This window comes from Crotalus tigris, unplaced genomic scaffold, assembly GCF_016545835.1.
Source record: "Crotalus tigris isolate CLP2741 ecotype Arizona unplaced genomic scaffold, ASM1654583v1 scf7180000017571.3126492, whole genome shotgun sequence".
Lineage (NCBI taxonomy): Eukaryota > Metazoa > Chordata > Lepidosauria > Squamata > Viperidae > Crotalus > Crotalus tigris.
The window spans coordinates 719,835-864,013 of NW_024096482.1; positions in this window are offsets into that span (position 1 = coordinate 719,835).

Genomic DNA, 144,179 nt, shown 5'->3' on the forward strand with positions numbered 1-144,179 from the left:
GTAATATCGGAGCCACTGAACTATATTTTTCAAAGATCCTGGAACACAGGGGAACTACCAGAGGACTGGAAAAGAGCTGATGTAGTTCCCATCCTCAAAAAAGGAAAAAAAATGGATCCAGGAAATTACAGACCTATCAGCCTGACTCAATACCTGGGAAGATCCTGGAAAAGATAATCAAACAACGAATCAACGAACACCTAGAGGCAAACAAAGTCATTACTAAAAGCCAACATGGGTTTGTCAAAAATAGATCATGCCAGACAAATCTTATTGCATTCTTTGACCAAGTGACAAAATTAGTGGATCAGAGGAATGCTGTGGACATAATTTACTTGGACTTCAGTAAGGCATTTGATAAAGTAGATCACAACCTACTACTTGACAAGATAGAAAAATGTGGGGTAGACAGAACCACCACCAGATGGATCCGTAGCTGGCTGACCGGCCGTACTCAGCGAGTGGTCCTCAATGGAACTGCATCTATATGGAGGGAAGTGTGTAGTGGGGTGCCCCAGGGCTCTGTTCTGGGCCCAGTACTCTTCAACATCTTCATCAACGATTTGGATGAAGGGATAGATGGGGAACTCATCAAATTTGCAGACGACACCAAGCTGGCAGGAATAGCCAACACTCCAGAAGACAGGCTTCAGATACAGAAGGATCTGGACAGACTTGAACACAAAATGAAATTCAATGGTGAAAAAAGCAAGGTTCTACATTTAGGCAAGAAAAACCAAATGCACAAGTACAGCATAGGTGGCATCATGCTCAATAGTAGTAACTGTGAGAGGGACCTCGGAGTCCTAGTACACAATCACTTAAATATGAGCCAGCAGTGTGCTGCAGCTGCCAAAAAGGCCAACACAGTGCTAGGCTGCATTAACAGAGGGATAGAATCAAGATCACGTGAAGTATTAATACCACTCTTTAATGCCTTGGTAAGGCCACACTTGGAATACTGCATCCAGTTGTGGTCACCACGATGTAAAAAAGATGTTGAGACTCTAGAAAGAGTACAGAGAAGAGCAACAAAGATGATTAGGGGACTGGAGGCTAAAACATATAAGGAACGGTTGCTAGAATTGGGTATGTCTAGTTTAACGAAGAGAAGGACAAGGGGGGACATGATAGCAGTATTCCAATATCTCAGGGGCTGCCATAAAGAAGAGGGAATCAAGCTATTTTCCAAAGCACCTGAAGCAGGACAAGAAGCAACGGGTGGAAACTAATCAAGGAGAGAAGCAATCTAGAACTAAGGAGAAACTTCCTGACAGTGAGAACAATTAATCAGTGGAACAGCCTGCCTCCAGAAGCAGTAAATGCTCCAACACTGGAAGTTTTTAAGAAGAGACTGGACAGCCATTTGTCCGAAATGGTGTAGGGTTTCCTGCCTGAGCAGGGGGTTGGAATAGATGACCTCCAAGGTCCCTTCCAACTTTACTATTATTATTATTATTATTATTATTATTATTATTATTATTATTATTATTATTATTATTATTATTATTATATGTATGGCTTTGTCCAGCCAAGCTTGACCTCGGCTGACTACATGGACATGGATATGTTACTTTCTTGACAACAGTATGAAAATAGTTTTCCCTTATCTTTTTCCAGGATTTTTAAAAGTATTTTGTTGAACTTACACTCTCAGATTTCCTATCCACGCAACCTCTGAGATCCATTAGAATCAGTGCTAAGAGTGGCCACTTGCTAAGGACTAAGTATATGCTCTCCTATTAAACTCTGTGTCTTCTTTCCTGCAGATTTCACTTGTCACTTAGTATTTTAAAAAAATCTTGTGTTTATGTATACTCCGTTAGAAAATCTTGATGGTTGAATAATATGTGATAGATTGCAATTAACCACTGGTGGCACAGTGGTTAGAATGCAGTATTGCAGGCTAACTGTCTACTGGCAGGAGTTCAATCCTGACTGTCTCAAGGTTGACTCAGCCTTCCAACTTTGGTAAAATGAGGACCCAGGTTGTTGGGGGCAATATGCCGACTCCTAAATCACTCAGAGAGTGCTGTAAAAGCACTGTGGAGCAGTATAAAAGTGTAAGTGCTGTTACTATTGCTATTACTATAAAGAACAAAGGGGAAAAGGCAGTGAAACAGGAGAAAAGGGGGAAGGGAAGGGAAGGGAAGGGAAGGGAGGGAAGAGGAGAGGAAGCTTTATGTCAGTAAAGGTAAATGTTCTTCCATTGAAAAGAAAAAAACAGAAGATGCTCATTTGGTAATGGAAATACATTTCTTAGTTTTCAAAACTGCATTAGAATCCTTTGTATCTAGAATCCTTTGTATCTAGGATAACACGCTTTTAAAAAATTTCTCTTATTACTATGTGATCTTATGTTAGGAGTTCATTCTCGTATAAACTGAACTTTGAATGAAAAAAAGTAATTCTCATCCACATTTATTGGCATTTCATTTACACTTCAAAAGACTAATGTACTCCCATTAACTTGCAAATACCTTTTAAAAATCTCACGGGAATATAAATGATGTACAGGAGCACCAAATTAATCCTGCTTGTGTGATCGTTATATATCTGGTTCTCTTGCTAAAAACAGCACAGGAGGAAGGCAACTTGTTTCTGAACTTTACTCTGTATGACTACAGGCCTCATGAAAATGAAAATATTGTGCTGTGTACATCTACTCCATATGTATAGAAAATGGGCCTTTCCAAAGACTAGATCAGACACATCAAACACAAGGCCTGGGGGCCAGATGCGGCCCACGAAGTGGTTTCATGTGGCCCGTGAAGCCATTCTGGAAACAGTGAGGGAATGCCCCCCACTGCCTTGGCCCTGGCCCAGGCTGGCTGGGAGCCAATGTACAATTTTGTGGTGGCCATCTATGCTGAAATACATTCAGTCTTAGCTCCACAAGGCTGTCTGGAAACAGCGAGGAACCAGCCCCTGCTGTATCACCCCCACCCCCTGAGTGCATGCTGGGGAGGTGTCACCCTTTGTGAGGAATGAAGAAATGCACCATCGCCTGGAAGTGGCCAGCAAATGGCCCTTGCCTACTTCACATATCCAGCTTGATGGGCTCTGGCAGAGGGGTTTCAGCAGGCAGTGAGGCTCCTCCAGTGGACCATGCCTTGCCACTTGCCCTGGTCTCACCCCCTTCTGCTAGAGACTCTCAAATCTGTCCCACTCCTGCACAGGCCCCCACAGGTACCCTTGATGTAAACGATGTAGAGCTGGCCATGCCCACCCAATAGGCCACACCCACTCTGCCCATGCCCACCCAGTAGGCCGCACCCAGCTGGCCACACCCATCCGCCCCCCCAAGGGCAACCGCAATGCTGATGCGGCCCTCAATGAAATTGAGTTTGACACCCCTGGACTAGATGAATTCTACCACTTCAATACAACTTTTGTTTTGATCCAGTAGAGCCATGATTGCCTCAAACTTACCTTCAGAATCCTCCTGAAATAGTCATCAATGGAATTAAATCTTCTTCTATAAAGCTTTGTTGTGAGCAATTGCTGGATGTGCTGACTCTCCACCACCAAAAAAGTACTTTTCCCATAACAATTTCTCTCTAACCACTAACATTAAACTCACTGAAATTAAACAAACCATTTTAGAACTAAAAAGCAGTTTATTGGGGTTTTAAGAAACAATTCCAATATATGAAATCAGTAAAACACACACATAATTTTGTCATTATCCTATTTTTAGGAATATTTCACTGGAGATAAAATTAGGTGTAACATGACTACTAGCACTGATGATGTTACCTAGTTTGGGTATTGAAATGTCTGCAAGAAAACAAGCTCAGAGAGCACCAAGGACTCCTCATCTGGTGTAACATGTAAGTTTATCAGATCAATTGATTAAAAAAAAGAAAAGAAGGGACCAATGTTTTAGAAATAAAGAGGTACATGGTTACTAGGCAAAGTAGAATGTTATATTCTCCAGGGCTCAATCTGTCAGGAGCTGAATAAGCAATGCTTTCACTTGCTGCTCTCCTGACCATCTCCAGAGGAAACTGCTTATGACCAGAGGTTGCCCCTCTCTAGGGCAGGTGTTCTGTAAGCATCTGAGAATCTCCTTAAAGATGTCTTACATTTTGGTGAGCCAGCTAGACAGAAAAAATTGCTCCAACTAAAAAGGAACAATGGGCTTTCTTGGACTGCTTCTGCTTTTTCCATTTGTTGAATTGTTCTTACTTGAATAAAAGCAGTTGCCATGTACAGATTATAACTTCCCACATCATTATGACAAATAAGATTTTAAATGCAGGTATCTTGGTGGTTGTTCCTTTTTCTCCCACCAAAAAGTTTTTGCTTGCTAGTGAGTCTCATGCACTGATAAATTATATCCACTTATTTCTACTGGCTGACACTTCCACCTAACAAATTGGTTAGGGTTAGGGATATCAATCAATAGTTGACAAATTCCTCTGTGAATTGATGTACACATGCTATAATTACAACAAGGATATTACAGCAATCAATTATGTCCAGGGTGGGCAAAAACTTTTCAGACATGAGATTTTAATACTGGTGGTGGACAAAAAAAGGAACAAGAGACTCCCTTTTTGCCATCTTGCCTAGTTTGGTTTTGGGATCAAGGGTGATTATTTGACTGGGGTCAGAGATTATACTCGTCTAGCCCTAACCCTCTAATATTGCACTGGACAGAGACCTCTGATGTCGTTCCTGGGATCTGTTAGAGACACACTCCCAGCTTAGGAGTCACAGCCCTGAGTTCCCCTACCACCACTTTGGTACCACTTTGGCCTTTACTTCCCACCTCCTCTCTAATTCATCTTTCAAGTTATGGTACTTCTCCAGCTTCTCAGCCTTCTTCTTCCTGATGTTGCTATCACCTGGCATCACTACATCTATCACCACTGCTATCTTTTGGTCCTTATCTCAGCACTATCCTCCTTGTGGGACGTTGCTACTAGCAACTGGTTCATTTGTGCTGCTAGACATTCGTGCACTGCACTGCTGTTAGTTTTTTTTTTTTTTAGCCAGTAAGTGTGGTTCCTATCTGGGCTGTCCAGCTTTTTATGTTTTTGACCTGTTGCTGGATGTCAGCTACTGTGATTGTGACTGGTTCTTGTTCTGGGAGATGGCTGTGATCTGCTCTCAATCACTTTGCACCTGATGTTATGTGTTTTGTCTTTCTCCTATATGTTCTTCCAGTACTGTTCAGTTTCTGCAGTTGGTGATTCTGCTGTATTATTGCCCTGCAGTTAAAAGAACACCTTGGATGGTTGTCTGAAGAACATGGCATTTATCTTTTTGGCCTCTACTTCTCTAGTGCAGTGGTCCCCAACCTTCTAGGAAACTGGCACCAGGGACCAGTTTCATGGAAGACAATTTTTCCATGGATTTGGGACAAATGGTTTCAATTTCACTGTGGGGGTCGATTCCTAACAGGCCACAGTACTGGTTGTGGCCCAGGGGTTGGGGACCCCTGCTCTAGTGGATCTCCTTAATCTGGTAGCCAGTGCTGTGAGCCTTTATGTAGTGATCTTGAAGATTTAATTGACTGGGAAATTCTGTGAGTTGAAGTCCACACATTTTAAAGTTGCCAAAGTTGAGAAATACAGTCTTATCCTTTCTGTGGTGCACATGGTTAACAGAAAAAGACAGCTACATACAGAGAACTATTTTAATCTATAAAGGACTGCCTTTATCATCCAGAATCAATTCACCCATGCCTTCATTCCAAAGGAATGTCTTACTTATACCCCAATTCACCAGCCTTGTGGAATTGTTTCCATTTCACACAGTGTTCTGGAGTTCTTTAAGAAAGAATTCTTCCAGAGGGCATCTAATTGTTAACATTTTGTTGCCATGTATCTAACATTTGTTATTTTGGTTACCATTTATTCCATTACTATTATTTTTACTGCGTAGATTGCTTTACAATACTACCTTTATACTAATTATTATGATATTGCCATGAATGTTTTAATTGTTGGTTTAAGATTCAAGACTCGTATCTGAAGCAAGCAGGTAGGGAAGTCTTATTGCTCTTGGAAACCTATTGGTCACCAGTGCATGACCCATAATTTAAGTCCTGGTGGGTAATGCCAAATGGGAATTATCTTTTTAACTCAATTAGTAGAGGAGACACAAGATATAAATACACTTATTGTTGCTACAGACATCTCAAGCTTTAAGCTTGATTGCTCCTTTAGGACAGCATAGGCATGTTGACCTTAACAATCTGGGTAATGTTACCAGAAAATACACATCACACATTGACAGAGGAGCCGGCATGTCGGATGTTCTGTAAAATAAATATTCCCTAGAGTGATAAAAGTCTGATGCCAATTTATCCTTTTCCATTGTGAAATTTTCACAGGTCCCTGCTAGCTGTCTATATCTGCTCTTCTAAACTAAATTAGTCACTTCTATATGTTATATTAACTTAAGCATGCACAAAGATTATGTTGGCTGATACATCCTGTTTCATAGCACAATAGATGTCTAGGCATGCCCTGCATGAGTTGTTGCAAAACTACAGTCCAAGGTAAAGTTTCCGAACAGGAAATTTAAGCTTCTAATCAGAAGTTAGTGACATCAGCCAAATCCTTGCCTAGCAAGAGAAGTGTGGCCTTATGCCACTTTCATATGCAAATAGTTCTCACTTAATGATTGCCCTACCTAATGATCATTCAAACTTATGACAGCACTGAAAAAGTAGTTTTATGAATGAGCTTAGAACTTATGATAGTCCCAGCATGCTCAGCATAGCACAGCACAGCACAGCACGCACATGCACATGATTGTCATTTGCATACTTCACAACTGAGTTCCAACAAGCAAAGTCTATGGAGAAGCTGGCAGTAAGTCACAAGGGATGTTGTGCTTAACAACCATGGTGGATTTGATTAATGACTGCAGCAAAACTGATGTAAGTCCAGCATGGTCAGATGTTTCATTTTATGACTGCATCACTTAATAACAGAGTTGCTAGTCCCATTGATAATCATTAAGTGAGGATTACCAATACCACTGCTACATCACTGACCTTTAATCATTTTTTTTTCTTTTTTAGCCATTTGGAACTTTTACAAATGAGAGAGCTTCTTTTCCATCATTTATATTGCAGTGTATATGATCAGGAACTTGTTTTTCACAGGCAGTCTACAAATCCAATCTAATGATACTGGGGGGGGATAACACCCCAAATGCTCTGCTTTGATGAAACACCTGCACTCATTATGGCTAGGCATCTATGTTACGTATGAGACCCACTAAATTATCACAGCTGTGATTCTGGTGGTTTCCTTTCCACATGGAGATGATAACTTAGGAATTTCTCTGATGAAAATCAACAAAACAGAAGCATAACGAAACTACAGGGAGGTAGATTCAGGTTAGATTAGGGGGAATTTCCTGATGGTTGAGAACTGTCAACCAGTGGAACAGGCTGCTTTATGTTCCTCTTCACTGGAAGTCTTCAAAGACAAGTTGGACAACCATCAGTCATAAATGCTTTAGCAAATCCTGCCCCAAGCAGGGAGTTGGAGCAGATGACCTCTGTGTACACTTCCAAATCTATGGTTCTGTGAAACTCAAAATAAGATCACAGAAATCATTATAATCCAGACTACAGGTAGTCCTCAAGTTACGAATGCAATGGAGCCTGCCCATTCCATTCATAACTCTAGGATTCATAGGAGTGAATCTCGTACCTTGAACATGATTCATTCCCAGCTTTCGCCCATGCATTCACTCATTTAATGTGTGGGCGAATGCACAGTTCATTAAATGAACATGAGGTATCTCAGGGTGGAGAAGGCCATAGGGAGGCCTAGTGATGGAACAGGCCATCTGCTTCACACCACCCAAGCCTCCCCCACTGAGATACCTCATGCTCCCTCCCATGGGGTACCCACAATTGTTCCCATGCCCAATCCTGTCACTCTGCGTCTTTTACCTTGTGAAGATCTGTCTCCTCTCCAGCTTCTCTGTTTCTTTCTCTGCTCCTGGCAAGAGCAGAGGGAGGCCTCTGAGGCCCAAAACAGACCTCCAGAATCATGTGGGCACAACCCACAGCCTCCATTCTGAGCCTCAGAGGCCTGGAGGAGGTCTCCGAGGCACAGAATGGACCTCCAGAGGCCCACGGAAGCATCCCCTGGCTTCCTTTCCTGGTGGCAGCAGCCTGAAAAAGGCTTCCGATGCCCAAATCAGGCCTCTGGAGGCATGCGGAAGCCTCCCCCAGCTTCGGTTCCATTCTCTGTGGCAGAGAACAGAGGCCTAAAGTACTGTGAGATCCTGCAAGATCAGTAGGTTTTTAAATTTTAATTTTAATCCCAACTGCTCCCAAATCTGAATCATTTAGTTCCTCTGTAATCTGTTCTTCCTGATCATGATACACATCCTTCATAGGCAAATGATATAACCCAGTATTCCCCAATTTTTCAGGACTATCCACAATTTGTTGTGATATGCACCGTCAAAAGCTTTAGCTAATCAATAAAACTATAATAGATGTTTTTTAAAAAACAAAATAAATCACCTTGCTTTTTCCGTTATCTATCTATCAATAGGCTTTTTTGTTCTCTACATTGCTGGATTCAGGAGCACAGTTATTTGATCATTTGAGCATTCTTTTTTGGCATTCGGCATACATTGATCTTTCCCAGGTCCTGGCCACTGCTGTGTTTTTCATACCAGCTTCCAAGTATAGTACTTGAACTGCATCATCTTGTAAGATTTTAAACAGCAGTCCTGGTAATTTATCAACTCCTAAAGCTTTGTTAGCAATTTTTTCTGCAGCCTGTTTAACTTCAGTTTCTAGATGATGATCACATTTTTGGTATATGTCAGGGAAGGTTGGTATATTCTTTTGTATATACATTCCACCTTTTCTTTATGTCATATCTTTTGCTTTCTATTTTTCATCATTTTTTTCAATGTATCAAGTGGCAAGAGTCACTTTGAAATGAGATGGGTGGCAAATAAATGTAATTATTATTATTACAATAATGATTACCACAATAATAATAATAATAATAACAACAACCTTGCAGACTAATTTCATGAAAGCAAAAATCCAACATGTCAGTAACAACAGCAAATGTCACATATGCAATGAGCAAGATGTAACAGTAGATCATCTTATCAGTGGCTACAGCAAAATTTCACAGATTGATTATCTACAACATCATGATTGAGTTGCCAAAATTACACATTGGAACTTTGCCAGAAGTTTAGGTTGAATACAGAAAAAATTACAGGAAACACGAAGTTGAGAAAGTTCTTGATAATGAACAGGTCAAGATTTTGTGGAACTTTCAAATCCAAACAGATAGACATCTGACCCACAACACACCTGACATCACTATTGTAGAAAAGAAAAAAATCTGGTTCATTGATATTGCAATACCAAGTGATGCAGGAATTGAAGAGAAACAGCTAGAAAAAATAATGAAATATTGTAATCTGCAAATTGAAATTGAGCAATTGTGGAGAAGAAATCAATGGTTGTACCAATAATAATAGGAGCTCTTGGAGCATTTGAGTATTTGAAGACTCCCATGCCAATTATTGGAGATTAGAATGCTAAAAGTTGGAATTCCAGAATAATGGGAAAATATGGCCTAAGTGTACAAAATAAAGCAGGAAAGAAGCCAATATAAAATATCTTTTCCAGCTTAAAAGATAGCATGTGGACATCACTGGATGGATAAAATCAATGTCACTATACAATATGTAAGCAAAGATGTATTTATTTATTTATTCAAATTTATTAACTGGGTTTTTTTTTTTTTCTTGAAGATAGGAACCACACTAGCCCTTATCCTCAGGTATTTTCCTAGTGCTCCAGGATTTTTGAAAGATGTGGTGCAATGGTTCTGAAATAACATCTGCCAGTTCCTTCAGAACTCTGGGATGTAATCTGTTGGGCCCTGGTGATTTATATTCGTCAAGGTCGGAGAGGGGTTCTCTTACCATTTTCTTGCTTATTTTAATTTTTGTTTCTAGTTTGTCTTTTGCAGTAGTTTTTTTTTTTTTTTGGTATGTTGGGCTACAGTTTCTTTTTGTGTGAAGACTGATGCAAAACATGAGTTAAGCAGTTCTGCTTTGTCTTTGTTGCCTATTATTTCCTTGCCATCTTCTCTTTTGAGCGGACCTACAATTTCCTTGACTTTTTTCTTGTTGTTAGTGTGTTGGAAGAAACTTTTTTTTTTTATCATCCTTGATTTCTGTTGCAAGTCTTTGTTTGTTCTGAGCCTTTGCTTTCCTGACTTCATCTTTGCATCTGCTGATAATTGGCCTAATGTTGACATTAGGCAGAAGATTTTGATAGATGACAACTACGTATTCTCTAGTCTAGTGTTAGAACACTGTCTCTTTACTTCAGCGGAAATCAAATTTATTCATGAAATTGGATGGGAAGATGCCATCTTATTCTGTATTTTGGGCTTCCAGAAGCAGCTGTGACTGGAACACCTAGAGGATACAGTACAGTATGTGATCCATGGGTTTCTCCCATTTAGGCAGTTTACAAAATCATAAGCATTAGCTTTTGACCTTCTATCATATGCTTTCAGAAAACATAATATCTGTGCCCCTTATTCACACTGTATCTTCCTTAATTCAATTGTTTCAGCTTGAGTATATAGTTTCTATGTCCTGCAAAAGCTACAAAGTAGTTGATCAGATGATGAGTAATTAGAGGAAGGGAGGCTAATCTTACACTAGAATTTATGTCTCTTAGACTCCATGGGATCTTTCTGATCTTTCTGATGGCAGAGAAAAAGCTTTTGTATTGCATAAATTTCATATTCAGAGACAAGCACCAATGGGGTGTGCTCCGTCCTACATATCTTAGCTTTGAACTGAGAGCTTTGAAGTTCAATAATGCAATTCAGCAAGTTCAGTTTCTCATCAGAGCTCAACTACATTCCAAATGGTATTAATAGTCTTCCATTATGCCACTGTTATTTCCCAAGTGAAAAGAGTCAGCCACACCCTTCTTGATGACAAAGGCCCAGCTTGGGCTTGGGCTTTATTGAGTTTCAGCACTTTTACTTTCTTCCCACAGTATGTATATGTATATGTATATGTGTGTGTATCTTTGGGTGTCATTCACTTAATGCAAATGAGCCTAATGTCCAGTACCTACAGATTTACAACCCTGCAAGAATATGCAGCTGAAGGCTGAGGAAAAAAAACCCTACCCTGAAGTTAGGTATAGAGAGTTCTTTTCTTCTAAATCATTTATTAAGGACCTTCCTCCTATGCTGAGTTAAAGGACTATCCATCCTTTCTGAAGCTGCAGAAAACCATATTGACTTAAAATATGTTGTCCCACCATCAATTTCAGTCTTATCTTTGTTGCACATATTTAGCTTCAGTACTGTTTATTGCTCTTCTGATTTTACAAATGCAACATGTGATAAACAAAGTGACTAGCTAACTCTTGTAGTTTTGGAGTCCTCTTTCTTTTGCACATTGCCCACTAATTGGGAAAAATATCTTTTAATCATTGACCACAGCAGAAATGAGGCAGATTTGCAGGAGTCTGGATTTTTAGACTTCTTCTTTTAATTCATTTTCCAGATGAATACATTAAAATACAAAGAGAAGAGTCACAGATAGTGCTAAGTCACTAGTAACATCTTTATATAGGCAATACACAAGCTTCTTCCATATTCTCTCTGGAAAATAAAGGTGTGTGTTTTGGGAATGTCATTCCACTGTTTCACTATTTCAGATTGGACTGAACTGGTACAGGCCACAAGGTTTAAGGGCAGCTGAATAGTCTAGCAGAGTTGTGCAGTTCTGATAAAGCTAGTGGTAGGATTCAGCCGGTTCGCACCACTTCGGCAGAACCGGTAGCTAATTTTTTGTTGCCCAGGCCCAGAATGGACTTCTGGAAATGACATCCACACAGAGAACCGGTTGTTCACATATTTGAATCCTAACATAAAGCACTGCTATAGTCAGTTCTTTAGGAAGACAACAGCAGAATTATGGCAGATGAGGCTGGCCAAGGACCAAGGGGAAGGTGGCCTGCCAACATCAGCCTGAAACTGCCAAGAAGCACCACTTGATCCCACCCACAACTGACTCCTACTGTTGCCAACATAATCAGTTATGAAGCACATGAGATTTAACATGCCTGGCAGTTATCTTTGATGAGTGTCAGAATAACAGGGAATACAATATTCTAATACTGGCATAGCTGAGGATGACTTATATATATCTCACTCATGGAGTCAAATCAAAAGCGTGGATAAACATCAGGGTGTAACGGCAAGTATTTATAAAATTGAATAAATTTGCTATTTCTGTCCTGTGCTCAGGGAAGTTTACATCTAACACTATCTTCCCATTGGACAATTTGCCATACTTTCTCTTCCAGGAGGGCAGTGGCCAATCACTTTCCTTTTTATGGAAAAGTATTACTGCACATACTGTGCATATGGTATGCAGGCAAAATAGTAAGTTTTAAAATTCCTTTCTTGTATTTGCAAAGCATTTCTTCAAGAAGGCTTTTTGTTCAATGTATTATAATACCAATCTGAGCAGTATAATGGCTAGAACACTTGTTTCCCATGTAGAACATCTTCAGTTCAAAACACAAGAAGTATGTCTGCCTCTGGGTGTTTGTGTGTGTGTTGTTTCTAATTATTTAATTTAAAATATTTTTGTTTCCCCAGTTGCAATGTGGCAACCAGGCAGCGTGGACAAGCCCACAGTTAACTGCAGCTGGAAAAGGACCTTCATGCAGTTATCACATAAAACTGAGAGAGAACACTCAAATTGAACAAATCATAATGTATGCAAAACCAGGCTCCTTAAATGATGAAGGGCTCTAAAAGCAAATCCTTTAAGAAGAATGATAGCAATATGAATTGTGTGGAGAACAAAATACAGAAAGTAAAGATGGGTGAAAAGCTGTGAGAGATGTGGCTCAAGTGAACATAGTGAAAGTTTGTGTCCTTCTTTTGGATTATTAGATCTTCATTTAAGCCAGTACTTCTCAATTATTTTCTGTCATGCCCCCCTAGGAAGAAGAAAACATTTCGCGCCCCCCGCGCGACTGTAAATAGTATCATTTGTCTATAAAATTGTTATAAATACACCTCTGCATAACACTGTATCCTTATTAACGTATATGAGAATAAAAAAAGAAAGAAATGTGGATCAATTTACAACAAAGAATAGCTTTATTAACTGTAGCAGAAAAGATTTAAAGGAGCACAATATTAAAAAAAACTTTAACCTGCAAAACAAAAATATATAAAATAATTTGAGCTGATTTTTTAATCAGAGGTGATGTCTGGATTAATGGCTACAATGAGCACGTTTTTCAATGCATAGCTTTTCGAAGCGGGGTTTGAAGCAGGACACAGCAACTCTCAGCTCCTTCTCAATGTGTAGCCGAGACCTGTATTTTTTTTCTGTACAGAGGACCGATTTCCGGGTCTAAAAGTCACACGGGCGGGTTTGGCCAATCAGGATAGAGCATCATGTCTATCCAATCGGGTCCTTTGCATGTGTCACGTGCGTTGGTGGTCATGTTGTCCTCCGCGTTGGGCTGCTACTGGGGCTGCGCTAGGACAATCTTCAGTGTTCGCGCCGCGCTGCTCCCTCTCTTCAGCTCTAGAGTTGCTAGGCAACCAATGCCGTGTGGGACGCCGCTTGCGAATGAGTCGGATGATCCGATCTAGAAATCCAATATGACAGTATTTGCCGAGGTCAAACGAGCCCCCCTTTACGGAGCCTCACGCCCCCCCTGAGGGGCGTGCCCCACTATTTGAGAAGCACTGATTTAAGCCAAAGAGAAGATCCAGATAAACAAAGGAAATATTGTTTCACAGATGTTGCAAATAATGTTGTGTCTATTTCAGTTTCTTTCTTGAGGGCAAAGGGCAAAAATAAAGGGGTTGGAGGACAGTTTTAAAAAGCTAGGAAATAGGGAGGGAGGCCAGAGCCTTCCAGGCCAGGAGGACTAACTATCTGAACACATGATTGCTCATTGCTGGCCCATGAGGATGACTGACTTAGCCAGGAAAAAAGATGTCTTAAACATATGTGGACTTCAATTCCCAGAATTCCTCACCCAGCATTAGAACAATGGTTTTACTCTTTACAATTTTATATATCCATATTCAATCTGACTGTAGTAATATAAGCTGTATGTATTTAAGATTAAGGCAAGAAAAAACAAATGCCCAGGTATAGTACAGGTGGTACCTTGCTCAATAGTAGTAACTGTGAGAGTCCACTGTAATTAGCCCCATTAAACGTATCATATCATCTCCTGAAAATGGTTTGACAGAACAAACAAACAAAAAAATCATGTAGAACTGAGTACTGAGGCAAAATGAGATAGAGGAAGAATGGTCCAACTCTGCCATGATATCTACAGCAATTGAGGGGGGGGGGAATTCCCTTTGCAGGATCAATATCTGACTAAGCAACTGAATATTGATGAATCTAAAAGCCTTATTCCATATGGGCTGTATGTTTGGCAGAAAAGTGAAGTGGTTCTGTCTGGTGTTCATAGTGTATGAGAGTCCCATCACACAGGAAGGAAAAATGTAGAACCCTACTGATATTTGCTACATAAGAATTAAGATTTAATTAACAGGGAGAAAAAAGGAGGAAAGAATCAGAAGCATTCAGATGACTAACCAAAATTAAGCAAGGATTTAAATTACCTAATGGGGGAGAAGAATTCAATAATTAGTCCAGAATGGTGGTGGACAAAATGCATAAGAATTACAGGTGCATATCTTTGCTAAGGCCTTGGCCTGTATATGATCTTTCACTGGGACTTTGGGTGCTACATTCCAAAAAGTAACCTAGGTCAGGAGAACAAAGTGAGCAGGCCCAGCACAAAACCTAAATTTCTGTACCTTTTAGTTTGAAAATATCATTACTTTTAAAATGCTTTTTACTTTTCAATCTATTTTGGATGTGGCTCTGGGAATCACAGTCATGGATTTTTGTGGGCCTCAGGCAGCTTCAGGATTTACATACTTGCATTTGATGAATCACAATGTTATTAGTCTGTGCATTTGTTTTGGCTGCCCGAAACACTCCAGCTGCTGCTCTTGCTATCCTATTTTAACCTTGTCAGAATCCATAGAATTAACCTGATCTCTTTCCCACTATGTTCTGTAGGCCCAGGATCTACACTGCCATGGTTCAGATAAAATAAACCTTTACATTTATATTTGTATATACTTAAGGCTCTTTGTACAGACCCACTTGGGTGTACAGTTAGCAGCAGTCTAAAAACTGGGAGACTGTGGGTTCTAGTCTGACTCAAAGACACAGATACAAGGTTCTGTATCTGTTTGTGAAATGCACAACCAGTGAAAGGGTGCTTTTGGCTAATAGGTACATTCCCCCCTCTTTCCTCTGCGCCCCCTAAACCTGCAATAGTATGTAGTCATCAAGGAATTGTGGTGGAAGGGAAGAGCACAAACAAAAGGAAAAGACAAATGGGAGAGGTTGTGAACAAATGAGTGCAAATGTCTGATAAATTATTTTTAAGTACTTTACTTAGATGCCTGGGAATGCCTAAAATATATAATATAAAAATTATCAGTTAAAACTTATAAAATCAAGCAATACAGGAAAAAAGAACTTCCATGTTTGACACACACACACACACACACACACACACACACACACACACACACTAACTTGCATTTGACTACCAAGCAATGCACATTTTATGGATCATTGAGCATAATGTTATTTTGATAAGGTGGGTCTTACTGTAATTTCTACTTTCGGTTGATATTATTTGTATAGAACTGGTTTCATATATTATGTGTCATTAGTTTCCTAATCAAATAGGAAAGTAGTATATATACATGTTAAGTAACTGTCTTAAGAAGCCACAAAAAACAATAGCAAAAGTTTGCCAACTTGAAAATGCCAACAAGCAAAAGTCATTAAAGAGTGATGTCCTTTTCCTACAGCATAACTGTTTGAGAAAAACAATTTAACCAAATAATTTTAGATTCCATTGTTCTTGCTTCCTTTAAATAGCTAGTTGCTAGAAATATAAAAAATGAATTTTCTGTTTTATTTCCTGATACTCTGCTTCATCATCGATCATATCAAATGCTGCAAAACTGCAAAGTAATTTCAATAGCCTCCCCAATCAATGCCTCCCTCCCAGCCATTCGTAGTCAATCCTTTCATTGACTGTAAGCATTAGTGACCACCCAGTACTTGGCTATAAAAAGAATACCAAGACAAAGAGCAAAAGACTCTGCATATTGTCAATTTATAGATATAGATGCAAGATTAGAAATAATTCTTATCCTGTAAATAGAAAAAAACAATGTATGTGTTTTACCAAGATGGGGGAGGCTATGGCAAGGTAATCTATATATCTATATGTCTATATATATCTATCCCCAGGGCTTTTTTTATCATAGAATGCCCAGAACAGAGTACCGGCACCTTTTTTGGATGGAACCTTGTAGGGTAGGCAAGGCAGGTTGTATGACATGTGTGAGTTCCGGCACCTTTTGTTTTTACAAAAAAGCACTCACTATCTCACTATCTATCTATCTATCTATCTATCTATCTATCTATCTATCTATCTATCTATCTATCTAAATCAAAAGCCAAAACTGAGAAAGCTGGCTGTTCCATATGATTCAAAGGCCAATGCAAGTTTTGGGCCCAGGAATACATGCAGTCTCAAAACTTTCTGACAAATAATTGCTAATTAATTTTTATGTGTGGATAAATGAACCAGGACTATTCATACCAACTATACTTGATTATGTATGTTAAGATAAAATTAAACCCAATCAGTTTGTGACTGGCCCCACCTTTTTTTGGTTTGGCTCAATTCACTACCCGTTGCTTCTACCACCCAAATTGTACATCCATGATATAAATTGAACTGTCCTGAACTGTGAAGGTTGTAAATTCTTGGAGAATTTTAAGAAGTGGCTGAATAACCATGTCTCAAGAGTAGTTTACAAGAAATAAACAAAGAGCAAAAGTGAAATCAAACCATTTGTTTCCTTCTGCAATATGTGATGAAGTATAAGAGGGGAGACTGTATTATGAACAATATATACTGCACACTTTTTGTTGGCAATATTGGTCTCACAATCAGAGACATTCTTCCATGTAACATCAGCTAGGGCAGGAATGATCAGCTAACAATGCAGTCCTGCCTTCTTACTGATATTTCTAAATAGTGACTCTCTTTTATAGGGAAATTCTCTTGGTGTGAATGCTTTAATAATGTGCTCTATTATATCAAAGTTCTAATTATCTCAAATATTTTTGAGGGTGGGGGTGGCAACAGCATTAATCCCCAAATCTCACAAGGTAAATCAAAAGCATAACATTACTGGAATGGGATTAAAATGATCCAGATTGTACTTGATGACATTTTTTGGACCAAGCTTAACTACTTAAAAGCTTCAAGTACAAAGATATTTGCTAGAGCCAGGTTACAGCAACTTGTCTTTTCAATGACTTCTAATGATAATGCACATAATCTCCATTCTCTTTAAATCTGCTAAAAATAAAGTGGAGTTAACCTTTTTGAGTAAACTTGTTCCACAGGTTCATGCAACATTACCTAGATTAGATAAACTCTCAGATGCTACGTAGTCTGCTAATGTTATAAGCAGTAGAAAAAGCATAAAAGCATCTATAAAACAGGATGCTGTACTGCTGAATCCAATGTCAAGCAGAAGCAATTTTGCTTGACTCGGCCAGAATAAAAGTACAGTTTTTTCCAACCCTGTTGTGTTCCAAAAATCTTGGGCTGCAGTTCCCATCTTCTTAACCAGATAACCTTAGATATAGCTTCTGCTGTTTCTTGTCCTCAGTTCCAAAGAAAGTGAGCTGTATATAAAGGTGATAATTATAGTTGAATTGAATGTGCAAATATACAGTCATACAGTCATTCCTGAATTATGACTGTACTTTAAACTGCAGGTGAGAGATTGTGTATTCTCTTCCATATGCATGTGCCTTTTAATATGTCACTGGGAATGAACTAGGCTAGCCTTCATTTCTAAACCTTTATTAAGATTTATTAAACTCCTGCAGATATTCTTTGTAGATGCCATGTTTTGAAATTTCAAAAGAGAAACATGCTGTTTATCAGTATTAATAAGAGAAGAAAGACAGCAATCTGTTTTAGCATTTAAAACAACCAAAACATAAGTTACCGAATATTGGCCATTAGTATTCTTATAGCTTTTCCCTTTAAAAGTCTTTTTTAAAAATTGTTTGAAAGAGTCCAAGACCAGCTCAGCCTTTTTGTATATATTTTATCTACATTTCTATTTCTTAACTGATATGCAAAATTAAATCCCAACTGTGAGATTAAATTGGTTCAAGAAGAGGGAGGATAAGATAAGGAAGTTAGTCTGGATTTTGAAAAGAGTCACTAGAACATTTAAAATCAACTCCCTTGGATATTCTGGCTTCTCCTATCTTATCAAACTGTCAGCCTGCACAATTTAATTTCATGAGTTATCCCTAAACCTTGTGCTCCAGGAATGCACTATTTGATATTGGATCCTGAGACACCAACCAGTCCCAAATCAATCCCTGATACTTCTTAACAACTGACACCAAATTCTATATTAGCATTCTCTCTTGCCAGTTTGATGATTTATGCAAAAAGCTCTTACAATCCTCCTCTAATGAATTGAATAGGAGGCAATCTAAAAACAAAGGAAACTGCTATGACTGCCTCATTACTTAGAACATGTAAGAGTAAATGCAATACAGTGCTGCTGTATGTCTTTGGGGTGGGGTGCTCTAAAATAGCTTTTGGAAATAGTTATTTGTGAGCAGAGAAAGACAGTGTCTGGGAAGTGGTGCTCAACTCAATGTTCCTCAATGTTTTCATAAATCTGCAGACAATACAAAGCTGAAAGGGATTCCTAACATCTCAGAAAATAGAGTCAACGTTCAAATGGTTCTTGATAGTCTTGGACACTGATCTCTAGCCAATAAAATGCAAGTCAGTGGCAAGAATTGTAGGGAACTGCATTTAGGTGGGAAAAACCAAGTGCACAGGCATAAGATAACTGGTATCAGGCTTAGTGCTAATATTTGTGAGAAGGTTTTGTGTATTGTTGTAGGCCACATGTTAAGCATGAACTGTAGTGTGCTGCAGCACCAAAAGACTGAATGTGGTCTTGGGCTGCATTTTGACAGGTATAGTGGCAAAATTACAGAAGATGATAGTACAGGTTGTTCTTGACTTACAACAGTTCATTTAGTGACTGTTCAAAGTTACAAAGGCACTGAAAAAGTGACTTACGATCATTTTTCATGCTTATCATTGCAGCATCCCTAAGCAACATTTGGATGCTTGGCAACTGGTTCATTTTTATGACATTGGGCAGTGTCCTAAGATCATGTGATTATCTTTTGCAACCTTTTGACAAGCCAAGTCAATGGGGAAACCAGATTCACTTAACAACTGTGTTACTAACTTAATAACTACAGTGATTCACTTAACAAATATGGCAAGTAATGTCATAAAATGGGGCAAAGCTCATTTAACAAATTTCTCACAGTAACAGTAACATAAATTCTGGACTCAGCTGCAATTATATAAGTTAAGGACTCCCTGTACTAGACTGTGTTGTACTAGTCAGACTTTGAATGCAGTGTCCATTTTCTGATTACCCTAACACAGAAGGAAGCTGAGAAATGGGAAACAGCACAGAAAACACTGACAAAGATGGTGAAGAGCTTGAAGAGCTTGGAGGCTAAATCTAATGAAGAACGTTTAAAGAAGCTCGGTGTTTTTAGCCTAGAACAGAGAAAGCTAAGGGAAGAATCTAAGTTTTTAAATACTGGAAAGGCTACAAGAACCAACAGGTAAAAGTTTTACAGAGGAAGATTCAAACTCAAAATGGAAATTATCAGACTGCAGACAATTTAGCACTTCCTCTTTAGATAATCAATTTCACTGCAGAACTATTTTTATTGTTAATTTTTCTTTCATTAATTTAATATATAATCAGCTGTTTTATAATTTATAACCATTATTCCAATTTTTGTACATGAGAAAACAGTGCTGACATTCTTCTAATGCTGGCCTCTTTTAACGCTCTAGGCTAGAAAGCAAGAGATGGTGAGTTCTAGTTCCACTTTGGCCATGAAAATCAGATGGGTGACCTTGGGCCAGTCACTCTCTCTCAGCTCCACTCACCTCAGAGGGTTATTGTTGAGGAAAATAGGAGGAGGAAGGTGTGTTGCATAAGTTGTCATCCTGGAATTATTTGTAAAAAAATAAAGGTGGAATATAAATGAATAAATGAATGAATAAATAAATAGTAAGTAAGTAAATATTCTATCCTAAGTTATCTGTTATCAAGGCTAAACAATCTAATTAACTTTTTCTTTTAAGTCTTTATTTCCAGCTCAAAGTCCTTCCTTGCACCTATTTCAACTTGTGTGACTCTCTGAAAGTGACAAGACAGAATATGACATAGAGTTTAGGTGTGGTTTGACCTGTGCAAATATAGTTGACCAAGTATGCCTGGTGATATGGAAACAGTTTCTATTTGCTGATTTAGGAGCCATGACACACTGCTGAGTCATGCTGAGATTGATCCAGTTCAACACCAAAATCCTTTTCACATACAAGAGCATCCAACTAGCTAGCACCAACTTATACAGTAGTTAGGCATGTGATTTCTTTTGCTCCCTGGAGAAATTTGCATCTGCTTCTATCAAGTTTCATTTTATTATTTTCTGTTTCTCAAACCTACCAATGCTGGTTTGAATTTTGTTTCTGTTGCTTGCACAAATGTCTCTATATTCCTTCATGTTACCTTTTTGAAGTGATTCCTGCTAGGAATCATGGGGACCAGAGAGAGTTGTGGAAACTCTGATAAAATGGGGGGATTGTGTTGTCTGAAGTGTTCTATCCAAAAAAAAAAAAAAAATCCTTAAAGAAACATGACTTTTGTTAACAATGGAGGGCTTTCGGGATAACTTAGTCAAGAGTTTATCATAGAAAGCTTGGTATATACCCCAGATGTAGACACTAGTTTTCCATATTGAGTCCTTTTCTTCTCAATTTTCACTTGCTTGATAGCATGTTGTGCCCATGTGCACCCATTATCTGGCCATTATGAATAACTTTTCATTCAGGACACAAGAGTCAGACCAACTGAAATGTATACAGTAGCTATAGATTACCCCATCAATGAAATTATTTTTCAAAGGCCAAGTGACATGTGTGTTGCCACTTTTGTTCTGCAGAATTTATTTTAAATGTAACGTTTGGTGATTCTTTTATACTGATTCCAACCCTTTTTTTCTGGACTGCATTTAAAAGTTCAGGTCAGGGCAAGAGCCATGTGAAATATGCAGTGCACAACATGGAGCATTCATTGATATTGATAAAAATCTGCACTCACATGCCTCAATTAAGGGCAACACTGCTGAAGCATTATTCTCTCTCCATCTGAGGCAAGTCTAGACACAAATTGAAATATCTGAACTATGCCAGCTTTTATTAAGCATTTTAGCCAAGGGAGACCTTTTCATATCTTTCAGTGCTCTCCAAATCCCAAGTATGGAAGGCTTTTTTCTATTGTGTGGAAAGAATGCAGCCAAGTTTCCATGCAGACTGTAACTGCAGGCACAGTTTATTGACTCTAGCTGCTGAATCCTCTGTGCTTAGTGTAGTTTAACTCCAAAATCTGAGGGTTCATAGCAAAACCTTCTAAAGGAAAGAGTATAGATTAGTGGTTAAATCAGAGTATAGAACTTTGATATGGAAAGTTGCAACTTCAAAAACTACCTGCTAAGCATTAGGTCAAACTATAAACAGGGATGCCCTCAAACATCAAGGTAGGCGGAGGATCTGCACTTCCCCTGCCTATGCTGCCTCCTGTGAACTCTTCCCTTCACAGCAGTGTATCTCCTCGTATTAGTTTTGCAAGTGGCTGCTCATCTACACCACTATTTTGCCCTGGCTCTGTGCACCTCATTTAACTTGGTCAATGCAGGTTAAGTGAATATCATATAACTCAAGTAGCAGTAGAGCACAAGTATAATTTCAACTCTGATTTATTTTGGGTTAAACTACCTTCATCTGATCAGCAAGGTTTATGAATACCATGACCCAGACAACATTCAGGCAGTTTGCTCACTCAGACTCATTCAGTTCTTTGTGAAAAAGAGTTTGTGATATGGAATGTCTGATAAAAGAAACCTTTGCACTAATGAGGCCTGGCAGCCTAGACACTACCTCTCAAATGGTAATTGCCTACAACAATTGTTATGCTTATTAATAGCTGCTTGGCCAATTGGATATATATATATAAGGGAACCTTAGCAGTGGTCTCCTGGTGGAAGAGCTCATGGGATACCACCAGGAATTTTTCTGGAAAAGCGTGTTATAATTTTATATTTCCAGATAATGACTTTTGACACAGGTAGTATGAATGTGTGCTATCAGATCCACTGGTGAGCAGATTGTTTTGGCTTAGTGCTCCTGGATGACTCAGTCATATAAAATAAGTCTGTGCACCATTCAGAAAAATCTCTTAAAGTATTGATCCAGAAGACAGTGGAGAATATGAACCACTGGGTTGTAAAGAATCAGACATAACTTAGCGATTGAACAACAAGTACTTCTATTGTGGTTATAGTCAATCTCAGAGAGCTGTGTCCCATAATTTATTTATTTATTTATTTATTTATGAGACTTATATACCGCTTGAAGTGCAAGCACTCTCTAAGCGGTGTACACCAGTAAGCAATGTATATATATATATATATATTTACATTGCCCCCAACAATCTGGGTCCTCATTTTACCTACCCGGAAGGATGGAAGGCTGAGTCAACTTTGAGCCGGTGAGATTTGAACCTCTGACCTGCTGAACACAGCCAGCTAAAGTGGCCTGCAGTACTGCACTCTAACTGCTGCACCACCTCGGCTCAGTTATGTGAGGTGTGAAAGATCAAGTCCACATGTGAAGGCCCAATTAAACTGATTTATTGCTTATCATAGGCACAGCCAAGTGTCTTGCAGGCAGGGGAGGCTTGCACTGCCCTGTCCTTCAGCTGCCCCCGCCTACCTGTACCACTCTCCTCCTTGCCTGAATGCACGTTCCACCAGCACTGCCCTCACCTCTTGAGTATCTGCCCTGGGAAGCTCTGTAAGACGTTGTGGCTGTGGGTAAGCAGACAGTGGGAAGAAGAGGGCGGTGGCTTGGGCAGATGTCTGGCAGGTGGAGGGAGGAGGCAGGGGAGGCTTGCACCACCCAGTCATGGCACAAGCCATGGGAGAGTTGGTGGAGGAGAAGGAGGTGGTGGCTGCCGCCAGGCAGGTGATCTGTGGGATGAAGCAGGGGTGGCTGGGACCAAAGAAACCTCTTCAGTGATGGATGTGACTGTTGCGCAGTGGCCATCGCTCCCCCCTGGCTCCAAAACAGTGGAGGGGGACTAGGTAAGGCGACCGAGCCTTCCCACTCATCCTCCATAAAATAGCAGTCCAGCACTGGAGGACAGTGAAAGGGAAGAGGTGGGTGAGCAACCAGATCATTGAACCTGGGGGAGGTCACAAAGTGGGGAGTGGCCTGGCTGTGGCAGCTCTGAGGTAAGCAGGTGCAGGGTGCATGGGGCAACTCTGCCCCCCACCTGCCTGGCCTCAACTTGTGGCAGTGGCACCAGTGCAATGTGCACTCTCCTGCCCTTTTGCAGTAGCAAGCAATCAGACACTGCGATGGAGTAGGCGGGCTCTTAACCAGGGCTTATTTTGTGGGTAGGGTTTATATTAGGAGCATGCCAAAAACTCAGGCTAGGGCTATTTTCTGGGTGGGTCTTATTTGGGGGGAAATCCAGTATGTAGGGGTTCTAAACTGATCCCCCTTTTAACTCTGCCCCCAGGTTCTGCCACTCCTTCTACACATAAGCAGTAGGAGGGAGGCTTGACCTCAGTTTATTGTTGAGTTCACTTTGCCAATTGAAGCAGCTGTCTTACTTTGTCTGATACTTCCAGATTCCACTTTGGGGCATAATTACCTATTAGAAAGTAGAAAAATAACTATGGAAAAGCTGTTCCAGGAAAAGAAAACATAGATTTGATTATCTCATTTATGGGGTGACTTTGAGCCAATGACATTGATTGGAATCATTTAAAAAGCAGTTCTGGCTGTATTAAAACAACAAAATAAAACAAGGCTATTTTATTTCTTTGAAAAATTGGACTTGATAAAAAATAGCAGTGGAAAGACTTTGTGAGGGAATGTTTAGCGGTACCACATAATTTCTGTTGTTAGTGCAAGTTCCTTCTATTCTGAAGCAGGAATGGCAGCCATACTGGCCAAAAATGAAAATCCAAAAATCAGTATTAGGGAATACTTTTATGAAGTCTACTCAGTGGTGGAATTTAAATATGTGAACAACTGGTTTTCTGTGTGCATGCTGCTTCCGGAAGTCCATTCTGGGCTTGGGCAACAAAAAATTAGATACTGGTTCTGCCCAAGTGGTACGAACTGGCTGAATCTCACCACTGGGTCCACTCATAATCACAAAGCTGCATGTAAACATTATCTTTTGCAGAATTCTTCAACAGGCAAGACAGCCAGCAGTAGGAAAAAAAAAAAATCTGTGCTTGCCTTTGTCTTATGCTAAGTGTGAGAGAAGAGTAACAATATCGTACATACTTTTCCAAGTAGCCCTTGAGATTTTCAGGATAGCTGATGGATTGAATAATAGTCTGTTGATTTTGCAAAATACAAAATCCAGCTGTTTCACAAACTTGTTTCCAACCTTACATGAAACATACAAATGACTTGATAGATGGAAAACAGATGTAAAGAGAGGAATTCTACAATTTTTAAAATTGAAAGCAATGTTGTACAATGCATTTTCTCTAAGCAGAATTACCCTTGGTGTTTGATTGGAGACCTCTTGGGGATTCCAGAACTGTTGGCTAATTTGGGAATTTTTAAAAAAAAAATTCAGGAAGCAGCAATTCCTAACTGTTTCTATACTACTGCCAGTAAAAGGAAAATGAAGCCATCATCAAGAAAGAATCTCAGCTTGAAATCACCTTAATTTTTCTTTAATTGTGCACTAGTGTTATCTACCTATGGAGCTCCAAGAATATACATACTCTCTAATTCATTCTACATAGGAAGATTTCCAGCTTTATGAGGACCTTCACATATATTAGCCTTTTTCATCTCTCTATTGTTCTCAACATGAGATGAGTGTTGTCATGGTGAACCCGGACTACTACTTCTGGGCTGCATGGAGCACCACTTGGTTTCATGAGTAATTGCTTCTAATCTACCCTGATATCAGTGAAATGCAATAGATCATGCAGGTGTAAATCTCAGCAAACGTATGTAGATATAATATAAATATAACTTTGACACTCTGTAATTTCTTGATTCGACTGAATAGTATCTTTTGTATCAGGGTTTTAGAACAAAAAAAGTTTCTTCTAAATGTCTGTGGAGAAGTTAGCTGATTGAGGCAGAAGAAGAAGAAGAAGAAGAAGGAGGAGGAGGAGGAGGAGGAGGAGGAGGAGGAGGAGAAGGAGAAGGAGAAGGAGAAGAGGAAGAAGAGGAAGAGGAAGAAGAAGAAGAAGAAGAAGAAGAAGAAGAAGAAGAAGAAGAAGAAGAAGAAGAAGAAGAAGAAGAAGAAGAAGAAGAAGAAGAAGAAGAATAAGAAGAAGAAGAAGAAGAAGAAGAAGAAGAAGAAGAAGAATAAGAAGAAGAAGAAGAAGAAGAAGAAGAAGAAGAAGAAGAAGAAGAAGAAGAAGAAGAAGAAGAAGAAGAAGAAGAAGAAGAAGAAGAAGAAGAAGAAGAAGAATCTGGCTAGTTCCACACCTCCTTTCTTCCCCTATTAATGGGAGAGGATGCTGCAGAGAATTGAATAGCTAAATTCATGAAATGACTTCCAAATTGTCCACCTTTGAACTAGAGATAAAACAAAGGGCACATTTATTGCACAGAAGCACTTAAAATATAGGAATAAATATGCTAAGAAATGGTACATTCTTTACACAGAAGCTTTATTTTTTTTTAAAAAAAATGTGTCTTGGAAAGCTAGGGCTTTGGGGATATATACTAGCTTTGCTACAGACCTCAGTGCATTGTATGATAAATAAAAACAGACTCTATGTTATGTCATTCAAATTCCCCCATAATTGGGATCAAGCTATTTGAAAGATTCCATTCTCTCATATTGCCTGTGTCCTTGTTTGTATATTGTAGGAGAGAACCCCTAGTTGTGCCATTAAGCAGCATGAGAAACAGCCTCCAGCAGTTCCTTGTGCCAGGAATAAGAAGTAAATTGTTCATTATGGATTTGTGACAAGGATCAGGAGATCCATTTTTATGGGTTCCTCTTTCAGGAGTCAATGTACCATGCATGATCTTGGGAATTACACAGTTTGACTGGGGGTTTACAGTAGTTCCAGAAAGTACCACTTGCTACAGGTCCAACTGGGCAGCAAGATATCAGAAATTTCTGCCATAAAAAAGCCAGATTGAATCCTTATTTTTCTGCCTTTCTGCTATCAAAAAATGAGGATTTGTAAACTGCTTAGAGAATGCTGTAAATCACTATGGAGTGGTATATAAGTCTGCTATTACTATTTATGCATTAAAACTGATTTATTTGCTGAAATCAATTTAGCTAGTTAAGGTGTTTAGCTTTTTAGTTTAGTTTTTCCCTGAGGTTTAGTTTTTCCTCTAGTTTATGTTTTTCCTGAGGTGTTTGAATGGATTTGTTCCTATAGTTTAATTATAATTCTACTTTACATTTTATTATTATTAGCTGCTATGAAAACTATTAAAAGCCTTGGAATTAAAAGGAAAAAGCTAGTATCTAGATAGGCATTCATGTGTACTCACCTTTATGTGGCATGCTTCTATTTATCCTTTGCGTATGTAGCAAAATATTGTGGGCCATTCCCAAATAAATCATACCTACTCCCTTCTCTTAATATTTAGAATCTGGATAAGCCATTTCAGTTTAATTGCTACATCCATATCAACTTGAAGGCCACTCTCTTCCGAGCAATAAACCAAAAACCATCTGATTGAATTTTCATTTGGGAGCATTGAGACTAGGAACGTTATACAGATTCTAATGGAACCAGATTTCAGACTTCTGTAAGATGTTTCAGTTAAGCAAAAATCTATATCCTAGGTCAAGGGCTTCAGGAAAAAATTCTTTACTTCCTTGAGCTGGGTTTTCAGTTCCCTTCATACTGATAATATATAACAATGATTTTGAATGGCATGTTCCCCTTTCTTATTAACAGGAGTCCTAAAGTGAGAAGGAATTATGGTGTACTAAAATTAAAAAGCATTGGGGAACTCGGTCATAAAACACTGGTTTTGAGCACAAGCAATGCTTTGTCTTCCTATGAAAATAGATAGCTAAGAAAAAAGGGCAAAAATCTGCATCTTTCCTGCTGATGACTCTCAATTTCACACAGAGACACATAACTGGTCACTTAGTGACAGTTCAAAGTTATGACAGACCTCTCTGGGGGTACCTAGGACCTGGATTTGAAATTCCAGTGACACCCCTGTGGTCACATGATCACAGTTTGAGCGCTTAGGAACTGGTCTGCATTTATAGCTGTTTAGTAGTCCCAGGGTGACAAGACCATATTTTATGACAATTTTGCCAAAGATTGACATTTATTTCTGGTTTTCTGCAAAACTGCCCCACAGCAAACTTTTGGTTTACTTAATGACCACAGCATTTGCTTAATGACTATGGTGATTGCTTTACGTCATTTGCTTAACAACTGCTGCAAAAAAAGTTGTAAAAACAGATCCAATTATGTGATGACCCATTTTATAACTATCACAATTTAGGACTTTAATGGTCATAAATCCATTCTAGTTATAACTTAAGGATTACGTGTATACCACACATAGCAGCTGCTTCTGTCTCGCTTTTCTTTGCATTAAAACAATAACAAGGTGAATTAAGTGCAATTGTTTGGGTATAACAGTTTGTTTTCATCTGCTGAATTATTATTAAATGAAAAGTAAACTGGAGGTTCAGGATTTTTTCTTGTTTTGTCAATATATTTGAGGAATTAAAAACACAGAATTGTTTGAAAGCAGACTGGTGTGCAAATTCCATAAGGTAGCCTATATTGCCAAAATTTTGGTATTGTTTATGTATTCATTTTACAAATGAAAATGTTAATCATTCCCAAATGATTCTGGTTGGCTTATACTAGAACTATATAAACATTAAACATATGAGTAAACATTTAACACCGCCCAATAGCTCTGAAACCTGGGTAAAATCTGCAATAAGGAGAAGATTGTCTCAACTGAGACATTTTTATATGACTCTTTCTGAGACTCTCTTTATTCTTCTGCAGAGGTTGAAAAATGTAGAAAAAAATACCCCTCCCACATTTGTAAGGGAGTACAATGGTATAAACTCCATCACTGCATCAGTAGGGGTCAGCTGTACATGGGGCTATGTTTGAAGAGTGTTCCAAAGCTATAGCTGGCACAGATTGTGGTGGCGTGGGCAGTTCTTAGGGTCCCTAGAGTGACCATATTACACCATGCTCCATGAGCGGCACTGGTTGCCAGTGTGCTTCCAGATGTAATTGAATGTGTTGGTTATTACCTTTAAAGCCTTGAAAGGCACAGATCCAGGTTACTTGAGGAACCATCTGTCCAATGGGACTGCTCCCCAAACTGTGCCGGCAGAGGGGGCATAGTGCAGATCCAGTCAAGGAGTTTTGGCTGGCAGGGTCCAGGAGAAGAACCTTCTCTGCCATTGCTCCTGCCCTTTGGAATATCTTACCCCTGAGGTAAGATTGGCATCCAACCACCTGAGTTTCCGTAAGAGTCTTATGATCTGGTTCAGAGGCTTGGGCCTCAATAGGGGAGCTTCACAATGGAGGTGATTGATTAATTAAGAGCTAATCTCACCTCCTTCCCCTCCCCCATGCATCTGACTCCCTTCTCCTCCATCTTGTGTCAATGGTTTTATTGTGTAAGTATTGCCATTTTATAGTTGATGATTTTAATGTTTTTTATGCTATAAGCTGCCCAGAGTCACTTTGAAATGAGATGGATGGCAAATAAATTTAATAAATTTAATTTAATAAATTTAATAAATTAAATTTAAATTTAAATCGATTTAATTTAAATAAAATAAAATAAATTTAATAAATTAAATTAATTAAATTAACCAGTCAAGTGAAGCCATCCTTTCTCACTATTTCTGATTCCAAATATCTACAAGTTATGATTAGACCCAGTTACAACTGGGGAAGTGGCATAAAAAACAATTACAGGCATCAAAAATATTGATGTGATTACACATGAAACTGCAAAATTGACATCGACTAGAATTATAATGTCCACATATTGATAATGTACAGCAGTTATTCCCAAGAAAACGCCTGAAATGTTTTTTTTCATCTACACAGCATTTTCATTAAATGGCAGGACACAAAATTTTTATGGCAAGTGTGAAAATTGATCTTTTAGGTCTGTTTCCATTCTGCCTACAGGCTTCTGCTGAGTTAGCAAAAAAGAAACCTAAAAATGCAAAGAATGTCTTATTTGGGTTCCTCTTAGAGATATAACATATTTTCGATCATGACTATACCACTGAGAAAGGCTTCAGCATGTAGAAATTTCGTTATCACTCAAAACTAAAAAGAAACTAAGAATTAGTGAAGTATTTGATTAAAAAATGGAATACTTATTCAACTGAGGACAGAATCATATAAGAAATGAAATGGCCACTTTTTGCAGAATGTTCTGATCAGCAGTATCCATATGGAGAGATTAAAAAAAGTCAAGATGGTGGTCATGGCAGGGCAATGAAGATTACCACATTAAATACCACATTAATTAATAATGAATAATTGCCATATTACAGAGCCAGTTTGGTCTAGTAATTAAAGTACTGGCCTAGAAACCAGGAGACCATGAGTTCTGATCCTGCTTTAGCCATGAAAGTGGACTGGGTGACTTTGAGCCAGTCACTCTCTCTCAGACCAACTCATCTCACAAAGCTTTTGTGTGAAAAACAGGAGGAAGAAGGAGTGTTCTGTGTGTTCGCCACCTTGAATTATTTACAAAAATAATATAATATAACAATCTTGCCCCTTTTGAATGTAACAATATCACACAGATGGGCAAATGGGCATGGCTTCAATCACTCTGCCATGACCTCTATCTTCAAACCACCCACCACCACCCAAGGTACTGTTGATGTCAACTTATTTTGTGAATTTCAAGTCAATAATCAAAGGGTAAGGCTATCAAAACAGTATATATTTGTTCAGAACATTTTGTAGTGCTGATTTACAACTAGGAATATATGATGCCAAAAGCCCCTCTTTGCTCTGACATAGATGCCATATAGTCATATTACAGCTATGACTGATTATGACTGGATATGATTCTTATTAAAATGTTTTATAGTATTATACTTGTATAGGCTTCCACAGCTAGTATCCGTTGGGCTTCAGAGTTTAGTAACCATGATCTAGACAACAGATTTTCTGATGTTTCAGCCACAACTGTAATTGGCATCTTTAGAGGCAAGCTGGTCTGAAACATGAAACATTAGAAAATCTGTTATCTGGACCAGGGGTCCTCAACCTCCGGACTGTGGACAAGCTCCACCCCGCGGCCCACCAGGAACCAGGCCAGACAAGTGAAGCCGCACTCATGCATGTGCAAGATCCAGGCAGCACCCAAAATCAATGTCCTCCCCCAGTTCTTTGGAAAACTGTCCTCCACAGAAGGTTGGGGGACACTGATCTAGACCATGGTCACTAAACCCTGAAGCCCAACACTGTCCTATAGAAATGTTGCCTCATGAGTTCTTCTCTTGAGTTTCAGGTGTGGAAAACCAGGGAAGGGGCAGAATGCTGGGGAGGAAATTCATAGAACTTTCACACACATGCATACATATACACAAGTCACATCACAAACTAATGCTAAAATAGCCCATTCCATTCCTCCCATGAACTTATTTCCAAAATTCACCTTTTCTTTGCAAGAAATGTTGAAAGAAATTATTTTTCCTCAAATAAATGAGTACTGCGATGAAAAAATGAAGAACTTTTCAGTACAACACTAATTCAAAACATATTTCTGAACTCAAAGTTTATTAATTCTTAGTGTACAACTTTATGTCTCTTGTGATTGCTGAATCCCATTGTTTTGATGAAGGAAAAGAAGAAATTCTTGCTGAAGTTCATGCAAGGTTGAATCCCTCTGTAATTTGCAGTAGAACAAAAGGATGAGAGTAGTTTCAAAAGTTTGTGGAAAAAATGAATTCAGTAGATGTGTCTCTTCAGAAGGGCCTGACCTAAGCATGTAGCAGCACCAGCCAACCATATGAGGAAAGGATGAAAGAATTTGTAAGCAGATTATTTCCTTGTAAAAAGCAGAATCCTTGTTGTTTCTTTTCTGGACTACCTGAATGAGTGTGAAGCTCAGAAAAACAGCAGACAATGGGTAAGGAACTTCCAGAGCATTAAAATCCCAGTTGGACACATAGCATGAGAAGATATTAATGCATGTCATACATGGACAATGACCTCCTCCACCATGCTACCACTACCACCCAATATAGCTCCTGGGAATCTGCTCAGGGCAGTGACTGAAATTCGTTTGAAAAATAATTTGGGGTTTTCATAAGCTGGGGTGATACAAGAACAAATCAAAAATGAAATCCAGAGTACTGTGCAAAGGAGATTTTATTCTCAAGAACAAAGGGTTCTATTCTTGAGGGTAGATTACAGAGAAAATGGGGTGCAAACTTGGTTTTATACTGTTTTGTGTGTGTGTGTGTGTGTGTGTGTGTGTGTGTGAGAGAGAGAGAGAGAGAGAGAGAGAGAGAGAGAGAGAGAGAGAGAGAGAGAGCAGGGGTGTGTGGTTTGTATACTGGTTTCATCATATCCTTCCTGTGCAGTTTGAGATGCTCCTGCTCTGGGTTTTGTGAGATCCAGAAATGATAGATTGCCTTTGCCCTCAGATATGTAGATTCCACCTCTGGCATCTCCCTTTATCTTGAGGGAATTCCTGTCTCCCCCTGGAGCCAGTGATGTGCCAAAATGGGGTGGTGGGGGGCAGATCAGAGGCCTTTTAACTTCTAATACTTTCAGTCTTCATAAGAACGTCTGCCTTTCAGCAACATAAAATCTCATTTTTGGTCTTTGGCTTTTAGCCTGAAGGATTTTAATTATATATGCTGTTTTATTGACCAAATTTTGTACTTGGTTCATTTTAACTGCTTCTTTTAAAGTTTGCTTGAATAAATAATGAGAAATAAACAGGACATAATTCTAAAGCTATTTTCATATTTTCTTCCCATGTGGGGTTCTGGATTAACTCAATAAAGAGAAATGTATTTGGAGACAAATTGGGAGATCAGAAAAGAGCCAGTGGAGAAAAGGTTGTGAATTCCCTTCCTGGCTGTTTTCTCTCTGTAGCTTCCCAACTCTGCTTTTTAAAGTAATTTAGATGAATTAAGGCTTCTTTGTACCTTTTGAATCCTCTACAGTAAGAGGGGCTTCTTAGGAAGATGCAGCCATGTGGAATGTGTTCCCTAAAGGCAAAATATCTAAAGACCACTCTTAATGTGGCTTATTGAAAAGAACAAAGGTAATATAATGCAACCACATTAAAAAAAAAAAACCTGAGAAGGGCTTAAAAATGTTTCAGAGGGGATGCGATGCATTGTTCTGTCTACTCTGGTATTTTATCTGGACCATCTGAACTGGCACAGGCAGGTACAAGAAGTAGCTACAGAAGAGCAAACAGCAGGAATGTTGAAAAGCCAATGGCTAAGGAGAAAGATCAACAGTAATGGCAAGTAAAGAATGATCCACATGTGGAAAAAATCTGTGGGTTTTTTTTCCCCTTTGAAAGTCATTCTGAAATAACAGTAACTGTGATATAATAAAGAGTAGAGCAGCTGACAAAAATCAGGCAAAGAGATATCTGAAAAAGAAGGGGAATCAATTCAGTGTCACATTATATCTTATATTGATCTAGTTGGTCTCTTGCAATTTATTCAAAGGGGGACATCAAAATGAATATAAAGATCAAAAATTTCAAAGAAATATCTATGCTTAATTTTCATTATCAAATCATGCAGGACTGTTGGAAAAACACAAAGACCAAATTAGGAATAGGTCATCATGGAGAAAATCTATGTAGTCACTAGGAGCTGATACTAACTTGATGGCACATAATCAATCAACCATGTAGGAGAAAATAATTACAAGATCATGTGAAGTATTAATACCACTTTACAATGCCTTGGTAAGGCCACACTTGGAATACTGCATCCAGTTTTGGTCACCACAATGTAAAAAAAATGTTGAGACTCTAGAAAGAGTACAGAGAAGAGCAACAAAGATGATTAGGGGACTGGAGGCTAAAGCATATAAGGAACGGTTGCTGGAATTGGGTATGTCTGGTTTAATGAAGAGAAGGATGAGGGGGGACATGATAGCAGTGTTCCAATATCTCAGGGGCTGCCATAAAGAAGAGAGAGTGAAGCTATTTTCCAAAGCGCCTGAAGGCAGGACAAAAAGCAATAGATGGAAACTAATCAAGGAGAGAAGCAACCTAGACCTAAGGAGAAACTTCCTGACAGTTAGCACAATTAACCAGTGGAACAACCTGCCTCCAGAAGTGGTGAATGCTCCAACACTGGAAGTTTTTAAGAAGAGGCTGGACGGCCATTTGTCCTGAAATTGTATAGGGTTTCCTGCCTGACCAGGGGGTTGGACTAGATGACCTCCAAGGTCCCTTCCAACATTATTATTATTATTATTATTATTATTATTATTATTATTATTATTATTATTATTATTATTATTATTATTATTATTATTATTATATTAATAAGATTCAACCTGAGATTTCCAAACTGATAAGAACAATTACTTACCTAAGTTCACATTTTGTGCCAGAAGTAAAGAGATTCATTTGATTTGGGCTTGGTATGTTGCATATACTTTATCACTGTAAACCATGATTTACTGGGGAACCCAGTCAGTTGTGGCTTATTCAGCATGTTTAAGCAAACCTCAGCTTAAATGAAGAAGCATTCATGAAAAAATTAAAAACAAAAAGTCAGCTTGGCAGCATTGACCATGCAGCTGAACCACTGTCCTGTCATTCTGAGATCTGCTATGGAGTGATTTGAGAGGTTGAAATTCTCTAGTTTTAGAGACCTGATGTTAAACTTGTGCCAGTAATTACTTTGCATAAAGTTTGTTCTGCATGTCCTGTGTAGAATCCAGAGGGGCATTGTTAAAGATATTGGCACATATCACACTGGAGAAAGAGCATGTGGGGATGCCTCTAATCTTCTATGTGTACCTGTTGGGGCCTGTGATGGCATAGATATGGGAGGAAAGGTGACCTCTGGGTTTGGTGCAGGATCTGTTTCCCCTGCTAGTATCACTGTCCTTGTGTGAATTTGCTTCAGAGCAGGCAGGTGGCTGTCTGTATGCAAGTATGGGCCTAACACTCGGTGCCTGAAAAAATGAACAATGCAGAAGACTTTTTTTGCAAAGGGGTCTGATTGGAATAGAATTGCAATCTTGGACAAGGAAGAAACACTATGGTTACTCTCTACAATGATCTCATCCAGTGTAATTTAAAAAATAATTTTTGACTCTCCTTGAGTGATGTGAAAGATGAGATATAGTAAACTGCTGACAGATAACTCCAATAGGTGGGCAGGGGTCAAAAGCAATATCCAAGCATATGAATTGTTGCTAACTATGATGTGGAAACATTTGGGGGGGGGGGAAATACCACTTGTTTCTCTGGGAGAGATGTTATAACCATTCCCGATATATTGTTGTTGTTTCCCTGCAACTCTTAATAGAGCACTGGGAGAGCAACAAAGGTTAAACCTACTTTTGCCATTGATTTTCTTGATAGAACTATGCTTCCAAAATTCTGGCATTACTGAATTGGGAAGATTGATTAAATTTTTGTCCTACTTGAACTGGCAACCAATAACTTATTGTCCTTCCTTCTCTTTCTTTTCTTGTTTCCATCTGGCAACCTATCCAAGAGGTCAATATGAATTTGGAAAGTGATCTGAGAACTGCCAGCCAATTACTGAAACTACTAGCTTGCTGATGATGATTTCACTGACTACTGAAGGAGGGACCTGCTCAGCCAGAAGGAGACAAATGTTAATGATTTGGAGGAGAAACCAACTAAAATCAAATCCCTGATTATAATTGCTTTCTTCAATGAGATTTGATTTTTAAATTTTGAGGTGTTTGGCCCATCTTGAGAAAGGATTCTTATTAATAAGCAGCAGATAGATTCTGGTTTCAAAATGTAAAGTCTATCTTGCTACAAGGCTACATTAAAATATTATCTAAATATAATTTAAAAATCTCAAGGAGCTAACGAGGCACAAATGATCAAGCTCAAATCATCCCACTTTGGGCACATTACGCAAAGAACTTGCTCACTAGAGAAGGTTTTGATGCTAGAAAAGGTGGAAAGAAAGAGAAGAGGATGACCAGTAGAAGGTGGATTAATTCAGTTACAGCAGGAGTTCATTCAAAGCAGAAGAGTTTGGATTAGCTTTTAATCTTATTTAATTTGGCCTTTGAGTGAGATTTTTATAAATATTCTTAAACATACTAATTTTGTTCTCATCTTACCAACGCCCCTGCTACAATTTAAAGGGACTATTGTGAAAGTTATTTTTCCAGTAATAGGAAAAGACATTCAAAACATTAAAAAAAATAATTGAAATGTGCTTTCTACAGAAGGAGAAAACCTTCAGTTTTAGAAAAATTCAAAGCAGGTTTGTCATATAAATCTTGGAAAGGATCTTTAAGTACTAACAAACTGCAGTCATTTCTTTCCTCTTTCTAGGAGAATCATGGTCATGTTTATTAATATTAAAGGGAAAATTAATAAAACACTAGTTTACCAAATCTCTAATATTATTAAATTTTGAACTAATATCTTCCTTCAGTACAGTTGGAACTCTAAAAAGCTGCCCAAAAACCTGAGCTGCAGTTCATTAATTGACTGAGTAGCATTTGTAGATATTTTAAAATGTAAAGTATCAACTGAAATGGCTCTTGGTAGCATGAAGAACTACTTTCCACAGCTGATTTCATATGCCATAAAAGGTTAGCAAATTGATCATTATAGATTTGTTTACTGTAGTTTTTCCAAAAGCTAGAAAAGCTTTTTGTGTGAGTTCCTTCTCCATCATGTGCCACAATACCATGGCTGTTCTTCAATGGCTACATCCTGTCCCTGCTACTAGTTAAATTAACAGGACCAGAAACTTGAAAATTGCTCTCTGGTCCTCAGATGTGATGGTACAACTCTCATTAAAAATTCTGGGGAAGGCTTCTTAGGAGCCACATCCTATCATTTCCTGTACTGGCTACCTCATGGGTAGAACATGAATTTCATTCGTCTGCCTTCAGTACTTTTCCTCCAAAATATCAGTATCATTGTTGCAGTGGTCTCATCTGTCACATGACGTCGTGCAACGTATCAGGACGGTTTTGCCATTGCCGGCAATGGGGTGGGCACAGCTTCTGGATGACGTGTCCAGCCCACGGGCCGGCAGTTTGACACCCCTGATATAGAATAAGAGAGAGGGAGGGAGGGAGTTGTATTGGCTAAGGTGATAGGGTCGAAGAGAGCCAGGTTCAACCCAGCCTCAGCTACAGAAATTTTCTGGGCAACCTGATCCAGTCAACTCTCTCAGTCAAATCTGAATCAGAATCAGAATCAGAACAGAACTGGAAGAGGCCTTGGAGGTCTTCTAGTTCAGTCCCCTGCTCAAGCAGGAGACCCTATATCATTTCAGACAAGTGATGAAGCACCACAATGTCTGAAGGCAAGTTGTTCCACTGGCTGATTGTCCTCGCTGTTAGGAAGTTTCTCCTTAATTCCAGGTTGCTTCTCTCCTTGATTAGTTTCCATCAAAACTAAATGTTATGTGGATAGAACGAACGGAGAACCCCAACATAAGCTGCCTGGAAAAAAATCTGGATCACTACCTGAAAAGTATAAGTAATGGTAACAGCAATGACATGAAACTGGCTTCTTAATTTAATTTTCTTCTGGAATTTTTCTTCCTTGTTCTCTGATTGCTTTAGAATGTCTTTAGAATCCCTGTTGATTATGTTTTTCTGTTGACTTTATTTTTGAACCAACCTCATCATTGCAGATTGTTGAATTCTGCTTTATTATTATGCATTTGCTGCATTCTTAGAATTTCTCAAGTTGCAATCCTTAGCTTCAGTCATTGAAACCAGAAAGGATACTGACCACTGAAGATCTAATAAATATAATGAAAAACATGACATGACATAATGTAACAATATAGTAATGTAATGAAAAATATATTACTTATTGATCATCTTTACAGGGGTGTCAAACTGCTGGCCCGCGTGCCAGTTTCATCATACTGGAGCCGCACCCACCCCACTGCCGGCAATGGCAAAAAAGCTCTGATACATCGCACGACGTCACATGATGTCACAAATTTGGCATGTCTGATCTTGTATACAAGATACGTTCACAAGGCTCAAATTTGCGGAGCAAATTTCCATTTGTTACCAGACCGTTATATTCTACATTATTTCTGGAAATAGCTAAAGAGTTTATTCCTCTATGACATAGGTGTCAAACTCAACACATCATGTGACGTGTCGCGATACATCACAACTTTTTTTTTGCATTGCTGGAGCTGGGGTGGGCGCAGCCTCCGTATGATGCAGCCAGCCTGAAGGCCAGCAGTTTGATAGCCCTGCTCTATGATCAAGGGAGAAGGGAGCTGTTCTATATTAAAAAGTAAATTTTAGACTTCATGTTTGTTCTTTGTACTTCTCTAAAGAATTAAATCTAAAAACCAAAGCATTATGGGTAATACCAACAGATATACTTAGCTTTCTTTGGACTCGGAATTATGATAGGTTTCATCAAATTGATTTTTAGTGTTTTTTCCCCCAGAAGTAGTTTTTCTTTTATCAAAGCTCTGTGTCTATGGAATATTCACACACACCCTCAACACATACAGACACATCAAATATTCAACAGCTCTTTTGGAGCTAAATTAGATTCATCAAAAAATATAGACCATTAATCATATTCTATGGCCCTTTGGGTCTCCCTATCAGGTGAACATCAAAGCATCTCTTTAATGTCTTTTGCAACATTATATTTATTTGCTGACTTTTGTGTATCTTGGTGATTCACAAATTGAGCAAATATGATCTAAGCTTTCTTCTAAAGTGTGTCTCTGAAATGGAGTTATTTTTTAAAATCACATAAAACAAAATTTCTGTTAGGTAATAGAAAAGCCCATAAGCATAATGTACTTTCAGTTAGGTGTCTTTTTTTAAAGTTCTAAAAAAATCATGATCTTTGATCATTCTCTGAAAAGTAACTCAGCAATTCTTAACATGCTTTCATCTAGATCAGCTCATTCAATTACAGAGCAAAAAAAATGTTTATTATTAGCAGAATAAATTGGTTGATTTGAACCAATTGGTCCAAAAATGTGTACTTTCTCAGGGAAAATAAGGGCCAAAAATTAGAAAGAATTCAATTTAAATTTGTGTCTAATCTCTATATAGCAATCCATCTCTGAAAAAGACCCTTCCCCAAGTTTCAGAATCACCACACTGGAGAAATCCATTTAGGACTGAATTCAACCACTTTTGAATGCATAGTTCTCAATAACAGATTCTGTTTTCTCAGAGACATTATTCAAATAAATCAACATACAACCCAAAGGAAGCTGAAGCCTTCCATTTGCGGATTTCAAAATTATGATAACTCTTCCAGTTATTACCTGTGATTCAAGGACTCTAGCACAAGACTTCAGCACATGTTTCACATGCATGAGACCCAATTCTTATCTTCTTCAGAGAGCCCTGGGAAAGACTGCAGCCTAAACCTTGGAGAACTCAATATAAACAATACTGGGCTATATCCACCAGCGGATATACGGTAAGAGTGATTCCTAAGCTTCTAAACAGGTAGGAGGTATAAAAGCTAATAGAACTCAAAAAGCCCTGAACAAACTTGTCTTTCAGTTTTGAATGACCCCTCTGATGTGCTTGGGAGAAAGATGTGTGCATATGTTGAGAGACAGACAAAGAAACCTTTTATTAAAATTCTTCCAGAGAGGATATGGGGATTTCCCCACATTTAGTGGCATCTCTTTATCCCTGGAAATAGTTCAGTCATGCCTGTTAGTGTAACAACTTATCCTAAAGGCATTAAAAGCACATCTTTTTTCTATTCTTTCAAGATAATTTTTTTTCTCCTGGACTCTATTATGACAGAGGATTCTGTTGTTGGTATAATATTCATACAGAAGAAGAATTACCACCCAATTTTTCAGTCTATTATGGAAGGAGACGTGAAGGCATCAGAGGCTTGCATATAAATTCTTGCCTAAGAATTTTCCTTCTGGTTTTCGCGGGTATTTGTATGTAGGTCTTTGGTTGTTCGGGTTTTCTCCCACATAAAATTGGAAGTGTCTTGGCGACGTTTCGACGAAGTCCCATTCGTCATCTTCAGGCTGGTGTTTTCAGCTTCGTGCTTCGAACACCAGCCTGAAGATGACGAATGGGACTTCATCGATGTCTTTGGGTGTACAAATTTGAGCTAGCAAAATGAATAGCTATTGATGGACTTACTATAGCTATAGCTATTGATGAACTTACCTTCCTTTAGGTAGAGGCTAAAATAATTGGAAACAATACATTTGTATATAAAGTTTAGATGTAAGTTGTGATGCATACACTTATTGAAGCTCGCACACACATTATTAATCTTATTGTTAAATCAGCACATATCTCAATGCCTATAAATGGGGAAAATATCTCTCTTGATCAAACAAGGATTAAAGACTTGCTGCTTCCCTGCTGCTTTCTTACTTTGGGATTTTGTTTTGTTAATTTATAAACTGGACTTGAAGTACAGCAGCTGTTCAGATTGCTTTTCCATAGACAATAACCCTGTTCTAGAGAATGGTTTGTGCCAGTTTCCCTTGAAAATATTAGCAACATGTTCCTGCAACAATGTGCTCCTATTGACATTAAAATGTGGGATGAGGAATTCCCATTACCTGATGCAGATTTCCTTCCTCCTGTTGCTTTCAGCTGAAAAAAAACCAGATGACTAATGGAAAACACCTTCTCCATAAAATATTATAATACAATGAATGTACTCCATATGATCCGTAGACATATAAGTGTCATACAAGTAATCCTTGACTTACAACTATAACTGGAACCAGAATTTATGTTGCTAAGCAAGGAAGTTGTTAAGTGAATTGCATCCAATTTTATGACTGCTTTTGCCTTGGTTGTTAAGCAAATCACAGCAGTTGTTAAATAAATCATGTGGTCATTGAGTGGATCTGGCTTGCCTCCATTGACTTTGCTTGTTGGAAGCCAGCTGGGAAGGTCACAAATTGTCATTATATAACCTTGGAATGTTGTAACCATCCTAAAAACATGCCAGCACCCAAATTTTGATCATGTGACCATGAGGATATTGTGACAACGGTAAATGCGAGGGCCAGTCATAAGTCACATTTTTCAGTGCTATTGTAACTTTGAAGGCTTGCTAAACAAATGACTGTAAATCAAGGGCTACATAGCTATATATATTTGGAAGACCTCCAGTCTTGCTCATATGTTATTCCTATGTATGCAGTTTGATTATCTATTCAGCAGTCTGTGGATACATGTTTCATTTCTCACTTATACCTGAGATTATCTGAATCACTGACTACATCCCATCCCCTGCATGAATATTTTGCTTATCATTGGAACCCCCTGAATTTGAGCTGGACTGTCAACCTTTAATTCAAATTAAATACTGAGTAAGGAGTTTACATGATAGCTTTAGTGTAGAAGTTTTCTTTCTTTTTTATCAGAAAAAAAAACAGCATGGGAAAAAATAATAAAGACATTTTTAAAAGATTAGAAACCTTATATGGACTTTTTCTCGAAGGATAAAAGACTTAAGGATTTGGGGGTTAAAAAGGAATAAAAAGGGAAAGGAAAGAGTAAGATGGCAAATACATGAGAGAAAGAAGGGTGGAAGTCATAATGCTCTATCTTCATTTTCATTTAATTTTTATACTTTTATCGTATTCAAAAATTATAATAAAAATAAAGAAAAGAAGAAGAAGAAACCAGCATGCCTTGCTTCACTACAAGCGTGAAGAGGATTTCACTTTTTCCCTGTGTATGGCTGTGGGTGTGTATGCATGTTACCTTTTTCCTTGTTTAGGAAAAATGGCAGAAAAGCAAGGGAGTTGTTATACATAGCTGGGAGTTGGATCCCATTCAACTACTTTTAAACTATTAGACCATTAAACTATGTATGTTTAACATGACAAGTAGTTGAAGCTCAAGCAACCCTCGGCATTAAAACCATCTTCCTAAATCTGGTGCCTTGGAAATATCTTGGAGCTACAGTTTCCAGAATTCTTAACCACATGCAATTCCAGCATTCCAAAAAATGGCTCACGGAGTTTTTCTGAAATGTCATCAAAAGAGAACCCAACTGACCATGATGACAGAAGAGCTTGTTTTGACTCACTTTATTATCAGTAGCACCAAGAAATATATTGATAATTTAATGAGGTTTCTAAGAAAGCCATGAAGCAGACTCCAGATGGCATTGGCCTCTTAAACATGCAAACTTTATTAATAGAATGCAAACTGTTGACCCTGCATTATTATTATTACAAGGAGAGAAAATACCTTCGATATATTCTCTCCTTCCAAGATTTTTCAGATGAATTGCAAAAAATGGATGATCTTTGGAAATGGTAAAACTTCGTTACCTTTACAATAATACTGTTTCCTTGTTCAACATTTTCTGTAACTAGAAGCATGCCAGTATTTGAGTTTTTATTTTAAATTCTTATTTTTAACATGTTATTAATAATCATAATTAATCATAAAAAGCACTTAATCTTTTATGGCAATCTCCACAACATAGTCTCCTTGCAGGCACAGGTGACTGGTTTCCTTACAATTAGCCTAATCTTTATCAGTCGACTTCAGCCTTTCCTCGTGAATTTAAAAACCTTGTCCAAACAGAATAACTAAACTGATGATGAAAGTAAGGGCATGCCCAGCTTTTCTAAACACAGTCATGATGGAAAGATATAAAGGAGAAAAATTTTAACACCAACGTGTATAACATGTATATATATATATAAGATATGTGAACTGGATGGGGAGAGGGAGACCAAGATTGATGAAAGTAGTATTGCAGTGTTGTAATGCAAGTTCTCTTTTGCATGCCCCCAAATGATGGAGTATTCGGTGGATGCACAATGCTGCTTTCCTCATTTGGATAAAAATAGTGTGTGGAACTAGTAGAGCTTCTCTTGTTTGATGCTAGAGATACATTCTGCAAAAACTTTATATAAAATAAATTGACATAAAGTGAGACTCTGAAACAATGGGAAAAGGGGGTTGCAGTAAATGGTGTCCGATTTTGTCACTCAAATACTTTGACAAGTGTGCTCCTAAATGTTTGGAGAATTATTCTTAAACATCTTTGGAAATGTATTGTTTCTCTTTTGTGTGTGGGGGGGGGGAGAGAGGGAAAGAGAGAGAGATGACAGTAGAATCTATGGCTTTGGTCATATGCAATATTTGAAGTGGATCTCACAAAAAAATCCGGCAACATAAAGAGATTCCAAATATGAGGTGAAAAATACACATGAAGATTAGATGACAATTAAGGTTTTCTGTTTGTCTTTGCTGCTATCTATTAGTGATTGGAATTTTTGCAGCCTATGACTGATAGTCCTAATATTATATGTTCAAATTGGATGAATCACATTTGGATTATGGAGATGGAAGAGGTCTGAAACAGAAGACAATGTTTTGGGGACATTTGGAAAACAGTCTAGCTTAAAAAAATTAAACATCAAAGCAAATGTTGAGTTTTATCATGGATAATATAGACTAGTGAAGAGGAGAGTTTATTTTTAGTAGCAAAGCTCTCATTTATTTCATCTAACAACACGAGCCCTTCTAAATATGATGTCTTTAATCTTACAATAGCTCTATTGTAAGCGTGTCAAGATCTAGCCCTTTCATTCTTCTTTTAAAAGAGATATAATTATCAGCAACAACAACAACAACAAAAAGATATTCAAAGCAACTAAAATACTAAATGACATTTAACTACAAGATTTCGGAGGTTCACCTAATAGATATACTTGAAACCGTGATCAAAGCAGTAGTGATTTCAGACTAATTTATTGAAGGCAAAAACAATCTGAAAGTCAGTCTGATTAGGCAGCTGTGTAATAATTAGGGATAGTAATTTATTTATTTTTTTGAATTACAAGGAAAAAATATCCTGCGTATATGGTATAAAGAGTTCTTAATTTAAAATATTTTATCTATTGTTTAGATAAAAGGGTCACAACATTTTATCTCAAATTTGTGCACTAAACTATTATTACACATGAAGAAGGAATGAGGGTGCTGGGAAGAAAAAAATTAAGCATTGATTTTGCAAAGTTCTTACAATGTTCAGCTGAAAATGGTTAAGAGAAAATAGAAAACTCTTAAGAATTATAGGTTTTAGTGTGTGTGTGTGTGTGTGTGTGTGTGTGTGTGTGTGTTATAAGAACTCATAGAATGACCTTGCCTCTTATCAGCTTGCTCCAGCCTGATGGAATAGCTACTGCTTAGTGACAGCTGGAGATGGAAACTCAGGAATTGAATTTTCAGAAGAGATGGTAGTACAAGATTAAATCAATGATTTTTGTGACCTGGTTCTGATACTAAAATAAAGCTCCAAGCTTTTCACAATGAGAGGAGGACATGTAGGATAGTCAAAACAATTTGTAATGTTTTGGCTAGCAATGAAATTATTCCTTACAGTAACCTAGACAGCAATATGATCCTACCTGGGCTGGATAGCAAATATTTGTATGCGTCACTGTTTCTGCACAGAATTTCTAAATATGATAGCCGTCGTACTATTGCTTTTATTGCAAACATTATTGATAGTCCAGTTTTAAGGGAGTTTATATGCAAGTTTAAGAATGATGTGATATTTCTTTCTGATCTATTTCCTATGCTTAGGTTGCTTATAGTTAAAGATCATCCTCTCTCCATCCACACCATACCTTTGTTAGCTTCCTTCTTTTTATTTGGGGATAGATTAATATTCTTTGCTCTCTCACAAATTGACTCTGAATACTAAAACCAGTTTTTCAAATATAAATGAAATGCATGAACTGCCTGACTTTTATAAACTAAGTTACCCAGCCATGTCAACAAAGACTCTAACTATGGTTTTCTTTTTCAAAATGTTGAATATCTGGGCTTATTTATATCTACAAAGAAAAAGAGGACATTTGGAATTTAATCCTCTGTGACAAAGCTACTGATATTATGCCTAAAATGCATATGAAAATGTGTATCATGGATATCTCTATATCAAAACGTGCATGTTTGAAGAGACATAGATTTAGCAAATGAGTTGTTCATAGTTCATGTACTTTCCTGGTTTTTAATCTTTCTAATGTCTCAAACTCCTTTTCAAAATTCCTTCCCATGCCATTACAATAAATTCAATTATATACTGGTCTAAATGCCAAATTTCCTTTGGGGGAGGGTTCTACAGTATAACAAGGAGCAAAGAAAAGTGTTTGTTTAACTCATTGTTACAGCTTTTTTCCATGGGCTTTTTTATATTACCTGATTGTCCCATCAATAGAATAGACAGGCATCTCATTATTGGAATGCAGAAATGGATAATATTTGTCATGGGGTTAGATAAATCAATCTATCTATCTATCTATCTATCTATCTATCTATCTATCTATCTATCTATCTATCTATCATTTCTCCAGGAAGTCCTTCTACTGGCAAAGAAAGGTGGGAGAGCACAGGCAGCAGAAGAATTATCCAATTCTATTTGCAACATACTCAGGACTGCAGCCTGCTGCATCTTACAGTTCTATAAAACATGGAGCCTCTGTTCCAAAGCTCTGTTATTAGAAAACAGAATGTGTTTGAGTGAACTTTTTTTCTCTTTTGGTCTCTCTTAGAACCCCATCAAATTCTTACAGAATGCAAGTGTTCCATAGAACATACTTTTGAAAATTTTTGCCATAAAGCAATGATGATCAAGAAGATCTTCATACTGCCATGAGGTCGCCTCTAGATGAGAGGGCCAGCATACAAATTTAATAAACATAATAAATAAGATCTGTATGTCAGTCCAGTAACTTGAATTGTCCTAGAATCTAAAAACCAGGTAATGACATTTTCCTAATGCAGTTTCTAATGCTTGTCAATTTTGGACAATAAATGGCTCCTGCATTCTGCATAACAATACAAATTTTAGAATAATTTTTAGAGATAGCCTCCCCGCAGAGTTGGTCATTATGGACTGATGTAGTTTAACTTCATCACACTTTTATCCTCATCACTGGACCTAGTGGGTAGCACATATAGGAGGTGGAGCAGATTGCTCAGCTCTATATTATAGTCCTATGGAATTAGAAAAAAGAGGAGGATGTTAATTGCTAGTATTAAGTCTCTATATTTACTGAAGACAGATTATCAAATGTATTATTGAGTTTAACTGGCCCTTTGATTTTACAGTTCAAAACAAAATTCTCTCTTTCTGATCCTGTGCCTCTTGCTGAACCAAAAATACCCCCCCCACACACACACCACTTTGTTTGTTAAGAACTAAAAGCTATGCCAAAATGACACATCTTGAATGCACTTGTAAATGCAGCAAGTTAATGTCTTCATATTTTTGGAAATTCACAGGAATGTGGTTAGCAATTATATGGTGAGTACTTTACTAATAATAACTCTGCATCCTTGGTGCTTATCCATCTGTTATATTGCAAGAGCTTTTCATGTAAAAAAGGCTCAAAGGAGACATCACAGAAGATAAAATCAGAGTGTTGTGTTGTTCTGAAAGATCTTCCAGACTAACATCATAGAGTTTAACTGTTCAGGCGCATGTCATTGGCAGCTTGTGTCCTGGGTTATATTTTGCTAAAAGGTTAAAGCTTTTCCTGATATGTCAAGCTGTAAAAATCTTCTCCTTTCTAAATTACTCTGTGTAAATGCTGTATGTCTTACATCTGGCTTTTTGCAGACTATGAAGATGAAGCTAAATGTCCATCCAGATGGTTCTTACAGAAGTAGTTTACCTTTTTCTAGTAAGAATGGCACATTATAAGAATGTGCACTTCAAGAGACCTTTTGGCTTTGTGCCTATATGGCTGGTCTGAAAGCCATCAAATGGATCCAATGTTAAGATAAAAACTGTTAGAGATTGGAGCCTTGGTACATCTCTCATCTGGGTCAGATTTACATGCCTTGAGGACCATCTGCATTTTTTAAAACAAAAATCTATTAGAAAACTTGCATTTTAATATATATTGAAATATACAAAGTCAAATGTATTTTTTCATTAAACGTTTCTATCTAAATACATTTTCTTTCCAAGTACACATTTCTAAATATACGGGTGCATTTCAAAGTGAACATATTCTTAGTTGAACTGAAAACTGCTTCACATCACTTGGAGAAGGATAAATGTTCAGTCTTAACATTTTCTTAGAATAGCTTCCATATATCCACATCTAGATCAGCCGTACAGTTAGGACCTATGTAGAAGGAGAATTGAAGATGAATATCAAAATTCAGTGGATGATCTAGAAGTGGTACTGCAATTTTTGGTGCCAAGGCAGGACCATTCAATGACAAGCTTGCTCATTCTATTCTTTGTATTATTAGGGCAGTAATCTGGTTCACTTGAGTTTTGAAACAGATTATTTAAAGTTCTACCTAAAATATGTATCTTACTTTTATTAGCAATTTTGCTAAGTTGCTAGCTTTTCAGAAAATGCAGGATAGGGAGCAGAAACAAGTGAACACAAGTGTGTTATCAGAGAGTGAGTGAACATGGTGGATAGGTGCATTTGGTACTGGATGGTGGAGCAAATAAGCTAATGTGAGGGTAATGAAGGGGAACAAGCATGTATGGTAGCTAGATGGGCAAAGAGAATAAGCATAATGAATGACTGAGTAAATGAAAAGCATGCATAGTGAGAGGACCAAAGGCATCAGAAAGCCAGGAATAGGTCAGTGAGAGGACTAAAATTTGGAGGAAGCAATAGAGTATCCAGAAATGTACTTTTTCCCCCAGAAAGGCTCCCCTTTGCTTCGGTGTCCTGTCATAAAATGATGATGATGATGATGATCTGTCAAGTTGATGTTTAGAGACCTCATACAGTAGATTGAATAAAAGTATGCCTTTTTTAAAAAAAGGTTGCTGTCTTTGTGTGTATATTTATGACAAACAAAAGGAAGCTGGTGCAGATATTAGTGGACTGTTTATGCTATGAGTGAAGTCTGTTTTTATGAATCCAGTCCTGCCTCTACATAGATTGGGGCAGATAGCAGTGTGCAGGAGAGAAGACTTTGGAAATGAAGCCAGAACAGTTCCATAGCCACCAATATATTGCCAAGAGTTGAGCAATGAACAGATTGAGCATCAGAACTGGTGCTTAAATGTAGAGTAACAGCAAAATCCATAATCATCTAATATGAGCATCATTATGAAGCACAGTCAGGAGAAGAAAGCTTGAAGGGTTAATAGCTAATTAGAAATAAATATCATGCAAGGACAACCCTTTATAGGGTCAAATTAGCCCTCCCTCCCCTGTCCAGCCATGACAAAGAGACTATGACAATTTCAATATGAATTTCATTGGAATTATGAAATCAAATCATGTTTCCTTCCTTCCTTCCTTCCTTCCTTCCTTCCTTCCTTCCTTCCTTCCTTCCTTCCGACAAAATTATTATTATGCCATTCTTTTCCCAAACCATAAAAATCTAGAAATGAAAGTGCCAATTTATCTTTATTACTAGATATTAAGCACAATTAAAGGCAAGAAATGTGCTTGCTTTAATATCAGGACTATCGTGCAACTTCTTTTAAATGGCTGTACCCTCAATATAACTATCAGATATCTAGCCAGCCATCAGATGCTTCAGCAAGTCATTCTGCTCTATTTAACCCTATAAGTCAAGAGCAAAGCAAAATAAATGGTAATTGCATTTAAACTCCCTGCATCCTGTTTCCATAGCAGTAATTGATCTTGAATGCAAGTACAGTATACACTTTACTGTCTGGCATATTATCTGCAGTAAACAAAAAAGGACAGTTCAATATTGTCATATTGTATAAATCTAAAAATATTGATTGGAGGATATTTTAAGTATAGGTTGTTGCAATGCTGCTTTGGTGACAGAAGTGATTGCATCTGAGTTCTTTGGCAGATAATTCAAGATTATTCAGCTAATGCAATCAACTTTGGGATAGAGATAACCTATTGGGATAGGCCAAGATGATACAGTTAATTTGAAACTGCTTTTAATATGTGGTTTAGAAGTAGCCTGAAAGATACAGAAAACAGTTCCATGTCATCTTGATATCTGTATAACTTTGGTATAAAAAATCAATCATATATATCTCTCAGAGGGAATACAATATATTTCTCTTTTTGAAGATTGCCTCGTTCATGCTCAGTTTCATATACCAACATTTGCAGATTTCTCCAGAATGTATAATAGTTTGGAATGGCATTCATACATAGCATTTGTGGCCAAGCTGTAGTTTTATATGAACAGGTCCTGTCTCTTGGTGTTTCTGTTGGCTGCACTTTATAATCCCCATTTTTCTATAAATTCTTCAGAGAACTAGAAGGGAGAATCAAGAATTTCTCCTCAAAGAAATTCTTGCATGCTGTGGCTGTACTTGCAGATGGACAAAAGCAGATTAGATATCTAGTCTCCTGCATCTTTGTGTCTAGCTATCAGCCTCATGCCTACACAGAAAAATGATCCTGTTTCCTTGACTGTTTCTTTTTTTTCCATATGTCTCTCGGATGCATTTGTTCTTAATTTTTCCAAGAATTGGAAAAAGATGAGAAGTAACACTTTAAAATTTATCGTGATTATGATTTAGTCAAGGTATTCATACCATGAAATATATCAGGAAGACTGGTACAATTGTATTAGTCTTGACTATTTTAAATCCTATACTGATTTAATTCCTTTGTTTGTTTTGTTTTGCATTTTTGCTTCCAGGTACATTTTGCAAGAGGGAGAAGGAAAAACTGAGTGCTTTCTTTGTTTGAAGGCTCTTGATAAAAGTTGATAGATCTGTTCCTATTCCAATTGATCTTCAAAACACTGGAAGTAATGTGGACAGCAGTGAGTTAAAGGTAGTCCTTGATTTATGACTGTAATTGAGCATGAAACTAGGGTTCGTGCTGATGGTTAAGCTGGTCACTATGTGATAGTGCCTTATTTTGAGACTAGTGTTGCAGTGGTCATTAAGTGAACAACTGTTCTCATTTAGTGAATACTAACAATCTATTGTTTGCATGGGCAATTGGAAGTAAATGCTATTTTCCAACAAAAATTATAATAAATCGTGATCGTATAACTGCAAACAGCTGTAAATGTGAGCCAGTTGCCAAGCACACAAAATGTGATTACGTGATCGCAGAGTGTGCGTGTAACTGTGAGAATTTCAAATAAGAGTTGTAAGTAATCTTGGGGTGGTCTGCCAAAGTGCCTTCAACACCCTTCACACACATACACGCACATATCCCCTGGCACCAACACATGTCCACCATTCCTCACCTGGGATTCCCGCTTCTTCCTGCTTAACGATCTGCTTGGTCCTGGGGTGGCAACAGTAACTGGGACTGCCATTGCTAAGCAGTCACATGACATCCTGCTTTATGTCCTCATCACTTAGCAATGGAAATTCCAGCCCCTAATTCCACTGTATTTGGCTATAACTGCCTACAAACAGAAAAGCCACTGTATTTGGCTATAACTGCCTACAAACAGAAAAGGGAGAATTATATTTTTTCAAAAATGCAAAGATTTGTAAAATAAAGTGTTTTTTTTTCAATAATAAGCCTATTATAGTCATAATGGCTATGCTTTACAACCCTCCTCATAAAGCAAGAAACGTTGAAGTCAAAGGGTTGGATCAATATGAAACTAAATCAATAAGAATAAAAGGATGGCAAGGGGAGGGGAAAGAGATGGTAAAAAAAAAATCAAGGCCCTGAATTTCTTTTTTCTTTTCTATAGATGATATAGATAATATAGACATATTTACAAAATAAAGTGGTTACCTTACTCCAAAACAAAACAAAATAATTTATTCCAGCTGCATGAGTCTTTCTCATTTTCTTCTGATCTCATGGGTTCTGGCTAGGTCTTCTTAACCTGGAATGAATGGACCCCTTGAAGGTCTGTGCATAGATTTCAGAGAAATCATGAACTTGAATAGGAAAATATTACAATTTATTTTCACTAATCCCTTCCAACTCTATTGTTGTTATTGTTATTTAAATATATTTATATGGCTAACCAACTCATCCACAGTGACTCCATGCAGCTGACAAAATTAAAAATGTACAATACAGAAATCCATAACCCCCCTCCCCATTCATCCCACAATTAAACTAATCATTTGTTTGGTTCCATGTCTTCTTGGGATCCCCAGGCCCACTGACACAGTGTTCCAGAAAAGTATCAAAGTGGAGGCTAATCTTATCTCTGTTTGAATAATATTCCATAGGGAGGGAGCCACCATCACAGAGAAGGCCTTTTTTCTTGATCCCACTAGATGTACTTCTCTGATAAATGGATTCACAACATACCCTGCCTTCCCACTCTGACGGGCTGGATGGATGAAAGCAGTTCTTCAGATAACCTGGTCCCACTAACTTATAAGGGTCGATATACAGTACTTTGCATTTCAGAGGTTGTTTTGTTCTTTAATATCTATATAAACCATTAATTCTTGATTGCAGATTTGAGATAAGATATGCCCATTCCTAAATCTTATATACTGTATTTATAGCCTAAGAAGGAAGGTTTTGTGACAATTTGATTCCAATATTCAGTTAAAAACCATTCTGTCAAACTGTCCTTTAGGTTGCCATATCAGTCCATACTTCAAGTCAAGTACTTTCAATTCAATTGGAAAATTCTATGGATTTTTTTGTGTGTGCACAGCTTTATATTATATCAGATCAAATCTATTATTTCATTGAAATAAATGCTTAACTTGAAGTGAACTGCAAATTTGAACCAGAGATTTAGTATACAGAAGCAGGAATAGCCAAAATAGTAAATAATTTGCTAAGAGGCTGGCCAGGCAACATACTTCATTTGACTTCTTAAAGTTTCTTTTAATCAAAATAATAATAATGAAAAGTGCAAACAAAGTGCTGGCCTTTGAGTATCTCTGACTCTGCAAAGACATCACAGGCTCTTTTAGTAAATAAAATTATCAACCAGCTGCAGTTGAGTGCTTTAATCTGAAATGTGCTTACATGACCTGAAAAAGTTCAAAAGATGGGAGTCATGTGGAAGCTTTTGGACTAGAAGATATAGAGGATATAATATTTATCTTCAAGTAAAGGGGTGATTTGGGGCTGGCTATGCCTACATCTGCACCCAGAGATCACCATGGAGGGGCGCAAATGACACAAACAGCTTTGGATTGTCATGATGCAAGCTTTGCCCTTTTTGTACATGCATTATAATATACCAAAATAAGAAATGGATGACACTTGCATCATATGGGCACAATGCTTAGTTTGTCATTTTGATCTAAATTGTTAAACTTTGTCAAAACCTTTGAAGGCCTTTGTTTTATGAATGAAAAAGCCTTTCAGCTGACCAACTCCCAATATTCAAGATGTGCCTATTGCAGTAGACCAGTGTTTCTCAACCTTGGCAAGTTTAAGATGTGGAGGATGGGAAATGCAGGCTGACTGGGGAATTTTGGGAGTTGAAGCTCTTCTATCTTATACTTGCTGAGTTTGAGAAACGCTATAGCAGACTCATAGTAAGGCATAAATAACTGCAGGCTGCAAAAGCATTAGACTGTAAATTGAATGATATTACATATTTTCAGCCCTGAGGGCCATGTTAATCACCCACTGGTAGACCTTCTATGTCACCAAAGAAAATGCAAGAAAAAAAACCCTAATCGACATGTCCCTCAATGCAGAACATTTATTTAGCATGAATGATCCAACTATGGGAACACAATAAAATTGTTACAGTACTTTAGATCAGCCCCTCTTAATTTTTTTACCCTGGAGAAACCTTTAAAATGACTTTCAGGTCTCAGGGTACTGCTAACACATACATCAGTGTGTGTGTGTGTGTGTGTGTGTGTGTGTGTGTGTGTGTGTATACAGACACACATTCAAAAATGTTGCTAATAATTTCATTTTAGTATAAAACTCATCAGGTCTGCTCTGAGGGAGAAAATAAAGGCCATTTTACTACAAAGCCACTTATACAGATGAATCTGAACTTCTTTCATCTGGAAACCAGTTTCTTTGGAAAAAATGGCACAATGTGCTTTGCTTCCGCATGGCGCCTTTTCTCCTGTGTTGATGATGGGAGTGTTTGTTAGTACATGTTGAAATAAGATATGCTATCTCAAAGAATCAATAAACAGACAGCCCTGAGATTCCATTACTTGCTTTTGCTGCAGGTGGGGAAATCCCACTTGGGTAATAAAGAACAAACAATACATGTTGTGGATGTGAGACTTGTTATAGGAAATGATACAATCAGGGGAAATATGGCTTTGGGATATCTGTTGTAGAATATTTTTTTCTCCATTTTTGCTAAGATGGGGAAGAAGTGTCTCTTGTTTCAATTCCATATGTCTAGTTTCAAGAGTTGTGAAATGTCATAACCCAACAAAATCGATTAGATGTTAACTTCCTGCTGTTTGAGTTTCTTTTGCAAATAACAGTTCCTGTCAGGTTTTCTTTACAACTCATCATTGCATGAGAGACCCAAGGACTAAATTAGATCTATGTTTGCAGTATCCCAACATGACACTAAAAATAGATAAATATTGTAGCAGGATTCATTTTTTACCAAAATTAAATACATAATTTTAATTCATATTCATTTGGGCCTCCTGTGAGATAAGAAATTTGACATTTCAACCCATTTGGGTTTAACCCTCAGGGTCTCTAATAATAACAGCCCATGTGCTAGGAAATAAAATGTGCATTGTCATGATGAGGAATGTTTAAACCCTACCACAGTCTCCTAAAAATGCAATGGATCCTCGTGAGTTCTCTGTTGAATAAATATAGTTTGTTGCTGTTTCAAAGGACAATAAGCTATCTGGATGTATTCCATTTATAAAGTCAATCCCATTTTATCTTTCAAGTGCTTTTTGAGTTACTGATTAACATTGAAGGGCATTGTAGTTCATTCAGCCATTGGTTTGAAAATAATTGACCAACTGTGTAAAGGTCTCATCCACATTATCTTTCTCTTTGCGTGTATGTGAATAGTTATGAAATGAGGTATCTAACATTCACAAATGGGCAAACAGATCCAGAAATCAAAAGAATGTTGCTATTAAAAGAGTGTTGCAAAACCAAATTAAAAGGTTTCCGGCTAAAAACAGGTCCTGCCAAGTAAAAACATTATGGACATCTTTATAAACATGTGGCGACTTGTTTGGAAACTCTTTGTCTCGAGAGAAAATGAAATGTTCTGTGCTGCTGAACAAAGGAAAATATATCACTAAAGAATAGGATTTAAACAATATTCCAGTAGAGGGACATTTTTAATTTCCCAGAGGGAAGTTGATAATCTGAAACCTAATTGCTGCTAATTTTCTCTTACTTTCTCTTTATCCTTAGAACAAAATCCTGATACTTCCTCTTTAGTTTCAGGTTTTTGGAACAGTGCACAGGAAAATTAATGGATTGCAGTCTTTTGTTTGTGTTGAGTGAAAGTACCATTTACCAATGTATCTCCTCCACATGTTTGAGACTACAGTTTATATCATTCTCAACTAACATAGATATGATTTGTCATCCAAAGCATCCAAGAAAGACCCTATAGCATGGAGAACCTCTGACCCAGAGATCTGATTTAGAATAGAATAGAGCTGGAAGGGACCTTGGAGGTCTTCTAATCCAGCCCCTGCTCAAGCAGGAGAACCTATACCATTTCAGACAAGTGACTGTCTAGTCTCTTCTTAGAAACCTCCAGTGATGGAGCACCCATTCAGCACCCATCTAATTCAGTTCTTGGAGAATGCACATTCAATCTAAAAAATTACTGCTCTTTTACCATCCCCTAACCCTCTCTTCCCATCTCAGTTTTTTCTATTTAATCAGTACCCAACCACAAAACTTAGGAATGTTGTCTTGTGGGAATCTAAAGCTTTTCTTGTGTCTATATTTTCTAAATAACTGAGTCCTTTCTAGTTTGTTCCCTCCCAATATCATACTTGTTGACAATTTGAGGTAATTTTTAAATATAACCTTGCATAAATATCTAATCTATGAAGATTCTCAATCATCCAGGTTATGGTTGTCCCAATGGTCCTTTTTTGAAGAGGCAATTGGACTTTCTTTAGCTTTTTATTTGAAAACATTTCACTTCTCATCCAATAAGCTTCATCACTTCTGAAGAAGTGAACTGGAAGTAAACAGAACTGAAGACGTTTCTTAGATGAGAAGCAAAATGTTTTCAAAGAAAAATCCAAGAAAGTCCAGCTGCCTTTTAGAAAAAAAGCATCTTTCAGAAAACCTTGCATACTAGGACCAACAGTAATAACAAACTCATTGACAAAGCAATAAGGATCTGAGAGATAGTCTGATGTACCTTTAAGTATGATCTTTGGTTGGTAGTAAACTACTATTTAAAAAAAATGTCTGAGAATGTAAGTCAGTTTATTTGTTTCTTTTTTAGATTTTTATCCCACCTTTCTCCAGCTAAAGGAATCATTTGTTCACATTATTCTGGAAAACTAAAATAGTGGCCATCTATTAGTGATCCCTGAAATGACCTTCTGTAGGAGTGCAATTGCTTCTGCCAAATCAAGAAGACCCTGATTGCCTGTTAATTCATTTTTTCTCCTCCAGGAATCTGGAATTCCAATTTTAGAACATTAGTAACATAAGTGACTGTTGCGGTCAACCATCTGTATATTTTTCATATGCTGAAGAAACACAACATAGAAGCTAAAGGAAACAGAAAAGGCCCATCTCAATGGGATGAAAATTGCTTTGGATCATAATAAGGACTGGTTTCCTCTCTCTGCTCCTTCAACCCCAATTCGCACTGCATGAACAACAAGAGACATATGAACAATTAAAGCATTTAAAAAGCAACAGATTTCTTGTGAGAGCAAGCCATGTGGATTGTGTTAGGCTGGGGCGGGGGGAATCAACATTTGTTTATATTGTTAAAGGAAGTGGAGTCTTGAGATAGTTAAGCTATAAATGGAAATGCATATTGTAAGAGTGGAATTAAAGAGGAATCCATTCTACTCATAATTCTAGTTGAAAGGGGACAAAACAAGCACCATTAGCAATACACTTAAGGTCTAATCTTTATTTTATTTATGTCTTTATTTTTTCAGTAAGAAAATATGTTATTGGTTAATACATGTGCACAAGGACTAGAGGGGAAAAGCTAGACCAGCCTTCAGTGTTTTACTGCTATAGGCACATCAAATTCTGCACTGCATCCCATTCAAAATTATTCTGAGTTCCATGAGATGGAACTTTCTTTCCCTAAAGATTTTCCAGCTTCTGCATGGAACCTACCCAAGTGCTTCAGTGATCTCTAAATGGCTCTCCCCAAACATAGGATCAAACTCTCTTGTTCTAAAATATTTATAGAGCTGAAGCATTCTTTCCTAGAATTTTGGCAGCCTTAAATGGTTGATTTGCTGCATCTCAAAGAAGTGCTAAATGCTGTATTTGTTTCTCACCTTTTTCCTTCTGAGAGTTTCTCTTCTTTGCCAGAATTCTTTTATCTGGCCATGCTCTGTTTGGTTAAATCGTGCTCAAAATAAAATATACACTCTCAAATCTTGTTGACATCTGAGCTCTAAAAAGGCCAGCTGTGTGGGACTGTCATTGTTTAGTTTCAATGCTTGTTCAAAGTGCATAGAAATGGATTTCCTCTTGGCTCAGGTTGAAGGATATGCCAGATGACAAGGCTTCCCTGCTCCCCCTCCCCATCCTGCCCCATCAGCTGCACTGATTTCTTGTGTTCTTCCAGATAAGTAGCTCTGCATTTGTACGTGAAAGGAAAGGAAGCAGGAATTCCATTAGAAAGAGTGACGATAATTGTAGTCATCCCAATACTGGTACAAACTGCTCTAGTGCCACTTTAATTTCAAAGCTTCCAGAAATCAAGTTTACTTTTGTTTTGACTCTTCCAGCATTGATTTCACTTGAGAAAAGAAAAGATCCTTGTACACAAAGACCATACGAGAAGCACTATATGTGCCAAGAATGAATCAAATGGTCATGCTTAGCCTTGAAAAGCAGGGTCTTGCAACAGCAGAACAACATGACAAGCTGAACAGTCATTCTGATACAGGCTTCATGGAATAAGCAGGAGAAATCCTTATGGTGTGGACACTGGGCATTTGGTTTGCCTATAGGACAAACAAAAACCTTGGCTGGAGAAGATTTGGGATAGGATTCTGCAATCTCAAAAATGAGGAGCAGAGTCTGACTGATTTAATTATATATTTAATTAATTCAAAGCATTCTTCCAGAGGAAAAAGTTGCTTTTGAAATCTTGCCAGGAAAACTGCATAGACGTGCCCAGGCAGTTAACCAGGTGTCAAAAACTGAGTCAAAGGTACCCCTCCCCCCAAAAAAAATGCTACTGAAAATTATCAAGAGATCCAGCAATGCTAATAGAGGAACATCCCCCCCAAAAAAAACTTCTGGCATAGATCAGCTCTCAGTCTTGCCTTGGTGAAACAAGAGGGATTCCCAGTCAGTTTAAAATCCATGACTTAAGGATGTAGAGGAAGGAACTTGCCTAGACTTGTCCAATGAGTTCTTTACAGGGGAAAAAAATTGCCTTGGGAGAAAGAGAAAGGAAAATGCTGGACAATATAAATATTCTAAGAAGAAAGAACTTTGGAAAAAGAGGGGGGGAATGGGCTTACACCAGTGGTTCTCAACCTTTCTAATGCCGCGACCCCATAATACAGTTCCCCATGTTGTGGTGACCCCCAACCACTTATACATCACCGGGTGCCAGGGGCGTGGCCAAAGAAAAGGGGAAAAAAATGGCGGACAGCCTTGTCTGGCAACCCCCGTGAAATGGTCGTTCGACCCCAAATTGGGTCCTGACCCACAGGTTGAGAACCACTGGTTTACACTATGTATTGTTCTTAATTAGCCAAATTCAATGGTTAACTAGCTCACTGAATTGGTTTTTTCACCCAGAGAGGCCTGCAGAACTCAGAGCAAGAAAGCTGGACACATCTCATAACATGATAGCCAGTAGATAGCAATATGCTTTCTATGCAGCTTGCTTTAAAAAAGAAAAGAAAAAAAGCTTTTGCTGAGAAGCTTTACCTGTTTGACAGATGGCACAGTCTTAAAACTGCCCTCACCTCTATCAAGCCCTAATAACATCACCTTCCCCTCTTTCTCCCAGAAATCCTGAAGTGGTAACACTACTGCTACTAAGGTGGTCTGAAGAGATCCTTAGTAAGATCCAATGTAGTAAACAGTTTCCATCATTTAGGAACGAAATGGTAGGATTGCAACCTTAATATTCTGTTAGATCAAAGGCATTCAGTTTGTTTTGGGCCAAGGACCACACAGAATCCTCTGGAATGTATCAGAAGCACATGGTGGGGCAAAGAGAAAATTGGAGGCAATCAAAATAAATGAGTGGGTCTACAATAAAAACCATATTTTTCTGCAGTGCATACATTGATAAGCTTGTTTCTCCCTCTCCTTTCATCATTGACCTTCACAAAACTTATCCACTGAATTTAATTTGGAGGGGCAACTGGCTAGCTAAGAAGTCATTTATATCTGAGTATGTGAAATTCATCTAGCCACAGGATGGTTCAGATTTCAGTAATGTAGTAATAACTTCCTCAGAAGCATTTTGCAGCTCACTTACTGAATGCATAGTGTGTGTTTTGATGTGTGACCAAAAGTATCATATTTTTTAATCATCACAGTTCTCTTAAATGAAATATGTCATAGACACTGTGGTTCTTCAGAGGAAGACCATGTACTATTTGAATTTCTATAGAAATTGATAAAAAATGTTTCATATAGCCTATTTAAAATGTAAGTGGGTCAAAGGAAGTTCATGCTATGAAAGGCAGACACATGCACACACAACAGAGATTCATAACTTCATGGAAGATTTAAAAAAAACAACAACTAGAGGGGTAAAATAGAAGTCATCTAAGCATGTTTGTTAAGTGAAAGTGTGAGCGCAGATGATGAAAGGAAGTGGTTTTGAGATCCAGGCGAACGAGAGCCTTGCCAAATCACAACACAGAGGCCAAGGTGATCAGGAAACAGACTTTGAGAGTGACGCAGAGGAAATTTGATGGAATTGCTAACAAACAAATGAAATCCAGAAACCTTGCTGGATATGACTGGTAATCTTTTTTTTTTTAATCATTTCTGCTCTGACATCTATAAGTGGGTGGCTGCTGCTATGGTGGGCCAGGCAAATTCCACATCAAATCATAGCTATTGATAACCATAGATCATAGATAGTTAAAAAGTCAAATATAATCCTGGAATTTAATATAACTTTTAACAGAAGCAGCCATTAAATCCTTGCTCAGGAATGATACTTAAAAAAAACTCCCTGCTAAGGTAGACTGGATTGACCTGGATCCTAAATTCTGGGGAGGATAAGCTTGCTTTCCCTCTGAAGATGAACAAAATATCAACATCAAGTAGAATCTGCCATGGCATTCAATCCAAATAGTGATTTGCTCATCTTGTGGGAGATCCCCCAAATCTTCTAATCCAGTGTTTCTCAATCTTGGCCAGATTTAGATGTGTGGCTGAGGAATTCTGGGAACTGAAGTCCACACGTCTTCAAGTGACCGTGGTTGAGCAACACTGTTTTAATGCTTTCTCTGATCAAGACCAAAGCTGAGAAACACTGTTCTAATCCCTCCTTAATCATTGCTGCATCTACCCAGTAGTGATGATTGAATTCAAACCATATGTAGCTTCAAAATGGAAATACAACTCAGCATGCGATCACATTCTTACAATATATAAACACTCAATATGATAGCTGAGAAGATATGAATACCTCTCCATTCTTGCTGAAATACTATACAACTCCCTCACCTGAAAACTGATTTTGTATAATTTGAATTCCCCTGTTTTGCTTTTAATGATGAAACTACATTGATTGTTGAATGATTGCTTATTGAGAGTCAGCTTTCTCTTTCAGAAAATTTCATTGGCCAAAGAAAGATCAAGTGTAATGTTGCTGAGTTCAAGTCGCTATGTTCTCCAGCACTTTTTTTCCACCATTCCAAATATCTACCAATTTATTTGCTTGAGAAATCCTCTCAAAAATGAGATTTTTTCTGGAATTCAAACAATATGGTGGAAATTTTTTAAAAAATGGGACCTAGTATGACTTTGAATAGTTTAGAAAGAATTGAACTGGTGTTTGTTAGGATCAATTTCAATCAGAATAGAGCTAGAAGATACCTTGGAGGTCTTCTAGTCCAACCCCCTCCTCAAGCAGGAGACCCTATACCATTTCAGAAAGGTGGCTGTCTAGTCTTTTCTCAGAAACCTCAGTGATGAAGCACCCACAACTTCTGAAGGCAATCTGTTCCACTGGTTAATTGTCCTCACTGTTAGGAAGTTTCTCCTTAATTCCAGGTTGCTTCTTTCCTTGATTAGTTTCCATCCATTGTTACTCGTCTTGCCTTCTGGTGCTTTGGAAAATAAGTTGACCCCCTCTTCTTTCCTCAAATACTGGAATACTGTTATCATGTCACCCCTAGCCCTTCTTTTCTCTAGACCAGCCATACCCAATTTCTGCAACCGTTCTTCATATGTTTTTGTTTCCAGGCCTTTAATCATCTTAATTGCTCTTCTTCGCACTTTTTCCAAAGTCTCAAGTTTTTTTTTATTGAAAAGTTTTATACAAGTTTTTAACAATATCCCCCCCTGAAATAACCCCCTCCCTCCCTCCCCCCTCACTTCCCAGAGCTGGTTACAAGGTTACAAATAAACAAGCAAATTCTAAATAAACTTATCCAACTATACAAATAACAAAATAAATAATGTGCTTTAAGTCGAATACAAAACAAATTTAAGCAAAAAAACAAACAAACAATTTAAGCAATTCCAAATTAAAAACTAAAAATTATTCATAATCTAAATAATACTTTTTAATCCCATATCAATTCTAACCCATATTTATTCTACATGTAATTTATCCATCTTCTCCACGCTGAAGTGTATATTTCTTTTAAACAACCATTCATCCATAATAAACACAAAATTTTCTCTCCAATATAACCCAACCAACAAACTTACATTCAATAAACTTAGCTCTTTGCTTTTTTTCCCCCACCCCTAAGTAAATATATTAATACCCTCCTACTTCCGGTGGCGACGGCCACGCCAATGGCGGCTTTTTTCAGCCGTCCGCCCTGGGATGTGTCAAAGCCAGCTGAGACAGTGAGCAACAGCTGTCTCGCGGCTTGCAACCTCTCTCCCTGGGCGAACGGGAGGAGGTGAGCTTTCCTCAGAGAGTGGTAGAGCTCCCCGAGACCCCAAAGCTTTTTTGGTGGTCGGAGGGTGAGAGCTCCCACAGAGTCTGAGGTGTCCTCCACATTCCAGGATGCCTTTGGCCTAATTTTCTCCAGGGCAAAGCTAGACACTGCTTCCACATCTGTGCTTAAAATGAATTTGTGAATAAAATTTAAAGCAGACAGAGCTGACCAGGAGAGATTAAAATGGTGATTATTTTGAGACTTTAACTCTGGAAAAGAATTTATCTTCTCCTTTTTTCAATTAAAAGTGGTGAAAAATGGCACTGAGATATTGATTTTTTGAGTGAAAGGACCGGAACGTCTATTTGGAACAATGTAACAGATTTTGTATTTATATAAAATGCAAGAATCTTCTTTTTTTCTTTTAAGGGGGCTTTTGTCTTTTTTCCTCCCCTCTTTTTTTGGTATTTGTTGATTTTATAAGATTTTAGCAGATTTTTTAACAAGTGGTCTTAAAAATAAAATGGCTTTAAAATGTCTCGGAGCTTCTGTTGTTTCTAAAGCCTCGATCTTCCCAGTAATGCAGACAGCTCAGCAAGCTAAGTTTAAGTTACCACCACCTTCTCCATCGTCATCAGCATGTATACTTAAAGATTTACAGGATGCCTTGGGAAATATGGCACGGCAGATTAAAGAAGAGATGGAGGAACTTTTTGAAAATAAAATTAGGGAACTGAGAGAGGACATAGTGTTCCCGTTTCAAAAGTTTGTTCGTCATATAGATCATCTGGATGATCGTATTGATGATGCTGTGGAAAATTTTGAAAAATTGGAAGATCGAGTTGACAAAGTAGAAAATAAGGTGGAAATAATATAGGATGAAATTACTATGTTACAATATAGAGACATGGAATTTGCTTTAAGAATAAGGGGAATGAAGGAAAACATGCAAGAGGATTTGAGACAAGTGGTGGTAAAAGATATAGCTTTCATTTTGGGGGCTGAGCCTGAAGAAATACTGAGAGAGACAGAAAAAGTTTTTAGGGTTAATTCAAGGGTTGTGAGGCAGAGGAATTTGCCACAAGACGTGGTTATTTATTTTTCTAGGAGATCACTTTGTAATGAAATTTTACAGGCTTTTTATAAGCAGACATTTCAAATTGCAGCTCAAGATGTTATAATTTTAAAAGAAATACCTTCAAAAATTCTTAGAAAAAGAAAGGATTTTGCTTTTTGGGCTGATGAGCTCAAAAAATGACAGGTTCGGTTCAGATGGGAGATACCAGCTGGAATAGTGGTGAATTATGTGGGGATATATTATAGACTTAATACAATTTTAAAGGCAAAAGATTTTTACACTTCTGTTTTGAAGGCGGGCTCTCCATCATCTTTACGACCTGAGATAATAGAAGAAAAGTTGGAAGAGCAGCCAGTTGAAGGTGTTATGTTATTGAATGTAGGAGACATACAGGCTCTGCAGCAGTCTCTTGTGACAGAAGATTTTTTAAAGAAACCGAGAATGACTCGTGCAGCCTATAGACGTAAAGTAAAAGAACAGCAGAAGGTGGATGTTGGAATAAAGAAAAGGAAATGATGAACTTTTGTAGTAGGTTTTTTTTTTTTTTGAGATAGAAGATGTTTTAAAGGAATAGTGAATGATTCGTGTAATATGTAGATGTAAAGAAAAAGAATAAATGTTAGTTTAGCTGGTAGTTTGACTTAGTATGTTTTAAAGGAATAGTGAATGATTTGTGTAGTATGTAGATGTAAAGAAAAAAGAATAATAGAAGGTGTTGATTTAGTGGAAAAGTTTAAATATTTGGGAGTATATATATTATAAATTTTTAATTTAAAGTGTATAAAAATAATTATGAGACATTATAGGTAAATGTGTAAAAGAATTTAAATTCTAAGGATCTCTGTTGGTGAGAATTTTAGTGATTAAGATGAATGGTTTGCTGAAACTTTTCAAAGTCTCAAGTTTGAACAACTGCTTATAGGAGATCTCAACTTGAACCTGTTCAGATGTTAACAGAGCAAGCAATCTTCTTAATGATCTCCTCACTTTCCAAAGTCTGTTTGTCAAACACATAGAAGAGTCACAAGATGTCATTATTACAAACGCTGGATATGAATGTTGAATGATAAATATGTTGCCATTACTCATCAAAATTTGCTGGCTTTCTTAAGAAAAAGCCCTTTGTTATTCTGGGCTAATAAGAAAGAAAGCACCGATTTTGTAAAATCCCCTTGGGTACTGAAACCACACTTAAAACTATGTCAGGAGTACTTTGGTTTCTATTTGTTACTCATTTCTTATTATACCTTTCTTCCTCCCTCCCCCTCCCCACCCACTTAAATATATCTCAAATAATTCTATTTCTATGGAAACACAGTTACATGTGCTACAAGAATTTGAATGGCAAATTTTGCTCCTTCCCAATTTCATGGCTAATTTTTTTTTCCGGAAAAGGGTTGGAGGACAGCAGATTATGGTTTGTCATAAATGGACATGAGCTGAAGAAGCTTTGTGGATGAGAAGCGAAACGTCTTCAGAGAAAAACAAGAAAGTCCAGTTGCCTCTTGAAAAGCACCTTTGGGACAACCATGACCTGGATGATTGAAAATCTCCATAGACATTCATAAAGGACACTGGCAGTGCCATTGCATTATTGCACCCTCAGGGTTTGCCAGAATACTGTACAAATATGAAATGCAATTTCCATTCTGAACAATTTTTAAACCAAGGAACTTTCCCTCAACCCGGTATTTGTTCTTGGACCTCTTATACCCATTTTCCTAATGTATGGGAAAAGACATCAACAGCCACCCAGACTTGCTATGGAATCAGACAGCCTTACAAATGTGCTAAATATATAAATGATTCTTTAGAAAAGGGATAAAAATACAATACATACCTCATCCTGATTATAGCTGAAAAATGGGAAAAAAGAAAAAAATAAAGAAGATAAGGATAAGTTTCTGTATCAACAAATCTTATTACACATCTCGCAGAGAATAATAGCTTAAGATGCAAAAATGTAATTTCACAATATTTTTTCTGGGGGGGGGGGTGAAATGAAATAAATATTTAGTTATTTGTTCTCAGGTGAAATATCAAAATGACACCCATTCTTTGAAGTAAAATTTATTAAAAATGCTTTATAGAATCATTTATAGTATTTCAGCAGATATTTTACAAATGGGAACATAGTTAAAGGCATTCCAGTTTCTCAAAAAGATCTCTATGGTCTCACAGAAGAATCCCAGTTGCAAAAATTGCTGGCCACAAGTAGCTGGAATAAAGTTTATTGATTGATAGCTTCAGGGTCCATGAAGACTCAGATTCTTCTTATTTTTTTCATTTTAGGATGCTTCTGGGCATGCCCATTTGATACCTATTTTATCAAAGGAAAGTTTATGTTCCCCTTTTTAAAAAAATAAAAATAAAAAAATGAATATGGTGCTGGAAGAATCTTGAACTGCAAGAAAAATAAACCAGTCAATAGTGCATGAAGTCACTGAAGGCAATAATTATGAGCCCAAATTTTAAGTATTTTGAATCCATAATGTGAAGGCAGGAGACCCTGATGAAGAAATGATGAAAAATCAAAGGTAATTTTAAAAAAAGATACTGAAAGAAGACAAAATATCTTGATATTTCAGTGAGGGCACAACAAATATGTTTCATTTAGTTGGTGCAATATGAAAAGTTTTCTCATGCCTCGTGCTTAAACTGTGGTTTACCAGGATGCCCAGGTACATTTTGCAAGTACAATTGCTAAGCCAGGTGCCATCTATCTTGTATCTGTTCACCTGTTTTTTTCCTGCATAAATGTAGAATCTTACATTTCTTATCATTGAACAGTATGCTATTAAAAAGAGCCCAATGTTTAAGTCTATCAAGATTCTTCTGACTCTTCAGCCTGGCTTATGGATGTCAACAATCCATTCCCACTGCTTTGTGTCATCCACAAATTTTATGAGCATTTCCTCATCTATTTATTCATGAAGATGTTGAAGGCTATGGACCCAGGACAAAACCCTAAGAATCACCACTGCATACTTCTCTGCAGGTGGCCATAGGACCAGGAGTTGACTATAGTTGTTTAGCCAACTGCAAACCCATGCAGTATTGGGATGATCCATACTACATAATTTCTATTTATCAAAAAGAATTATTTAATTTATTTAATTTACTTATTTAGAATTATTTAATCTATTAGAGATGCCAAGCAGTTACTTTTGTATGCAAAGTATGTATTCCATTGCTCACTATGTCAAAGGAAGAAAAAAACTGGAGAGAACTTTATTCAACTGATATTTATGACTCTCACCAATATATATGCAGCACTCAACACTGTAACTGTTAATGACTCTCAGATGAAAACGTGCAAATTAGTTCCACTGAAAAGAATTTATTTGTGAGCTAATGGGAATGGAGTTGTTTTATTCAGACATGAAGATTGGTTCAAATAATGATTGATCTCTTTTATAGCTAAATATCTAGAAATCAGCAATGAAAATCTCAATACAAGTGATCTATCTGTCTGTTTGTCTATCTATTGTATGCCTGTCTATCTCTTCATATCATTATCCAGGCATGCACACATCCAAATCCTACAGAATGATACTTGACACTTCTTGTGTTGAAATTTTGTTTTTAATTTTGTCACAGGTGAGTGAGGTTTTATTTAGCCACATAATATTGTTTTTACTTCTGACTATATTAGATTTTTTCCTTCATGCTAGTTCAGCATTTTTGAGATCTTTGGAATTTAGATTGCATGACATATGGTTGATGTTTTTAATGTTATTTTAAATTTGCTATCTCCATAGAACTATGTTAGAGAGCAGTGTTGAAATAATAAATAAATACTTCCTTACCAGAACAGTAACTCCAAACCAGAAACAAATCAGGAGAATTTAGCAGGAAGGAAAATGGAAATGACCAAGAAAAACAGATACCCAACATAATTTGACAACATGAAGGAGAACTTTAATGCCTCCTTTAGAAAACCACAAAAGTATTTTGAAACAGTAATATAAGTCTGGGGTTTTGGAAAATATATGGTCAGTATGTGGTCAGTAACAAACCCTAAGGAGTCAATGGGACTATCCATTCTTGTTGTTATTATTATTCATAGTACCATTAGTTAAGGTATTCATTAAATTATGTTCATACAATAAATTCTTGGAGGTCAATGAATAATCTGAAACTTCATGAAGGAGTTGATGAAGGAAAGAATTCAGGTACCCCTGCTCTAGGATCATTTTAACTACCTGGCTATCAATTTACATGCCAGTTCATATTCAACTGTATCTGTTTATTTTGGATTGGGAAGATGTTTGGAGGGTTTTTGTCTTCTGAAATTAAAAAAAAAAGAATTTCCATGGATTCTCTATATACCATGATTTGCAGCACAAGAGTGGTATCTGCTGCTTACACACCGTCTCAGTCTATGAAATGGTCCAAATAGAATATCACATACAAAAGGCATTTGAATATGTGGTAGACTTTTTTAAGGATAAGGACATGTCAAAGCAAAAATAAAAATAAGTTGTAGCAATGGCCTTGCCAGTAATAATATATAGCTATAAAAGTGGGAGACAATGAATATCAACACACTTAGATTATAATTTGTATATGGTTACGAAGACTACCACATATTCCAGGAAGAAACAACTAGTCAGTCCTGAATCATATTTATTTATTTATTTATGAGACTTATATACCGCTTTAAGTACAAGCACTCTCTAAGCAGTGTACATCAGTAAGCAATGTATATATATATATATATTTACATTGCCCCCAACAATCTGGGTCCTCATTTTACCTACCCCGGAAGGATGGAAGGCTGAGTCAACCTTGAGCCGGTGAGATTTGAACCACTGACCTGCTGAACATAGTCAGCTAAAGTGGCCTGCAGTACTGCACTCTAACTGCTGCGCCACCTCGGCTCTTAAAGACTATGTTATGCTTCTTTTGGGAACCATGACAGACTGGTTATTTCCCTGAGGTGATGGTCAGTAAGTAGAAGCTTACATTCTTTTGCCCTGTGATGAAAGCAGAAGGTGGCCTAATAAAAAAAAAAGGGAGAAAGAAAAAAAAGGAGGATGGCTAAAGTGGAACAGCAGAATCAAAACAATTACAGTTTGGTCTAGTGGTGAAGGTGTTGGCCAGGAGACCCCGAGTTCTAGTCCTGCCTTAGACATGAAAGTCAGCTGGGTGACCTTGGGCCAGTCACTTTGGCTCAGCCCTACTCACCTTACAGGGTGGTTGTTATTATTATTTAGTATATGGCATATCATACATGGACTAGCAATATAAATTAACATTTCAACTGGATTAGTAGAACACAATAAAATATAAATGTCAAAAAGAACTATGTTCAAATATCAATCTCTAGCCCACTTAACCATTGAAGCGCAACATTGTTTATATTTTAAAAAATCAGATACTGGACTGGTATATGCCCTCAGTTTATAGCCAATCATATTGTGATCTACAGTTTGACATAGTCACACGGAGGGGAGGATACTATGCCCATTTATATATAGAGTCCCAACAGATGCCAAATGAGGTGCGAATCCTATTCAGGATTGTCTATTGCTGGCATCATTTTTGTGGGATCATTTATATGTCTTCTTATAACTGGGTGTTCAGCGACCCATTTGGCTTTCCATTGGGAATTGAAGTTAAAGTTGTTGGGCAGATATTGTGCAAGTGAGGGTGGCTGTTATGTTTTTTTTTTAAGTTAGTAACGTGGTTGTTAAGTGAATATGGCTTCCCCGTTGCCTTTATTTGTCAGAAGGTTGCAAAAGGTGATGATGTGACCTTGGGACATTGAAACTGTCATAAATATGAGTCAGTTACCAAATTTTGATCATGTGACCATGGGGATGCTGCAACAGTTGTAAGAGTGAAAAGTGTCAATGCCACTATAACTTCTAAACAAGCTGTTGTAAGTCGAGAACTACCTGTAGTTATTATAAAAGCTAAGGAGCATTTCTCCATATAGAAGTCATACCCAACTTGATGCCATCTAGCTCACCCAGATGTGCCATTCTCTCCTTCAATATCCCTCCTCCATCAATACTCTTCTCTCCGTTTGATTTCATTTGATGACCAGTGTTGAAGCAGGCCCTTTAATTCTTTGGGGAGATTACTTCCATTACCAATCTGAGCCAACATTAATAGTGAGGGATGCAGCTATACACAGTTTTGTCTTTTATTCTACTTCTTAAAATATAGAGAAGAGCCAAAATATTACTGCTCAGTCACATTTTGATCAAAGTTTAGATTTTGCTTTCCAATGAAGGGAAAACCAGTCATTTTGGCTCTAGCAGACCCACCCAAGGCATCTCTTGGTTAGTTAATGTATTCTTGGGATGCTTTTGGATCAAAGGAAAAATTCAAAGCACAACAATTATATGGTAAAAGTAAATGTTTGTCTTTGGGTTTCCTTTAGTCAATAGTAGTTAATTATGAACACATGAATTAGCAAGCATGCTTAAAGTTTCACTCACTGGCATGAACTGCGTTCAGCTGTCCAGTCAATTCCTTTATATGGGCCTTTCACCATAAAAGCAGACATAGAAATCACCTTGCTTGATTCTATCACTGGTCTTTTGGGTCCAGCATCTTCTTCTTCTCATTGGTCAACCAGATATTTATGGGATGCTAATAAGCTCAATATGGTATAATTACAGCACTTTAAAAGTGATCATCTGTCCAAACAGTGCACTGTTCTCTATTTAAAGCTTTTTCATGAAGAATCTTCTTGAACTGAAAACATTATTTAGTTGAAGGAAGACTGTTCTAGCCAAACCTGGCTTAAACAAAACAAAGCACAGCCTTGAATAGTTAGCAGGGCAGGTGATTTTTCTTCTTCCCTGCAGTAAAATTTCTTATTATAGTAAGTTACTTTGTATTTATTAATCTGTAATTTTTGCTCTATTTTAAGAAGAAATTCTTTCTTTTGACAATGAATTAAGTGGCTCTCTTGAATTGTCTCCCTCTATTGTTCCTGAGCAACTGCCATGAAGGAGCAGGCCAGCAATGTATTATCAGCAGGAATAGCTAGTCAACTGAAAAATAAGATATGAATCAGAAAATGCATCAGGTTGTTTCTATGTGTGTGTGTATATGTATTTTCAAATTCATGAGAAAAGAATCAGGGGAGAAAAGAATAAGAATGCATAAGTATTATTCCATATCAAAGCTTTTTTAAAAAACAACAACATGAAAACAAAAATAAGGATCTAGATTCAATAGGGAAAAATAGGCCTTCAAGCTTTTACATCTCAGATAATGGGGAGATACTCTTCAAGGGTCTATTGCTTCAAGAGTAGGAAGCTCTCACATGTGACCGAAATAATGAGTAAATTGAAGTACGATGGAACACTTCTTTCAGCTCATCAAAGTGGAGCAACATTCTTGTACATCTCTGCTAGAAAGTGTCCCAGCAAGGGATGAGAAAAGCAAAAAGCAATCTTATCAAGAAAAAGTTCTTCTACAGTAGAACTAAAGAGGTTTCTCATGCTCCAAAGCACACATAGATGGTTTTGTTGGAATAGGAAAGAGGGAGAGTAGACAGGAAGTTTGAAAACTAGTTTATGGTCTTAAGTGAGGATATAGGAAATACAGTTTTAATCTAATTTACAAGATAAGAATCTTATGCTGCTAGAAAGAAGGAATGAAGATTGCTTCCTCAAGAAAAATTGACATATTCACTTGCGTTCAGTTTCTCATTTTCTGAACATCAGGTGGGTCAAAGGGGAGGGAAAGGATTAAAGCAGCAGTTCACTATCATGACACAAGCTCCACTCATTTGGCACGTGAGATATTATATAAGCATATAAAAGGGGAGTTTGAATTGCTATGGTCAAATAATGTTTGACAAATTCTGATTTGGCTAATACCTTAGCCCTCAATTCATTCTGTTCAATTTCCACCTTGCTTTGCAAATTTCTTTTAAAAATCTTAGAGAAAAGGTATGATTTCAGTTAATATTCATCTCTTTGAGTAGTAGATCTTCAAAAGTATTATAGAAATGGTTGAACTGCTATCAGCTAATCTTAAAAAGGCTGATCCAGGTTTAAATAGTTGATATTGCTTCTTAATGTCGCCAGCCTTTAGCTATAAGTGCATAAACAAGTTGTTTGCCACTGACTAGGAGGAAAGATCAATATGATGCAAAATCAAATGACAAGGACTAAATCCTGTAGTCTCTGAAAGGATCTCATAGAGCAGGGATCCCCAACCCCCAGTCCATGGACCAGTACCGGGCTGCGGCATACCAGCAACCAGTCCGCACAAACAAGCAAAGCCCCATCCATGGGATGCAGGCAGAACACAAAACCTTGCCCCCTCCGGTCCGTAGAAAAACCTCTCTCCATGGAACCAGTCCCTGGTGCCCAAAAGATTGGGGACCTCTGTCCTACAGACAGTGGGATTATTCAAAAGGCCCCACATCCACAAGATGAAAAAAAGCCCAACTTTGGAATACAAGACCCAGCCTCACAAACATTTCCCAGTTGCTATAGAAACGTTTATGGCTCTTGCCTTTCTGACACTTGGGCTCCGCATTTGCAGGCTGGCTCAGGGCAAAGTTGGATTCCTTGACATAAGATCAGAGTTTGGGTTAAATGCCATAGCTTCCTTTATAATTTCAAATAAGATAATTTCCTCCATTTAATGCTTTATGAAAAAGCATTATTCCAAAATAGTGTAGCAAAAGCATGACCGTAGCCAAGAGTCAATGTGAAAGGGAAAGAAACATACTTTGTTGTAGTAATGACCCCATAGAATGCATCAGGAGAAAAGCTGCAATTTACAGAATGACGAAGATCGTTTTGCTAAAAATATATGACCTACAAAAGTCACTTCTGGACCATTAGTTTTCCTTCTGCCGCTTCTCAAATGGGAGGAGATTTTTATTATTTTTTTAAATGATACCATGGCAACATACAAATTATCATGATATACTAGTGATAATATTCTGGCTTTATTATACTGATATATGGTTCATTAATGAATGTGGTTGTATATGGTAATTTAGAACAGTGGCAAGGGGCTTCTAAACAGTCATTGACTATAAAATATAAGAGCAGTGGGATCTGTGGGTGAGGATGATTTAAAAACAAAAAAATCAAGAGGGATTCCCTAAATTGTACAATTAAAGTTGCCATCTCAATTTTTTTTTAATACCCTCTTCCCTCCAAAGATGGCCCTGTATAAGAGAGGGAAATTGGCCCCAAACTTACATATTGATGTTCCATAATTTGAAACTTCCATTTCCCAATAAAACTGTTCCTGTCTTGAACTCATTTTAAAAAATGAATGCCCCAAATTAGCACCTTACCTAATCTTTTAGCACTGAAATTTAGTAAAGAAAAAAGAGGCCATGTTGAAACATAAGAGTGTACAAAGAATAAAAAGAGAAATTAATGCAAGCCACATGAGCAACTAAACCACATTATCATAACTTGAGAAGACTTCAAATCACAACCACAGCCAGCTTTTAACTTTGCTAGAAAGCATGCTTTGTTTGGAAGGAAAAATAAGGGATTTATTTTGCGAAACATGTGTTCTTCTAGAATAGGATGATGCTTAAGGATGGTTAAAAAAATGCCACTACTGATTTATTAGGATCCCTAATTGCCACATGAAAGATCTTGCAGAATGGCTTTCTTATCCAAGTACAATGGAATAAAAACCATTTTCTTGTAGAGTAATGCAATACTGTAGGAACAAGTATGTGCATCCTAAAGCTGTGTAGACTTCAACAGCATATTTTAAGCAAGACTGGTTGGGGAATTCTGGGAGTTGAAGTCAACAAAGCTTAAAGTTGCCCAGGTTGAGAAACACAGCTATAGTCAGATGACTTGAATTAATAAAATATATGGGTGTTCCTGACCCAAACAACCAGCTGTTAGTATGAGAGAGACCTTGAAGGACCTAAAAAAAAAAAAAGCTGAGAGCAAAAATTATGCATTGTATGGTCATTCTAGGAAACTAGTCTTCACATAGCCTAACACTGCTGCTAGTCAGCCATATTAATTAAAAGTTCAAAGATTCTAGTAGAGATCCTTGGAACACTTTGTGTATTCTTTTTAAAACATTCAATAACCATCTGCAACCTAAATCGGCTTTTGTACATGTATTTCAGACACAATAGGGGAAGATATATATTTGTGGGAAAAATACAGGGTTAGTGTCATGCCAAACATTTTATTTTATCATTTGAAAGCTTTGCAAAGCAAGTTCAGTGTTTATCCTTAACCTGGACTGATGGTTAGTGTGCATATTTTCTTTCCAAACAGAAACTTGGAGATCATCCAGCATCAGCGGAAGCTGCTCATTGTAACCAGAAAGCTTGGGACAATAATAAAAAAGAGATTATGCTAAATGATTCATGATTGTTTGCAGGCCATAAATATTTTTCTGCAGCAAGCAGAAATGCAAATGCGTGATTAAGCAAACTATTGATGTTTTCTCCAGGTTTAAAAAATTGAGTTTCAATACTGAATGTTAAACAAACTAGCAAGAAGCTCAAAATTCTTCTTTTGGGAAGCTTTTTTTTCCTTATTTTAACTAACATAAGGCAGGTATACTGACCTTGAGGAAGAGACAACATGCATGTTGTTTCTGTCAGATCTTTGTATGAAGTGAAAATGGGAAGAGAGGCAGATTCACATAATTTGTTTGCAACTCAACATTATCAGTCAAAAAATCTCTTTGAAAGGTAATTTTAAGAGAGGCAGCTATCTTCTTTTGGAAGAAACAAAAGTGTTGGTAGCGATATCTTAAACATGAAATGTGAATTGTTCTCCTTCCTGAACCAAGGGCATTACAGTATAGAAAAAAGAAAGAAATATATTCATTCATATACAGATATACAACCTGTCAAGCAACGATAGTGTTTCGTACTTCTAGTAATCTATGAAAGCTTCAACAGTACTGCAGGAAATCATTAAGCTGCCACATTTTTTCCCATGTAAAATGTAGGAACTCCCCAACGCTTCCTACACACAAGGAATGAGATAGCTGCCTCAGGTGACAGATGCTGCAACCCTGTGATCAAAGCACTGTCCCTTTTTTATGTGGCATAGCACATGTTAAAAAGGAATGGGACTTTGATCACATTACTATGACTGTCATCTTGATTTTTTTATACACCCCCCCCCCATCCCACAGGCTCTTGAAGAAATTTCCTCTCTGAAAGAACAGCTTAGCAATGATATATATCCAAATTGGCCTGCCACCTCATCAGGTATAATGGATGATATTGCTGTTCCACCATTGCTGAAGTAAGATTCAACTGACAGTCCACTTATCTCCTAGGGCAGCTTTCCGTGTCTTTTACGTCAGGTGGCAAAGCACCTTGGGGTGGAACACAGGTCTCAAAACTATTTCTATTTTTTAATTTGGTCTAAAACAGAGGTCCCCAACACCTGGTCTGCAAACCAGTACCAGTCCATGGCCCATTGGGACCCAGGTCCTGCCCACCCACCGCTACCGCTGTCAGTCCATGGAGTCAGAAAGGTTGGGGACCGCTGATCTAAAGTTCTGAAAATGTATTTATCAGAATGATATCCTAAGTAACGGCAACATAGACAGATGCAAAGATAGTTTTAATTAAATAACAAACTGTATTGGCAGCAGAAAGTCATTTTAGATTGTTGTGTAACTAATTTGAGGGATTTTCCTCAAGTGAAAAAAACTTGATTGAGTTCATTTCTCAGAGCAGTTTTCAGTATTTCACTCACTGATTACATTTGGATGTATGTAAATATGCAGACCAATGAAAATAATGCTTCTGATGTCATAGTGGGCATCAGTTTATTAACAAGCACCCAGAAGTTAGTCTAAGAAATATCAGCACTGTAAGGCTAAATCCAGTGTAATGGATGGACTTTGTTCAAGGGAATTGACTAACCTTTCTTCCTCTCTGCAAATCCCCACATTCTTGTCAAAATTACTTTAGGAGGTCCTGATCTGTATCTGTTTTGGCAGCTTACAGGTAACTATAAGAAGAAGGGGGACTTTGAACCACCAGGGTGTGTGATTACAGAGAAAAGGAAACAGTAGATATAACCCCTAATTAAGAGTCATGTAGCAAGAACTTGGTATTAAGAATGTATAATGCTGTTTATGCTTACTGTATTTTCAAAGGTTATTTCTGTAAATTTCACTCAAGATAACAAAGCAGGGTATCAAAGTTGCTTCCATTCTTATGAACATCTAAATGTTTGCTTTGCTTTCTGACTATATGCTCTGTGTGTGTGTGTGTGTGTGTGTGTGTGTGTGTGTGTGTGCTAATCACAATTCTCAGTCAAAAATCATAAAAGATTGTCATATAGCAAGAAGGTCAATCAATGTGTTACAAAATTAACTGCAATAAGATACTAGATCCCTTCTCACTCAAAAGATATTGAACTTTTTCAATTTCAGGGGAGAAGGGAACCTAAAATAAGCACAATACTGAAGAAATATTCTGCTTCTTGTGTGTTTCAAAAAGGAAACAGAATAAAACAGTTGTTCTTTAAATATGAAAAAATAATTGAATAAAAAACAATTTGTAATTGAAAAACAATTGGCTTTAGCAATTCCAAATGTATAAAATTGTAAACTAAGGTCCAAATAACTATTCTGATTTTCTTAAATGAGGCAGATTTTCAACATGGATAATCTGGACTTTTTTCATTCTGGGTTCAGACCAGGATGTAGCACTGAGACAACATTGGTCAACCACCTTTTGAGGACTCAGGATGGGGGTGGTGCAACTGTCTTGGCTCTCTTAGGTCTTTCAATATTATTGACCATGATATCCTTCTGAACTGGCTCTGACTTGGGAGTGGAAACACCATTTTGGGGTGCTTCTCTTCCTTTCTCCATGTCCAGGTCCAGCTGATATTAGTGGATGTGGAAAGATAGAGCCCTAGTCAACTCATCTGCTTTTATTTTCTGAAATGGAAAGGATTAAATGATATACAGAGATTGTATTGTTATAAATACAATGACCACATGCACACACAAAAAATATATAGAAGACTTTTGAGGTAGAAGAAATCAGGAATCTTTCTGCCACCATGATTGTCAATGTGGGTTAGGGGATGCATGAACGAGCAAGCAGAAAGTCCCATCAAGTAGCTGCAAAGAATTATCAATATTTTATGTAACCATGTATACTGGGATATAGCTATATGTATGTGCATGTATGAATGTATGAGCCTATCTGTCTGTCTGTCTGTCTGTCTGTCTGTCTGTCTGTCTGTCTGTCTATCTATCTATCTATCTATCTATCTATCTATCTGTTGAGTCCTTGGCGCAAAGCAGACACGAGAAGCAGTTGGAGTTCTCAGTTTTCTTTATTCTGCGTTCAGCTTACAAGTAGATGGCTTCAGCAGCTCCCAAAACCTCCCAGCTTCTTATATAGACATTTCCCGGGTAAATGCGATACTTTTCCCGCGCCAGCACCCGCGCATGCGCACGGCGCTGGCGACAGCCTGTCTGGTCCCGGGCAGCTTTGCACCTGCCCGGGACTGCCTGCAAACGCCCGAGCCATTTGCAAGGCTCGGGACATAACACCCCTTTCCCCCGGGCTAAAACTACTACTAACATATAATCATTTATTCTATACAATGTTCCGTTCCCCCAGTGCTCCCACTGTTTGCTGGCTTTTGCCTTGCCAGCAATGTTATATAATCCTTTAGGTACTTAGGAGATTTCTTTGCTCTCTGTGACCTTCTCAGCTCTGGGTTACTAGCATGAGTTCCCTGACTGGAGGGAGATGTGAGCCTGTTCTCCTTATTTTGCCTTGGTGCCTTCCAAGGACTGTGCCCCGATGCCTGGCCTGCTTGCTCGCCCACCGGGCTCGTCAGGCCAGGGCTTCTGTCACTTTGTGACCTGGTTGACCTGCCTAGCTGTAGACCCTCGGGCCCCTTGAAGTGATAGCCACTGCTGGGCGTCTCTGTTGAACCTCCTAGGTCCGTCCAAGACCTGTCAGGAGGCTGTCCATTCCCTGAACCCCGTTCTGTGTCCGGGCTTGTGTGGGTTTCTGTACTTTCCCAAAACTCAGTTACTCCCTGATTTGGGCTAGAGGTGTTGTAGTCGGGACTTGGTTCCTCGACCACCTCCCTGTATGTTTGACCCCCTGTAGGATTCGGGGTAAGGTCAGGCCAACCTTGGGGATTGTGTGCCAGCTCTCTTGCGGGAAATGATTTGTTGGGATGCCCCCGGGTATCTTCCATGACTGGAGTGCTGTGTGATGTGTGTGGAAAGTGAGTATGCCCCCGGGGTGACTCCCTGGCTGGAGTAGGCGCGGATGCCTGGTAGTTGGGTAGGCTCATAGAATTCTTGTTCGGAGCTCTCGCGGAACCCTGGGATGGGCCATTTGTGGCTCCATCAGTGGAGATGGGCAGCAGCTCGTGCCCTTCCCTTTGCTCCAAAGGGTCCCCCTCCCGCCTGGAAAAGACCCAGGAGTCTCATCTGAAAGGTCCTGCCTAGGGCGGAGTTGGTCGATGTGCCGACGCAGGACACGACCGTTGTCCAGGGCTACCTCGTAGGAGAGAGGACCTGTGACCCTGGAAATAGAAGCGGGGACCCATGTATGACCAGGCCCGTAATTGCGAGCCCAAACCAGGGCACCCACAAGTAGTTGTCTAGGTGCCCTAGGATGTGAGGTAGATGAAGGCAGTCTGTCCGGATGCAACCGGTCAAGTTTAGTAGTAAGTTGACGCCCCCAACGAAGTTCAGCTGGGCTTCTCCCTGTAGAAGTGGACGGTGTGGTGCGATAAGAAAGGAGAAAGTCAGCCAACCTGTGATGCCAGTCCCCGTAGGTGAGTCTTTTCAATGCATCCTTCGTGATGCGCACCATACGTTCAGCCATACCGTTGGTGGATGGGTGGAAGGGTACAGACGTGGCATGACGAATCATGTTAGCCTGTAAGAAAGCTTGGAATTCGGAGGAAGTGAATTGAGGGCCGTTGTCAGACACAATGACATCTGGAGCCCGTGTGCAGCAAAAATCCCCCTCAGTACCTGAATAGTCTTTGCAGTGGTGGTGGATGAGACAGGTACAACCTCAAGCCATTTTGAATGGCTGTCAACAAGGACCAAGAAGAACTGGCCCTGAAAGGGCCCAGCGTAGTCAATGTGCACCCTAGACCATGGGGACTGTGTTTCCTCCCATCTATGCACGGGAGCTTGGGGCATCTCTGGGCGAGATCGTTGGCACAGGTGGCATGCATGCACCTTAGCCTCAATATCTTTATCTAAACCAGGCCACCACAAGTGGCTGCGCGCAAGGGCCTTCATACGAACAATGCCAGGATGACCCTCGTGGAGGGATTCTAAGACCCTAGTCCTCATTGAGGTGGGAATGACAACTCTGTTTCCCCAAAGCAGACAACCCTGAGAAAGGGACAGCTCGTTCCTTTTGGACCAGAAACTCTGAAACTCAGGACTAGGGCAGTGCTCAGGCCAACCAGACAAAACCCAGGAACGGACACGTGAAAGTGTGTGATCTGTACCTGTTTCAGCGGCAACATCCCTGGCACTAAGAGGGAGCTCGGGCAAGGCTTGGATTGATAGAATGTTGACAGCTGGCGCAGGGTCAGCTTCTACTACTGGCAGAGGCAATCTACTGAGGCCATCAGCATGGCCCATTTCTTTTCCAGGCTTGTGGAGTAAAGAAAAATCATATGCAGACAAAAAAATAGACCACCTAAGCATTCTAGGGGAAATGATTTGGGGAGTCTGCTTACGTGTGGTAAACAGTCCCAGCAGAGGCTTATGGTCAGTGAAGACCGTGAAGTGCCTGCCATATAGAAAGTCATGGAATTTTTTAATTCCAGCAACAACAGCCAGAGCCTCCCTGTCTATCTGAGCGTAGTTGCGCTCAGCAGAAGACAATGTTCTGGAGTAATATGCAACAGGAACCTGAGTTCCATCAGACCTGAGGTGGCTCAGGACAGCTCCAACCCCGTAAGGGGACGCATCACAAGCGATGCACACAGGAAGGGACTCGTTGAAATGTGCAAGTACACTGTTAGAAGTGAGCAAAGCCTTGACTTTGTTAAAACAACCCTCATGCGTTTGTGACCACTGCCACACTGCTTGCTTGTCTAGTAGCCTGTGAAGAGGCTCAGCTACACTAGCTTTTTGTGGAAGAAAAGAATTGTAGAAATTCAGGAGGCCCAGGAAGGCCTGAAGTTCGGCCTTGGACTTTGGCCTAGGTGCTTCTAAAATAGCAGTTAGTTTGGATTCAGCAGGGTGAATCCAGCAGCATCAATTTTGAATCCCCAGAAATTCAGTAGAAGGCACCCCAATCTTGCATTTGTCTTTTTTGAGCTTGAGGCCTGTTTTCCTGAACCTTAACAGAACAGCCCTTAGCCTTTCAGCTAGAATGTGTATGGAGTCTCCTGCAATTAAGACATCATCAAAGTAGGGGCAAACCCCCAGTATGCCCCGCAGTGTGTTTTCCATTACGCTTTGGAAAATCCCAGGAGCGACATTCACTCCAAACTGTAGCCTTTTTACCTTAAAGGCTCCCCTGTGGGTCACAATAGTCTGAGCTATAGCAGCATCATCATCAACAGGCAGCTGTTGATACGCTTGAGCTAGGTCAAGCTTTGCAAAAACGCGCCCCCCCTTGAGGGAGGCCAGAATATGACTGACCACAGGAACAGGATAGGCATGTTGCTGCAATGCCTTATTCAGAGTGCATTTGTAGTCAGCACAAATGCGAATGTCCCCATTTGCCTTTAGAGGCGTGACAATGGGGGTCTCCCAAGGACTGGAATCAACAGGTTCTAGGATTCCCTGTTGAATCAGTTTGTCTAACTCAGTGTCAATTTTACTCTTTAAAGCAAAAGGGACCCTTCTTGCTTTAATTCTAATGGGAGTGACAGTGGGGTCTAGCTTTAAGGACACAGGGGGTCCTTTGAATGTGCCCAGCTGGGGGCTGAAAAGATCTGCAAATTCTTTGCAGACTTCCTGTAGGTCGAGTGTTTGTAAACTGTTGAGTCCTGTGACGTGTATCCCCAGGGCCTCAAACCAATCGAGTCCTATGAGACTCGTTCGTTCACCCCCTACTACTAATAAGTCTAGTGGACCTTCAAAACTCTTGTATTGCACGTTAAGGGTGGCCTCCCCCTTAACACACACTCTTGAATTTTGAAAATCTGTTAACACAATGTCAGAAGGCCTTAACTTGGCCTGAGTTCCACTACCGGAACAAATCTTCCTAAATGTATGCAATGAGATGATTGAAAGGGCAGACCCTGTGTCCAGTTCCATAGACAATGGAACCCCTTGTAGCTTCACCTTGAGTGACAGCTTTTTCTTAATGGGCTTGTGTGTGCCTGTCCTAAGGATGCTTCTTCGCGAAGCGCAAAACCCTACCCTATTCTGGCTGGGGAATCTGGTACCTTTCAGGCGCAGTTCTTCCTGAGGTTGTACCTTTCGTCGGCCCAGACACACAGCTGCAATGTGTCCTTGTTTGCCGCATGCCCGGCAGGTAGCGGAGCGGAACTTGCAGTCGGTTCTCCTGTGGCGACCTCCACAGCCGATGCACTTGAGCGGAGCTGAAGAGCTTCCCTTCTGTTTTTCTTCCTTCGTGGGGTGGAGACGGTCGACTTCCTCGTCCGGATCCTCCTCGGAGTTTCTTTGGACGTCTTCCTGGTGCACGGATGCAACCTCTGGACTGTTTCTGATCGGCCGCATGTTCTTGACAGCGCCGCCTGCTGCTTCTTCTGCGGTGACTTCCCTTAAGGCATCTTGGTAGGACAATTCTTCTTTAGCGAAAAGTCTCTGTTGTAGATCTCGATGCCTTAACCCGCACACGAATCGGTCCCTCAGTCGTTCTTCGAGGTCTTTGAACTCGCAGTGCTTGGCGGCCTTCCGTAATGCGGCGATGAATTCTTTGGCCGACTCACCGGGCCGTTGATCCCTCTGCTCGAAGGTGTGGCGCCATGCGATGACGGACATCTTGGGGTGGAAGTGCTCCTTCAATAGCTTCTTCAGATCTGCGTAGCTGACAGACTCTACTGGAACAGGTGCTGCAAGGTTTTCTGCGATGTCGAAGGCGTCTTGACCGCAAACACAAAGCAGGGTGGCAGCCTTCAAGCTCTCTTCCCTCACTTGGTTTGCCTTGAAGTAGTTCTCCACCCTGGCTACGTATGACTCCCACCGCTCTGGATGTGAGACGTCGAACTCCGAAAGCCTTCCGATTTTCGCCATCTTCAGGAGACGGGTCTATCAGCCAGCCTACCCCCGAATGCGCACTGGATTGGCGGGTAGCTGCCGAGTCGACGCCGTTCCGCCGCTCAGGACTCACTTGGGTAAGCTTACACTTCTTCCTTTCCAGGCGGTGTAAGGCAATCCCACCTTCGTCGCCAGTGTTGAGTCCTTGGCGCAAAGCAGACACGAGAAGCAGTTGGAGTTCTCAGTTTTCTTTATTCTGCGTTCAGCTTACAAGTAGATGGCTTCAGCAGCTCCCAAAACCTCCCAGCTTCTTATATAGACATTTCCCGGGTAAATGCGATACTTTTCCCGCGCCAGCACCCGTGCATGCGCACGGCGCTGGCGACAGCCTGTCTGGTCCCGGGCAGCTTTGCACCTGCCCGGGACTGCCTGCAAACGCCCCGAGCCGTTTGCAAGGCTCGGGACATAACACTATCTATCTATCTATCTATCTATCTATCTATCTATCTATCTATCTATCTAGGACAGGAATTTGGAAAAGAAAGCAAAATATGTATATCCAGGTTTGCCATACTTAATACCTTTATTGGAAAGACAATGTTGTAAACTATTTCCAAGTTTTCCAATCTTCCAGAAGTTTTCATCAGATGGGATAAGGTGCAAAACAGGCAACAGGAAAAAGCACATGAGTGCAAGGTGAAGCAGTGAGTCATTTATCTGATTGCAGGTATTGATTTATACTAAACATTCTGCAAATAATGTTCCCCACACCACCCCCAAAAGTTTGGGAAACAATTTTTTATTGCTTTGTCAAGATAGGCGAGTCAATATATTTAGATTAGTTGTCAAAAATTAGTTACCTTTTCATTAAATGAATAAAATACATTAAAGGAAAGATAAAGAAAAACAGGAAAAATCACACCAGGTCATTATTATAATTTATATCCTATTATATTTTATTATCCTAACAAGGTCTGAAATATGAAATCTCTTGTATAGCAAATATAAATTCAGAGTACAGAAAAATATGTAGCACTGAAAAATGTAGAGTACAGAGCAATTATAACACCTTGGAGAGAGGAACTGAGAAAAAATCGCATTTGCAAACTTTGTCTTCTTATGCAACAAATACACCCTCAACATGTAAAATTGAAATATTGTTTCTCATTCTTTGCATGAAAATAGCCTGATTTAATCTCTAGGTTTCAAAATCAAGTTTGTTTCTGTTTTGTACTGAATACAATACATATAATTGTAATCAATGTTTGACAAAGAGCAGGACACATTAGGCCACTCTAACTGGAAGTATAGTGGGGCAAAAAAATATTTAGTTAGCCACCAATTGTGCAAGTTCTTCCACTTAAAAAGATGAGAGAGGCCTGTAATTGTCGTCATAGGTAGACCTCAACTATGAGAGACAAAATGAGAAAACAAATCCAGACAATCATATTGTCTGATTTGGAAAGAATTTATTTGCAAATTATGGTGGAAAATAAGTATTTGGTCACCTACAAACAAGCAAGATTTCTGGCTCTCACAGACCTGTAACTTCTTCTTTAAGAGGCTCCTCTGTCCTCCACTCATTACCTGTATTAATGGCACCTGTTTGCACTTGTTATCAGTATAAAAGACACATGTCCACAACCTCAAACAGTCACACTCCAAACTCCACTATGGTGAAGACCAAAGAACTATCGAAGGACACCAGAAACAAAATTGCAGACCTGCACCAGGCTGGAAAGACTGAATATGCAATAGGCAAGCAGCTTGGTGGGAAGAAATCAACTGTGGGAGCAATAATTAGAAAATGGAAGACATACAAGATAATCTCCCTCGATCTGTGGCTTCACGCAAGATCTCACCCCGTGGGGTCAACATGATCACAAGAACAGTGAGCAAAAATCCCAGAACCATACGGGGAGATCTAGTGAATGACCTGCAGAGAGCTGGGACCAATGTAACAAAGGCAACCATCAGTAACACACTACGCCACCAGGGACTCAGATCCTGCAGTGCCAGACGTGTCCCCTTGCTTAAGCCAGTACATGTCCAGGCCCGTCTGAAGTTTACTAGAGAGCATTTGGATGATCCAGAAGAGGATTGGGAGAATGTCCTATGGTCAGATGAAACCAAAGTAGAACTGTTTGGTAGAAACACAACTCGTTGTGTTTGGAGGAGAGAGAATGCTGAGTTGCATCCAAAGGACACAATACCTACTGTGAAGCATGGGGATGGCAACATCATGCTTTGGGGCTGTTTCTCTGCAAAGGGACCAGGACGACTGATCCGTGTACAGGAAAGAATGAATGGGGCCATGTATCGTGAGATTTTGAGTACAAGGGCATTGAAGATGAAACGTGGCTGGGTCTTTCAGCACGACAATGATCCCAAATACACCGCCCGGGCAACAAAGGAGTGGCTTCGTAAGAAGCATTTCAAAGTCCTGGAGTGGCCTAGCCAGTCTCCAGATCTCAACCCTATAGAAAACCTTTGGAGGGAGTTGAAAGTCCGTGTTGCCCAGCGACAGCCCCAAAACATCACTGCTCTAGAGGAGATCTGCATGGAGGAATGGGCCAACAAAGCAGCAACAGTGTATGCCAACCTTGTGAAGACTTACAGAAAACATTTGACCTCTGTCATTGCCAACAAAGGATATATAACAAAGTATCGAGATGAACTTTTGATATTGACCAAATACTTATTTTCCACCATAATTTGCAAATAAATTCTTTCCAAATCAGACAATGTGATTGTCTGGATTTGTTTTCTCATTTTTCAGGGAACCACAATGACTCTTGGAATGATGTGAACATAAACCCTGCATCACTTATGGAACTTTAACAGATATCTAGTAATAGTTGTATAAAAACAAAAGCAAATACAGCTAAGCTCTGCTTCATGCATGCAAAGGAACCTTTTCAATGGCGATAAGAATAACAAAGCAGAAGTATTTAGAACATAGAACAATAGAGTATGCCTCAAAGGTCTTCTAGTCCAACCCTCTACTTGAGCAGGAGATCCTATATCATTTCAGACAAATGGTTATCCAGGCTCTTTTTGAAAGCCTTCAGTGATAGAGCACGCACAACTTCTGAAAGCAATTATACCATTGGTTAATTTCTCTCACCATTAAGATATTCTTCCTTAGTTCTAGGTTGCTTCTCTCCTTGATTAGTTTCCAACCATTGTTTCTTGTCTTGCCTATTGGTGCTTTAGAAAATAGTTTGACAGCCCCCTCGTCTTTGTAGGAGCCCCTTCAATATTAAAACAGTGCTATCATGTCTCCACTAGTCCTTTTTTTCCTTAGACTAGACATACCCTTTTAGACCATAAAAGGAAAGGGGGAGCATGAACGAGTATGCAATTAATCTGAATTATTATTTTTTTTCCTAGGAGATAAAGTCACTCCTATTTCCCTTGGTTTGGATGCTAGTTGTGTGAGGCCAAATGCAGCTAGCAGGGCAGGGTCTCAAGTTACAATCTGGAATAATTCTGAGTTGTGCACTCTGAGGAAATGGATAGGTTTCTTCATAAATGAGCTCTTGAGCCAAACCTACATTGTTTTTGGCTTCTGAAGGGTGTTGGATGAAGAATGTATAGTTGGATCCAAAAGGTTGTTTTGCTTCTTGAAGAGAGGGATATATGCTATCACCTCTGAAAGAAGTTGTGGTTTGATTTTTCCTGAACAAGGCATCTCTCTCTCTCTCTCTCTTCCCCCCTCTCTCTGGTTCAATCTAACAATTTTCATTCTAACTCTAACCTTCAATTTTTGAAGAAGCTTGTTGAAATGTTTGCGAGAAATTCATTAGAGAGACTCTCAGAGAAAATAGATTATACATTTCAATTAAGAACCAGGCTCAATCATGGGATACTAACAGCACTGGTCATGCTAACAATAACCTCCATAAGGACTGGATGGAAGACTGTACCACTTCTGATTCTGTTATATTTTTAGACAGCATTCAATGCCATCAGTCACTATGTTCTTTTGGAATACCTGCAAGACTGTGAATTTTATAATAATCCCAGTCCTACACAAGTGGGTAGTTTAATTTGGTACTCATGGAAGATATGCAGTTGAACCCCTGGTTGCTTCAATAGAAGTGCTTCTCTCCTTATATGAACATCTATATAAAACCTCTGGAAGATATAATTCATCAGATCACAAATATACTGATGATACTCCATATATATCACCAACCTGAGCCCAGGTGGAAATGCTGTGGAAGTCCTAAATTGGTTTCTGGAGTGTACAAGGGAGAAACAAGCTCAGATTAAATCCTATCAAGGCAAAGTGGCTGTTCAATAGGAGGAATATGGTTCTCCTGGAATATTGCTTGCTTCTTCTTGACACAATCGTGGTCCCTTTAAAGAACTGCTCCATTGTCTGGTGATTCTGCTTGAGGCTCATGCAGAAATGGCAGGAGAGGAACAAATTTCCCCAGGTTCAGACAACATTCAGAAAATGATCCTACTTGGGCAAGGAAGTCTTTGCAACAGTAACTTATAGTCTGATAACTCCTTGATTGGATTGTTATATTGCATTTTGGGAGAGGCTGCCTTTGGAGACTGTGCTATTTCAGCAGGACTTTGTATTAGACTGTGGCAATTGACTTACTTTTAAAAAAAATTAAGTTATAAGGAGAAATCCAGTGTCCTATTGTATTTTCTTTGCTGTGCAACAGTTTCTTGATTGGTATGGGATACAATAATTGCAAATTAAATAAGCAGTTAAATAAATAAAGTAGGAATGGAAATTATGAGGGGAAACTGGAAAAATAGGAATATTTTAGTGTGAATAACCATTTGAACATGAGTCATAGTCAGCTGGATTCATACAAGTATTTCACTATTCTAAATTTGATTTGAATAGTTTGTAATTTAGTTTGTTATGAGTAATTTTATTGTAATAGAACATTGCATGAGTTAGGCTATTAAATGCATTAAACCATAATGAGTTTGCACAGTAATTGTGCTTTATTAACCTGCATTTATGTTTTGTGAATGCAGTGTAAATGCAGCTTTCCCCAAGTTATTTAGCAAAGGGATGAACTTGAATGAGGCACTGGCTCTCATCCTCACAACCTCTACTTAACCATACTTTATCTAGCAGGGAAATCATGTTGCCGTGAGCTTCTTGGAAGGGCAGACATGATAAACTTAATATCTAAACAAACAATAAAACAAATCTTATAAAATATTCCCCTAATATTATTATGACTACAGCTTAAAGCCTGATACACAGTACAGAAGAAATAATGCTTGTATTGCATATACAGTAATGGGATTTCTCTTGTTCCTAGTTGTCTGCATATTCAAAGTATCTTTTTTTGGAGACCAATTATATCATTCCTGCTGGTAAACCAACCTGGAGCAGTAAAGCAACTGTTACTCAGTAGCAATGTTTTGTTCTTTCACACCACCATCTGTTTCAATCATATTCAACCCAGCGGTCCTGCAAATTTTCTCAGCTTCCTATTAGTATGTGACTCCCATTCATATTTAAGATTTTTCCCCAAGCTGTGCTGTGAAACCTAAGCTGAGAAGTAGAGTTTAGTGGCAGATAGGCTCCTACACAAAAGAATCTTTCACTGGAAGTCGCATTCAGTTTGACCCTGGGGGTGTGGGTAGCAAGCAGTTTCTTTGGCAGTGTCCAGGGACTGCATTTTTTGCTGATTACAGCATACCAACCCTGCTTTGTGGTCTGCATCATACAATGACTAGAGGATCCCTACAGCAGAGATAGGGCTGTTGTTTCTTGTGGTAGAGCCCACATGGTCTCCTATCTCTGTGCTGGTCACTGATCATAGTTCACAGTGCATAGCTTTTTTCTGAATGGGGTTTTCTAGAGCCAACAAGATACCTAGTATTTGAAAAGCCATGTGACAAGGGAAGAGAAGCAGCAATTTCAGAAGGCTTCAAAATGATGCTGAATGATTGTTGGAAGGTTTCCCTGGAAACAGATTCTTTAGGCAGTTCTTGGTCTCCTAGAGATTCTTCAAGGGCTCCTGTGGGAATGAGGTTTCTGAAGAATCTCCACAGAAGCTGACTCTTGAGAGCCTGATCTGACAATAATTTTCCCAAACATAGTCATTCTGAAACTGGGTTGTTATTTTTTTGTGAACACACACACAACAGTACATTCTGTTTCTAGATTTGTTTCTGTCATACTGTGGAGAAACCTGGTAGGGAAAGGAGATGAGAAAACATTTGAGCACGCCTTCTGCTCACTTTTTTCTAGTCTGTCAGGATAATGATTTAGAAGCTAACCAGCTTGTATAATGTGAGATGAATGATGCAATGTTAGGAATGACTCAGCAGGAGTCTGTATCCCTTTAAAAGCTTGAGTATAAAAGGGAAGGCCTTATTGGAGTCTTTCTCATCCGTTTCCTGCTGTAAATGCTGTATATTGGAGTTTGCTGAATGACCAGTGTATGTATTTTGTTTCTAGTGTATATTTATAGGTAGTGTAATATAAACCACCATTTAATACAAACCACTGCTTACTGTATTTACTCCTGGGTTACCTCAGCACAATAAGACTGTGCATGCTCTGACATAATCATATCCTTTTCTCAAAGCTGCTTAGGTCTTGGTGATCAGGGTTTCCAATCCTGATGTTACTGCTCAATATTAGTCAAGACCTGTACATTTTGCTTATAATTTGCCCTTTTATAATCATTGTAATTAATACCAATATGAAAAAGAAAAAGATGACTGTCAATCAACTTTGAGGGGCAAATAAAGATTTCTGCATTTTGCCTGCATTTATCATGTCCTTTTATGAAATAATACCATGCCTTTGACTGAATCTCTCTTACGGTTTAATGATCTAGATTATTGGGTCATTCACTACATGATTAATTCTTTTTCTGTTATGGAATCTGCCACATAAGAAGTGGGGAAGTTTTTGATGTTCTATTTCTTTCTTCCTCCTTTCTCTGTCATGATAACGGAAGACCATGCTCACCCCATCCACAGGCTAACGAGTCTTGGTTGTTTATGTCTTCCCCATTTTGTTCTTCCTCTCAACCCAGGCTTCTGTATTCTGTTGATTGAATCATGAACCTTGGCAGAGACTGTCCATTTTGTGGCATCAATTATAATTTAGAAATTATAGGCAGTTTATACATGTTCAGTAGCAAGACTCTGATAAGCACAATAAACACACTTTTCCTAAAATTATAGTGTTCAGCATTTTGCAAAGATTTCTTCTTAGCAGAAGCTGCTAAGGTCATATTTTGGTTAATATTTAATATGTGCAAAACTATCATTTTTCCCCTAATACTTTCTGGCTTTTGTGCACTAAAGCACAGATGTCTTTATACTGTTGATAAGCATCATCTAGAGATAAAATTTTGAGAATTCTTTGCTGTGATTTTTTAATTTAGATCTGAGCACAGTTTGGAACAAGCAATTCTATTGTATTTTTTTTTAAAAAAGAAAATAGTTATTTACCTCTTGTGAACATAGGAAACAACTATAATACCAAATGTACATATTAGAAGCAGTCCACATCAGCTACCTGGCTCAGGGCTGGAATAATTTCCAATGCTGCTTTCGTTATTCTGTCATTCCTTGTCTTCCTGAGGAACCACCCCAATAGAAGCAATGTGCCTGCTAATACTGTACTTTGCTCATCACCCTTGTCAATTGGAAGGGTATTTTCCTCCCAATGATCCACTGAGCCTCTTATTTTAAGAGATTTGCAGTTTTCAATGCATTCTGGCTGAGATTGCCCTGGGTTGATTTTGTTTTCCACTGGAGATGGGTCTCCAATTGATTGTTCTGTGATAGGGTCATTCTCTTTAGGACAGAATTTGATGCTGATCATTATAACGTGACAAACAGGCCAAGGAGAAAGTGTGCATTTTACCTTGCAAGCTTTTCAAAAATATACAGCAAACAAACACTGAAAAATGAGAAAATGGATGAAATAAAAGTGATAATGTTGTTTATTCATGCTCTAGAACCTTGGGAAAAATGGTAAATGTAAACATTCTGGTTTTTACTTTTGGAAGAAAGGCTTTAGCTTCTATCAGTGAGAATGATCATATTTTAAATATGGAAGCGTATTTACAAAAGGGTCAAAGAAGCAACTACTGTAGATTGTTACAGTAGTCAGATGATTTATATTCCCTATTTCGTCTGTGTTTGAACAATCAGCACAGCAATCTCCCAAGTAAAAGATGTGAACCCAAGATAGCAACTGGACAAGAAAAATTGCCGAGTAGAAAAAAGAATCTTAAGAACAGTGGTCCAAAGGAAGAGGTGCCAGCAGGGAGAAAGAAGCAACAGCTACATAAATTATGAATGCAAGGCCCTAGTCATCATGAAAAGTATATATATTTATTTTGTAATGTATTAATATGATTGACACATTTATACCATGGAATCCTCTATTTTTGGGGAAAAAACTCCATTATTGGTTTTATTATAACACCTTTTTTTTACTACTTTCATTTGTGAGAGAATTTTCTACATAAGATAAGATAACCTTTATTGTCATTTTTTTTTACTGTGGGCACAACGGCACACATCAAAAAATGAAAGTTAGCTGCCCGCTCTCAAAGTGAAACACATACATGACACACATCTAAACATACTATATACAACATATGTATATACCCATACCCCTACATATATGTAACAAATAAATATTAAATACTGTCCATCTTGAATATATAATGGAAGGAAAATGCTTGAGAGTTCACAAGGCTAATGCTGTATGGAATGAAACTATGGCTGAATCTGCTACGGATACCACGAAGCCTCCTCCCAGAAGGTAACAAGGAAAACAGGTGAGGATGTGTAGTGTCCCAGATAATCTTATGGACCCTGCTCAAGCAACCCTTCTGTGCTATGTCCTGGATGGGACGGAGGGAGCTGCCAATGATCTTTTCAGCCATCCTCACCACTTTCTGCACTGCCTTCCTGTCTGAAGCAGCGATGCTTCCAAACCAAACTGTGATGCTGTATGACCGGATGCTCTTGATCATCCCCCTGTAGAAAGTGGTAATGATAGGAGAAGGAAAATGTGCCTTTCTCATACGACAGAGAAAATGTGGGCACTGCTGTGCCAGCTTTACCAGTGTCTCACTGTTGAGCGACCAAGCCAGCCTACTCATTAGCTGCATACCCAGGAATTTGATGCTGGTAACCATCTCCACAGGTGAATCATTAATGCACAGAGAAGTGTGACCGTGTCTGCCTTTTCTGAAATTGACAATGATCTCTTTGGTTTTTCCGGTATTTAAAACTAGGTTGTTTTCCATACACCAGTTCACCAATCCCTCAACCTCCTTGCGGTAAACATCCACATTTATACATCTTTATAGACATTTATACACATTTATACATCTAATAAAATCTGTCTTTTTTACCTCTTCTTTTTTTAAAAAAAAACACATTGGATTTTTAATACTCTGAATTATACAAATTTTACAACAAAAATCAAATCTTGGATATGATGGGATATAATCTGTCAGGGAGGGAATTTTTGAAAAAAGCCCAAGTAGCACTGTGCTCTGTCTCTCCTTTTAGGCTAAACAAAATCCTGCTGTTTCTGGTATGCATAATCTGATCCAGTTTAGAGCTCAGGCAGTGAAGTTTCTTTGGGCTTCTAGGGAGAATTGCATTTTTACTTTAATGTTCCACTCCCCTTTTCTAAGCCACACAGGCAGCGTAGGAGACACCATTCATCATAAAATCCTTTGAAGCTGCCCATAGTGAATGTTAGTTCACTGGAGCAACTGCTGATAGGCATTCATATACCAAAGAGCAATGCCTGATTTTATCAGTAGTACATTTCTTTTTTAAAAATTTTCACCAAAGCTTATGCTACTGGCAGAAATTCATTACAGCAAAATTATGGTTTGCAGGATTGATTACAGTCACTCAAGTTTGGGTACTTCCAGAGGAAGGGCAAATATTCTCTCCTTTGGCATGGCATTTCAGAGTTCAGTGGTGAGATTTACATGGCTTTGAGCCAACTTCATAGGAAAAGACCCATTTTTAGATCTACTTAAGGTAGATCCCTTTAAAAAGTGCAGTTATCAGGCCTGAGGAATGTATGTGATGCACACCCTCATTTTTGCAATGTCTAGTATTAAAACTGTAGATTTTCTTTAAAAGCCAATCCATGTTATTAGGAACTCTTTTTTTATTTTACATATAGGGTGATATTTTATTTCTTTTGGAGTAAACATATGAATTCCAGTTGAGGAGAGAGAGAGAGGGGGGGTGGGCGTAAGGATGTTGGTGGAGGACTTGGGAATAGATTGGAATAGAGGAACTTCAAAGGCCAGCTTGGAGGGGAACATGAGAATTTGCATAGCAATATCATGCATTTCATTTGAAATTGATTAAAATTTGGGAACCAATACTGAAAAAGCTTCAGGGCCAAGTTCTAGTCTAAACTTTTTTATATCGTTTTATTTTTTCAGTTGATAGCTTTGCAGTGAATTGATTCCTCCTCTATTATTACCATTTTACACATAAGAAAACTGAGTTTGATATTTGGCTTTGCTTGTGGTTATCAGTCACTCCAATGCTCTGGTGGGTTTTAAAACCAGTATTTAAGAGATCAAAAAAAGGCTCTAGATGCAGAGCTAGCCTGGATTTTTATTTTCCCAATCAAGAGTTTTGCTATGCCTATTGGCATCTCACTTTTGCATGTCAGTTTGATTGTTTTGTAGCTGTTTATTTCCTTCAGTGAGTTAACTATAAATTGCAGACAGAATTAATTCAGTTACAGCTACTGTATAATAATGTCCCATTTGCACTTATGCTTGGTTTATTTCTTGTATAATTGTACTGACATTTCAGAAACACGTTTAATTCATCCAAGCAGTAATCGGTGGTGCATTGCTGCAACAGAATAGGGTAAAATTATCATTTAAATTTTTGAATGCTTTTCCCCACTTTTGATAGTACCAGCAGCTTTAATGTATGGAAATCTGCAAACATTTGCATTGCAAATTAGCCTGGAAAATTGCCTGTGCCTGAGCCATCAGTGGAAGCCACTTTGAGGCATTTTCTGCAGTATCTTACTGTCTGCAGCCATGTGAAAACATTTCCAGATTTATTTAGTCTTTTGGCAGTGCGCCTCAGTTTTTCTTGAAAAAGAGGAGTTAGTGCTTCTTCTCTCAGCTCTCTTATTTTCTTGTTTCTCTCAAGGAATGCTGCTAGTTATTTTATTTCCAAAGTAACTATAATTGTGCAAGTAAGAGATTCAGGACTGCACTCTTTTCAATAAATTATTGGGGAGGGGAAGTTCTATTTTAAAATCAAAGGGAGGGCTTACCAAGAATTATTTAATCCTTTGTCTTGCCACACAAATTTGGCTCCACAATTCTATTTGCATTGGGAAGACAATACTAATTGTGCTCCCTACCTATTTGGTTCAGGACTGTGACAAGACTATTTTATCACTTCCTCCAGATCTGTTAGTCACACGTAGGTATATCAGACATGAAAATCAACTCCAGATGAAGACCAGAACATTATTAAAACTGGACATAATAACAAAACTTTGCAAGTCTTGATTCATCACTTTCTCAGTGAAATAGGGAAGTGTCAAGGTACTATAACTTTGCAGCAGGGAAAGGCCCTAAGACTGAAAGAAACTCCCCGCCACTTCTGTTTATTTACCAAAGAAGAACAATAAACAGTCACGCAACATCATATCACCAAGGCAGTCTCATCCAAGAGGCTCTATTCCAGATACGCTGAGTTTGCAATTCCCAAAATTCCAAGCCAGCATAATAAATGTAATTTTAGAAATTCCAGCCCAAATATTTCTTGAAGGTGTCATGTTTTAAAATGGCGATCCAGGCTGTCTTTTTCTGGGAGGAAATGTAACTTGATTGATCATTCATGACACCTTAAGTCAGCAGTTCTCAACCTGTGGGTCGGGACCCCATTTGGGGTTGAACGACCATTTCACGGGGGTCGCCAAACAACGCAGTCCACCATTTTTTCCCCCTTTTCCTTAGCTGTGCTACTCCCTTTTATTCTATTGGCTTTTGAAAGCCAATAGAATAGACTCTCTTGAATAGAGTCTAATTCTATTGGCTTTCAAAAGCCAATAGGAATTGTCCAGGCTGTCTCTGCCCTGCTGAGTCCCATTCTGCAAACGGTGCTGCACCAGTTGAGTAGTCCTCGACTTACGACTGGTTGAGTAGTCCTCAACTTACGACCGGTTGGGGGTCGCGGCATTAAAAAGGTTGAGAACCACTGCTTTAAGTAAACTGTTTCAGGTTTGTGGATGCTTTTTGTACTTATTTTTCTGTAATATACACATTTTGGGGTTTACTTTTTTCTCTGTATTTTCATTTCTTTCAAATATCAATGCAGTATTCTTGGGCAATATTTTTGAGTTCTGTATTTTGTTATAAAGTTGGTGATGGGCAAACTTTCTGAATTTTACTATATCTGGTAGGACCTGATATATGATCTTTAAAGTTATGTCTAAAAACGTTGATGGGTTGAATTATTAACTATCCTTAGAAAAGAGGAATCCGGAGGAAAACTAGATGCTGGGCAGAGTTATCATACTACCTATATTTAGAGCCTCTGTGTTTTGATTTAGTAGACAATTCAGAACTCGGTATTTGCTTAGTAAGAGCCATGAATGGCATTCTATCAGTTGGTAACAGGGAAAGGAAACTAAGCCGTTGTCCCTGTGTACTTCCATTGGTTGAAATTCATGACACTAGATACACAAGAAGCTGCCTGATAGAGAGATGGACCACTCCACCATCTAGAATTTAAAAAATGACATTTTTATGAAGCTTAGAGATCTTCTAGAGTTGCTATATTACTTATTCTGAGTTTTGCAGAAAAGAATGAAAAGGAAGCAAAGGGAAATGATGTCCAAATTTGGGTGGAATCTGATTTTTTTTTTCTTTTCAAAGATCACACACCTGCAAATCATCAAAACCATTATATTTCCCACACTGATTCCATGGAGATCAATTTATCCTCAACATTCTTTCTTCTGTGAGCAAAACATTCTTTAAGCCAAAGAAGGATCCCATTAATTAGAATGCTATTGAGCCCAAGAGTCACATGTAGTTCAGGAATTCTTAAATATTGAGAAGTGTTTTTGGTCTTGCTTTGAAGTGTGCTTCTGCCAAGAGAAAGACTGCTTCTTATCAGTTACAGGTTGATTAGTGTATCTGGCTCTATGATTACCTGGCTTTTGGCATATTTGGCATGTAACATTTCTTTGAATTCTCAAGGGCTGTTATTTTGATGAAATTAGCTAATATTTCATGATTGACCTAAAAGAACAGAAAGTCACTAAATCCATCCTTCCATTTTCCAACAATTCAAGAACCTCCAGTGTATGGAAGGAACACTTTGTAATGATATGGTGCATAAACCTGTTACACTTGAGCAACAGAGTACTAAAAGTTGAACCATGGCTTCATGTGAAGTCAAAATTACCTAAAGGTCAATCAAGAGTTCTTATTGTTGTAGCTATAGTTCTCCAATAGCCAATATTTAAACAGAAACTTTGCTTATTGGAAAATTACAAAAATATTTGAAATTTTTAAAAAATGCAATAAAACCGAGCTACTGTGCAGTACATAAAATGTGCAGTATGTATTAAAATGCTATCTTGGAAAAATGCAGCATTTAAAACCAGGCAATTTTTGGTTTAAAATCCCTGAAAAAAAATTGAGTATATCCATGTAGGTATAAATGATAGAGTTGTGTGTGTGTGTGTGTGTGTGTGTACATGTGCATGCATACATACACCTTCAAGTCAACTGCCTAGACAAATCTCTGCAGTTTTCTTGGCAAGATTTTGGAAATAATTTGCCATTGCCTGTTTCTAGGGCTGAGAGAGAGTGACTGTCCCAAAATCAGTCACTCTCAACTGACTTTGTGCTTAAAGTGGGATTAGAAGTCACAATCTTCTGGTTTCTACCCTCCTGCTTTAATCAATACACCAGACTCATTTTCTGTGTAAATTATTAGTATCCTGAAAATCAAATCCATTGAGTTGAGCCTAGAAATGTCAAGGCCAGACTTCTGGAAGAGGGAATGGGCCACAAAAATTATGTTCTGTGTGAAGAATTTTAATTAAGATTCCCTTGGCAGTTTAGCTAAGAAGACTAAGAAGAGTCAGGAATTGACTCTGTTTGCTACAGACTCAACAGCTGGGATATAATTGCATAATTGGCACAAATTGTGTGGCCAAAGTCCCACTATTGTGGAAGTTTCCGGTCTACTTGGCACATCCATGCTTTGTGATATGCCAAAACTATTATATGCTGTAATCAATAAAGTTCCAGCCAATTTTAACCTGAAATACAACTTTATTCCAAATTTCAGATTGGTTCTGTATGGTTTATTTCAGTTCTTTATATCCTCATTTGTTAATTCCAGCTGCATTAAATGGGGCCAGCTCAAGTTAATTTTACAGCAAAGTATGATCCAATTCCATGTAATCTTTAACAGATTCTTTAAATAGTTTTGGAACAATTTTATTCTTGAAGCATTAAATGTACAAGCGCTTATCCAAATAGCACCACTTCCTTTCATAAATGCTTATACAGAGTAGAAATAATTCAGATTAAATGCCTCTATTATTATAAGGAAAGAACAAAACTAAAGAAAACTGAAGCCTGGATATAACTATTATATCAAATTATAGAAAAGAGCAAAAAATATTCCTGCAAATTTCAATTTCAAAATATCATATATTTACTTATATAGAGTACACCACAGTAAGCTGGACGACGGAACATCACTGGCAATCCTACTCTTAAATAATAATGGAAAAGTAGACAGCAGAGGAAAAGAAAGATCGTATTACAAAATCTGTACTGTATTAGATTTCCAAACACTGTTGTTACAACCCTATGCTATAGATCTCAGCTACAGTTGCAGCTAAGATTAGAGAGAACCAGCTTGATGTAGTGGTTAAGATACTAACCAAGAAACAAGGAGACTGTAAGCACTATGGTAGTTCTGCCTTAGGCATGAAAACTGATTGTGACTTAGGGCCACTTACAGATTGTAGGAAAATACAAGACAGGACTATTAGGTATGTTTGCTGCCTTGAGTTAATACACACGCGTGTGTGTGTTTATGTTAAAAATATAATAATAATGATTCTGCAACAATATCCTTAATATATTGAACAGCAACATCTTCCTATTTGAAGCCCTTGGAAAAAATAGATAGAAATGCCAAATCCACTTTAAACATTTGGCAGACTGTGTGACTAACCTGCTTTTCTACAGTGGCCAATCAAAATGAAGTGGTTTGGCTAGGATAACAAATGTCAAATTGTGATCTGGGGACCCCTAAGATCCTTTCAGATCCACAAAGTGAAATAAATAAATATTTAACATTTATCAGTTTTAATTTCTAATACAGTACGTATTGATAGATATAACCAACATAAACCATTCAGGCAATGGTGGGATTCAAATATATGAACAACCAATTCTCTGTGTGGATGCTACTTCCGGAAGTTCATTCTGGGCCTGGGCAACAAAAAATTTGCTACTGGTTCTGCCGAAGTGATGTGAACCGGCTGAATCCCACCACTGCATGCGGGTGATTTCATAAAATGAAACATTGGACAACCACATTGTCTTATAAGGTCAAAATGAGATCAGTCTGAAAGTTTTCAGAACTTCACCAATACAAATTCTAATTGGCAGAGAGATCTATTTGATTCTAATAGAAATTTTTGTTATACAGCCAGAAAAAATATTAGCTGAATGTCACTCAAGAAGACACTTTGCACTGAACAACCCATCTTTTCAATTAATGAAAATGCCCTGCTTCATAAACTCTAATTTGAATAATTAATAAGAAAAATCAAACCACAAGTATAGCAACAAAAGAGCCACTCTATCCTCATGTCCATTTGAATTAAGTAAAAATAAATTGGACAAATAAATAAAATTCTGCCCAGCTAGCTAAAAGACCAGATGATAGATGATAAGTATATACACAGAAACCACTCTTGGTAAGAATTCAAGCTTGATTAAAAGTAGAAATTATCAGCCACTGCAAATTTCAGAACTAATTCTGGCACCTTCAGGAGCATCCCATAGGCCCAAAAAAGTAAGAATCATTAGTCCAAGTTCTCATTGATAACTGGCTAATATAGTAGATTAGCAATTTCTGAAGAATTACAAGTGCTCAATTTTTCTTTTTACAAGTTTCATTTTTAAATGAGCTGTGGTGGCGCAGTGGTTAGAATGCAGTACTGCAGGCTACTTCTGCTGACTGCTAGTGGACTGCAGTTTGGTAGTTCGATTCTCCACAGCTCACAGTTGACTCACCCTTCCATTCTTCCGAGGTCAGTAAAATGAGAACCCAGATTATTGGGGGCAATATACTGACTTTTAAACCACTTAGAGAGGGCTATAAAGCACTGTGAAGCAGTATATAAGTCTAAGCGCTATTGCTATTGCTATTTTTTCCCTTTCTATTGTGCTTTTATCATATTATTCTCTGTGTATGTATGTGTGTAAAAATTGTATAAGTGCATATAAATTTTTACATTGCTTTGAGAGCCCGAATGCAGATACAAGCAATCTATAAATAAAGAAACTCATGTGAACATGTTGGTTGAATTTCCTCTCGTGAAATCCATGTAGATGCAGCATTATGACAATGTTGAAAAAAGGCTAGGAAGGACCCCAAGCATATTTCATTTAATTGGATAGTACCTTTAGCTCAGATCTGACCCATGATTTCTAAGATAAATATCAAGAGCAAACAATTCTATGTGCACTCAAATGAAGTGGGAATGACATTAGATTTTTGTTTTGACTCTTTCTGACCCCGTGAACACATTTCCCAATATAACATCTCAGGTTTCTCTCTCACCTCTTAAAACAAAAGCTGTGGCAGCTTTATTGTCAACTTTCAGCCTTCTTTTTACCCAATATTTGTGTGTGTGTATATATAGTTATATATAAATAGTAAATTTATGTAAATAAAATTTATTTAACTTTATATAAATAAAAAATGTACATGTGTATATCTTTATGTGTGTACACATACATGAGTACACAAACACACATATATATAACAAGCCTGCACAGTTTTCTCATCTCATATATTTATATCCTGTTTCATTTATCTCTTGCTTTTCTTTAGGAGTGTGGTGCAGCATATGTCATTCTTTATCTCCCATTTTTCTTATCACAACATTCTTCCAGAGTTTGACCAACAGATTATAATTGGCCCAATCACAGCTATATTAGATTTGAACCTGGTATGCCCAGCTTTATCCACAACACCAAGCATTCTTGGACATTTTGCATTGTCTTTCATGTTGTCTAATGTCATTGTTTTCAAGAGCATATTCGGAAAGAGAAAAATAAATATAAACAGCTACTGAAAGTGCCCTGGGATTGGCAAAAGGGACTCAAGGCCATCTGGCTTATTTGGCAGCAGCCCTGAGTTTCCAAACTTTTTTATAATTCCAATAAACAAAATAAAGTAGGGATAAAAGTGCCCTCTCCAGCGTGACATTGACATTCATTTGTGGCTGAAATTTAATGGCAAAATGGCTATTTTAAAACTTTTAATGCAAGTTTATTGCATTTTTCTTTTTTAATGGAACTTTTTGTAGATTTCTTTTAAATTTTATTTTTTGTTTATTACCCCTATATTTAACATTATGGGTTGTTGTAGTTTTACATTATGGTGTAAGAGTCCTACATGCCATCTGAATGTGTACTTGGACAGAAAAAAAGAGCAATTTGTAACCTCTCAAAAAAGGCCATTCATCATGGATTTAAACTACTGTATGATACAACTTTTGTTTCTGGGCTATTATCTCTCTATACAGAAAATTCATTTAATCTACTTGAAGGTCTGTGATACACAGTTACTCAAATGCCTGAACTGCCCAGTTTGGACCTCCAGTCCAAGATTCACTATGAAAAAAATGTAGCTCTATATCTCAACATAGAAAAAAATGGCTCTAGGCTTTTTGTTTGTAATTAGAATGAGGTTGATATTTTTAAGAAAGTGGATGAAATGCAACAATTTTCACAGTATGCAAGATATTCTGTACTAAAATATCCTCCTTAGAATTCTTTTTTTTTAAAAAAAAAATCTCATACATGATTTCTTTAGGGACTGAAAATGAAGAATTTTGCAGGAAAGCTAAAGTGTAGCTTGGTCTCCATCCATCTCAGGCAAGGTGATTGGGATGATCATTTGAAATCTGAACGACAAATCACTCTGATCTGAGCAAATCTCATGGTGATTGAGCTCAATATTTTCCTTTTACTTTAAATCATGATGTTTTATATAAAGATGTAAAACATGGGGAGTTACATCCAACTTTTTCTTCTTTTTCTTTGAAGGCCCTCTAATACACTGTTTAATGTCAGTTAATGTAGTAGTAGTGATAGCAAATAAATGATGGTAGCTACATCATTATTTGAAGCAACAATTTGTAGCATTCTATCTACCAACTGGTGATTGTTTTAACTCATGCTTTCTGCTCTGCATATTATAAAATGGGTCCTCAATATGGATCCAGCTCTAATTTATTCAGATCTAGGCTACTTTAAATTCATTTGGAGGAGGACAAATATTACTTCCTTGTGACTTCTTCCCATACTCATGGACCACATTAGTCAACAGGGTGGTTCTCTCCCATTCAAAACAACATCTCTTAGGAAAGTAAACATTAAGTTAACAAGGAATTAATATAATATTGAAATCAGTATTCCAGTTTTCTCCCCCTGACCCCACTTTAGGATGATTCATAATTTCTTTGATGTTTAAATAAAAATTCCCTCTACACCACAGTGACATGGAGCAAAATTGATTGATTTATGACAATTTTTATTAATTAAGTAATACAGATCAAGCCAGTATCCACACACTCCACAAAGTTAAAAGAGAAGGCACAATCTCCTGAGGGCAAATTCACTATGATGCCAAAAATAGATTGATTCTGTAGCTGAACCCTTCCTAACTTTTAAAAAAAATATAAATGAATTCTTGTTTGCTCCACATCACCGTGCTAGATAGTTTTTACCAGGGAAGATAAGGTAAGATGGAAATTCTCAGAAATTTACTGACCTACATTACCTTAAGACTGTCAGCCATGAAACGTAGGTGTGCTCAGTCTCTGGGGCCTCTGGGTTGTTGTTAAATGCTAACTAATTGTTGGAAGAAAAATCTGGTCCAGTTCCAATCTGGAAATAAAATGGAGGCTGCTTTTGAAAGAAGGTCTGTTTACTGATGAACAGAACCAGCAACATCATGCAGTTCTGGGACAGCTGACCAATTGATCTGATAAGTGTAAGCCTCCCTACACTAGTAGGGTAGCATCCTATTAGTTGTAACATGAAGTTTAGTTGAACTGAACCAAACTAAAAACCAGCTTATTAAAAGCAATAAAGAGGAGGGGGGGTCTGTATTTGCCATTTTGCCAGTTATTATTCATAAAGGATGACTGACATTCCAGTACTGTCATGAAGGAATCGGAAACATAGCAAGTAGTGCAGAAACAGGCCAAGGAAAGCTCACATTGCCTGTATAGATTGATGAATGATTAGATTCCTAATAGTAAGAGATAAATTGAGAGTCAGCAGTTCTCAGGCCAATGATAAGAAGGCCCAGAAGGACAAGGCAAAGAATCCATTAAAAAGTGGGAAGCAGCAGCAATAGGTTTGGTCTACTCGAAGTATAAGTGGAGAAATGTACTCTTGTAATAGCTGAAGACACTGAAGTTTCCAATATGGTGTCAGTCAAGTTTATAATAAAGTGTTGTTTTTTTACTGCAACGTGAGAAGCATTCAAAAAAATTTAGTTTAGTTTGAGTCTATTTACCAAGTGAAGCCATGTGCAGTTGCTGGGAGCTCGAATTTATTGCCATTTGGGAGAAACTTGATATTACTGGGGATATATTCTTATGTAAGTTTGAACCTCCACAAGGAAAAAAAGGTAAATTTGTCCCAATCATAAAATCAGGAGTGTCAATACTACTTTGTGTTTTCCTTTATATTTGTTAGCCATCACTCTGCAGTCTCTCTCTGATTCACTTATCCTTGTTCTGAAAAAGATTCCTGGGAAGTTATTTATGGTGCTTTCCCATGGGATTTAATTGAAGTGTGAAATATTAAGGAGGCTGAGTGCTGATGACTTAGTGAAAGACAGGCTATTCACATGTGTCATTCAACCTTCTTATAAGTAAAGTGGCTACAAGAATGTATATGGAGGTTCTCAATCATCCACATCATGGTTGTCCCAAAGGTACTTTTTCCAAAATGCAACTGGACTTTCTTGGTTTTTTTCTTTGAAAATGTTTGCTTCTCATCCAAGAAATTTCTTTGGTTCTGGGACAGCTACAAGAATCTTGCCTCACACTCTCTGAGAACATCACAAAGAAAAAAAGAAATGGGTAGAAGAATAAGAATAGATGAAAATGGATTTTAAAAAGCAGATATAACCTTCCAATTGAAGACAATATCTGTAGCACAGAATTGAACTGTGATGTTCTTGTTACTCTCTGAACAGTTGATTGTTTGCAGATGTTTCACTACCCAACTAGGTAACATCATCAGTGCTCAGCAGATAATGAGCACTGATGATAAGCACTGCTGATGCTGCCTAGATAGGCAATGAAATGTGTGCAAGCAAACAACCAAGCTCAGAGAGCAACAAAGACTTCATAGACAAAGCTTGGCATGGAATCATCCAATGGGCCACAAAAGGCATGAATGGACCTGAGTGTTTAGAAGTTATCCTAGCTTTCTGACAATTACAATTCAGGCCTTAGGGATCTGGCAAGTGTTTTTAGGTCAAATGTTTTCAAGAACAATGAATAAAAGCAGAGCTCTGTGAAGTAAGAGTTCCTTCACAAGGATTTCAGGATAGGTTTTCCTTTGAGAAGGCCTAAGGCATGCATGAGGAGATAGAAGGCATCTTGGTGCCTTTCAGGAATGCAAGTGAATTGCAAAATTACCATCCCATTTTGAAGTTTCTGTACAGGAGACAGTCAGGGCTGGAATAAATAGGGTGTAGTGGAATAGGATTTAGCTTTGCAGTAACACTGAATAACTAAGATCGGTGCTTCCTTGTACATACATCATTTTACCTTGTATTTTAACTGGTGAAAACTTTAGCTTTAAGACAATTTAAAGTTTTTTAATTAAATATTTAAAAGGATAAACTTATATACTTGATTTTTATCTTCCCTTCGCCAGCCAAGCAATTGAAAACAGTTCCATTTAATGCCCGTCTAGACCAGGTTTTGCAAGCCTGCAGGTTAATTGCAAAAAGAACTGCCTAAGAGCAATTAAAGCTGAAATCCTGCCAGATGAATAACTTGTCTTATTCATAAACATATGGCTGATTCTGGAAAAACAACTTGATTTCACTTCATTTGAAAAGTAGGTCTCCTTAGTTCCCACACATTGTAAATAATGAAACCTTCCTGCAAGCATGTGCAAAGAACATTCTTACCTTTTTGTTCAGATATGTATATGTTGCAATCAAAGCCAGGAAGCTAATTTCTTCCTAATAGTAATCAGATATTTAACCCCTGAATCTTTGAGGGGAGAAGCAGAACAAATAAACCACAATGCTTCATGAGGTGACTCTACTTTGCGTGCTCATAGGTGTTTCAGTTTCACAAAGTGTGCTGCACCATCACCAGTTACTTTGGCTCAAGAAAGATAGCTTGAGAGAATAGTATTCATCTGTATGTCTCTGTAATATCTACTCATTTGTTGAGATAATACAAGGGTTGCTTTTAGGCTTAATTGCAGAGTCATAGGGGGTATCCTATCAGAATAGAATAGAATAGAATAGAATAGAATAGAATAGAATAGAATAGAATAGAATAGAATAGAATAGAATAGAATAGAATAGAATAGAATAGAATAGAATAGAGTTGGAAGGGATCTTGGAGATCTTCTAGTCCAACTCCCTGCTTAGGCAGGAAACCTCATACCATTTCAGACAAATGGTTGTCCAATCTCTTTTTAAAAACTTCCAGTGTTGGAACTGCACTTCATCCATTGAGCTATCATGTTACTTGCAAGTTACAGTTCCGTAAAATTCATTACATATTATAACATCCCCCATTTATCAAAAAAATCTTTTTGGATTTCAGGGAAAATTCTCAGCACGAGCTTTTGAATGCTATTTTTTCATTTAATACATATACATATACACTATACACACGTGCACACACGTGCGCACCCACACACACATATTGTTTTAAACTTTAGACAAGAAAATAACACATACTAGTCAAAAATAGGAAAGAAAAAAGAAATCAACGAAAAAAGCAAAAAGTGACAGAAAAGAAAAAAAGTTTAAGAAAAATAGAAAGGAAAAAAAAAATATATAAAGTGGCTTCTGATATTTTTCACAGCAATTATAATAATGCCATTTTTTTCCCATGGGCAACTTGAACTTTGGAATCCAATGGACTAAATGCAGATGCACTCAGTGGAATATTGAAATCATATTTTTCATATTTTTCAATGGATCATATATAAATATCTCAATTTAGACTCAAACCAATGATTTTTTTTGTGATGTGCTCAAGCACCTATGAAAGATGATAGTGAAGACCTATTTTTAAACATTTATTATTATTATTATTATTATTACTACTACTACTACTATTACTATTACTACTACTACTACTACTACCATGAGTGTAATTCCTTTAGAGTTGGATATTGGGTAGAGTCAGAAGTGTGGATGATCAGGAGGAAAGCAGAAAAAAAAATAAGATTTATCACTTGATTTTGCAAATAGTATAGGAATTATTTCAAAATAGCTCTCATTTGTTTTGCAACAATGGAAAGAGGTCAGAAGTATTAATGTTCCTCAAATTAGGTCGTTTCAGTTCTATGACTAACCAACTGAATGCCCATTAAAATCCATTTGGGGTTGGAGTTTCACTTGAATGTATTCTACATTTTTACAATGTTTTTTTTTTAAAAAAAATCAAAAGATGTAACAAAGATGAAATCCAGTGCAGGATGATTCTTACCCAATGCCATAACAAGACTGGGTTAGAGAATGTGCTTGGCATTTAGAAATTCTCGGGATTAAAACTAGAATCTCCAATCAGAGCTGGGGGGGGGGAATCTTTTTGAAAGCCTGGAGAGATACTAATAGTTAATGCAGACCAAACACGAGCAAGCTATTGTATATAGCATTTCCAATTCTATAAATGTTTCCTTCTGCCCCTGATTTGCCGCTGGGAGAAACAATCCTATGCCAAAATGAGATGTGCTGCAGTCGATGGTGACATCACTGTTACCACTTCCACACGAAACTGACAATCTCTGCTAAGAAATATCCTTCCCTAACCTGGAGCTTCTAAATGTCTTAAACTTCCATTCCTATTATTTCCAGATGATAGGAGCAAAGCATTGGGGGAACTATTGAATTGAATTAATTCATTGCCAACTGAATCAGTTCTGTTCCTAGGTTTCTAAATAAAAATGGTATTCCATGTTAAGAAACAAATAATAAATGTTATTTTAAAAAGCAGAAACTTTTTTACATTTAGGTTGCAATTCTATAACCCATTTACCTAGGAATGAGTCTTACTGAACTCAGTGATAGTTTATATTTACTTATAAGATTATGTGGTACATTACCCTGGGCTTCAAGGTTTCTTGCCCATACCATGGTAATAAGTTATTCTGTCCTCTAACATAATATTTATCTTGCAAGATTTTAACCCTAAAGCATGAAGTAGTTTCTTTTGCACTGATAGGTCTAGGAAAGTAATGATGTGGTATGACTATAAATAAATCACACTGACATGAAGTCATTTAGGGTGTTTTCCTGAAGCTAGCAAGAAGCTAGCTTATGCAACTGGAAGATTCCACAAACTATGATGTGTTCCTTAGAACTGGGAGAGAAAAAAATGTATCTGCCTGAAAACATCCAGGATCTTTATTTGAGTCACCAACAGTCAATGTTTAAGAAGACTTAAGACCACAACAGCTATGATGCACTGCAACTATGAGAGAATCATTCAAGTGTAATACCACCCAAGGCTTTTAACCAAATGGAAATAGTGAGGAATAACACATTTAATAGAGCTGAGTTTGAATGGATGGATGGCTTTTGTACGGAAGGTCACAACTTGTATGGGGAAACATATCTGAGAGTAGAGCTCCTGCCACTTATACGAAATGCTTATGTTTGGAATGGGAGATTATTCATAGAGCATTTCTTAGGCTGTTACATGATTACAACAAGGAAGTATGAGTTGGCTATAGCTTTTTGTTAAATTTAAAGATGGAAGATGAACAAGTTAAAGAAACAATGATAATATGGGCAAAAAACTTTGGGCATAATGTAAAGTTAGAAAAATGACAAAATTTGTGAGAAAGAAACTATAAAATAACAAGGGCAGCTACTTATAAAGAAAATCTATATAAAATGTTTTATAGGTAGCACTTACCACCTATGTGGTTAGCAAAGATGTTTAAAAACATGTCTAGCAATTGTTGGAAATGTAGGCAAAAGCCAGGCACATATTATCACCTTTGGTGGACATGCCCCAAAGCAAAAAAAATCTGGTTGAAAATATATGTGTAGTTAGAGAAAATGTTAAGAAAACATGTAGATTTTAAGCCAGAACTATTTCTTTTAGATATAACCTCAGAAAACTATTATAAAGAATGTGTATATGTAACACTAAATATACTAACAGCAGTGAGAATTACACTTGCACAGCATTGGACAAATGAAGAAATACCAGCTAAAAAAGAGATAATTAAGAAAATGGGCAGGTTTACGTTGAAAATGAAAGGGAAAGAAGATATAGAATACTTTCAAACATGGGATACATTTTACCAATGGCTAGAAAAACAGAGTAGAGAGTAGGAATTTAAGATGTATTATTAAATTAAAAATGCGGCCCAGACAACATGTTGTTTTCCAAGCACTAAAGATTTGTAATTATAAAAAATTAATATATTTTTTTAAAAAAGAAGTATGAGTTGGGAACAATCTAATTGTTCAATCTCCTTGTTTTTTAACCAGGATACAACCAGTGCAAGGAAAAATGTTTGGTCTTTTACCTCAGTTCTTTGCTTGTTCATTTAGAACAACTAACTATAATTGGAAGAATTTTAAAAACGCCTTTGCATGTTGCAAAACATAATCAAAGTTTTGTCTTATTTGATTTTTCCCTCTGGGAAAGCATGAAGAGACTTTTAGATATTGCAAAACATATTGTGGATTGTGGATTCTCTAAGGCCCAACAATCTAAAAAGCTGGTTGTTCCCTTATATTGGGGATAGGCATGAGCACCTTGGAGAGAAATATTTGCCATTTTAAAAGAAAACTTTCCATGATTCTAGTTTTTGTTATAGCAGTAAGTTTGGCACAAGGTCATTTGTCATTTGGATATTGTCCAGAAATTAAATCATTATTTGATTTAGTCTCAAGCTAATGGCTAGGTACAATGCATTTGCCAACTTTCTACAGTCACATGCAAAATAACAATTCTTTATTATAGTTTCTGTTTGCGTTTCCTGCTTTGAAGTTACAATAGAGAGGCAGAACTAGTAATGTTTCTAAGGGGCACTGTGTGCCCCTAAACAAGAACATTTGAGAAGCCTTACACACCCATTGAAACTCTAATTCTATGCTGCCTTATATAAGAGTTATTATACAATACACATCCCTCAGTTTAGTTACAGCACATCCCTCAGTTGGTTTATACTACTGTACAGGTTTGTGCGTAACAACTGACCTGTTCTGAATTACATCAGTTAATTTTATACTACCAGAAGGAATACAGGTAGTCCTCGACTTACAATAGTTCATTAGTGACTGTTCAAAGTTACAACAGCCCTGAAAAAGTGAGTTCTGACCATTTGCCACACTTATGAGCGTTGCAGCCTCCCCATGGTCACGTAATTTACATTCAAATACTTGACAAGTTGCTCATATTTATGACAGTTGCAGTGTCCAAGAGTAATGTGATCCCCTTTTGCGTCCTTCTGACAAACAAAGTCAGTGTGGAAGTCAGATTCACTTAACAACTGTGTTACTAATTTAACAACTGCAATGATTCACTTAACAAACGTGGAAGAAAAGTCGTAAAATGGGACAAAACTCACAAGAAATTTCTCACTTAGCAACATACCTTTTGGGCTTGATTGTGGTCGTAAGTTGAGGATGACCTGTACATAAGTTGAATGTCCTGTAGGTCACTTGGAATCTCAGTACTGGAAGGGGAAATTTTGACCATTAAAGCCAACCCCCTGCTAACTGAAGGAATCCCAGCATCAGACAGTCATCTCTGACAGAGAGAGATGGGTAACCTTGGCTTATCATCCTTCTGAGCCTGTGGTTATGATGTAATATAATGATATGAGTTACATAGTCTGAATACATATTCAGATCTCATCCTAGATCCATGCTCTAAAATAGAATTGCTCAATAGAAACAGAGAAAATTGACAGTAGAAGAAAACTTAAAGGTTTTCAAGTCTCCCCTTTGCTTTCTTTTTAATTTATGTATTTATTATTTTTATTTTGTCAATCTTTCAGAGCTGTACCCTCTGAAGCCTCACAACTTTTATTGCTCAGTGTAATTGTAGGGCAGAGTGTATGGCAGGCATCTGACTCTGGCTTGTTCAAAAGCAGATTTCTCCAACCGATTGGGGATTTAGAATGGTCGCCCAAACACATCTTTAGAGTACCAGGTTGCAAAAAGCTCAAGTGAATTTAAAAGAAGAAATGGAAATCAAGAGGAAATAAATAAAAAATGACTTCATTTCATTACTGCCACTACATTAACCAAAGAAGAAATACAGATAATCCTCAATGTATAGCCATAATTGAATCTGCAATTTCGGTCATTAGTTGTGACAGTCATAAAATGGGTCATCATGTGACCATGCCCAATTTTGCAACTTTTTTTGTAGTGGTTATTCAGCAAATTCCACAGTCATCAAGCGGACTGATTGTGAGCTATGGGGCTTTTGGGGGGGGGGAGGAAACCAGAAGTAAGTGCTGGTTTCCAGGAAAAAATGTTGTAAATTGCAAATGGTCACATGGCCACAGGGGGCTGCACATTGCAACCTTAAATCTGGGCTTCTAGTCCCTTTTTTGCAGTTCATTGTAACATCTAACGGTTGCTAAGCAATCAGTTATAAGTTGAGGACTACCTGTAAGTGCCTTACAAATAGCAACAGTTCTGCTATTTGTAAGGCACCCAGCATTCATTGAGGGCAATTTGTTAAAAGTTCTACAGGATCTGGAGCCAGGCCTGCATTTCAAACATAGCTATTTAATACAAGCCACAATGACACATGCACATCATGACATATTGTGCAAATGATTCAAATTAAATAATTTGCATGCTGACATTGTGACACATGTCTCCCAATATTTCAAAGTTTAACAGAGTGAAGAAAGAGGTTTTAACTCTCTGGCTTCATTTGAAAAGCAGTGATAATTGTTGCTATGCAGTCTAACTAGATCTGCTAGCTTTAACCTTTTGAGAGACATATGACCATTCTGAGCTAGTTTAATATGGCTTGAAATGAAATCAGAAAGTCAGAACTGAAGAAGCATCTTGAATGAGAAGCGAAATGTCTTCAAGGAAAAACAAAGTCCAGTTGTCTTTTGAAAAAGCACTTTTGGGACAACCATGACCTGGATGACTGAGAATCTCCATAGATACTCTGAGATAAAAGTTATGACTTTCAATTTTACCACTGGAGATTCTTGAATAGCCACTCAAAATCAAAATGTTTCTTGATTTCTGAAATTAAAAGCTGCAAATCATATGTTTGGATCAATTAGGACAAAATACTTATCAACCTATCATATGTGATGAATTCTTACAGATTTCATGTGATCTGTATATAGATATATATATTTATAAAGAGAGAAAGAAAATCTTAATTGGTCAAAAATTATCATAATGGCATGTATGTATACATGATTGCTTTTCTCATTCAGGGCCTAGGTTCATAGAACTCACTGATCTGGATCATGAAAGATTTAACAGTACTTTGCAGAACATGCTAAGCAAAATTAGTTTTAACCCTGGATCTCTTTTGGTCACTCTATATATTGTTTCAGCCTAGTTAATCTGGTTAGTTCATTATTCAATGTACTGTGCCAATGTAGAAAATGGGTTGATTCCTTAATTAAGTATATTATGCCAACCTTGCCTGATATAGCACAGGTGAAACACATGTCATTCTCTGCTGCAAGCATAAATCATATTAAATCTGTTGACTTTTGTTGGCCAGGGGCTGCACTTAATACGGTGATTGGTAGGTAGGGCCAAGGGTCACAGAAAAAAGGTGGAGCTTTTCTGTAGTATACACAGGATGGGATAAAATGTTTTGTATTTCTCACTTTTATTTTGGGAAGTATTTGTGTGGCTTTTATTTTTTCCTTTAATCAATGTCAAGCCTGTTTTAGAACTTGTATTACAGCTTTCATGTGTTTCCCATATCAATCTTAGCAGAAGGAAAAAGTTCACCAATTTTCAGCAATGGCAGCAGAAAGAGCACTAGGGGCAATGCCATTCCTAAATGAAATTCTCACAAGGAAAAATGCCCACTAATTCAGTTGCCTCAGTTGAGTCTCTGCACCTTGCTTGTCCATGCAAACGATAAAACCTCTCACACATTTAAGTACAGAACTCTGCATTTTCCTGTGTGTCTGTGACTGGAGAAGTTCTGTCAATGACTATGAATGAGAACAGTATTTGGACAGGAACTGCTATCAACACATCAGAATTCCCACATGCAAGGCTGTAATTAATTAAATGAACTAGGAATTAAAAATAATAATCCAAAGAATAACACTTTCCTAAGATCCAGACTCATTTAATAATAATAATAATGATGATAAAGTTGGAAGGGACCTTGGAGGTCATCTAGTCCAACCCCCTGCTCAAGCAGGAAACCCTATACCATTTTGGACAAATGGCTGTCCAGTTTCTTCTTAAAAACTTCCAGTGTTGGAGCATTCACCGCTTCTGGAGGCAGGTTGTTCCACTGGTTAATTGTGCTAACTGTCAGGAAGTTTCTCCTTAGTTCTAGGTTGCTTCTCTCTTTGATTAGTTTCCACCCGTTGTTTCTTGTCCTGCCTTCAGGCGCTTTGGAAAATAGCTTGACTCCCTCTTCTTTGTGGCAACCCCTGAGATATTGGAACATAGCTATCATGTCCCCCCTCGTCCTTCTCTTCGTTAAACCAGACATACCCAATTCCAGCAACCATTCCTTATATGTTTTAGCCTCCAGTCCCCTAATCATCTTTGTTGCTCTTCTCTGTACTCTTTCTAGAGTCTCAACATCTTTTTTACATCGTGGTGACCAAAACTGGATGCAGTATTCCAAGTGTGGCCTTACCAAGGTATTGTAAAGTGGTATTAATACTTCACGTGATCTTGATTCTATCCGTCTGTTAATGCAGCCTAGCACTGTGTTGGCTTTTTTGGCAGCTGCAACACATTGCTGGCTCATATTTAAATGATTGTCCATTAGGACTCCGAGATCTCTCTCACAGATACTACTATTGAGCAAGGTACCCCCTATACTATACCTGTACATTTGGTTTTTCTTGCCTAAATGTAGAACCTTACTTTTTTCACCATTGAATTTCATTTTGTTAGATAGCGCCCAGTGTTCAAGTCTGTCCAGATCCTCCTGTATCCTAAGCCTGTCTTCTGGAGTGTTGGCTATTCCTGCCAGCTTGGTGTCGTCTGCAAATTTGATGAGTTCCCCATCTATCCCCTCATCCAGATCATTGATGAAGATGAATAACAACATAATATTTCATAATTTGTATTCTGGTTCCAAACACTGTACAGGTAGTCCTCGACTTATGACCACAATTGAGCCCAAGATTTCTATTGTTAAGTGAGACATTTGTTAAGTAAGTTTTGCCCCACTTTATGACCTTTCTTGCCACAGTGGTTAAGTGAATCACTGCAGTTGTTCAGTTAGTAACACGGTTGTTAAATGAATCTGGCTTCCCCATTGATTTTGCTTGTCAAAAGGTTGCAACAGGTGATCACATGACCTTGGGACACAGCATGGGTCATAAGTATGAACCAGTTGCCAAGCATCTGAATTTTGAGCACATGAACATGGGGATATTGCAAAGGTTGTAAGTGTAAAAAATGGTCATAAGTCACTTTTTTCAGTGCCATTGTAACTTTGAACAGTCACTAAATGAAGTATTGTAAGTTGAGGACTATCTGTATTGTATTCAGTATTTATTTTAAAGAATGTATACCTATCTAGCACTTTATAATTTAAAGTCCTAAATCTTTGTTAAGCTAAAAGAAACGCCTCTGAGTTCTTATGTCAGAAGATATTCTGCAGGCTTCTAAGATCTGGAAAACATCCTGAACAGCATGTAAATCAAGGAGATGATAGTCAGTATTCCTGACTTTTAAAGCCTCTTTGGTGATACATTTAATTCATTCATTTTCTCTGCTTCTGTCTGTCCCTATATAATGTTGGTTAATTGTTTCATCTATCTAATGCACAAGTGTTTGGTGAAATTTAATTAACTGGTGTTTATACAGCATGCCGTGACCTTTGTCAGTATGAAAATATATAACTTGCTCTGTTAAAACAAATATGGCAAAATCTTGAACCCAAAGAAACCAGAATATAAAGCAGACCCCTTTTAGTTAAACAGTGTCAGCAGAATTCCCCAGTTACAGAAATCAAAGGCAAATGCTTGTAGACTTTAGTCCTATACTAACAGATCTGAAAATAAAGATAACTTTATTTTTTATCCCATCTTGTTTCTGAATGCACAACTCCCTGCTTAGCCCTAGCTTGAGAGGATGGGGATAAATCTGCTACTGAGATTCATAGAAAAAGTAGATTATCTAGTCTCTTTCACTGTGTTTCAAACCCAGGCATCGGATGGAAATAACATTTGTCATTTAAATGGAGACTTTCATTGGAGCTTGGATGGGGGGGGAGTGCACCCATGTTCATTGCATCTGATGTTTTTGGAAGTGTTTGGTACTGTCAAATATGGTCGCTTTCTACACCAGGGGGCCCCAACCCCCAGGCCATAGACTGTTACCGGCCCATAGTTCATTAGGAGCTGGGCTGCACAAGCTAGCGAAGTTTCATCTGCGCATTTGCAGAACCTAGGTAGCTCGTGAAACCACACCCTGGTGCCCAAAAGGTTGGGGACTGCTAACTTAAAAGAGTTAGGAGTACTATTCTCTAGCAGTTTGCTCCTACCTGAGAAGACTGGCTGGTATTAGCAGAGGAGAAAAAGAAAAGCCCATGCCTACCTCAGTGTGGGCCTAATCTCTTCCCACATATTACTTAGTGCCTCTGTGAAATTACTATGTGAGAACACCCATCAATTTGGAGATATCATCAGAATAATTGGGATACTGAATTATGCATCATCACCCTGGGTTCAGCTGGGGATACAGTGGAAGTCTTGAATTTGCTTAGAGGCCGTCTGAATGGGGAAGAACAAGCTTAGATTAAATCAGCAAAGTGGAATTGCTGGTTATCAATAAACACCTCACTCTATTTAATTTCAGTCCCAGTAGCTGCTTTTAATTGAAGTGCTCTATCTCAGAAGGAGCTGATCTATGACTTTGGATCTTGGATCTTTCTACAAGCTGGCTCTGCTTTAGCTAATATGTCAACTGTTGTTCTACCTGGACTGGAAGATCTTAGTAGCAATGACTGATTGATTTATTATCTGCTATCAGGTTCTCCAGGATGATTTGTACCCAAACTGATCCTTTGGGTCTTGGCAAGGTGCATCTATATCCCTGTAATTAAATCTATTCATTGTGCTGCTCATCTTTTTCTCTTTCCTTCCATGATAACAGTAAATGGGGATCTTATCACCACACATTTGGATAACTTCATTGCACACTATATGGGACTATCTTTGAATACAACATTTTGCTATGACTGGTACAGAATGTATCAGCCAGACTTCAAGCAGGAAAAAAACTACTGGGCCCAGTTCAAAGGACTATCTATTACTCTAAAGCAGCGCAGCTCCAGGACAGAGACCACCCAATCCGATCTGAGTTTGCCCAGAAGATAAGCTTAAGCTCTTTTGGAGAGTATTGTGTATTTTATTGTTATATATTAAAATGATTGGTATGCTTCCTTTACATCATTTTTAATATTGTGTTCCAGCCAGAAACTTGTGTTTCTGTGGTAGTGATATTAGATAGATGGATAGATAGATAGATAGATAGATAGATAGATAGATAGATAGATAGATAGATAGAATGAATAAATAAATAAATCAGTTTATCTGTGTACAACTAATTGAGGGTTTCACCCCAAAAAAACTTTTATCATATTCAACACAGGTAATATACAGGACTTGGAGATGAAAGAAAGTAAGTTCCATTTTAGCATTTGCTTTAACTGGGCAGCACTATTTTGTCTTTTTTGAAACCTTTTTTTTTTTTACAAAATCTGTAAAAAGAAATTAAAAGATCAACTGCCAAGCCTATTTACAAGGTGGCGCTTATTTTATGACAATGTCAAGGTGGCTGAAGGCCCACATTTCTTGGCAGAAGCAACCGTCTCTCTTTGTTATAAGTTTCTTCTTCAGCACTTTCTCAAATGCCATACGATCTGCCACTTTGTGTGGGCACACTTGAGAAGTTTTTACACATTAACATTTCACTACCTTCTAAATGGCATAAGATAAGTGCAACTTACCTGTCTCTCTGGCCCCACCTTGCTACAAATGTTTCTTTTGGACTTTACTTTCTTCTGAAGTAAACAGAGTAGGGACAAAAGTCCCAAATTCATTCCCACCAGCCTTGATGGCAGAATTCTTGTATGTTTTGACAAAGAAGAATTAAATATTTCATCCAAACATATTCTTAAACATTTCCTTCAACTGTGCAACTTTATATTAAATCCAGACTGGTACATACACCAGGAGGAGGAGGAGGAGGAGGATTGGTACACTGGAAGCCACTACTCATTCTTAGCATATTTCCACCAGCATGTAAATCTGATAGATTTAATTCAGATACTTGGAAAGGGCTCTATAGCTCAGACTGTATATCTTTGGAGCTTACAGTAAAGAAACCCTTTTGATGAGGAATGGGGACATCATGGAAAAGGAAGGATTTCTTCTTTTCAGACTGGCCTTATCATAAAGAAAGGATTCTCAGTACATTTCTAGCATTCCTCTGTCTTGATAACTACCTCACAATTGTGAGGCATGCTGCACCATTTGGAGCCAAATTACTACACTCTAGCCAAATAAAAGGTTGTTTGCTGTTGATTTATGCATGTCTAATGTTCCCCACAGTACTTTAACATTTGGAACTGGCTTGCTGAAGAATAAACATCAGCACTTAAATTGAAATCATTTTATTTACTACAGTTAATGTCATTTCCTCTCCCTCCATCTGAGCTAGGATGACATCATCTTTGGAGTGCCAGCTACTGGAATCAGAAGTTGGCATTTTCAAAGGTGTAGGCTGGGAAGCAATTCTGCATGCAGAACACCACTTATGTTGTTATTTCTAGAGGCACTTCAGAAAGCAGCTGTTAAAAAAATAAAATCCATCCTGAAGGGGGTGGGTGAAAAGAGTCTCAGTCAGAGGTTTGCACTGAAATTAGGTGTCACTTCTGAGATTTGCTCGACATTCAGCAGCTCTATGCTTCAGTGGACTTTATAACCCAGTCTGTCCATCTATTTTATATAGGCATAGTGTGTTAGTTATGATCATGAAGAGATCAAATAAGGCCCTTATTTCCTGGTTGTGATAACATTTATGAATTGTAATGTTTTTCTCAGCTGCTTATACATATTTAATTTTTAGTATTATGATGTAATTTGATTGTTGATTGATTTTATGATTGTTTGCATCCCAGGGTCCCTTGTTTGACAAGGGTAACCATTCAAACTGAATGAATGAATGAATGAATGGCCATTTACCTGCAACAAATAAAGGAATGAACTCGATTGGATCTCGCTGTCTCATCTCTTGTCAGGCTCCAAGAACCAAGAATGACACATCGAGTTACTTATGAGCAGTTCTTTATTGCTGTTTGCCTATGGACAGAACATTGCCAGACTAAAGCAACTATACTCTGTGAAGTGCTGGTGGGGTGGTCTGCCTTGACCCTTTTCTGGCCTACCAAAGATTCCAAGCTGCACTATCTCTTTACTCTCCCAGGACTCCTGCAGACTGCATTCCACTACATCTCTGGGCTTGGGCTTGAAAGACAATTACATAAATATAATTCCAAGCTACCCACAACCAGTGGTTTCAGGACCTGATTGATGGCTAATGTGATTAATCATGTATAGTCTTTTCACTGATTACAGAGACCTCTGATCTTGGCCCAAACCAAGCTGCATAGCTATTAGACTAGAGATAGCAGCTGAAAAACCATCAGCTTAGTAAAATTATATGTGTTTCCATCTAAAATTCTTGCCCCACAGAGAATGAAAAATAAGATAAGGTCTGAATAGCACAAGCAACTGGCACTTGGTGATATTGGCTAGATTATGACGAGATGGATCAAAATCAACAGATTCAGGGGGTCATGATGATGAATAATTTATCTAGTAACTAGGCAGAGCAATTTTAGAGCATTCAAATTAATCTCAAATGCAGCAACATTCTACAGATGCATGAATTACATGTCCTATTTCTTTGGAACATTAATCTAAATAAAATTATTTTCCCCTAATGAACGCTTATATTATTTCACTCAACAGTGGACCTTTTCCAGAGATATAGAAGTGGTATAGGAATTTTTTATCTACATTAATGATAAAAAACTGCCTAACCTGCAACAATAATCTGCAATCATTTCCTTACATCTTGCCTAAGATGTGGCTTAGTAATACAATTAATTTTCTCATTAACCATCCTAGATATGTTTTCAGAAGAATGTGTCATTTTCATATACAGAAATAAACAAGTTAATTATACACCCAGGAATGTCAGTTACAAATTGTGGTTGGACATGTTATTTCATACTACTAAGCCATTGGAATGGGGAATTTGTCCAAAATTTACACCCAAGTGATGTGCAGCTTTGTGCACCTTACAGAAGGAGCCTATAACAATTTAGGAAAGCAGAACAAAAGAAATTGAGGCATAGCTGAGAATGCTGGCATAGGAACATAAGCCAATCTGTTGCCTTTCCCATATTTTGGAAATACGTGTTTCTGAGAACAAGCCCAGAGTCCTTTTTTTCTGACAAGCCAATCCTGAATAGTGCTATTTATTTTTTACAGTTAAAAATATGGCTGTATTCTCAGCCTTCTGGTGTTAAGACTGTTAATCCTTCCCATACAATGAGTGAATCAGAACTTCAAAAGGAACAGCACCACCTATTGGTCAAAGTAAGCTATGAGTCCCCTGTAAGGCCTAGATAAGTTTTTAAATGAAGCAAATTATCCGAAAATCCTTAAAATATTGTATGAACCAATATTGCTCCTCTGATGTTTACTTATGCTCAGAATAGACAGTTTTTAGAAAGGGATGAACCATTAATGGAAGTTCTCAGTGAGCACAGTGAGAAGTCACCTGTGGATCTGTCAAAATCTTTGGGATGCAACTGAGATTCTTCTAATGAGTCTTCAACAGTGGGAAGAGCTTATACACAGAATGCTGAGGGAAACCACAGAGTCGCCATTTAGCTTTACAGATATGTCTCCAAATCAGTTTCAGATATTTACCTTTCCAAAAGTGAGGAGAAATGTTTAAACATCTTATACTGTGCACTTTGGGAAGTGGGAGAGTTTTGCAGTAATGTCTAATAATTCCCCTTACACATACATACGGATATTACAGAGTTTTGTAGTACAATCTATAGGTAAAGTCCATTCTGTAGAAGTTATTATTACTTTTGAAATGTTCAACAAGATTTTGGTTCCAAAAGATTGAGGATTTTGGATATGTTTGGAACCTATGATTGAATGATGTGGTTCATATGAGAACTCTCTCTCTCTCTCTCTCTCTCTCTCTCTCTCTCTCTCTCTTTCTCTCTCTCTCAAAACTCTAAGATCCAAGATCACTTAGAGAAAAACATAGTGAGTAATGCTGCTTGTTTGTACATTCTTGTTGGTCAGCTGGAGGGAGCATTGATGTTCCCTCTTTTCTCTGTGTTTCAAGGTTGGCAGAAATAATGGTGAAAACTGGAAGCAGTGATGTTACATACATTTTCAGAGAGTACATACATACAGTTTAGTGCAGCCTTTACTTTCTTTTATTCCCTCGCTCACTTACTCTTTGCCACATGATACAGATAGTTCTATGCTCAATATGTTGATATCACTTATTCATCATCAGCCAAACATATTTGTGCTGCTGCCAACCTGCTTGTCTTACATGAACAGAATACTCCAAAAATCTCTCATCCAGTTTCATGAAAGTGTTATTCTCTTATGACAAGAGTGTCTGTTTTTCTACCTTTGCTTTAAAGTTTCTTCAACATTTATTAGGTGGCATTTTAAAACTTTATTTTTATTGTTACAAAGTGCCAAAGTGTACTGGTATTTTTGTTTTGTTTCTTTTCATTTATACAGCTCCCTACAAGCTTCCTGGCTGCTCAGATTTGAGAAAGCCTCACTAGAAAAAAAAAAAATCCTCACTGGTGGAAGCATGGGAAGCCAAGGAGGCTACAACTTGCCAGAGATCATGCATATATATATATATATATATATATATATATATATATATATATATATATATATATCACACAAACACACATACAATAAAGCTAACATCAAGGACCCTGCACTATGTCCACAAGATTTTAAACATAATCATCCATAGCAATTTAATTAATCTTCTTTCTCAAAAATGAAAGCCACTTTTTTCCTATCAAATTGATTAAAAAGGCACCAAAACTATTCAGCACAGCATTATTCTTCATTATGCATAGCTTGGTCTGATCATTGCTGTAGCCTGCTGATTCAAGTCAGGTACTTTTCCGAGTTCACTAATTGTGATTAAGTGACATAATCTGCCAATCCAGCCGAGGAAGAATCAGTCATTGCTACTGGTTGGAGCTCCAGCTCAAGTGGATCAAAATAGCAGGGGCTCAGGAGGGAAAGTTGCTGTTACTTCACTCTTGGCTGCCTAAAGAGGTACATCTAGGCCTGTATGAGCTGACTGTCCTTGTTGTAATGGTCTGAGTGGAACAATTATCCCGTCTACACTGCATCTGTTTTTGGTGGTATAGGCTCTAGCTAGCTGAATCCTTTCTCCAGAATGACCTATCCCAAATTGCCATTCCAGGAGCTGTAAGCAAAAGAAAACATCTTTCTCATATAGAATGCCATAACCAGGGGTAGGCAACCTTGGCTCTTTTATGACTCATGGACTTCAACTTCAACTCATAAAAGAGCCAAGGTTGCCTATCCCTGGCTAATCATCCAGATAATTAAGATACTTTGAATTCAGCATGAGACGTACTTCTACAAAGAATATGGAATGACAAGGGTGGCAAAGAGGATGCCACATAAACTTTTATAAAGGTTCTTCAAATATATTTTCATTTAGTTCTGTCTTTTAAAGTTTTCAATCAAGTTCTTAATTGAGAGTTCTGACTCTGTAACTAATACAAGGCAGAGAACTGGAGCCAAGAGCTGCTCTGTAATAAACAGACCAGGCATGATGCTCTAAGTAATAAGACACTCTTGCCAATGAGCTGTTTTCTTTTTTATGTCATACAGATACATGCACAGGCTAGCTAAAGCCAGGGGCAATCCACCTTTCAGGCTACTCTGCTGAAGTTTGACCATCCATAGATGTGGGTTCCTGTAAGACTCCATTTTTGTACAACAGTGAATAAGATCGGAAATTAAATTATCCAAACCAATGCAACAATTAATCTGATATCTATCATCTGTCTGTCCATCCATCCATCATCTATCTATCTATCTATCTATCTATCTATCTATCTATCTATCTATCTATCTATCTACCTACCTACCTACCTACCTACCTATCTATCTATCTATCTACCTATCTATCTATTGTATTGGTTGCCCATCTTACCGCAGGGTGCCTCTGGGAAGCTTACAATATTAAAAAAATAAATAAACTAAATATGGTACAAAATTTAAAAATGATAGCTAAAAGATGAGAACAGAAGGAATAGGATGAGCAGGAGGGGGGAGAAAGGATCTGATATTAATCTATAAGCCACCTCCAACACGAAGCCCCTCCTTTGGAGCCCCAATCCAACTGGCAGAGCCAGGTCATTAGGCTCTTATGGAAGATGAGGAGGGTTGGAATGGACCTCACTCCAGGGCAAGAAGAGGACAGACACAACAGTAGAGAAGGCCTTTCTGCTGGATCCCACCAGCCGGAATTCCCTGGCTGATGAAGCCTACAGAATGCCTCCTCTGCCAGCATACAACTATTGTATGGCAGGCCAATCCCAATCAATAAATGAATAGAATTCTCACCTGTCTGGAGAGATTGAAGGTCTCCTGCTCTCCTTATCCTAAGGCTAAATCTTAATTTGGCTCATACTTAAAGATATAAAAATACAATCAGCACTTGCTAGCAAATAGGGTGGCATGGTATTGAGGGAGCCCTAAGGCCACTGAAATGAAGTTGTGGAGATAAATTGCTTTTGTCTGTTGGAAAATAAGTCTTCTTCTCCTGAGAAAAAGAACATTAGGTACTGTAATGCAAACTCAGGTTCCTTGACGTCTATCATGATCTTAAATAGCTACGATGCAAATATATTATATTAACAAAGTAACAAATGGAGATGAAGAATAAAAAAAACTTGCATGAAAACATGCAGCAAAGTAGTGTTTTTTTAACCTAAGCAATTTGAAGATATGTGAACTTCACCTCTCAGAATTTCCAAAGCTGGCTGAGGAATTTCTTCATGAGTTGAAGTCCACAGATTTTCAAGATGCTCAGGTTGGAAAACACTGCAACATAGATTCCAAAAGTTGATCTTGGAAATCTTGAAAATATAGATGTCTGGGCAGGACAACAAAATGACATCAAGGTAAGGTCGGTGTATTCTACCACCATAGTATATTACTATGGAGATGATCTTGTTTGCAAACTCTTACAGCAATTTGCCTGATGGGGACTGCTAAAAAAAAAAAAAGGAAACTCTGGAGAAAATAACAAATTCTAGATTTAGAAGTGGGCTTTTTGTCTTGGTTTGGCACTCCTTGTTCTTTAAACAATTGAAGGACCACAGGTAAAATCACAAGGAGCAGTGACCACATTTCATGGCCATTTTTTACATTTCTTGTTATTTTTTACAGAGGAAATGGAAACACAGATTGCTTCTACTTTCATCTATCAATATCAAACCTTCAAAACAGTCTGATATTATGCATCTAAAAATCAGAGGCAAAATAACTTTGGTCATAGAGTTATCAAGAGTATCATAACCCCGCAGTTGGTGTTTGACCTAGCTCTCTCAGTAGAGCAGGGCAAATTAGGTCACCAACACTGGCAACATATAAATAGGAAGCTTTTTCACACTAGCAAATTTTCTGTTTACTATTACCTGTCTAACGCACTGCACAGCTTTTTCTTAACCAAATTTTTGAGGAACAGTAATAATATCATTTTTGCAGAGGAAACCTTCCCCTGCAATTTGGAAGATCCTGAAACTCTTCTAGCCCATACATGTCTTAGATGAACTTTCTATAGCACCTACTTCCCAATCTTTATAACTCCACTAATAGTAGTCTCCCTAGTTCTGAGGATGGCTTCATTGGCTTCTTAGTATTGGACAGCAACCTTAAGAACTTACAAAGAGGTGTAAAATTTATTTCAGCTGCCATTACCTTAGGCAGGAAAGCACTCCTTTAACTTTTAGGATTCCACTAATGTACAATTCATTTTTGATGTATTGTATATTATATATTAGTTTTTGGTTATATTTCATCATTTATATTTTATATATCAAGATTTATATACATTACAGACTTGCTTAGAAGCTTGATATTTTAGTTTTTTTCATTCACAAACTAGTAGTCCTGCTAATTAGTTTTAATATATATATATATATATATATATATATATATATATATATATATATATATATATTTCTTAGTATTTTGTTATCTGCATTTATTGTGCTACAGTGAATTATTCCATTTACTTGAATTAACTTTAACGATGTTGAATGATTTTTAATTTGAAAGCCTCTTACAATTACTGCAAAAAACCTGGTCAATAAATGTAAAATAATGAAAAATAAACAAACAGATAAATAAACAGATAACCCATCCAATTTTAATAGCATGATTTAGGGTTGATTTCAGTACTGTGAATTATAAATGTGAAAATGATGGCAATTGTCTCCAAAAATTTTCCCACTTTCATGGTTCCAATTATCTCACAACTGGGAATTTGCCCAACTCAAGGTGTTTTCTTATGAGTTGTATACAACTCTGGACTGCCATCTGTCAGAAATGATGTAGAGTCTTCTGCTTTGGGGGGGGATTAAACTAGATGACCTACAAGGTCCCTTCCAACTCTGTTATTCTAATTCTTCTAGAAAGAGTTATGGGATCAGCCAATCTAGTCAGAAATTCCCAGAACAGAATCAATGTACTAGCAATCAATCATAATGATGTGGTAGTAATTTTGATGTAATATTAATTTTGAAATACTGCCAAACTCTTTTTCCAGGAAGTGTTAGAGATGGTCACATCTGCTTCCTAGGTAGGCATTTAATTTAGAAGGGGGTTTAAGAAAAATGATGAATGTATAATGGTACAGGAAGGATGTGGGAATGCTTTTATAAAACTGTGAGTGATGTGGGAAGACAGAAACGTTCTCAATTGCTCATTATACTAGAGTTCCGATAAAATAACTATCAAGTCACATCTGCATCAATGTAATTAATCTGAAGAACTGACTGATTCATTATACGTATTATGGAGGATGCATGTATTAATATTATTCACCACAATAGCTAAATAGCAGCTTAGCAAATATTGGTCCATCTCCCATAACTGAACGTTAAGGTTAAAGAATGAGAATGCACCCTTCCTTCCATGCCACATTTTTGGAAAGACTTAGAAGCATCTGCCAGTTTGCTGCTGGTGCTAATTTGAGGGATTCTTAGAATAATTCAGGAAGGCTGACTTTTTTTTAATACTGCCAGATGTAGAAACCTAGTAACAATTAACTGGATTGTTAAAAAAATAACCATCAGTCAACAGGGAGATCTTGAAAAATTCTCTACATAATAAGCCGTCAAAAAAAAACCCCACAGCATTTTTCATTGTGATAAGATAATGTTGCATCTACTTTGATCAGTCTTGAAATGATATTTCACAATGTAAAACAAGGTCAACAAAACTGCTTTGGCATTTCAAAAAATTCTCCATTGCCAAGACAACACACCACAGGTAGATGGATCAGAGTATTTTAGATCTGCATGTTTTTCCTAAGTACATTCAGAGCCATTTCCAGATTTATCTTTCTTTTTTTAATCCACATAGTTTAGGCATATTTTGTATACATTTTGGTGCATTAAAAAACTATCATTTAGGAATTATACATCCTTTATGTTACAGGTGTTTATAAAGCTTCCGCCTGAGTCCTTTTTATACAGATAAAAGGCTGTAAACTGATAGAGGCTGCCATATAACTCAGACTTAATTTTTTATAAAGTCACTGAAAGCATAATACTTTGGCTTATTATGCAGCCATATTATGTGCTACATAACATGAATTTGTGTCAAGGTGACTTTGCTACATGGGAGTTAGGTGGCTAATAAATTTAAATAAATAAATAATATAGGGCATTGTGCAATGTGTCTTATTTATAGTTTCTCCTCCCTTTTTTCACTAACTGTAAAAACTGCTGTTTAAACATTTGAAAAGTTGTTAGGAGGTAATATAGATTTTTTTTTACATCTGTTAAAAATTCAGAGAGCAAAAAGAAGTCTAAGGCTATGCTAATTCTGATTTAATCCTTTGATATTATGCTGTGCTCTTTCTCTCTTGCACAAAACTTTTCCAGTTTTTCTTTTCTTTGTCATAAGCTAGAAATATTGAAGAGAATATATCATATGAGAGTAGAAACCAGATCATTGAAATTGCCTCAGAATACCTTATCCTTTATAAAAAGGAAAAAGGAAAATTTCCAGGATCATGGAAATAAATATTAAAATTATTTATGCTTCATTTAGATGTGTCTTTCAACATTTTTGAAACTGGAATTTACAATTGTATAACTTCGCAACTCTATGGAGTTAAAAAAATAAATTTACATAATCTCCTGAGACTTTGATTATTCATTCCACTCCACGCCTAAGTGTTTTATATATAAAAAGATTATTCAAAATAGCATCCAAATGAAAATATGTTACAAAGAGTCCATCCTTGTAATAGTCAGAAAACATGATTATAAACTATTTTTCTTGGCCTTTTTTATGAGAATTGCTTGGTGGAACTCAGAAATAATTAAATTTGACAGGTGTTGAGGAGTACTGGCTGGTATATAGAGATTCAAATTCATAATGATTTTTGCAAACTCTTTTCCTCATAAGTTCATAAGAGCACTAAACATTCAGTGCATAACAGGATCATCTGCAGTATTCTATAAAATATTAAAATCCTGCATATATGATGCAAGCAAAATTTTGTGTCAAGGAAACTGAATCCTATTATCTATACATGTTTGAATGTATGTGTTCAAATAGATATATCGAGATCAAATGTTTAATTTTATCTGATTTGCTTTGGTTTTGCTACTTATGGGTGAAAGAAAAAGATTAGATTTCTGAATCTAATTCAATGGTCCTGTTGGCATCTAAAGTTTTAGGAGATAATGTTCATGGTTTTCCAAGCATATTACACCTAGAAAAGACCAGAAACTTGTTGGGGGTTCATTTCAGAATTGAAAGCTGAAGTTCTGTTTTGCTAGATGTACAATTCTGCACTTCTCCTTGAAGGGTTGGTGCCCCAAATTATATTCTGGTAAAAAAGTTTATCATTTTCTGTAACACTTATCCAATTTGCTTGTGATACCATGACTCGGAGCATGTTCTCAATTTTGTTCTATTTATTATTTGCTTCCAGCAGTACACAATACAGTAGATAATATCTTGGAACTGACAGAGCAAGGGTTCCTAGCATGATAGAAAGCAAAACAGCTGTGTTGCTATTATACTTGTTCTTAAACAAATGTTTGGGTGTTGGTTTCTTTTCTCTCTATTCTCTCTATTAGATCATTAGCAACCTAGCTATGTACTAGATCCAAAATATGCTGCTTGAGGGAAAAATGATTTGGGTGTTTCTGATCTCCAGGTTATTACTAGTTACATGCTTTCAAACCTTATGCTTTATAAAATTTGGCTTACTAAAGGTGTGCATATGGCCCCAATATATCGATTTTAGGTATAGTATAGGGCAGTGGTTTTCAACCTGTGGGTCCGGACCCCATTTGGGGTCGAACGACCATTTCACGGGGGTTGCCAAACAAGGCTGTCCGCCATTTTTCCCCCTTTTCTTTGGCCATGCCCCTGGCACCCGGTGATGTATAAGTGGCTGGGGGTCACCACAACATGGGGAACTGTATTATGGGGTCACGGCATTAGAAAGGTTGAGAACCACTGGTATAGGGGGTACCTTGCTCAATAGTAGTAACTGTGAGAGGGACCTCGGAATCCTCATGGACAATCACTTAAATATGAACCAGCAGTGTGTTGCAGCTGCCAAAAAAGCCAACACAGTGCTGGGCTGCATTAACAGAGGGATAGAATCAGGATCACGTGAAGTATTAATACCACTTTACAATGCCTTGGTAAGGCCGCACTTGGAATACTGCATCCAGTTTTGGTCACCACGATGTAAAAAAGATGCTGAGATTCTAGAAAGAGTACAGAGAAGAGCAACAAAGTTGATTAGGGGACTGGAGGCTAAAACATATAAGGAACGGTTGCTGGAATTGGGTATGTCTATAGACGTTTAACAAAGAGAAGGACGAGGGGGGACATGATAGCTGTGTTTCAATATCTCAGGGGCTGCCACAAAGAAGAGGGAGTCAAGCTATTCTCCAAAGTGCCTGAAGGCAGGACAAGAAGCAACGGATGGAAACTAATCAAGGAGAGAAGCAACTTAGAACTAAGGAGAAACTTCCTGACAGAACAATTAACCAGTGGAACAACCTGCCTCCAGAAGTGGTGAATGCTCCAACATTGGAAGTTTTTAAGAAGAGACTGGACAGCCATTTGTCCAAAATGGTGTAGGGTTTCCTGCCTGAGCAGGTGGTTGGACTCGATGACCTCCAAGGTCCCTTCCAACTTTATTATTATTATTAGAAAATAATGGAATGGAATGGAAAAATAGAATAGAATAGAATAGAATAGAATAGAATAGAATAGAATAGAATAGAATAGAATAGAATAGAATAGAACTTTATTGTCACTTTAAATGTACATTAATCAGCATACATTAAAATGAGATTTCATTGCATATAGCTTTCAAAGGATAACCACCTCCAATATACACTGTATAAACATGACAAAAAAATAAAATAAGTTATGCATATACCCACATATACACACATATGTGGCCCAGAGAAACAACACAGTCTTCTTCAGATGTATACATATACATCTCCTAGATCTCCTAGATGTTTCAAGAACAGCTATCAGGTAAACACCTAGACCACAGGTCGGCAACCTGCGGCTCCGGAGCCGCATGCGGCTCTTTGAGCCTTCCCCTGCGGCTCCCAGCCTCCTCTGCCTTTGCAGAGAGAGACAGAGACAGAGAGAGGAATTGTGCTTCCCTGCTTCCCTCTCTCTCTCTCTCTCTCTCTCTCTCTCTCTCTCTCTCTCTCTCTCTCTCTCTCTCTCTCTTTCTGTGTGTGGTTGTGTGTGTGTGGTTGTGTGTGTGTGTGTGTGTGTGTGTGTGTGTGTATAAAAAAAAGAGAGTGCACTCACAGTATTCTCCGAGGAGCTGAAAAGCTTACTGGGCGGAGCTCCTCCCTTTGCTGCGTCTCTGCAGGAAGCAGGAAGGGCAGGAGAGAGCTAGCTAGCCCAGCTAGGCTGACTCAGGAATTCTGGGAGTTGAAGTCCATGAGTCATAAAAGAGACGAGGTTGACTACCCCTGATCTTGTTGGACAACAGCCTGAAGCTTGTCAGGTGAGCAGCAGATAGGAGAGGGGGGGGAGAAAGAGAGAGAGAGAAAGAGAGAGGGGGGAGAGAGAGAGAGGAAAGAGAGAGAGAGAAAGAAAGAGAGCGGGGGAAGAGGAGTGGCAGACCAAGGGCAGATAGAGAGGGAGAGAGACAGAGAGAGAGACAGACCCTTTTGACATCTAAAATGAAGATAACACTGCATATATCCTTTTTTTACCTCTGTGTGTGTGTGTGTGTGTGTGTGTGTGTATGTATGTATGTATATATATATATATATATATATATATACATACATACATCTACATATACATATATATATATACACATACACACATACATACACACACACAAACACACACACACCTATAATAAAGGTAAAAAAGGATATATGCAGTGTTATCTTCATTTTAGATATCAAAATGGTTTTGCGGCTCCCAGTGTTTTGTTTTTGGTGGGAAACGGGTCCAAGTGGCTCTTTAAGTGTTTTGGGTTGCCTACCCCTGACCTAGACCCTTAGTATTCAAATAAATCTGTAGGTCATCTCTGCTATAAATACTAGTGTATAATAAATGCTTCTGCTTAATTCAAAAATAGGAACCACATGATATACATTTGCTAAAATGTATATGTTAGGAACCACATGATATACATTTGCTAAAAACACTCATTTATATTTTCTGGATTACTCATGGATGCTTGTATAATAAGACCTATTAAACACCACTGGACATAAAAAAAAATAAAGTCTTGTTTCAGTAGACTTTGATTTCTGGTGATTTTATGAACAATTTTATTTTCTTGGCAATAGTTTAGAAGTGATTTGTCAGAATAAGTAGTCTTTTGAAAATGGCATCTTCATGCCATGATTAGTGGAACAGGAAGATAACCCAATAAATCATTTGGGGAAAAGATATAAATTTCTTTAAGTTCTTCAGCAGGATGTAAATATAATAAATAAATCAGGGTTTGTTTTGTCAAGTCTAATTAGGAGTGTCATCCATGTAAAGAAACCTTAGGTCAATTAATTAAACAATTTTGTAGCAATTAATTGATTAGTGCCTGAAACAACATATATTCTCATTTAACTAAATACTTATTTGAAGAAAAAATCTGTTTAGGGAGACATATTGGAAGAAGCATTCCTCCTTGTGTGAGTGAAGAATATTTATTCTGATTCCAAATGACATTCAAATTTGTCCTTACCATCTGGAGTTCTAAAAAAAAAAAAAGTAAGGGTTTTTCCTCTAAAATATCCTACTCAGTAAATCATTATGTATATGGGAGCATATATCTATTATAAATATTTTAATCAGCTATTGTAACCTAATTAGTTAGATTGTAGGCTGAAACCATCTTTTCTGGAATTAGAAATATAAATGTATCAATACATCTTGGAATATGTTTTCAGTTGTATTAAAGACTGAAAAAATCATATTTGTAAGAGATAAACTGTTAACTATAAACATGTCAGTATGTCTTAAAGCAGGAGTTATAGATGGGTTGAGAATTAACATAACATGATTTCATAATTGACATAACATGACTTTATAATTCCAACTTCACCATAAGAAAAATCTATGGATGTGAGCAGTGCATCAGACTTACAAATTACAGGAAAACTTGATCTGAAAGGAATAAATGGGCAACTGCTTAGACCAAGCATACTTGCTGGGTGGAGATTAAAAATGAAGAAATGTGCAGTGTTCTGAAATGACATTTTAATGCCAATAGATCATAAATATTAATGTTATCAAAACCAGCAACCAGGTGTAGAGAACTGATGAAAACCAGATCATTCCATTAAAATGTCATCAAAGATCATTGCTATTTTCTGATTTGATGGTTGGATCTAGTATATCATTGATGAAGCATTGTTCTTGATTCAGCAAAGAAACAATCAGTCTAATGGTGGCTGAATTTCAGTAAAACTCTAGATGAGTGCTGAGAAGGAATAAACAAGAGGAGGAGAGCAACCTCCCTTCAACCATCTGAATGAAGGTGGTATTACTTGGAAGGTTTCCCCCCCCCCATTCTTTCCATTTTCCAAGGTCTGAGTTGTCATTAATCCTTAATGGCTCATATATTCCTTCAAGCTTATGTCCATACTCCTTCATAACAAAAGTATTTGAGTGACAACTATCTCCTTGATAAAGTATCCCAATTTGAATATCCTACTATGATGTGGAAGAAGTTTTCAGGAAGGAATCCATGGGGCTCTCAACATAGGACTTCCAGTGGTATTTTATACTAACACAAATCCTCTCCTCTTCTCTACACTTGCCTAATTGTGAAGGAGAGTATTTCAGCTTTCTCAAAGAGAACTTTGATGTCCATTTTCCAGCAGCACTGTTCAATCTCTGGTCAGGAGTCAGAGAATCAGGTTAGAGACATCAACAGCAGAGGAAGCCCTTAGCAACAGCTCATGTAAAACAGATGGGAGGAAGAGATAATTTAGAATTTGGTAACCCACAGCCCAAGAATCACTGATTGCTCTTGAATAATTTCAAATCAAAGCTGCAGCTTTGCACCACTGTTTGGCAGAAACAACAATAAAAGGAGGGAATATTTTAGACATAGCACACAAAGAAAATGAAGTAAAAATAATCTCAGCCTCTTCAAAACACTGCTCCAGTAATACTGCCCCATCTATTTTGATTAGATCAAATGAAGCCCTCGCTAACCTCCCATCCCATTTTTAAATAATTTTACTTCCAGCCACATTTTGTTTGTTCCTCACTGAAAGGTTTAGTTACACGATGCCCTTTCCACTTGGAAAAAGTGTTTACCAATGAAAGGAGGAGTCATTTATTACCAATTCCCATGCAGGGCATCACTCAAGTATTCTAGAGTCGATAATAATAATAATAATAATAGTAAAGTTGGAAGGGACCTTGGAGGTCATCTAGTCCTGCGCAGACAAATGGCTGTCCAGTCTCTTCTTAAAAACTTCCATTGTTGGAGCATTCACTGCTTCTGGAGGTAGGTTAATTGTTCTGGTTAATTGTTCTAACTGTCAGGAAGTTTCTCCTTTGTTCTAGGTTGCTTCTCTTCTTGCTTAGTTTCCACCCGTTGCTTCTTGTCCTGCCTTCAGGCGCCTTGCAAAATAGCTTGACACCCTCTTTTTTGTGGCAGCCCCTGAGATATTGGAACACTGCTATCATGTCCCCCCTCGTCCTTCTCTTCATTAAACTAGACATACCCAATTCCAGCAACCGTTCCTTATATGCTTTAGCCTCCAGTCCCCTAATTATCTTTGTTGCTCTTCTCTGTACTCTTTCTAGAGTCTCGACATCTTTTTTACATTGCGGTGACCAAAACTGGTCTAGAACAGGCATGTCAAATTGCCAGCCTGTGGGCCGGATACGTCATATCAAAACCGCACCAACCCCATTACCAGCAATGAGGAAAAAGTTGTGATACGTTGCGCGACATCATGTGACATCGCGAATTTGACATGCCTGGTCTACAAGAATGTTCTATACTCATGAATGATCTTTGGGGCACAAAAGGAGTTATTTGGGTGAAGGAGGAACTGGAAGAAATAATTCCATCATCCTTACTCTCCCCCCCCCCACACACACACACCAAACATAAACATCTCAGGTGTGGAATTCGAGCCTCCCAGATTTTAGGTCCAAATTATGATCTGTTCAATTTGCATTCTCCTTTCACTTCTGTTAGAAGCAGTAATCCTCATCTGGAATGGCAAATGTCTTGCGGTTCCTCTGGTTACTTCATATTTTCTAACATTGACACTGAATGGCACTGCAGGAATTCCACAGCACTAAAGCACTCAATTCAAGTGCCACGAATTAACATTAGTCAGGTGACCCTGCTAACAGAGATGTACACATCCAAAATGATTGACCATAACTCAACAGGAGAGATGAATTTAGTATTAGAAGCAGCACTTATTTTAAGTATTGCACATTTTAAGTACAGAAATCTTAAAAGTAGACTTGCTGCAACCTTACTTTGGCTCCTTTGTAGCCTGATTTTCTCTGTCTTTCTTCCTGTCTTTCTCAGAACACGTTTAACCATGCATTGCCATTATTTCAAGGTAACCTTTTTCTTCCCTTCCAGTCTTCTCCTTAAGCACCATTATATTAAAGAGCTGACTTTGATGAACTATTCATTTCACCTCAGAGTTTCAATGACAATTTTCAGAACAAAATTTGTTAGACATCATTGCAGGTAATGGAATCAAAATAGGTGGAATATTATTTCCATATAAATATCTACAGCACTTCTCTGATTAGCATAAGAATGAAGACTCAACCTGCAGAGTAGCAAAAATCTACTCAGAGGTAAAATGAGTCAGTTGCTCAGGCAGAACAGTCTAAGGTGTACTCCTTCAGTCTTCTGGTGAGCATTTGCACCCAGCACAGAAGGAATGTCTATGGAGATTCTCAGTTATCCAGGTCATAGTTTTCCAAAGATGGTAATTAGCACTCTTTCTGGGAATCACTGAGGCCACTTGGAGTTTTATCTGTGCCCTCAGCATCAGCTGAATAGTGCATGCACCCATTTGACTATTTAGGTGACCCTGAGGGCATAGATAAACCTCCAAGTGGCCTCAACAACTCTCATAAGAGTGCTATTGACCGGATGACTACAAGGAATATAAATCCTTCCATTCTTCACCATCATTCAGAACTGAAGAAGTTTCTTGGATGAGAAGCAACCGCCTCTCCCTTGTAACCGGGCACCAGGGGAGTCCCGAAAGCCAGCTGGGCATCAGAGGCAAGCCAGCCAGACGCCGGAGGGGCCGCCTCGCACCGCGACCACCTCTCCCTTGTTACCAGCCACCGGGGGGAATTCCCAAAAGCCAGCTGCGTGGCGGAGGCGACCAGCTGGGTATCAGGGGAAACCACCTCTCACCGCGGCTGCCTCTCCTGTGTTGCCGGCGGCCGGGGAGGATGCTGGTTGCCATGTGGAGGTACTTCCCAGATGAGCCGTCTGCTGTGGAGCCACGCCGGTGGCAGGGGGAGAAGCAGGACAATGACTGGTTGCCGGATAGGACAGCTGGTCCTGTGGAGGCCATGTGGCTGCGCTGATGCATCCAGAACAGGGGGGAGTCGTAAATTGAACTACGGCTTTTACCTGCATGGACCGGATGCTGGCTTGCTGATTGGGGTGGGGTTGGAGGGCGGGGCACATCTATGTAAGGCACTGGGAGCAAACCACTCCCAGTGCTGACTTTCATTTTGCATGCATTAAATTCTTGCTGGTCACTTTGTTCCTGTGTTTCTGGAGTTTGTTGGCAGCAGACAGAGGACATTTGACAACACCTTTCTCAGTTCCAATGGCACTGGTGAGATGACCCTGGGAGTTGCTTCTTATTTTGAGTGAGGTCCCTTCATGAAGCATATATATTAAATGAAGTAAACATTGGTCAATCGAATATGCTTGCAGTTTTCCCCAAAGTTTTGCTCATGTTATAGAATCAAAAATTGCTTTAAAAAACTATGGAGGTGGCATAAAATGTTCTGAGAAGAATATTTTGCAATGAGATGTTGGAACATTAAGCACTGGTTGTACATTAAGCACCTTTCCTAAACCCGGCTTACTCTTTTGCAGGTATGTTTTCTTGTTCCAGCCAGTTCTTGAATAGGGATGGGGATTATGCTCTTCTCTCTGTAGGCAAGGTGCTCTGGGAGTTGTTGCAGCCCACTTTGAAGGGACATGGATAATAAATGTCTGATTAGCAATGGCAATTAACACTTCTTGCACTTAATATGCTATTACTATATGATAATTGAAGCAACTAGTTATTAAACTAAGTATTAAACAACTAATTATTAAAAATAATTAGACCAAAACAGTTTCCATTGCACAAAACCTGATCCTGTGGGTGTTCATAAAGCTTTCAACCTGCTTCAATCAACAGCAGAGGAATGAAAGGAAGTGGGATGTAATAATAAACTCTATACCTTTTGCAGAATCTTGTTTCTAAGCCATTTGGATAAAAATGGAAGTACTTCTATTTTTTTTTCTAATTGTTGCCTTAGCAACTTCAAGTCATGTTGACAAGTTGGGGACTTGTAATTGGTATGCAGTAGAAATCGTCATCCACCTGCTAGTATCTCTATGGCAACATGGCTGTCTCTTCCTAGTGATAACATAGAGACACCCTATTTATACTCTTTTTACACTCTTCCCCCCATTAAATATATTTCATCTTCTGAAAGGGACTATAAAATTAACTGCATAGCAATATACACATATAAAGTCTCCTTCATGGATCATTAGCTTGCAATGATGAAGGACTTGTTCTCTAGAAACCATAATAATGAAACTAAAGCTTAAATATTTTGGACACATAATGCAAAAGAAAAATCTTTGGAGAAGATCCTGATTGTTGGAAAAGCTAAAAGCAATAAAGGCTAGCAGGAGTCAAGCTCATATTCTCACTGATATCAAAAGCATGCACTTATAAGAACTCAAAGAAACATTTGCTAACAGACAAATTATTCATCAGATAACAGAGTTGGAAGTATCTGAACAATTGTATCACCACAAAATAGTCTACTTTAAAGCTGTACATGGGATCTTTTTTAACTGTATCCCAATGTAAAATGAAAACACCTAATCAAATAATAATCTTAGAAGATGGAATTAATGTTTTTTAATTCTGAACAAAAGAGTTTCAGATAAGCTCTCCACTGGCTCCCTAGGAGCTAATAGTTTCTGTGAGAGTGGATTTTCAAGATCTATCAGCACAAACTTTTTCATGACATGTTTTACAATCTAGAATGTAATCTGCTAACAACTTTTCTGGTTAAAAAACCCCACAGTGATAAAGATTCACTTTAAAAAGAATGTTTTTGAAAGCTGCATAATTTGAAACTGTGAACCCAAGAACATGGGATAGTCACCAATTTGCAACTGAGACCATATTTTAAAATTATTTTTGGAATGGCTACAAAGGAAGTGGAAGTGGAGGAGGAGGAGGAGACAGAATATTTGGCCTCCTTTGTATTTCATGGATATGATTTGTCTAATGAAGACTTAACACATCTATTTTAGAAGAGAATATTTGTAATCTAGGATTGAACTGTGTTCTTGGTGCTCTCTGAGTTTGGTTGTTGTTCTGAAGACATTTTATTATCAAACTAGATAACTTCATTAGCACAACACCTAGCCTGGTAATGAAACATCTGCAAGAAAACAACCAAGTTCTGAAAGCACCAAGGACTTCACATCTATTTTGCTTTTAGTTGCCTCATATTTCAACCTTAGCCTTTGGGGGCTCTAGCAGCTGAAAAAATAGGACTGGAGGCCCTCACAACATTGGTGGTCCATTGTTGTGAAAAATTGCATTAAAAACCTCACATCTAATTTTCTGCATTTTAAAAAAGCAGATGCAAAAATTTAATATGGATTTTAAAAAGACAATGCATTGCCTTACTTAAAACATTATTACAGACAGTTTCCCCAGTCTGAGTTCAGAATGGCTCCCTTTCTAAATTGTTTATTTCTCAGTTTCCTTACAGTCAGGCTACAGTTGAGCTATAAGTCTAGTTCCAAAGTGATTTTTTTTTCTGGACAAGAGTAATAAAAACCCCTGTGTGCTTTACTTATAATGGAAATTGTTGCTTGTTACAGTAACTTGGTGTCTCTGCCTGAAAATATTATTCCAATTATCCTCAACAAAAATCATAGCCACCTGGAGTTCACATACTCTTGTGGAGACAGCACTTCTGTCAAACATTTTTTTTTTAAAGAGGAAAATCTTAAATGACATTTTATATTCCCAATTCATATGTTACCATCTGCTTCCAAATAAAAATAGCACTCCCTCCTCCTTCACATTGTCTTTTGAACTTTGATTTATCTGCAGCTGTCCTGTTTGGGTAGCAATCTGGATTACAGATATGCAAATAAATTAAATAAAATATGTTGAGTATTACCTATTTTTGCAGGATTATTGCCATGTAAAATCAGTCCCTGGATGAAGAACCTTGCTCAAGGACATCATCATCTTTAAATCTTGTGTAGATCAATCATTTCTTTTTCAGCTAGGGAGTTTTACTGTTGAGAACAGTTCTAAGCATCTATTTGGGATGAAAGGAAGTAGAAAAAAGAATAACATGAAATAGATAGCTGCTCATTCTACCACTTCATCAGATCTACTCTGTTGGCTTATTTTCAAAAGATAGGAACAGATTGTGAAAGGATATATCAAAATTAATGCAGTCTTGACATCTTGACAAATACTGTCATTCAATTTGATGGATAAGAAACAAGGACAACAGAAGCAGTATTAGCACTGCTAATCACTGTTTCAAAATGCTAAGATTATCTCCAGATGAAATGCTAAATGAATGCTAAAGCACTCAGGGAATGAATGTTGCAGGCAAAGAAAACTGGAAGAGGGAAGGCAAACTGTTGTCTGGGAAGGCAGTCAATGTGATGGTCCCAACTATGTGAGCAGAATCATCATCTTGACTGTATTACTTCTCTGTACTGCAGATACCCCTGGGGTGAAGAAATGCATTAGTAGTGCTATACATTTGAATGAAATAAACAAACTGGTCAATCTTCAGTAGAGCTGCCTCTGAGATGAAACTGAGCTGCAGTGTATAACTATTCAATCTGATATTTGAAATTAATTTGATCATGCAAAGATGAAATATACTAATAAATCACCTAAATCCAAGACTTGATGAGTCAGTAAAAATGGAAGAATCACATTGTCCTAGAGCTGGCTTGTTACTACCTCCAAATGCTCCAGCAAATGCAGCCTAACCTGGGCTGAGAAAGAAATATTCTACTGTGGGTAAAAAGGAAAAATCTACTGAATTAAGATCAGCTTTTGGTGACTCCATGCAGATATGTTTTCTTGGCAACAAGAAAAACATTTAGGTTGTTATTACCATACCCAAATGTAAGGTAATAACCTTATCTAAATGTCTTATATTCTAATATGTAGATAGTCCTAAACTTACAACCATTCATTTAGCAGTCATTTCAAGTTACAATGGCATTGAAAAAAATGACTTACAACTGGTCCTCACAGCTTACACCCATTGTAGCATCCCCATAAACATTTGATTAAAATGTGGGTGCTGGGCAATCCAGCATGTATTTATCCTGAGATCATGTGATCACCATTTGTAACCTTTCCACCTGGCTTCTGGCAAGCAAAGTCAATGAGAAAAGCCAGATTCACTTATCAACAACACAATTTGCTTAATAACTGCAGCAATTTGCTTAAAAACCATGACAAAAAAGGTTGCAAAATCAGTCATAACTTACTTAACAATCACTTGCTTACCAATGGAAATTCTGATCCCAATTCATGTTGAAGACTACCTATAATGTTTACATTCTGAAGAGTATGTTTTATTGTTATGGTCTAATAAAATTATGTCCTTAAAGTTGCATTCTCTTCTATTATATTTTTAACTTAAAGATGGATTTTGGACCTTCTTTGACAAATGTCCCAAAGGTGCTTTTTCAGGAGGCAACTGGACTTTCTTGTTTTTCTTTGAAGATGTTTCGCTTCCCATCCAAGAAGCTGCTTCAGCTCTGTTGCATAGCTAAATGTCTATGGAGATTCTCAGTCACCCAAGTCATGGTTGTCCCAAAGATGTTTATTCAAGAGGCAACTGGACTTTCTTGTTTTAATTTGAAGACATTTTGTTTCTCATCCAAGAAGCTTTTTCAGTTTTGATTGCAAGGAATATAAATTCTTCCATTCCCCACCATCCAATCAGAGCTGAAGAAGCTCCTTGGATGAGAAGCAAAACATCTTCAAAGAAAAACAAGAAAGTCCAGTTGCCTCTTGAAAAAGCACCTTTGGGCCAACCATGACCTGGATGACTGAGAATCTCCATAGACATTCTTTGACAAATGTTTTCTTTTATCATCTTCCTGGGGGTTATCTACAGGGTGTGGTCCAAAATTTAGTTTATGTCACCAATTCAAATAAAATCTGGATGGAGCTTGGTTCTTATCCTGGGCAACCTCAAATTATGTGGATCAATTCCCAGAATCCTCAACAATAACCCTGCTAGTGGTGGAATTCTGGAATTTAAAGTCTAAACACCTGGAAACTGCCAAAGTTGAAAACATTGACTTGGTGAAATGTTTAGCAAAATTGTATCTGGAATATTTGTAACTTTGTTCACATACCAAGATTGTTGACCAAAACAGCAAGCTAATGCACCTTTATGCTGACCTCTGAACAACATAGTCTGTCTGTTGTGAAACAGTGCTATGCCCAGAAAGTTCAACACAGATGGGATTTTGGCCTGAAAATCTTTTATGGGTGTTTGTTTAAAGGCTGTTATGTCACCTCAGGCAGTTTAACTTCTCACCTACACCAACATATGCCTCAGTTTTTATTTTCAAGCTAAACTATCTGAGTAAAATAACTTCAAGCAAAAGGAATGTAACTGGATACTAGCTCTGCTGTGTTCTCTGTTCTGTTGACAGGTGAATTCTTGGCTCCCCAAACTCACACCTTCATTGCACAACAAACACCCTTCCAGCCAGATGCTTAACAGCCATACAACCTAGTTATAAATCTTGATGTACATTTGTTGTCAAGGAGGGAGGGAAAATGTGTGAAGATCCTGTTTCTAGGAAGATGAACTGTGGGAAGATGAACACTGGATCCCTATAAATAAATCTGGATTATCTACTTTCATCTCTCCAGCCCCTCCCCCTTCCTTTCATGGAACATTCATTTTTCTGAAAAACATAAGTAGTATTTGGATAGGGCAAATTCAAAGAATTTTCACAAGAGAATTGACTTTCCTTTCAAAGTAGGAAAGTGTGTGGGGGGGTGTTCTTTAGTTTATTTTTACTAGCCACAGCCTGGCTAATCTAGGCTGTGTTCATGACAGACAGTCAGGAATGCTTTGAAGGAGTCAACAAAAATCAAAATGGCAGCCATGCCCATGTGATCAAAGCTGGCACTTGGAGTTTTTTGACAGTCCTCTCAGCCATCCCTCACTGGCCCCATAAACATTTCTGGAAAGACTATTTCATGGAAATTGGGCTACATCCAGGTAAAGTCTCTCTCCGATGAAGTTATTAACTTAAAACAAAGAAAGATTATGTTCTCTAATTTTTTTAGCATCCAATAAAGGCAGTCTCTCTTTCTCCTGAACATATCTCTGGGAAACAATGTATTTGAGGGGCTGCCACAAAGAAGAGGGAATCACCTTATTTTCCAAAGTACCAAAGGGCAGGACAAGAAACAATGGATGGAAATTAATCAGAGAGAAGCAATCTGGAACTAAGGAGAAACTTCCTAACAGTGAGGACAATTAACCAGTGGCACAGCTTGCCTTCAGAAGTTGTGGGTGCTTCATCACTGGCGATTTTTAAGAAGAGATAGACAGTCAGTTGCTCAGATTGTATAGGGTCTCTTGCTTGAGCAGGGGATTGGATTAGAAGACCTCCAAGGTCCCTTCCAACTCTATTCTGAACTGATTAGAAAATTGAATTGATATTCCATAACATAATTTTCCTCTAATTGCAGAAATAGCCACCAAGTTGCTGAGCTGATACAGAAACTAAGCCTCCACTTAAGCAGCCATGGGTCTCTCCTTCTTCCTTAGTTTTGTAAAATGCAAAAAGGAACACACATACCGGGGGGGGGACCCAATTTCTGATTACTTTGCCTTCAATGTTAAATTGGTTTATTATAAGAGGCTTTAAGTTTACTTTTTGTTTGAACAGATATAGTTAAATTGCTCAGCTCTCTACTGGTGCATGTGAACTCTCTACATACCATCCTTTGAGTATCAATACCAGCTTTCTGAAAGGACACTCTTCACAGTTATTAACTGGAATGGTTATAATTGCTTGTGATGACTTTTAACATCTTGATATTCTCTCTATATCCACTTACCTATCATAAAATGCCCTGAGAAATTAATTTCCACTAAAAGCTCTACATTCATCTTTTTTGATTTGTTTTATCCAAGTAGCCAGAACTCCATATCTTACTCCTAAGGTCTTCTTATTGTCCACTATAAGGGTTCATGAGTATTGCATAATTAATAAGATCCTGGGACTTCTAACAATGGATAAACCTGAAAGTCTGAGGAACAGGTACACACCTATCTGAAAACTCTTTGAGCCTTTCCAAGGCATTATTTAATAAATTTGGGGACAATGCATTTTATTTTCATTTCCATACAGAATTTTAATGTATACCAAATTAGAAAAAAGAAATGTGATTCCAAGGATAACACTCAGCATGGAGTTTTTCCAGCCCAAATGGCTGCTTCAGTATGAACCACAAGAGAGATTTCAGTCAGGATTGAAGGAAATCCAGTCTCTTCATGTACACATAATTGCATACACTGGCAAAAGTAAAGGAAGAAATCAGGAAATCATTGTCCCACTGTAGAGTATTTGAATTTTACATTCCCAGAGGAATCAGTAAAGTTCTCCCTTTCACACACACACATATACGTATACACACCACACTCCACAAAATAAACAAACGTCTCAAAACAGTTGAGGAATTGTACTTTTATTGATTTATTGATCTGTTTGTCTTATCTATTTGGTCTTTAAAAAAATCTTTTCTAATTTTAATATTTTAAAAACTTGATACTCATACTGCAGTATTGAATTCTGCAGAGCATTTCATCCTTCTCCAGCACTTCCTGGAATGATCATTACTCTGTTCAGAAGTAATTATATTTAAAGAGCACAGTATGTGAACATTTCAAGTATGCCTTACCTTTTACTGGCATCACTCAAATGATGTCATTCTTTCACAGACACAATTTATTCAGCACAAGCCCCTTCAGGGAAAAAAAAATCTTTGAAAATATAATTGCACATGAATTGGCATCCGTATGAATTATGCACGGTCCTGGTTCATATGAAAATCTACATGTAACTGCTTGAAATCATCTAAATGATGTGAGATGGAGAGAGGTTCTTATCTGGGGTAAGTGTTCTGAGCTGAATAATACCCATATAGTTTTAGAGCTTCAGACTAAGTCCCCTTTTGAAATTCTGAGATAGTTCTTCTTTCTGCTTCTTAGAGGGCCTTGAGGTCAGATTGATTCTCCTTAAGAACAACAGGCTTTGAATTGCACAAGAAGAACCAGCAAGCAATATTGTCAAGCCATTGTCTTGAAGCAAGGATAAACAATGTCCTTTGCTGAAGGACTATATCAGGCTTCACCTGGGTAGGCTTATACTTCAAAAGGAGGAATGCCAGGATCCCAAATAAGCCTTATATTGGTTGGAGAGAAAGAAAGTGTGTGTGTGTGTGTGTGTGTGTTGATTTCCTTGTTTTTATTCTTGCAGAGGTGCTTTAGTAACCATCAAAGGATGCTGGTAGATCTCATGTTGCCTCTTGACCACAATCTTTGCATTCCTGGGTCAGACGAAAGTACTGACCCAGATCACAACAGAGATTTCTGGAATCCATAGAATCTATAACTTTTCCATACAAAGAACTCATCTCCTTGTTCCTCAACATCAGAAGTGTACATGTCCATGACTATTCAGAGAAAACTCCTAGACAATAGATGAACAGACAAGGAGCAAAGCAGGTCTTACCCTCAACAAGGGAAGCATGATTTGGCCAGGAAGACATAGAACACTGATGGCCAACCTTTTAGAGACCAAGTGTCCAAACTGCAACTCAAAACCCACTTATTTATTGTCGGGTGCCAGGTGGGCGTGGCCCATTGGGTGGGCGTGGCTGTGGTGGTAATGGCAGAATGGGTGGCTGTGGCCAAGGCGGGCGTGGTCACAATGTTGCTCATGGGCAGGGACTCCTGTGGGGGCCAGACAGGGTTGGGGGAGATCCAGGGGGTCTCTGGTGGGTGGGACAGTGGGCAGGAGGCTCATCCTGTGGGGTGAGGGGAGGGGAGGCAGGGTGGGGGTGCCATTGTCTCAGGGCAAGGTGATGCAGAGGCCAGCGAGCACATGGGGGCCGATGGTGTCCATAACCAGCCACAACTTGCCGGCCCCTTGACTGGCACACTCTAGGACTCCACAGCCCGCTGCCAGCAGTTCAGAGAAGCCGCCTCTGAGCTTGACGGCCGGCTGACAGCTGAGGAGGCGATGCAGTGGGTCGTGCCTGGGAAAAGGAGAGCATGCGAGGCCAGGAGGGACAGGGTAGGAGGAGGGAAACCAGCCGTGCTGGGATGCATCCGGCCATGTGGGACCTCAGTGAGTTAGCGGGTAGCTGCTTGAAGAGGGATGGTTGCCATAGCATGCGTGCCCACAGAGAGGGCTCTGAGTGCCGCTTCTGGCACGCATGCCATAGGTTTGCCACCACTGACATAGAAGTTCTAAATATTACTGAAGCAATTTTTTTCATTTGCACCTTCCAAGATGTTGACCTACCTTGCTCTATTGGGGTTAATGGGCTTTGTCAAGTTCAATACAAGACTTTTTAGATAAGGAATAATTATAATGAGACTATAATAATTAGATAATGAGACTAATGAATCACAGGCAACATAAAAGTAAGGTCAAGTTGCTAAATGTCACAGTGTTGCATTACCAACACTATAGTTCAGTGTAGATGAAAATTTCTGAGAAAGAAGAAACAATATGCTGACAATATTTTTTATGTTTCATTTTTCTTTTAGATATCATATCCAGCTCTACTTGCACTGGAATGAAAATATAGAAGGGTTTCCAATGCTCAAACATAGTCTCAACCATGTAATAATGTGGACGTGATTGATTTTGTTACCTGGAAATTGGTTATTGCTTCCCCCCATCTCTCTCTCACACACACAGACATATATATATCCATTATTTATGAATATGCTAATTCTTTTCATATTTTTTTTACCTGTTGAATTTTACTCCTCCATAACTTTCATCTACAATTCAGCATATAGAATCATAGGTGTATACTCTGAATTCCTCATAAGATTGTTGAACTGATGAATAGTATTAAAGTACCAGACTAGTGCCACCTACAAATTAGCTGCATTTTTTTCTGATCTGCTTGATTACTTACCACATTGGTATGAAATGGTTATACTTCTGACATCATTGAAAAAATCAATGCTTTAAACTACATTGGAAAAAACTGGAACTTAGTTTAGGTCAAAGATAAAACACTCCAGGTACCAAAACAAGTCTTGCAGTCACCTCCTTCCAGTATCCAGGCAGGATGAAGCTGCTCAAAGATGATGCTCAACAAAACCTGAAAAATTATCTATCTTTTAGGGAGAAAATACACTGGAAAAGAGAACATGGATGAAAGATAAAAGAGATATAATGCATTATAAAATTATGCACAAAGCCAGGAGATATCATTAAACAATTTTATGCAGTGATGTGAGAATATAAATACATGTATGTGTGAGTAAAACATGCATAATAAAATGAGATCTCATATAAGAATAAGGACATCTTGGGACGTTTGCCTATTTTGGAAGATTTGGCTTTTTCTTTTTATAATTTGGAAGGGTGACAAATGTTACTCGGGCAGCATCAGGATGCCAACTTCTACCATTGATGAGAAAGTACATTCAGAAATATTTCTTCTTTTACAGTAGTAGAATTTGGGCCATTCAGCAAAGCTGACTGGCAAGAGATTGAGGAATAAGCGGACAAAAAAAAAAGAATAGTACTATAGCAGCTTTCTCCAGTATGACCAGCTCCTTGAATTCTGTGCAAAGAGCATGCTGGCTAGAGAATTCCAGGAGTTGCTTCACACCTCTAGTGTTTTCCCAAGAAGTCTATAAAACACCAAAGGCTGAGGAGGAGAAGGCCATTACACCCATGCCAGTGCTACCATATGAGGAAATATTTGATGGGCAAATAGTTTGACCCAGAAAATTCTTATGATCATATCTAATCTAATTAGATCATTCTAATCTAGAATCTAACAACTGAGTTATTTTTTATTCCTTGAGCTACAGTATAGAGTGTCAGAGCTGCTCCCAGTGTAATATCAAGCATAGAATTTGTTATTTGTGGTTACTATTTTCATGAGCTAATGTGAATGTCTGCTTTTTAAAGAAGGATTATTTGGAAGTCTGATGAAATGATCTACTGCTCAGGAGCCTTTTCAGACACATATTGGCTGTGCATAACCTCTGCTGATCTTTATTGGAATTCAAGCAGGAGGTTTTAAATAAGCAACTTGGGTGGCCCATTTCAGTTCAAACAAAGGTTATGCAACCTTGTTAATTTATTCCTTCCCACATTTCCATTTCAAGATTAAGACCCAATTTACAAATGCAAATAGACATCTAGGTGCTATCTGTATGGGAATAATCAATGGTGTGGTGTTCATCTAGATTTTTGTTGTGTCAAGAATATTTTGAAAACCACAGACTCCCTAGTTCTGCTTTTAGAAAAGGATGACAAAGTTGTTGGGTTTGCGCAATATATTTTTCCATCAAGACAGTATGAGTAATCAGTTAAAATATAATCCTGAATTTTTTTTTTAATTTCTCCACCAATGTCCATTTGCTAGACCACCCTTTCTGTAAATCAAAGAGATGGGAGGGCAAATTACTTTGCTATATGAAGCAGGGAGAAGAAGATGGGAGGGGGCTCAAATTCATTGTAAATGCAAATGGTTTATATAAACTTTTCTCAGGAGCTGAATACCTTTAGTTTATAAAGACCGCATAAGACCTTGCAAAGAAAATATGAGCAAGTGTTAAGCAGAAAGGCCAGCTTAGAAGGTGTCATCATGGTGATAATAGCGCTACTGCCACAAAAAAGAAAGCCTAAGGGGAAAAGTGATCTATCTCCTTGGGGTTGCTTTGAAACAAATATAGAAATCAAGTAAATTGCAACCACTGGGGTTGTTGTTAATGGTACAATTGAATACAGATCTTCACACACATCCCTTGGTGATTTTGTAGCTATGTGAGTATATGAGCATCATAACCTATCCGTGAAAATTTCAATAAGTTTCTTTTCTCCTTGGAAAGATGTGTTTTTTAACAGATTCAGTGAGTTACAGTAAATACTATGCAGGAGCTTTTCTATATTCGGCACTTTTATGGAACCATTCACAGGTGGAGGAATTTAATCCCATGAAGCAGTCTTTCACGGAATTAGACTACGTCATTGCTGTAGCTTCAGAAAATGCAAAATATTATTATTGCTTGCAGTTCATTACAGGTAGTCCTTGACTTACAGAAACTGAGACCAAACTTTCTGTTGCTAAGTGAGACAATTGTTAAGTGAGTTTTGCCCCATTTTATGACCTTTTGTGCCATAGTTGTTAAATTAATAACATGTTTGTTAATGGCTTCCCCATTGACTTTGCTTATCCGAAGGTCTCAAATGATGATCACATGACCCCAGGACATTACTACTGTCATAAATATGAATCAGTTGCCAAGTGTCTGAATTTTGATCACGTGACCATGGGGATGCTGCAGTGGGCATAAGCGTAAAAAATGATCATAGGTCACTTTTTTCAGTGCTGTTGTAACTTCAAAAGATGACTAAATAAACTGTTCAAAGTTGAAGACTACCTGTACAGGTTTTGCTACATGGAGAAAAACTGATGGTTTTTATGAGGGTAAAAACTCTTTGGCCTCACATTTTTACAAGAAGGAAACTTGATTCCTTTTGTTCTATTTCCAGAGAACATAAGGAACATCCATTTCTTTGTATACCACATGTATGCATGTGTGCACAAGGATACCTGCTGTGGGTATGCCTATGCAATTATAATACTCAATGGAAAGCTCCCTTTTGCTGTTTCAGAAGATTTGGTGTCCTTTCCTATTTTTGTCATTTAACTACTATAATTCTCTCTGCCTTCCCTCCCCACTCACTTTTATATACAAACACAGACAGAGAAAGGTCTTCTGGTCTAGCAGTTTCCTAAAACATGGGGAAAGTATCTTGGTTCTGTCACTATCTATGATAGAACTAACCCAGCTGGGTCTATGACAACACACCACAGCCAACTCACCACAGGACAACTCACCACGGCCAATTTGCCATGGAACTATTCGTCACAGGACAAGAGTTCCAATAATATTGAAGAAGTAGTCAAATAGAATCATTAAACAAAGGATGCCAAGGAGGGATAAAATAAAATATTAATAAAATAAAATGTGAATAACAAAAATTAAAATAATTTTTAAAATAATTTTAAATAATGAATTTGAATTGTTGAATTGTCCCACAAGAAGTTGTCCCATGGCAAGTTGGCCATGACAATTTGTCCCACGGTGAGGTGGCCATGGCGAGTTGTCTGCAGTGAATTGGCTGTGGTAAGTTGACCATGGCAAGTTGGCTATGGCAAGTTGGCTATGGCAAGTTGGCCCATTCCAAACCCAGCTTAGCCCATGATTTTTTTGACTGCAAGTACTTGGCAGCTAGTACACTCTTATGTTGGGCAGACAGGAGAAAACAGGAAATGATGTGGAGCATTTTAGTCAACCATGGGAAAAGCATTTTCTTACCTAGAAAATTACAGCAAAACTTTTTTTCTCCTACTTTACAATAGAATAGAGTCTTTAGAATAGAGTCATTGTCTCAACTTCTCAGCAGCCCCAGCAAGGATTTTCTTCTGTTTGTACAACACACTGACAATTTACAAAATAAATAAATAAAATACCAACTAACATAAAGAGGGAGGAGATAAAAAGGAAAAGTTAATATGACAAAAAATTACATAATGGAAACAAACAAAAAATGATCAACTGTTTTCAGTACAGAAGCAATGATAAAATGTAACAACCTTTAAAATATTAATAACCAATATTTTAAAAAAATCAATATTCATATATTCATAGTTCAGTCTAATATATAGAAACCTATTAACTATAAATAAATCATAGCCATATATTTGAGAATCCACACTATTTCTCTAGTCACATCAAATCTAATCCTCAAAACCCAAAGTCAGAACTTCATTTTTCTCCTAATCGAAAGTGAATGAAAATTGTTTAACATAATCAAATGTAATGACAGCTTTTTGAGAATGGGGCTCACCACAGCTTCCTTAAGGAATGATAGAAACACCCCTGTCTCAAAAAAAGAATATACAGTTGCCAGAACCCAATTACATGATGGTTACCATAAACTAGGTTGCCAGATAACTATCCACATACACAATAAAAATGGAGAATCACTCCTTCTGGCAAGACGCAGCATCAGAAAATTCCCAGACCAGCAAGAAGACCAGATGTATCATATTATCACTGTCATGCATATTATCACTTTCATGCATCATTCTAAGAATCTTCTACACAGCTC